Source organism: Cygnus olor, chromosome 1, assembly GCF_009769625.2.
Source record: "Cygnus olor isolate bCygOlo1 chromosome 1, bCygOlo1.pri.v2, whole genome shotgun sequence".
Lineage (NCBI taxonomy): Eukaryota > Metazoa > Chordata > Aves > Anseriformes > Anatidae > Cygnus > Cygnus olor.
Genome location: NC_049169.1, coordinates 32,905,580 through 33,049,758, shown reverse-complemented (window position 1 = coordinate 33,049,758; position 144,179 = coordinate 32,905,580). Strand labels below are relative to the sequence as shown.

Below are 144,179 nucleotides of genomic sequence, written 5' to 3'. Positions count from 1 at the left end.
TACTCTAGTAGTAAACTGTAGGTTACAAGATAGGCTTCCTGTATTCCTCTTATGCTGTCTCATCATTGTCTTCAAGCAGTGATAAAATCCTTCTGTAGAAAAGAGAGTAAACAATGCTATTACTCCTGTGATCTTGTAATGAAAAATGGAAATACGTCTTGGAATAAAGTACTTTTTGATATACCTTCATTTAGATAATTGCGCAGAAATACTTAGAAAGTTGGCTGTAATAGAGGAAAAACATATAATGTGATAAAATTCATTTGTTTAAAATTACTTTTTCAGCACCTGTTACTGTTGTACTGAATGATATCACTGTAGATCACTCATGTGGGAACCTCAGAAATCAATTGAATGAAATTGCCCTAATTGCATTCAGAATACTAAATATAGTTTTAGATTTTTATATTATCATTCCTTCTGTTTCAAAGATTTCATTTAACTGGAAATATTAGAAGTAGCACTTTACTTCTCAAAAATTATATGTATCACATGAAATCCATAAAAAAAAAAAAAAAAAAAAAAAAGGAGAACGTGTACACATTTCAGAGAGAACTTTAAAAATCCATATTACAGTCTTTTTGCCTGAATCCTCCAGAATCAAATGGTTGTGCTGTGGAGGCTGACTCCACACTTATAAATCAGTGTTCTCAAACACATGCTCCTGACACTGGGCTTTGAATCTGTTTAATTCTGGACAATTATTTTTTTTTTTCCAGTTTGCATTATAACTTGAATTCAGTTTGTTTGCATTTCTCTCACATCACTGGGGCATAGCACTTTTCCTGCAGGATGTCACAGAAATTTGACTCAACTCTTCTATTTCTTGAATATTAGAATTTAAATAGGTTAGTCCATTCAGCTGTGGAAAGTCTTCTTTGGGCAAAACCAGGAACAAACAAACTGGTTTAAATTCAGCACAGCAATATCCACCTCAAGGCACCTTTGCCAGCTGCCTGCATCCTCTTTCCCTGTTAGCTGCTGAGGCCTCAGGAGGGCTTGCTCCCCAAGGATGGCACTGTCAGCAGCCCCAGTTGAGCACTGAGCTGCACCTGGTGCCACAGAGCCATGCTGGGCCGGGCCCTGGGGCCCAGGCTCCTAGGAAGCACTGTCCTTCCCCTGGTTTCTCTGATGGAGACCCTGGGAGACCACTGGCCCTACAGGCTCCAGATTTATGGCATGTGGCCTGAAGGTGCCTACCGGGATGCCTCACTAAACACAAGGCTTACTTCAAACCTCCGTTCTCCCTTTCACTTCCTCATCGGTGTATGTGCATGCAATGGGACCAGATATGTAGCATGGATATATGTATATGATGTGTAATCCTCTTCCGCTGTTAAAGTAGCTGTGGGGCCTTCTCAGTAGGTAAGGCTTAGAAACATTGCCTGGAGCATAGGAAGGGACAGATGGGAGACTTTGGTTCAATGCTACCCCAAATCAAGGAAAGATGCAGTTAGAGAACAGGTATCTTACCCGATATGTCCTGCTTGTTGGGAAAGGTGGTTCAGCTGGGGCTAAAGGCAAACTAAACAGGGGACAGAAACATTGTTTGAAAGTACCACACGTGTAAACACTGGACTTGAAATCCTATGCTCTTGTGGGCATACAGGTCCCATAGATGTCAGCACATTATAAGGTTATCTGAAGTTAACTGTGAATAAGACTGGTCAACTATTGCAAGTAGTCTGGCCTCCGTAATAAGAAGCTCTGTCCATTAAATTTATTAGCAAAATGCTCCAGCCTCTCAAACCCATGTCACTTCTACTGCCTGAGGTTGATTACTTAAAGCAAGCTCACTAGCACCTTGCCACTGGTATTTTTGAAACCACAACCTGCAGCAAGTTCTCTATAACATGTTAAAACACTAAGAATTTAACAAGACAGGAGTTCCTGCATGTCCATAAAATAGCATGAACAGCGGCTCTGCATACTGGGAATCCGCGCCATTTAGCAGCTTGTTGACGGACTTAAATTCCATGTGGATCTAGCTCTTAAGAAAGTATGTTCACATGAAAGACACATGAAAATGACAACAAGGTTAATAAACAGTCGAGTGTTTAATTGAGAAGCTCAAAATGAAATAGTTGTAAGAAGGAAGAGTCCTGACATTTCTGTGGCATTTTTAAAACCAGCACCTCTGTTCTGAGCATTCATATTCTCTAACGGAGATCAGGCACATATTCAAAATGGTTTTACAGGTACATTTCCTTACATTGAATAGACACAATGGATTTTAAACAGTTTCATAGCAACGGATGGTTCATGATGGCTATTAACCTAGATAAGTGAGTATCAGTTTGGTGCATCCTTAATGGTCCATAATGGTCTGTGGGTAAAAAACTCTTTCTCTTCATCTGTTCCTAAGAGTGTGTTGTTTTTTTTTTCAAGATTTTGTTTTGCAAAGCAGGTTCATGTGAATTTTTGCATTCAGTGAAAAAAAAAAAAAAAAGGTGAAAAACAAGGGCTTTATGGTAAAAGCGTTTACCACAAAAGAGATTTACGTTTCTCTGGAACATAGCACCCATAAGCATATTCTATCAGGTAATCAAAACTTTTTTTTAAAAAAAGTTGAATGTATACCTTGATGCCAGCTAAAAACGCATCCTTAAATAATGAAGATTTTTATCAGACTCTTCCTATACCTGTTGAAACCAATTAGCCGGATTTCAGAGGGACAGCCTGATGTTTGGTTTCTCGTACACAGTTCCTTCGTGCTGCTGGGACATACTGTATCACTTCTGCAAGGAGAGCTCCCTGCCCATGAAGTACTGCTACTGCCAGGGCAGAGGAGGAGAGCACTGCGGCACCCGATGGATGGAGCAGGTGCCAAGCCCCGGGAAGGGCAGGGCCCAAGCACTCAGGGAAGCTGGGATGGAAGGATTAGTGCCGGGGTGCTGTCGCCTCAGCCGCGGGCCGTGCGGCGCCAGAGCGGCTGTGCCGGCAGAGACTCCTAGCGGAGGTGCGGCACTGGCTGCTGGAGGAAAACAATAAATCTTGGATGGAGTTACACCACTTCTCCTAGTGACACAAGTTTGGCAAAAGTACCTCACCCACCCAGCTCACGGAGACAAAAGCAGCAGAGTGGTTGTGTCAGCACAGTATGGGTGCTGGGGCTCGACATTTTCCCTGCCACACACGTGTGCCTCACACGACACAGGCGTGTAGGAAGAGCCTTGCGGCGCATGCGTGGGCTTAAGTCCATCCCCCAGGCCCTCCTGGGGTTTACTAAGCAGTAGCATAACCCTGTGTTTTGAAAATACCGCTTTACTACACTGCAGAGTGCTGCACGGTATCTTGGTCTGTTTGCATGTGGGGCATATTGGCATGAACATTAATGAGACTGACAAAAATATGAGGCAAGTTTCTAAGAAAATTGGAATAAATGGCTTAATTCTCCACACTTAAAGACTTTAAATTTTAATCAAGTCTTGAGTCTGAGACAAATAACTTTGAGTGGATGTTTAAAATGACTAAAATTTAAAGCTAAACTCATATATCTAATGTGCGTTATCACCGATGTATTTGCATAGCAGCAATTCCTGGAAGTATGTACATTAAAATGACAGATTTCAAAAGCCAGCACAGGCCTTGCCCAAAGCTCAGGATGAGGGTTCGCTGTGTGTTTTGGCCCAGCTGTGCCTGGGCTGATAATCCTGCACTGGTGGAAACCCAAAGACCTGTGTGCAAACTGCTGTACAGCACCCCTGACGAACGGCAGTGTTTGCTATGTTCACAAAGATGGGGCACTGCAATGCCAGTTCCAGCTTTACTAAATGCACAGGACAGGAAAAAGGCTATTCTATTTTCTGTTAGGTGCTTGACATACGATCTTTACAGAAAAAAAAAATGGAAGAGGTGGTTTGAACTCCAGTCTGTTAGTCCTCTTGTCTGCTGACGCAAGGCCTCCTGACCTCAGGAGTTATTCGTGACTTCAAAAATACTGTAAAGTCTGTGGATTTCAAAATTTTCTTCCTTTGGGGTTTCTTTTCCACACAGCTCCTATAAGTGTGAGGGACTTTGCATTAGCCTAAATAGATCACTTCTGGGCAGTGGAACTGATGAACCCTGGATCCTTTCAGATAGCTCACACCACACGTAAGCTCCTTCTCACACAGGGTTCTTCTCACCAGTATTTCACATATCTTCTCACATACACGTTTATCTGCTTGCCTGGGAAAGAAACGGGTTTGGAGCTACATGTATGTCATCTGTGGGGACAAGTTTCGGGTGCCGACTGTCCAGCTGCCGCCAAAAGGAGTGAAAGGTTGAATCATAGGTAATTCACTGTGTGTGCAGCAGTATTTGGCCAGGGTAATTCTTTCTTTTCTCTCTACTACTTACCAGTCACTACTGATCCCTGCTAACCACACAGCAGGTGCTGGTAGCAGCCATCATGTATGTGAGAGTGAGTGGGGCTGTTGGGAAGCTGCCTGCACCAGACATTTTGTTGGCTGTTGTGAGATAACGAGGGGCTGTCTTGGCCCAGCAAAAGGTATTTGCATTTGTTAATTGGAGAAATGGCAATAAAACCTTGTAAACATTAATTTCTTGGATTTGCATATCTACAGAGGATCAGGAGAATGCTTCCTTGATAAACAATAAGAAACTTCTAATAATACATTTTTGAATTTATGCAGTTTTGACTACCATCTTAATAACCTTAGTGAAGTCATCATAATTCTAAAAAGGATATTACAGCATATTTGCAAGTTTGCTGTGAGCTTCAGACATGACTAATATAGAACTATAAGTTAAACCGTTTGAGTTTTGGTCTGCTTAAGAAATAATTCTTCAGACCTTTTCTCAACATTTGCTTCCTGTGGGTCCACTTGTCCTGCAAGGGGAAAGATTCTGTGTCTGTAACAGAGATAAGAAACCTCTAGCAATGTCTTGCTTTGGGTGTTATTTTTGGTATGACCAGTCAAATGTGAGACTAGCAAAGGTAGCAAGTGTCCATCAAACTTCATCCAATCTCAGCTGATGCTGGTGGTCAAAAGTCTTTAGTATCTCCAACAGCTTCACTGTTTCTCTAGATTTGGTTGAAATTGTCCAACAGGTTGAAAAATTGCCAGGAAAAGTGGAGTAATAGTTGAGTGAATTGATAGTGAGACGGCATAAGCCTCATTTCCTTAGGACATTATACAACAAAATGAAGAGCCTGCTGGATGTGGGCATCTTCAGTAGTTAGCAGTATAGCTGTTTTGTTTCAGTTGTTAATGTTAGTGCCAGTTTGTGGAGAAAATTTTCAGTTTGCTTAACAGAAAAATACTAATCAGTCTTCATCAAGTGTGGCTTTTTGTTTAGTAAACATATAAAAGTTAAGCCAAATATATTCTACCTCATGTTGGCTGTAGTTAGCATTTCTGATCAGAACATCCAGTTCTTTCTTCTCTCTTTCCTTTTAAAATTATGTTTTTATTTCAACGGTACTTTCTACCAGCAGGCAAAGCTGCTGTTACACTCTACCCAGCTGTGAAATCAATATGATTTTCATTACAAAGATAACAGAAACTCTCTTAGAAAGACTGTGAATTGCCAAAGGTCAAATAACAGTCAGTGGCAGAGCTTAGAATTTAGATGTCCTAATTAAAAAATCTCGTGGTATAAATATATTAATGAAATGCACCCTGAGAAATGTTTGCATTTAAGATGGCAACACTTTTACACTATTACATTGTTTCTTTAATTACTGTAATGCATGTAAGTCACATCAAAATGTTGTAATTCTTTCTCCCCTATATGACCATTTCTTATAAAATAGGTGCTCAGTTCCTGATTCTTTTTTTTTTTTTTTTTTTTTAATTCACAATTATTTCAGCATGATCGGGTTAGAAAGTGTAACAGTCACAGAACAGAGAACGTATCTAGTAAGATTTCTGTCATATCGGACTCTAAAAATTACGCATAAACCGAATGAATGAGTACATCAGTTATTTCTGATATATAACTTCATTAAAAACAAGAGGAAGTGCACAGTCAAACTGAAAGCAGCACTTGAATCTTTCAGCCAGAGCTGCCACTCCTATTTAAATTAAAATCAGCCCTTTAAAACAAACGTTATTACTCTTCTGAAGATTGTCTGTGATCTTTTTCTTATTAAACCTTAATTTTTCCAGCAGTATGTTACCTCTCCATTATGATCAATGAAAATGCCAAGAAATCAATTATTTTACTACTTGTATTTGTTTGGTACCTTCTCGTCTCTTTTCGCTCTCTCTCTCCCTCTTTCTCTCTCTCAATTCTGTCTTTTCCACTCCATATGTTAAAACAGTAAAATCAGATTGCCAAATACCATGGATTTTAATAGAAAAAGTTCTCCACCTTACAGCTGAAGGGTTTTTATGTTATTGTGCTCCCTCTGCTGGATAGTACCTATTAATTTTTTATTCCCTGAGCTGTACTAATATCTGTGTTGTATAAACAAAGCAATCATGCTGTCTTAATGAAAGAGGTATAAAAAGCAGGAATGCCTCACTTTGGTCTCGGATGACATGGAAGGTGACAGTTGTAGGCTAGGAAAAATCCAGCTATCTGGCAGCTAAGAGCAATTGAAACGCCTCCGTGGATATTTGAAGAACAGTTATTTACTATCTCTTGAACAAAAACAGATGGACACTAAATAACCTTCTTTCATTTGTATAACTTAGAGAGGATGATGTTGATTCTCATGCTCTGGTAAGTACAACAGTGTCCTCAGATGTCCGCGTGATGTTATTAGAGTCTCAGTAGTGTGGTTCTCATAACTCGTTTCATCCTTTGCTGAACCTCACAAAGTCACTGCTGGGCCACATTTGCTCAGTGAATAAGCAAGCATGCTTACACTCTCAACGCAAGGCAGGCAACAGCTTGCTCCTTTCCCTTTGCTGCTGCAGTGACCCAAAGAGGAGGAAGAGCAATGCTCCAGATTTGTTTCTAGAAGTGATTTTGGTGTTTGCTGCCTTTGACCTTACACAGGTTTTTGGGCTTATTCTCCTGCTCATCTCCCTCCCACTGCTTTCACATGGTGTGCCTGGCTTCCTTCTGCTCTCCTGCCCACCTGGGGGACCTGCCTGGTCCTCCCCATGGCCTGGAGCTGCCTGGCCCTGCGCAGCCCCTCAGCTCCCCTCCCACGGGACACTGCTGCCTGGTCCTGCAGCCTCCCTGCTCCTCTCTGCCATCGTATGAGAAGGGGATGGAAACCAAACATCCACTTCAGAGCTGCCTCTCTGAGCTGCTCCAGAGCTTGTGCCTCAGTTTTGCCAGGAAAGTTGGATACTGTTTGGTACCTTGGTAGTTTCCTTGCAATTTAATTCAATATTATAAATGTCTTGCATACTACTGACATTGAACTGGGAGTGATTTTCATCTTAGCTTGGCTGCACTTACAGATCTATGCGCCAGTTGTTCAATATAGATCAGAGTGATAACGTATTCCGGAAAACAAATAGAAAATTATGAATTGTTGGGGGGAATTTTTTAGTTTATAAAAATGGTAAGCATTTGACTACTGGTTTAACCAGGAGACTCATTTTTGGAAAAACATTATAGAAAAAAATCTAGTTAAGATTTTTTTTTCTACACTCAGGTTTATATTTTGATTTCTAGATTTATAAAATAAAATTCAAAGTCTTTCATGGTCCCAAGCAATCCTACAGTGAAATAATCTGCATAGTTATCTTCTCTATGGATATCTTTAATAAATAAAAACTACTTTTATGTGCATGTACACCTTCTTTTCCAAAGAAGTTGTTTTAAACCCCTTCTTAAACAAACAAAAAAACAAACTAAACCAAACCAAACTAAACCAAACCAAACCAACAATGACAAGAAAAAAAATGTCATAAGAATAAATATCCAGTTCCTAAAACCTTCAGTTCCTCTTGTTTGGATGAAAAGCCAATGTTTAACACATTTTCATTTTGCTAAAAACAATAAAAGCATGTGCTGTTGCCCAAGTGCTCTACTTTAATTTAGAGGGGCCTAAATGAAGTGTAGTCACCCTTTGCAGGGCAGTTGGCCGGGGATGCTCCCTCCCCGTCGAGGTGAGCCAGGGCACTGGCAGCGTTGTCGATGGAGTGGCTGGGAAGGACTTCCACAGAAGGGGCCCTCTGTCGAGGGGCTTTGAGATTCAGACTGAAAACCAATCAGCTTGAATGCCGGGTCTGTTGAGTTATAGCCACTGAAATGCTCACCAGTGCCTGTCTCAGCAGCAGTGCACACCATATGCTTCGGGAACGTTCCCCAGCAGAATAGTATCCTCACAGCACTCCAGCAAGCTCGTTAGTGCTCCCGTTACTCCGTTCAGTGGGACCAACCTGAAGGCCCCTGTTGTTGGTGAAGTTGTCTTTAGGATGCTTTGAACCACACCTTGGATTGCGTGATTTAAGTTACACCAGTGGAATTATTTTCTCAAGCCATAAATGTTAGTTTATTTGCTGGTTTCATTATTCCCAGCTACCCATTTTCCTTCATCTTATGAAGAGTAGTGATGTGGAATGGAAAAAGGAATAGAAGGGTTTGAAATGCTGCTATTTTTCTCAATTTTTTTCCAGATCAGGACAGGACTAAACTTGTGTAGGCATTCTGTATAATGCTAGTTCAAAAGCAACACTAGTATGTGTTGATCACGTATTTTCTCCAAGTGTGTGATCAGTTCATGGGAAAGACTGTGGAGATTTTAAAGCTGATGTGGATAAAGAAAGCACCAGATTAAGCTATAGTATTTTACAGTTTATTGCAGTCATTCTTTATTTCTTTCTGGTCACAGAACAAATTTAATAGAAAAAAAATAGTCACTTGAAAAAAACTTATTATATTTAAGAGAAGAAGAATTGGGCTTTGCCATAAAGAAACCCTCCTCAGATCCCAGTGTTTTACCAGACAGTATTTCTTTATATGCTGGAAATTTCTCTTTTCACTCCCATTCATTCTAACAGCAGATTTTAATTTTTCTTTTGGAAAAAAATAAAAAAGAATGGGATGTGTGGGGAGCGAGGAAGAATGAAACTACAAACTAAACAGACAAAAGATACTTTTTCAAATGAGTGTATTTCTTGTAGTGGGAGGGAAACTTAGACCAAACAAGAAGAAACGGCTGGAGAGGATCTGCTCTGGATTCCACTGATGTGGTAACAGCTGTTATTACAGTATCTGGCTTTTTGAATTAAATATTGATAGAAATAAATGAATAAAAGATTGGGTAAACTGCAATGTGTGTTCTGCCTTCCTAAGGCTTTCCTTCAGCATCTAGAGTCCCAGAATCAACACCCTTTTATACAATTAATAGTATTAAATACTGACATCAGCTGACAGGAAATAAGAAAGTTCCTATGGCAACTAAAAATAGGCACAGGAGGAAAAAAATGTATCAAATGCTGTCAGCAGACAGCATGAAAGGCGAATGTATGTAGATAACAGAACAAAAGGATACGCAGAAATCTGACTTGTAAACACATGCATCTTGATAGCTGTTGCTGCTAGTATTTTGGTTGTTGTCTCTTTCCCCTCAAGCAGGAATGTTCTACCTGGGTTAGGGCATCTGCTTATCAGTACCTCAAACTATCATGCAGAGAAAAGCTCCTGATTTATGGCCTGTGAAACACCGGGGCAAGAACCCCATCTCCAGGAGTGCCAGAGTGTCCCCGCATGCTCTTCAGAAAACCTTCGAGTGCTTCAAGTCTCCTGGACATCTGCCACTTTCTCTCAAGGCTACTCTTTGGTCAAGATGTTTGAGAAAAGTGTTTTTTTTTATTATTATTATTATTATTATTATTATTATTATTATTATTTATTTAATAGAAGCAGAAGTACAAAATGTCTGGAAGAAATGAAGTGCAATTTCTGGAAGAAGCAGAGCTGTACACATCATGTAGACATAGCTGCACATGGAACTGTATCCTTTTAAAGTTATGCTGAGTGTGAGGGGGTGCAGCTGATAAAATCCGTGGTGGAGAGGGAACATGAGTGCACAGCTGCATGGCCGAGGCTACAGCTGGGCCACGTGTGAGCTCCTCCTTTCATCTCCATGGGAGAACAAACTTTGGAGACAATTTAACTCTTGAACTTCCTGGATTATCTGCTCTTCCTACCTACCTGATTTACCTCTGCCTTTACGCCTCTCATAAAAACCAAAACCAAGAGGTCCCCAGAGCTGTGCAGGGCAGAGGGAGCTGCAACGTTTCCCCTTTGCTCTCTGTGCCCTCGAGTGTTGTTTGCCCCTGCAGGCCCTTCCAGGCTCTCTGCTCTGATACATCTGGGCCATAAGGTACCTCAACTGACACAAAATAATTTATCTGGGAGAAGACATTGCTATTTTCATGGTAAACTTCTTTTACTGAGCAACGCCACATCTCCATGTGGGGCCAGACCCCCCAGTGTGAGGATGAACCTGCTCTCCATGCCTCGGCCAGCTCAGGAAACGCGGCTCTGAGCAGGAGAACATCCAGCCCTGCAAACAGCGGAGGCAGGACATCTCTCCCCTGTCAACTCTGTACTGGTAAGTGGTAAAAGACATTTATTAATGTCAAGTATGACATTATGAGGTGATGTGGGACAACATCGAAGCAGGACCAAAAGCAAGGGCTGGGAGAAATGTGGTCAGACTGCCCTGGTGCCAGTAGAGACCTTTATCTTTACTAGGACTTTTATGATTTCTGATTTTTCGTGTGTCAGTGCTGAGTACTGTGCTGAGTCAGTACCCAGCTGGAATTCACTGCTCCGGTTGTAAAAGAGCGCTCCTTTGTTCCAAGGATGACTGTTTTCAGCCATAGTTCTGTGTGACTTAGAGGAGCTCCCAGGGCCAGAGCCCACTCCTCAGCTGCAGTGGGCAACTGCATCGTATAATCGCTTCCATGCATTCATTTGGAGGTGTATCTGTATTTTCACCCTTCCCACCACTGTTGTGCCATGCTCATATGATACGGTGTCGTGGATGTAACCCATCATTACGTGACTCATGCCGCAAGTCAATGCATGCAACCAAAGGCATGCAGAGTGTGAGGAGATATCAGGCACTGATACTGCTATAGCTTACTCTGCAGCTTGGCTACATACTGGCTGTTGTGAACAATAAATACCCTGCCCACTGTGGAATATACCTGCACTGCTTGCAAGTAGCCACATGCGCAACTCCAAATAAATTTAGGGACTGATCATGAGGTAGTCCACAGCGAAGCATCATAAACTGGGTGATGCTCTCAGGCAAAGGGAACCACTTGCTCAAACTGGCTGACGGGAACAAGCACAAACATGTTATGTTTTGGTCTGATAATCAGAAGTTAGCTGTCTTCCAACTGAGTAAAGGTGTGTATAAACATAGGTGCTCCAGCAATCAGCGTTGTTCTGAAATCACCTAAACCAGGATGCCACTGCAAAGTGAAATGGCACATGATGTTCCACAGAGGTTCGGGGGATGGCAGCTGGCCCTGTCCTCCCCTCCCTTCATGAGCTGAAGGAACGTATTGACCACTTCCCCAGCGCTGCTGTGGGGCTGGGTAATTGCGGTGGTTACAATGATTGGATTGCAGTGCGGTTTTTCCTACTCTGCTCGTGAAATGGTGCAGCTCGATCCACCTTTTATCCCTGGCAGATGGTAGATTTGCAGCCCGTATGAATGGGTGCAGAAGGATAAATACACTTTTTTTTTTTTTTTTCTCCACAGCTAGGATATATTCTTCACTTTGTGTGAACTAGCAAGGCAGTAAACTAGGCAGCGGGCCTGATGTGATCAGCTAATTTGTACAAGCCAGACTTACCATTTAATTTATCCTCTCATATTCAATAACCTCCTTTGATAACCGAGTTGAAAAAAACAACAATCAATGACAAGCAAACAGAGCATCACTGACCTTGTAATTTTTGTTCCTATGGTGAACAGATATTTTGATTTGCTATGAATCTTAAGACAAATATAAAGAAAAAAACAGAATGAACTAAATAAATGCTTTGAATGTTTGTACTAAACAAACTTTAAAAAAGATGCTGAGATAAAAAAGTTTAAGATTTTTTAAAATAACATTTAAAAGTAGAAAATGTTGATATATCTCTTAAAAATGAGTTTACTTATAACACAGAATGAACTAAGGCACTGTACATAACACATGCAAGACCTGTACCAATGCCTGCTTTCAGTGGCTCAGGCCATGACTGCTGAAAAGCTGACTGTTCAAAATGTCAGGTTTTAAGGAAAATTTGAAAATATATATATCTACAAAGCACAAAAAGCAGTTTTCATTTGAAAAATGTGCTTCGACCAATGCATACGCTTAAAAGAATTTCAAAAGTCTTGCTTGCAGAAGGGATAAACAAAACATCATTCTTTTCTCCTTTGTCACCTTTTGCTCTAATAAAGTCCAGCTCCGTTGAAGCTGGTAGACTTTTTGACAAAACTATTTTGTTTACCTGCTCTGATGCAAAAATTCTCTCTCTACATCAGCACTGACTGTTGCAGCATGTGCAGCTCACTCGAGTTAGCCAATCCAGTGTATCCTACTAAGAACTTTGTTATAACAGGTCTCCTTTTTAGTGCATCACTTCAGGATTATGATCAACAATTCTGCCTCGTTAATAAATATTTCAATGAATGTGTACAGAATAAGGTTACATTAGTTGTTTGTGGGTAGTATCCTTAGAATAAAGTACTTCACAGTGATTTTGTAAGCACTCAGAACACTTCTGGAAGTGTTCTTAAGAAACACTTATTAAAAACTTAAGAAACAAAACAAAATTGGACAGTGTACAACATGTCAGTCTCTTTCTGAATGGGAAATTTCTCAGAAATGGAAAGGAATTCTGAAATCAGTGGGTCAAATGTTCTGCTGACATAGCTGTACTCTTCTGTTGGAAATAACTTTTCTCATTAGAACCAAATGCAAAATTTCACATGAAACTGTTTCTCAGCTAATTTAGAGCAGATTCTTTCATGTGCTTCTTCCTAAGGGATGCAAAACGTTCTCGTCTTCTACTGAAATGAAAGATGAAGTTGTTTTGTACCTTGCAGGATTGGCCCATCAGTACTTCAAGGCTGATTACACATTCCTGGGACCTGAGGCAGAGCACCAGTGCAGTCTACTCAATGACTAGCTAAATAAATAAGGATTAAATAATCTTAATAAATATAGCAGTCTCCTTGGAAGCCCATTGCACATGACTGACCTGAAAATTATAAGAAATATTTATAGTATTTGTAAATTAAAAATATCAGTTCATTGCAACTTCAAAATTGAGAGCACATTTCTTTTCACTTTGAGTACATATTTTTGTTCCTTGTTCAGTACATTTCTATTTCTTCAGTAAGTGTAATTTGAAAGAGGAAGTGAAATATATGACTGATGCATTAAGATCAATCATGATAGCAAATTTAATATCCAAAAGGTTCTTCAGATATTCTGTGAAAAAAATTTCTAAGTGATATAAAAATGTAGAATGATGGTTAGTACTCATTTGCTATATTACAGTCAGGAATACACAGCATTTTCATTTTCCTCAAGATTATAAATGGCTTTTAACTTTACTGGCAAGTCCAAATTATACCACAGCTTTTGTGATAACCAGGTTATCCTGCACATGAAGCCTCAAACACATGTGGCAGGGGGGTGTATGACATGCATAAGTCACTGTCCAGAGCCCAGTGCAGTGCATAAATATCACCTGCATAGCACAGAGCATATTTTTAATTTTATGCTAATGTATAATATGGAAATTTTTTTAAAAACATTGAGCAGGACTGTTTGAAATCTTCTTATTGTAAGTCACAGGATTAATTTGTTAAGTGTGGGTTCCAAATCCCCATTCCAAGCTGAGGCTCTTCAAGCACAGGCATGCAGGGGTGCTTCGTGCCTGGGAACCTCCTAATTACAAAGGCCACAAGACAGAGGTGAAGCTGCCAGAAGCCTCCTTTTTGTTGAGGGCCGTGTTGGTGAGGTGGATGAAATCCTTCTGGACTTTGAGCTTAAGGGTGCTGGTTTGCTGAGTGAGAGGCACGAAGTGGAGGAGAGGAGCGAGGAAGCCTTCAGCAGGGCAGGCTGGTTGGTCTCTCAGATGGGACGGGTGCCTTGGGCCACCCTGCACTGCTCCACAAAAACAGACCCAGGGGCTGCCCATGTCCTCTTGGCCCTGTCTCTCTTCTTGGTGCCCCTGATCTCCAGCCTGTTACCCTGACCCTCCGATTTACCAGGCTGGAGAAAACAAGGTGACTGCCTAGAGTAAAGGTTTAGCCTGACTTTTTCTTTTTCTTTTTCTTTTTCTTATTTCATTTTTTGTTTGTTTTTTGTTTTTGTTTTTTGTTTTCCAATTGTCAGCCTGTGTTCATGGAACACATGCTGTGAGAGAGGGCTGCTTTGAGAAGTTGTATCAAAGAGGGATTTTTACCATTTGTCATTGGATTCAATTTCAGTGCTAAATCACATCAGCTGCAGAAAGATGTCAGGAAAAAAATGGAAAATGTGTCACTGCTGTCATCCCAAGTTTTGTTTACATTTCTTTACATTAAAGCTCTCATTTCTGTAGGAGTTCTGAGGTTGATCTTGTTCTTGTCTCTTCTAGGTTTCAGGGATATATTGTTAGGTACTAAATCAAGTCTTGGTGTTGCCAATATTACATTTACATGCTGCAAAATCATATGGTCTGAATGATGCTCCCAGGAAAGCATATCAACATTTAAAGCTGTAAGTTTATAATTTTCAGTTTAGCCATCCTGCATATTTTTGTTATTATTATTTGCATGTGTTAACATCATGTATTAAAAGAAACATTAAGAAGACACAAAGCTTTGGAAGTCAAACAGTAAAACATAATTCTGGTGTTTTCTGGCTTTAATCTGTGAGATTTTAACTTGCTTCCTTTGGGTTTGTGCTTTATAATCAGTCTTTAATTAAGAGAACACATACTATGTTTTTGTCCTTGCTGATGGACCTCTTCTGCTGAAACTCTTTTAAGTAAGACACCTGGCATGAAAACATGCTTCATGTAGATGGCCCATTAATGAGCTCAGTATTTGATTTTATCCTTGTGTTCATTGAGTGTCCAATGCCTTATTAATTTCACATTGTGCAAACTTGCTCCAATGCAATATTATTTGTTTCCTTATGACCATCTCTTTCATGGTCATCATTAGAGTATCCAGCTGTTTCACAAGCAGTAATGAACTTACTGTCAAACTACTTTGCCTCAATGAAGAGTATTATTAGTATGATTTTGCAGATAATAAGCTGAAGTAGAGGACTATAAATAATGACTTTAACTACAAAAATTGGACACTGAGTAAGAAAACGAGAGACAACTATTCACCAGACTCTGGGGCACTTTGTTTTTCTGTGCAGCGCAACCCTCACTGATGTCAGGTGTGAGGATGAAGTGCTCCTGCAGGACAAATGCAGGGTCTTGATTCAAGAACCCAGAAAATGAAGAAAGCATAAGTGATGCAAATCCGTGAAGCTTTAAGTGCCTTGCCCCACGCAGCCTCACGCAACAGCTCTGTGAGTTAGTGGCAGATTTCAGGTCTCCAGGGCAGCATTCGGCTGTCTTAACTATGAAATCAATTTTTATTTCCCTGCAGTTCGTTTTCTCGAGCATTATGTGCATTCCACCTAGAGTTAGGTAGGAAATTGCTTTCCAGTTCCTGAACATTTTCAGGATTTTGGTACCAGCCCAGCCCCACAATGGGACACTTGCTGAAACCCTTAAAGGATGTTCTGGGAGAACCAGGGCTGCTCAGCAGAGCTTGGGGAGGAGGCACAGGGTTGTTGGGCTTCTGGAGCTCAACTTCTCATCTACCGCTGTCTTTGACAACCTGCTTTCACTCCGTCTGGCCTGCTGGAGCATCTCTGTTTTGTGTGAATAAGACATTAAGGCATTCCCTGTGTTCAGGTCTATCTTGTGCCCCTGCCATTGGACAATGAGAAATGCTCATCAAAGCGGTGCTGCCATGTGGTTTCCTCCTGTAAAGGAGACTGATGCCTCCCTCCCCGCTTTTCTGCCACGGGGAGGGGGCAGATCCACGCAGCCTCAGCCTCAGTTTTATGTCCAGCTCCAGAGCCAGAGCATCTGGGACCAGTAGTTGTAGGGAAAGTCTTGTTTTATCCTCCTTTATCCTGGGGTCAGGAATAAAATCAGCTTAGCATGGACAGAATCCTTGGAAATGCTGTTTATCAGCTGCTGTTAAGCATATGCAATCAGATTTTTTTTTTCAATTATTTGTAACTTGGCTACATTTGAGCATTATACCCCACCACAGACATAGATGCACAACAAAAGGCTTATCCATCACACACAGATTATTCAGTGCCAAATTTCACTTCCTTGCCTCAAGTCAACATACTGCCAGAAATTATTGACAAAACTGTTGTAGTAATCACTGGTAAATAGTATGATTGGCAAATAATATATTTTCTGCTGACTTTATTATTGGAAACAAGTGGACAATTTATGCTGACACTCTTTTGGAAATCAGACATGAAAAATTTCAGCCCCAACAGTTAAATTTTGGAAGAGTTATGAACGATTGAAATGAAGGGTTTGTAAAGGGAAGAGTTTGGCAGCATTCATGGAAAAGAGCCTTGGCCATTTGATTCATAATTGCTTTTCTCAAATTGTTAGCTGCAAATCACCTCTTCCTCTCAGTCTCTTGCAAGAATCACCATTCTTGGTGTAACACCCATTTTTTGAAAAGAAACACGGGGGTAAAAAGTTTGAGTAGCTCTAGTCTATGGTACTGGTATGAAGACAACACTGCTAAAAACACATACCGAAGCACGTGATGAAAAAATAAAAATAAATTTATTTTGTAAGCTTGTTATTCTGACAGGATTTTCAAAAAAAAAGTCAAAGAGCCTAGTGTTTGGAAGTGTTTCTTCATCTTCAGGAAAAGAATACTTGGTAGAATTGCAAAAACTCTTTTACCAGCATGGGGTTAAAATGTACGTATTTTTACATCTTTGGGGATTGTCAGTCATTTTGTACCTGTTTATTTCACAGTCAGATTCCAATTACAACCTGCTGCTAGGAAACCTGGCAACAGAAGTTGGAAAATACAGCACGGAAGGCATTATTACATACCGGGGTATCATCAGAAGAGTTGGCGGGTCTTTGGGAGGGGGCAGGGGAGAGCAGCACAAACAGGACATTTTTCATTTCGCTTTCTAGGCATGACCCAGTGAACTTCTCGTGACTGCAAAGATTACGCCTGTGCATTGCAGAAAGCAGATTTGCACTCTGAGCACATTCATGCCTGGACTGTGGGTGTCACGGTGAAATAATAATAAAAAAAAAAAGGCAGATTGTTATGATAGTACAAAATTGATTGGACGTGACCAAACTAGAAGGGCCAGCACCCTGAGGCAAGTTTTACCGAGTTGCAACCCCCAAATTAGACCATAACAAGGTTCTTGTGATAGGATAACAACGAAGTAACTTGCATATTAAAATAAAATCTCATTATTCCCCTTTCTCTTTCTTTGTTTTTAAGCCTTTTAGAGGTCTTTGCACTGTATTTCAGTCATCTTTAGGAATTCAAACAGCTTTTTTAGCCCAAAGGAACAACTTTTAAGATATCTATTTTTCGTAGCAAGACCACATCCACTCTGCACAGAAACGTATTACCTGGGATTTATAATGTGATACTGTTTCTCTGAGTCATCATAACGAACCCACATTAGTTTAGTATCACTTATGCCCCAAAACATTATCTAAATGATGTTTGGTAGCTTGTCTGTCTGAACGCTGAAATCTTATAAACGCTAGCTGCTGCTCCGATTTAGAATTGTCATGTCCTTTATTGCTTAAGGTAATAATAGTGGCTATTAGAGGACTGTTGCTATTGTGGCTATATCTGTAAGTACATTATTGGGGTCTGCTGTGTAATGTCATATACTCAGGACAACATGTATATACTGGATATACTACAGATTTGTGGATATTATCACACGTGGTTAAAAGATTTTTCCATACTTGAGGTACGACACAGAAACATCAGATTTAGTGTTTATGTTTACCAACAAAAAAAGAGCCATTCTTTTTGCTTTAAATTTGAAGTTTTAGTTTAAAATTAATACATTTGTCTTTGAAAATACTATTTAAATTCATGGCAATAACAGCCTGTTCTAAGGCCTAAATTTTCTCTGATTATGTAAGTAAATAAAAATGTGCCACAGAAATGAACTTTCCTCAGATGTTAGTGAATTCAGAAGTGCTTTTTTATTCAATATGAAACGTATCTCCTGCATCACTATGATCAACCTGAGTTAAATCATTTTGCTCTAATATTATGTATTATGTTGTATAAATCCTTACAATGGAGAACAATTCTTCTTTTGTTTATTATTATTATTACATAGGTTTTTTGGTTCCTGCTATATGAAAGAAGTTTTCCTGAATTACTTTCAGTTGAGTTTTTAGCTGTGGGATGCAAACAGAATATTTTCTTCATTTGCATTACTTTATCTGAAAAAAAGTTGAAAATATTTCTGTCTTCTGGCTTACAAACACACCTCCAAATGGACAAGAAAAACTGCATCTGATTCTGAAAAGTTAAAGAATATCTGGATGTGTTTACAAAGACCTTCTTGCACATATAGATGTAGATAAGTGCTTTTCAGAAGTGCCTCAGCATCCTACTCACACTGATTTCAGTGGAGGCAAAACAGCCAGCCTGCTGCACCCTTTCCGAAACCCCAGAAGGTAATGAGCTGTTTTGTTAGGCACCAAACACCTTTGGAAATCAAGCCCATGAAGACCAGAAACAATCTGTCAGTTCACTAACTAGAATCGATATGTCTTTTTTATAATAAATTAATTTTAAATTCAAAGCATAATTTAAAAACTCATGGGTTTGTGTGTGTGTAAACAGCAGATAAAAGGTCACTGATGTTACCTGCAGAAACTATTTTAACAAGCTCTTTTTGTGCATTCTTAAAATTTTAGTCCTAACTTTCACCTGAGCTCTGCTTGTAAAAAATTAAAGACAACAATTATCACAAAAAATGTGCCTGTCACTATTATGCACCATAAATATACACATGAATACACAGCCAGCCCAGAGGAGACTGCGGTGGGGAAGAGTTTCTCCAGACCTGCACAGCATCCCCCTTTGTCTGGGTGAGGTTTGGGAAGGTATACTGGGGGTAATGCTGGGATCTGCTGGCAGTGGAAGCACCACCAACATGCTGATGGTGATCTGCAGTGATACTTGTCGCTTATCTTACCCGCAAAGAGCCTAAAAGGCTGGAGAAGGGTGGCAGGCCTTGAGAGAAGGGCAGAGCCTATGGCACATGCTACGATGCGATCTTTGGGACCACCAGGTATTTTGTAACCGAGTCTGCTCTTTTAGCACGTCCCGTAAACACCCGAAGAACCTGGCTGGTGTGGGACTGGAGGGGCTGGGATGTGCTGGGGGGGCCAGGCCCAAGTCCTGCAGGGTGGGAGGAAAACCAGCAGTGGGAGTGGTGAGAAGCCTTGTGGGGACCTTGTGCGACCTGGGAAGAGAGGGAGCTGATTGCACAACACAGGAACTGCACTGAGCGCTGCAGGACTGACAGACACTGGAGATACTGACCTCAAGAGCCTTTTGGTTCCCCAAATGTATCTCTAATTTCATCTTTTATCCTGCACCATTTTTTTAAATGACCACAGTGGAAGGGACTCTGCATTCTGCATGAAAACCCGAAATACTGTGAAGAATTGACCTCTGCACCAGGCCATGCCCTGCTTTCACTCAGTGACTTTTAACCAGCCTTTCCCACACTTCTTTATCAACTCTGCTACATTTTGGAGAATAAAAAGATGACTTGCTTCCCTGGCATAGCAGAGACTGTTTTCCCCATACACAAAAATATTTCCATGAATGTATCATGATTTGTACACACACAGTCTGTAGTATATACAAGCATGTTGAATATCAGGCCAAATTTCAATTTTTAGCTTTAAGAGGGACTTTTTGGGTGTGTGTGGGAGAATCACATGGGATTTTTTTTAGTAATTTATTCCTAACGACATCTTTTGGGGGGCACAGAAAGGCAAGTCAGTTTGGTAAAAATCAAGAGATGTTTACTATTTATACAAACACTCCCCGCTTATTGCTCATAAGGAGCAATTTCAGAAGACAAATCACCATTCTATAAGTCAGTTACAGACAGACAACTCACTGGACTCCTTCCAAGATACACTGAGACATGCACCAAAATATCAGAGCGTAATTACTTTCATTATGTATTCCAATTAATCTGAAAACAACTGAGAGAGTAAAGATCTCATCCTGCTAATTTTTACTGACATAAAACCCAATATTATTTTTAGAATTGGTTGTCCTCTGTTTACCTGATTAAACTATGGGCTAATCAGACACTGCTTTTCTGGAAATAGATCTGGAATATGGTAATTTGCCATCTTCCATAATTTGCTTTATTTACTCCAAATACAAGTGCATATTTTAATTCATGGCAATATTTTAAGCTTATGTCTGTTTTAGAAAGAATGACCTAACTAAAAAAAAATCCTCAACCAGAAGACCACTTTTTTATTGTCTATCCAAAAGGCACAGTCTCTTGTGTGAACCCCAAGTATCTGCCCACCTCAGGGGTTCCTGCCCTGAGGCCTGCCTGGGGCAAGCGAGATGCCCTGTGGGACCAGGACTCTTTGCCCTCCAGGCAGCTCAGTGGATGCAGGCTTCCATGGAGGTTGGGCACAGGGCACAGGCTCCTGGCAGCCCTGAGCTTGTTGCTTGGTTCCTCCCGGACAAGAAATGCCTGCACAGAAAAGACTCCTGGAGGCAAGGAAGTTTTGCTGTGGTGGGCAGCTTGCAGCAGACCCCAGGCCTCTCCTGTGAAGAGAGAAAGGATGTTGCTTGTGCCTACTCCTAATCCCGCTGCTCCCCAAACAATTAATTGTTTGTAATCCTCTCTTCTCTATCAGTCTAAGTTTTCTCTTCTCACCTCTTTCCTTCCTCCTGCCCGTCTCTCTTTGGCACCGTGCTCTGTTCAGGGTGTAATTACTCAGCTGCACTTTGTGTTCCCTAGTTTGAAGCCACTAGTTTTTGTTTTGTCATTTTCTGGTAATGCGAATAATCCTCTTCTTTTGGAGGTATTTACATTCTGTGATCTTGTCTCCCCTGAGCCTTCTCTTTGGCAGACTGTAGGAACTGAGTTTGTTCTGTCTAACCTAACTCACTGGATACCTTTTAGTATTGTTTTCTCTGTGCATGGTTTCTGTTCCTTCACCACTCTTCCAAGCTGCGGCGAGCAAAGTGGATCCAAATGGAGGTCCCTGTGTGCTTACCCATATAGCACACCCTATCGCCCATGTCACCTTTACAAAACAACAGCACACAATCAGTCCTTCCTCCTGAAGTTTTTCTCTAACTCTTAACATGAAGAAAAGTATCAAGAAAATAGGATATCCATTAACCTATCAGCAATCTGTCAGTCTAAAATCTGTGCTCCATCTAAAGCCAATAAGGCTATGATTCATCATGCAATGCCACACTGAGACCTGATTACAGAGCTGAGTTTGGGCTCAGCCTTATCTAAACTGTGCTGGCTGAAGACATTGATTTTAATCGAGTTATTCATGGCTTACATTGACTAATTTAAAGCCTTTGTCTTTCATACGTAAATGTATTCTTGCAAATCTAAGGTAGATGGGAAGTCTCGTGATTAGCTGCTGGTTACAGGAGGAAACACCCAGAAGTGTTTCAGTTCCCTCATGGGCTGGATCCTTCCCATCAAGGGACTGTGTAATACTTTGCAGGACGACTTAATTGAAGAAGGTGAGTGGTGATCAGAAAATTTACAGCAGTTTCTGATGTACTGTCAACCAGCATTAATGCCTCAGCTGTTTTTTCCTCTAGCATTTTGCCTATGCTATTTATTTTTAGACCCTGATGGCTTAATCCGTGCTGGGTGGGCTGAGGACTCCGTGTACCTGGAGCTCATGTCGGGCTACACCTGCAGGCTGCGAGAGCCCAGTGGCACTGAAAGCCACTCTGCCCCATGCATTAGCTGCTTTTACTGCAAGTTATCCATTAAAGGCAGATATCTCGAATCATTCAACATTTTAAATCCATCCCTCTTGGTCTGACACATCTAATATTTGCTGATCATATCTCCAAAATAAATACATAATAAATAGATACCATGCAGAAAAAACAAAACAAACAAACAAAAAAACCCACCTCACATTGTTTAGTGAGTATCTATTTCTGGAAAAATAAAAGAAAATTTAAAGCAATCCATTTCTCTAGAATCATTGTTTGTCTCAGGATATTTTCAGTGCAACACCTTCTCATTTTGCTTTAATACAGCAAGTCATAATTGCACCCCTTGGGTACATCTTGGCTGTTACCTAAAATGCATCTAAAGCCGTTTTCATATTATTATGAAAAACTGTTTGAAATGAGAGGATACAAGCACTCTAATACCAGGAGCACACAATAAGCCATCAGCAAACCTCCTCTATCATTTAAAAAAAGCTACGTGGTGCTGAGATTATTAAATACCGAATACAATTGGATTGGTGTCCAAAATACCATAGCTCCATTTTACTGCTTTGAAAACAAAGGAGAAAATAACAAGTTTCGTGCATTCAGAAATCTCATGCAGCACAGATCATAACTCTGGTCTTGACTTGGCAGTACGCAGAAGGCCTACCCTGTGCCACAGAAAAGAAATCCTTAAGGAGTTTTCCAGAAAGTTGCTGGCACTAATAATGCTTTATGGCTTCAGTGGAAGTTCTCCCTAAGAAAGTTACTTTCTCCTGCCATCAAGGAAGACCAAAGCTAATAATAAAGTTAAAATTGTGTTTTGCTTTCTAGCACAAATGACTCTACTTTTGGTAAACTTCTCCACACAAGGCAAGCAGCATGGATCTTGGCTAGTACTTGGATGAGAGACATGCCAGGAATCCCACAGGGCAGAGTAGGTGTAGTACAAGAGGTCGTGGCTACACTTGGCAAGCAGGAAGCCACGGGATACAAATAAACTGGAAAACGCCATTTGGCTGTAACACGGGACCTCGGGGGACAGGTGGGGAAAAGGAGAAGGGCGCACACCAGGTAAATTCATGTTTCTAAAGCGATCATCCTCCGAGTCTGGATCTCATTTGAGAAACCCACACCGCAGTTCAGGCTGTCCACCAGCAGCCCGTGGGCTCTGCACAGTCACAGTTCTGCACAGGGATGTGTTCAGTGTGAGGAAGATGCTTTAATGTGTAGTCAGCAATAATCCTTTTCAGTCTCTCTCTTCTGAAATTATAGATATTTTTAACTGAACAGAGGTGCAATATTCTTTATATGCTAGCCTAAATAAATTCAGACTTACTATGGAGAAATGTACGGTAGCTTTTCCTTATGTACAAGACCCCCATGGATTCCAAGACAATGGCATTAATTTCCACAGCAGCGATCTTTTAATTTTAAGACAACATTAATTTATTTAAACATCTTGCAATAATCTCCCTTCCTGTCCTCCTTCGGGCCCAAGTTTGCAGTTAAATGTATGTGTCAATGTGACATTTGTTAATGATTTTTCCATGATCCTTCACTTTGAAGAGAGCTTACTGTTAAGACCTCTGCACTGCCTGGCTGTACCTCTTAATCCTTGGCTTTCTGGTGTCCAGGAGACCCATTTCCCACCTGGCACCTTGGAGAAGTGCAGAACCATGAGGTTCATGAGGTTGTTGGGCTGCAGTGGAGGGGAGGATGGTGCTCATAGCTCTGCAGACCACATCTCCATGCTGTCTGGAGACAGAATACGTTTGTGCTGTGCATGGAAGAGGGGGACAGGGATCCTCGAGCTTTGGCTTTGCCTGGGCAGACGTCCATGCAGAAGGTGGCAGGGCAGAGATGTTGCTTGAGATGTGGAAGACATAGGCTGCATTTTCCCTATAGAAATGAGCCTGGGGCTTGCACGCTGCCAGGCAGCTGGGTGCAGGGCCTGCAGGGAGAAAGCAGCTCAGCTTCTTACAGCCAGCTTGTGCTCCTCCTATGCAAGAAAATGGAAACTTGCATGTAGCTGAGGTCAGCCTTTAACAGGTTGCTCAGTGCAACAGGAAAACATCATTGGCAGTGTCCCCAGTCACAAATCTCAAGAATTTGAAAACAAAGCTAGCATCCCGCATCCATGATGCAACAACCCATTATCTGCCTGCCCAACAATTACATGTTTTAGAAACTAATCCCATGCACACAGCTCTAAGAGTGTGAAAGAAATGAACCAGGTACAGTATGAAATGTGTGCTACACAGTCTTCTGAGATATGGAGAAATGCAAAGGGACAACACATTTTTGTATTCTTTGAATTCCAGTTCTTAAAAGCTGTCTAAGCAAAATACCTACTGTTAGCTGCCCTATAAAGAAGAATGGGAAATGGGCAGCTGAAACAAATGAAAGGATCAATAGTCAGAAAGCTAATTGCTCTTATTTCTATAGAATTCAAAAAAGATAAAATTGCCTGAGCAATATGACAGAAGAAGCAATTAACTCTGTGAATAACGTAAGGCTTACATGTTTCCCTGCTTGAGAAAAACTTGTGTAGGGAAGTTGACACAGTAAGCTCATGTATGTGTTTCTTTCCAGGCTGAGGTCTGAAAGATGGTATGCAGCTCTTGAGCCTGAGCAGAGACAGGACTCACCCAGACAAGCATCCTTCCCCTGCTGTCCCTAAAAGCCTCCTGGAAAGGGACTTTAAGGTGCACAGTGCCTGACTGTATGTTGTAACTCTCCCCACAGGACTGGAGAAGCCAAGGAGGGTGAATGGGGTGTCTGAGAGGCAGAAGGCTCGTGGTGCTGAGCGCTGGCCCTGCAGCCTGAATTGCTGTGTCTCTGCCCTGTCTTACAAAAGCAGAGGACAGTGCCTCCTCCTGCCTTGGCAGCAGCCTCCGGTAACAGGGGACACTGCTGTAACTGGAGGAGCAGGGGAACTTGATATTGGCAGTGCTGCATAGTAGGGCTTCAAGTTTAATGGCTCAGAAGTTAGGACAGTTAGAGTAATCATCATTCAGACAAAAGCATGCAGCAAAATGTAATGCCTTGAGAAACTAAAGTAATTAATCCAAAATCACCAGGATAGAAGAAGTAATGAAATCTGAAGGAAAAGAAGTTGTGGCACCATTATCACAGCATCATAGGCTCATGATGATTTAATTATTATGAGTTAAATCATAATAGTTTATGATTTGGGCTGGAAGGGACCTCAGGGTTTGAGTATAAGGAAGAAGACCACTTAAAGATGCTCTTGTCTGGAACACCATCTGGTACCTTAGGACACAGCTTCAGCAGTCATTGATTTGGGGCTGGCAGGGCTGCAAACTGCACCTAAATCATAGTGCTGAACGGTCCTGGTAATCTCATCCTTTCCGAACCCTTTTATTTTCCTTTAGAGTTCATTTATAACTTTGGTAATGATAAAGTACACAAATAAAATGTGCTATGTGGGAAAAACACTTCGTTTTTTTTTGTTGTTGTTGTTTGTTTGTTTGTTTGTTTTTAAACGTAGAGTCTAGGCTGTCCCCTTGCTCCTGTGCAACCGGACACAAGGGAAACAACGCACAGTGATTCCCCATTCACCCTCTTTCCAGCATTTGCAGACCTCATAGGCCTCCATCAAAGCAGCTGTCAAGCATTTTCTTTCCTGGTGAACTTCCATTGTGATATGTTTCATGTGTCCATCTGTCTCTTATCCCCTCCCCATGTGTCTCTCCCACAAACACCAGTTTGGAAGTGTTTACAAAACAGTCCACAGATCTCCTGGCAGACTCTTAAGCAAAACACAGTCCCTAGCCAAAGTCTGTGTTTTGGAAACTGAGCTTCTTTGGTAAGTATAGCTTCATTTTTATTTGATTATCTCCAGTTGCTAAATGTGGTTAGCCAGCATTTTACAACAGCTATATTTCATCAGATGGAAAGAAAGGAGGGATTCTGATGCGGTGTTTGGAAATGGGAGTGGGAGAAATGTCAGGAATGGCCTTCACCACGAACTTTTAAGTTTTATGATTTTATGAATGCAAAAGGCTCCCCGCATCTCATGTCAAGGCGAATGCCCTGTGGAGGTTGTCCCTGTCACTGGAGAACTCAGGCAGGAGGCTTGGGAGGAGGAATTGGAGATTGTGAGCGAGAGGCAGGACGAGGATGCTGGAGTGAAGCATGCCGTGCACCCAACTCCTCTCACAACTCTCTGCTCTGACATGTGAGGCTTTGTGATTTAATAAGTGGCACAGCACCTCCTTCCCATTTTTTTTCCTTATGGAGCTAGTCAGGCTGCAGTTTACCCTTTTGTTAGTCAACCAGGTCCACTAATAATTTCCCCATGGGACATCTTACTTTGGGAATACCTTTTCTGGTCATTCAGTTAAGAGTCATACCTGTTGTCCTTCTGAAACAAACTCCTTCCCCTACCTCTCTCCCTCCCTCCCATAAGCACAAAACACACCAACCAAAGACACTATTCTAAATATAGCTGGGGTGGAAAAACGTCTTTTATTTTCTTTGTAATGGCCAACAGTGGTGATCAAGATTAAAAGAGAAAACAAAACAAGGCTATTGATTTTTTTCCTTGGTGAAGCTTGGTTTTAGTTTAGGCTTTGGAAGATCTAGAGAAGTTTCTTCATGTTTATCATATTTGATCTCTAATTACCTTTCTTCTCATTTTTGAATGTCAGAAGTCTTGGCTGCCAGACATGCATTTGTACTTTGTAGAGAGAAGGAACCAACAGAGAACTTACAACCTCTGAATTTCCAGTTAAAAAAAAAAAATCATGTATTGTTTAACCTTTCTTTTAAGAAATTTAGTAAAGTAAATCAACACTCATGCCTCATGCTTTTGCTTCCATGAGTAAAACATTTTATTTTCTACCAGCTCAGCTGCTACAGCACACCGTGCAGATGGACAGTTCTTTTTCTAACTATTTTCACATCACAGTAACAGGAGTAGCCCGGAGGTAATTATTGAAGTTGATGGGCATTTCCTCTGGCAGTAGTGTTCATATTCTGAAGACTGTTCACTTTGGTTTAAGTATTTAGCACACTTGTTTTAGTTTTGTTTAGTATCATTATGCAGTGCTAGGCCTTTTCTTCTTATCTGCACAGAGTTCTTTGCTAATAGCTGCAAACCTTAATCGTATAAAGTTAAAAGGAGAAAAACGTAAAGCATTAGTTTTGCCAGAGCAGATAACGTACAGGAGATAATAACAGCATTTACCTATGACTTTCTACAGCATAATCTCTTACAGAGCATACTGAAAATATGCAGACATGCAATCTGTGCAAGGTTTGTGTGGGTGCTCTGGACAATATTTCTGACTCCATCCTCAGCTGATTTAAGTTGGCATTAGTGCATAGGCTACACTTTTAAATAGTCTCAGTTCTGTGCACTGGACTTGTGTTTATCTCAAATTTAAACAAAGATGGCCAAAGATCACAAGCTCTCCTAACCAAGAGTCCATTTATTCCTACGTGAGTGATAGAAATGTGAAAGCTGGTTAAAACAGTTATGCAGCCAGATGTTTTTCACTGGGCAAGCTGAAAATCCTGGCTCAGAAAGGCTTCCAGAATATGTTAGGTCTTTTTGATACTCCATAAAAAGAGTTAAGATGGTATAGAAAAGATCCAGAATTTTCCAGGACAAAAATATTTTTCCCTATTTATTCCAGGGAGCTCTATGGAAAAAAAATAGATATAAAACATTTTATTTTTGAAACATTTTATTTTTGAAACACTAAATTACAAGCTTAGCAGTGAAATACATTTTAGAGAAGTATTTAAAATGTGCTTTCCATAGACAGTATTTCAGATGATGATACTTTATTTCAGAACTTATCAGTATGGAGTTACAACTCCTATGTATCATCAGCAAGATGTACTGTTACTCCTTAATACGATTCTATTTTAATACAATTTTAATATTAAAATATTCTATTTTAATATAACGAACGCTTGTAGGAATACCATGTGTATTTTTTTTTTAAATGTCTTTATAGTGTCTTTTTCCCATATTTTATAAAATTAGGTCTTCAGTTAAATTCTGTTTCAGAACCCTACAGATACTCTTTTTTTTTTTTTTCATTTATGATTAAAAAATCGATGGTTTCTGTTTTCAAAATTTTTATTTTAGAGATAAATTGAATTTGCATATCTCAGCTTATAATACATCTTCATCTCTAACTTTATAAATCATTAATTAGAAGTAAATAATGTACACATTTCTTTTATATATTATTTAATTCCACTTCCTTTATACTATCCAAATCACACAAACTAAGATGTTGGTTTTTTGTTTTTGTTTTTTTTTTTCAAGATATACATACCATTTTTTTCATCATTTTGTTTAGTTTCAGTTAGCAAGTAACTATTACAGATTTTATTGCTTTACCCCCGTGCTTTTTTGTGAGTGTATTTTCCTGTCAGAAACACACTCAGATATTTTTCCATGTGCAGCTGTCGATGGATCTCTACCTCTGGAGAAATCAGAAAAGTTGTGATGTTCTCCTTCATCGTCTATCTTGGTGGGCATACTTTATTTTTATAGGACTGGCAGGAAATGTGGGCATAATGTAATAGGAAACATTCAGTTTAGGACTTAGACTTTCAGTTGGACCTTGGAAAGAGTTTGAGGAAACTACAGTACTTCATCAAAGTGCTTGAAGATCTTATTTCCTAAAGCATGAGGAAAAAAAAAATCAATGTTTTATTAAATAAGCTGTTAACCACAAAGGTTTAGATCATCCAGCATGAGTTTTTCAACAAGGGAGAGCAAACAAGAAGTTGCAGAGGCCTTGTGCTGTGCATCCCGAGGAGGGTCTGGGCAGGCTCCCACCAGCATGACTCAGGTTTTGGTGCCAGCGGTGGCACGGTGGGATCCAGGGGGGCGCGGGGCTGTCCCACCACTGCTGCCCCTGCCCTGAGCACAAGCACTGCTGCATGGGAGAGGCCTGTAAGGAAAACTGAGTTTGTGCCTCTTTCCAACAAAAAGTTGACCTCTGCGTTTCTCCAAACTCTGTAAAGCTTGCGGTTTAAATGCTCTGTTTAACTCCAAATCAGTGCAAGCCTGTTGATTATTGAATTGGCTCTTATTTTATTTTATTTTATATTTTATTTTATATTTTATTTTATTTTATTTTATTTATTTATTTATTTTCAGGCAGGACAGAAGATAATTTCATACATTTCTAAGGGATTGCAACTCCTGGAAACAGATCTACTCTCCTTCCTGCATGGATCTGTTGTATACCCACTGTGAAGGACATGGATGAAGATTTCTATTTCTTTTTTCATTTGTCTTCTGTTATTTTTCATAGTCTTATCTCTAGGTTTGGAAGTTGTCCAAGACTGAAACTGCTAATTCACAATTTTTGTTGCACGTTATTGGATTTGCAGTTTTGGCAGTTCTTAAGAATCAATCTTCAATCAGCAGCTTAGATGTTTTTCCAAATGCCTATATGCAGACTTGTTAAAATATTATATATTTATATAACGTGTGTTATGTATCAAATATAAAGACATACAGATCAGTTTTTGCAGGATTTTTCTGAGGTACCTTGCTGAGGTCCCTGACCAATCTGACAGATCCACCCGGTCTTCAGTGTGTCCTACCCTCTGCCACTGTTCTCTGTTTCATTGTGCCTTATTGGGACCCTGTTAAACTTTGTCCATTAAATGGAAACTTGGCAGATCACCCACCAGCCTTGTGCTAGACAGAGGCAGCTCTGAATAATCTACCTAAAGCAAGGGAACATCTTCCCTGTGATTCACAGATGACAACATAGCAAATATGCCATCTTGCTACTTAGACAATATGCTGCTAGAGGATTAAGAAAGGTTTAAGTAACTACACATTTATTTGACTTATCTTCCATTATTCAGAGGGGTTCTACTAGCTTTATGTGTCTCTGAATCCCTTACTCTCCACAGCCTCTCTTGGCAGTCCCCTGCCTCCCCAGCTGCTTGTAGCATGGCGTGTGCCGACACTTCTTTTTGCAGTTTGTTTGTTCTTTCATCTATACCTTCCCCTAAAGGGCTGCCCTTGCAGATCTTCCTTCTACTGTTCCCATCCCGCACGGCCCCTGGGAGCTGACGGTAGCACGGTACAGCACAGCATCTCACTGCTTTCTCTGCCTTAAGTTCAGACTGATGCTCTTGTCAACGTGCCTGTGACAACAAGCCAGTTCTGAGACTAAGTTTTTCTTCCTTCCATTTATATCAGTAGAACTACAACAAAGAGTGAGTAAGCATGCCCTGTTCCTTGTCTCCACACCACCCATGATTTTACTGACCCTGGATGTCTCTTTCCCACACAAGGAGCCCTGCTGGTTTAACTTTTCCCCATTCAAAAGGTATTCCAACCTTTGGACCATTCCTCTTGCCTTTCTCCTCCACCTGTACCATTTCTACCACAGTTTTTGAAATGATGGGACCCAAACTGTCCCCAGTGAGACATGGTATATACACACCATCTACACAGAGCCACCATTTAATTTCTGGTTTGTTTTTACTCCTTTTCTAGTACCTTGACAATGCCATGTGTCTATCTGACCATCGTTAACAGTGAACTGAGAGCTTTCCATGTAGACCTATCAACAGTGACTCCTAACTCTCTTTTCTAAACGGTAATAGCCAATTTAAAATCCATTAAATTATATATGTCTAGTTAAGGTTGTTTCCCTCCATGTTCATTGCTTTATATTTATTGACATTGAATTTTGCCTGCTATTTTACTGCCTACATACTCAGAGTGGGTTCATCAGGCTAAATGGAGATGAATGGCATCTGAGCCAGTAACTTCGTGCTCTCTTTATAGTCAGTGAGAGACAGAGACATTCCTAAGGTTGTGATTCCTCAAATTCTAATATATATATATATATATCTAACAGATCAGAGGAGTCAAGCCTTAAAAGTGCCTGTTTCTCTCCACTGAGTTTGAAAGGAGCCTCAGGTGACTCTCAGCTTCTCTAACAGCTATGTTGTAGATGTCCATGGTTAGGTAAGATCAATCCTCTGCGTTATATTGCAAGCTGTTTCTGTGACACTCAGCAGTCAGCTTTAGTTTATATTGGCCTAAACTATTTTGTATCATCAACAAACTCTGCTTTGCTGCTATTCACTTTTCTCAGGTGATTTATTGGTAAATGGAGCACACAGCTTTGTAGATGCTGGTGGGACTCCCCTGGAAATCTCCCTGTATTTTCTCTTTTTATGACCCTTTATTTCTACCCTTTCTTTTTGACTCACTATGAGATCTTTATTTATTCATCGTCTTGGGATGGGCCTTGTCAAAACCTTTTTGGAAACACAAGTATGCTGTATCGCCAGCACCACCACAACCTGTGCTCTCACTGACTCCTTCAAAGGAGCTCAATGGATTTATGAGGTAAGATTTTCTCCCCACAGAAGCCATAGTATTTTTTTCTTTAGTTCTGTAATTTTTTTTTTCTTTTACTGTCTTTTAGTTCTATTCTTCATCATAAATTTCCCAGGCTAGTGTTCCCAAGTTGCAGTTACAGGTCTGTAGATTTCTGGACCTTTTCTGATTTTCCTCTCCAAAGCAGGGATCACTTTTGCCTCCTTTTATTCCCTCTTAAGTGGTAGCTTGTGCACTGCAGTTAGCAGGTCTTTTACAACCCTGGGGAAATACAGTATAGTCCTGCTGATTCATTACTACTTATTTTACTGGTCTGTCCTAAGTCTTCCTCTACTAAATTTGAGTCACTCCTATTTCTTTTTTCACCAGGAAAGCCCACGCTATGGGAATCTCCCCGAGATGCTCTTTAGTGGTTAGAGTCCACTTAGCTTTTCTCTTTCTGAAAACCCCACGGGCCTTATTGATTAGCCGGCAGGCGGCTGGCTTCCAGTGGCTTTGGGAAAGGTTTGACGACTTCTTTTGATTCCTTCAGCCAGCTGCCTCTCAAAACGTTTTTCTGACCTGTCTCCTCACGGTTTTACTTTTTTCTTACCAGAACTTACTCTCTGCAGGTCTCCCAGCGATTTATCCTGTATGTTGTTTATATCGATCAAATATTTATCTTTCTTTTTGTGTCCTAAAAGAACAATATTCTGTTCACAGTGGATTAGAGTAAGTGAACCCATGACCTAGGTTCAGCACACAGAAAGAGAATAATTTCCATGAGTCGGAAATAGTTGAATATAGGCAGTAGTACAGGTATTTGTGCTCTGGCAGCCTTGCTTTCTATGTCATTTTTAGACTGTTCTCTGCTCTGTTACAAAAATAAAAAATAAAAAAAAATAAAAAAACCACCTTCCATTTTTAAATTAATTGAGTTAATACTGTTCTCTCAAGAGAGGAACTTCCTCAGAGGAAGGTCAATAACATAATTAGCAAAACATAATTAAGAAAGTGCTGCTGAAGAATCAAGTTACTGGCCAGATGCTTCCCTCAGTACCACTGGTGGGACTGGGGGGCTATGGGTGAGGTGGGTGTGCTGTTAACCCCAAAAGCCAAAATCTGCCCCTACTGGGCACAATGCTGGGGGGTGAGAGGAAGGGTTTGTCCATCCATTTGGTATGTGGAAAAGAGAGAATTTGGCCAAAAAAAAGCTCTCAGGGTTGAATTACTCACATTTGAAATTCAACACATCCTACATTTGTTTTTTTAAGCATTTGATCTTTTGCAACTTTGTGTGACAAGTGTGCACGAAAGGCATAATTTATGTTCTTTCCTTCAAAAGTTAATTTTTCATTATATATTCATTTGTAATATTCAATGTTTTCAATTTGTACTTTGATATTTATTGGCAGATATGAGCCTGTCTGAAGCCTGAAATAACATATAGCCTACTAATTCAGTGTACACTCTCAATTATTATTATTATTATTATTTTTTAATCTTAATGAAGGCTCTTATCTCTGGGAGGTTTTTATAGAGGGAATCACAGCTAATTTGGAATAATAGCCATTTTTGAAAGTTTAGATCTCTGTCTGTGACAGTTCGTAAGGAGAAAAATCAACAGTTATCAAGTGAATTATTGGTGAAGATTTGTTGTCTTTGCTCTATTAAGTACCACAGGAGCAAAAGAATTGCCATATTTTATCAGACCACTAGACTAATGAGTCCATTACCATTTCATGAACAGTGGCTGGTACACCATATGTTTCAAAGAAAGGTTCTACAAAACCTGTGAAAAATACTATGTAGTAACCCACCCACAGGAGCAGTTCTTAACTTCAGGCAGCTGATGCCTGATTTATACCCTCAATCACAGCACCAAAAACCCCAAGTGGTTTCATGTCTTCTCCAAGAATGACCTTTGAGTACCTAACAGACTGCAGACCAGCATCTGGGTTCCACCTGCACATTGTATTTTTAGTTTTGGTCTTGTTTTTTAAAGAAGAGCTAATGGCATTTCAGGTATTTACTTGGTAGCTTAGAAAAAGGACATTTGTATTTATCTCTGTAACAAGTACTGGAAAGGCAGTGAAAAGGGAATTTCCCCACACTGTTCTGTAGGGGCAGTTTAGCTGTGGCATTAACAGAGGGAATGAAGTCCATTTTACCTCTTCATTTTGGCTTCTCAGATTTCAGCCCTTATTCCATGAGCACAATAGTGTTTAATAACACAACTACCTTCTTGCTGTTACTAACTAGATTAAGACCAACAAGTAATTTTACGGACAGGAATGTCATCTGCTATTGCTAAGTGCTATTATCTTTCAGCCACTACCATCAAAATTGTTTCCATTAACAAGTTAAAGTCTTCAGGGATTTTTAATTGCCTGTGACCCTTTTCCTTCACATGATTCAGTTTTCACTTGGGTATTTAATACCAGCATGACTGTAAACTCTAATAATTTGGTCTTGCAGAACACATCTTTAAGTGTTTGAAAGCTCTAAGCAAGGTTTTCCTGATGTTCACTAACATGTGATTCCAGATTTTATTTAGTGGCCCATGGTTATTTCTGTAAATACATTTTTGGGCATGGATTAAATTCATTTGGCAACACTACTTAAGCATGTATGACTGATGGACCATTACAAGTCTTTGGCTATGGAGAAGGTTAATCAGACAAATGTTCTCATTAACCTGAATCTGATTCTTCTCTGCATTATTGAAAGCCAGATCATTTTCACTATGAAATTAAGGAATAAGTTATCCTATTACGAAAAATGTTTATATATATGTTAAGTATGTGTGTGGAGTTTCTATGAGAGCTTTACAAAATAAATAATCTATTGCGCAAAAGCATTTTATATTGCTCTGCAAACAGAAAAATACACTACATGTAAATGAACAGAATACTGTTCATTTCCAGTGCACAAATACATGAAAATGCTTTTCAGAAGCTTCTTTTGTTAGTTGGTGGCCTTGATGGCTCTTCTCATTTTCTATAATTTTTCTGTTTTCCAAGTTCTTGTATTGTTTATCTTTTCCCCTTTTTATTTTTTTTTTCCTGTCCATTTTAAAAAATTCAATGTTTTATGTTGATGTTTCATTTTCCTTGGGCAGTTTCCTTGTTTAAAATAAATGATTTTCCATTCCTTTGGGTGGTGGTCTTCATATTTTCTCTTGCCTCTACCCAGTCTTTCACCAAACCGTAGTAATCTTATAGGTGGTACCCTCCTGTCTCCTAATAATCTGTTTATGTTTTTAGAACAGATCTGCTCATTGTAGGCTATGTCTCTCAAATCACCAGGTAAAATACTATTCATTTATTTTATTTGGCAAACACATTATGCCAATATTCCATAGTGAGTACTATGTAGATAGCAGGCCAACTCATTTCTTAAGTCACTCAAAAATGACACAGTTATTCATATAATTTTGAATTATTCATTACAGTGGACTACATGCATGCCTCCATTGACATGTATGGGAGAGATCAAGACTAAATGAGTCCAGGGTATTCTCTTTATTTGCAATCACTGGACTTTTCCTGTAAGATTCATGTTGTAGAGAGAGATGGAAAAAGTAGTAACAAATTATCTGGAGAAACTGTGAGAGCACCACCCAGTTATAGTCTGTTGGCCACAACAAGATCTAAGTTAAACTTGCCTTGAGAGGGGAAGACAGTGGAGACAAGGCTCTCACAGACCCAGATGATGCCCTCATGGCTCCTGAGAAGGAAGGAAAGCAAGAAGGTAGAATCAGCAACCTCCTGGGGCTGGGAAGAGGCTTTCATCCCCAGCCCCTCAGTGCCAGCTAGGTGTGAGGGTTTCCCATTCCTTCCGGTGGCTTTCCTACATCCCATCCAGAGGCATGTGGATGTATCCATGTATTCAACAGGAAGCCCAGATACATACCCAGGTCTGGGTATTTCAGCAGGCGCTAAGATCTTGGGTTCATCCTGTGTAACAGTCAGCCAGAAACTGTTCTCTGGAGTTCTCCACTGACTTCAGAGGAGCATAGCAAGATTACATTCCTGGCTCAGGTTCTTAAAGTTAGTGGGATGGAGCTGGCTACAAGTGCTAAAAGTTCAGAATTGCAACACTCAGTGTTGCAACATCTAAAGCCTTTTGTGGCCTGATCTGCTGGGGAAATTCTGGTTAGGTAAACGCAGTGGTGTTTTACAATTGACTCTAATGGCCCTGGAAGTCATTTAAAGAATTCTGTACAAAAGCAAATGCTGCTACTCTAGAAGCAGGTATTAACTGGCTTTGCTCGGATAATATTGAGAGATCAAAGCCATTCCTCCTAGGTCTTGCTGTAATGAAAGATAGGTTTTAACCATTCTTTAAAAGCAGTGAATCTTTTCAATTCTCTTTCTCCTAAAAGCTCTTTCTATCAGATGTATTTCGACAGAGTTAAAACCATGTCCCTGTTTTCTTACTAAATGCTCCTATTTATATGTTAAAAAACCTGGCAGGTTTGCAGGTACTGAAAAAAAAATCTCAAGGGGACAGCATTATTGAAATGGAATGGGATTTAAAGTGAGAATTCACGAATATCCCTTTCGCTGGACATGACTGCAAACCTTGCAGAGATCTGTGGCATGCTCCTATTCATCCCAGTCCAGCTGGGGACGCGCAGGTTGTGTCTGCACAGCCCTTTGCTCTCTGCCGCACTGGAGAAGGAAGGCAGAACTCAAAGCAGTGGCCATGAGCCCAGCCCAGCTCGATGGTGGGGAAGGTGAGGCTGCTCCAGCATGAACGATGCAGGTAGAGGGGGCCAGGGAAGACTGTGACTGTGACTGGAGAGCAGGATGTCTGCAGGGGTTCCTAAAACCTGGCCCTGTTCCATGAAACTGGACGACTCTCAGCCTTTTGGCTTGGTTCTTGATGAAGAAACTCAAGACAGTGGAAACCTCTCTGAGCTCAGCACTAACACACATATCACTAGCCATCTGCTTTGCCTTTTGCTGGTTACTTCGCTATTAATGTTGACTCTGCAGGTGTCTTCAGAATGCAAATCACTCCATTGCATCATGTAACCCTAACACAAAAGCAGTTACAGCCACTGCCAAGTTGAAAACATCTGCTTGAGGGAAGACCTTGCAGGCTCAGGGTGTGAAAGTATAGGTGTGAGATAGACCAGCAAGGAGTTATTCCAACACACCCTGGCTACATAGCTTGGTTCAGTTCACTTCACCTGATTGTGTCTCCATCCTACTCTTTTTGCACAGTGCCCTTAAACTGGTGGATGAAAGGGGTCCCTGGAGCTGAGAAGAAGTGGGAACAGCCGCTGTCAGCTGTCCTGGGTTCAGATTGTTCAGAAAAGTCCAGCACAGCAAGGACTACGGGGTGGTAGGAAGGATGGCACCACCCAAGATACTGGTCTAAATTTGTCTCTCTGGTTGAAAGTCACTAGGGCCCAAGAACATACACAAAGATAACTCGTTGTTATACTTAATGGGAGGTTGGTTGTATTGCACTGGGGTTCCTTTATATTACTGAGTAGCTGGACAAAGCAGAGCCTTGCCACACCAAGGTACGTCAGCTAAAAGCCTGGAAATACTTCTGTTAGAGATGGAGGGACCACAGCTGCTTGATTCAGAAAGCAGATGAAAAAGTAAATGTATGAATAGAGTCTATATGGGGTGGAAGAGGCACAAAATAATAAATGTTACAGAAAATCAAGGTCTCTTATTTATTCTTCCACATAATGCCAAAGCGAGACAATATTAAATGGAAGTGAAAAGCAGCACATCCTGAGTAGTGCATTATTAATTTATGGTATTGATTAATGCATCAAAATGAAGGATTAAGTAAAAGTAAAAGCAAGGAAATGTGTTTGTATGGAGAATGAGAAGATCTAAACTGTTTTAGACAACACTGTGTGACACAAGCCATGGGAATAAAAGGCATGCCCCTAATTAATTTGTAGTAGGTTTCTTGTCCCTTCATTTTGGCAGTGATCTGAACAAGAGCCTGAGATGGCCAGATCATTTCTCTGGTCAGGCGTTGCAATTCTGTAAGGACAGGTTTAGGCATGATTTTGCTAAAATGCTCGGTCCAGCTCATGTGTATCCACATTTCCAGCTAAAATATATTTGACAAAACTTCAGCTGCATGCAGTATGGACAACCTGTTGTCAGTAACTATTGTTTTTCACAGCCTGAGCAATACTAAGGAAACTGAACTTGGCTGGAAACTGAACTGAAGAGGAGTACATTCATTCCTGAGGTGACTCCACTGACCTCGCTAGAGCTGCTCCAGAGTTCAGCCTAGCCTTGACCTGTTTTTCTGCAGTTCGCAAGTTGTGCGGCTGGAGAACTGCTTCTGCTGTTCCATCCATCTTTGTTCAAAGTAATAACAAGAGAATTAAAACGGGTTCAGGGAAGGGTGACAAACATGACTGGAGCAGAGGAAAGCTCTCATATCAAGGAAGATTGATAAGGTTGGAGTTGTTTCCCTTAGGAATGAGACAAATAAAAATGAGACATAGAAAAAGAGACAAAATAATAAATAGTCTAGAAGGACTCATCCACACACCCCTCGTGATCTGCTAAAGGACCTTTGGAGGTCCATGGCAATCTAATCAAATTAAGGCCCTGCTACCTGCCTCTCCCCTCTGTCTGGCTGCACAGTTGGGCTCTCTGCCTTGCGTCTCTTTTACCTGTTGGGGTACAAAAACTGGAAAGCAGGATTAAAAGGAAGGTAGCGCTACAGCAGCTGTTGTCCACATTTCCTACCTAGGAAGACAGGGATAGTCACAGCAAGTGGAGAGTCACATATTCCAAGCCAGAGGAAAGGGAGATGCTTAATGCAGGGGAGCTTATTATGTCTAATGGGTTGGGATGGACAGCGTGGGATGCACTGGTACTTGCCCTGGGCTCTGTTGAACTGATGTGCAGTCAAAAACCTAACATGATGATCCTGAACATCTTTTCCAACCTAGATGATTCTATGATAAAGACAAACAAAGAAACAAACAAAAAAACAGGAACAGCCATCTGCTAGGATGGTGACCTGAACTGTCTGACTGCAGCTGGAACAAGTGATGCTTGGGTGCTACTTTTAGATGCTTATTCCTTTCCTTCTTTTTTCTTTTCTTTTCTTTTTTCTTTTCTTTTCTTTTCTTTTCTTTTCTTTTCTTTTCTTTTCTTTTCTTTTCTTTTCTTTTCTTTTCTTTTCTTTTCTTTTCTTTTCTTTTCTTTTCTTTTCTCTATTCTCTTCCCTTCTCTTCTCTTCTCTTCTCTTCTCTTCTCTTCTCTTCTCTTCTCTTCTCTCCTCTCCTCTCCTCTCCTCTTCTCTTCTCTTCTCTCCTCTCCTCTCCTCTCCTCTCCTCTCCTTTCCTTTCCTTTCCTCTCCTCTCCTCTCCTCTCCTCTCCTCTCCTCTCCTCTCCTCTCCTCTCCTCTTTTCTTTTCTTTTCCTCTCTTTTCCTCTCTTTTCCTTTCTTTTCTTCTCTTTTCCTTTCTTTTCTTCTCTTTTCCTTTCTTTCCCTTTCTTTTCTTATCCTTTCTTTTCTTATCCTTTCTTTTCCTTTCCTTTCTTTTCTTTTTTCTTCCTGAAGGGTTCACTTCCCTTCATTGCTTCTCACTTACCAGGAGCGTGTGCAGCAACATGCCGGAGGCTGGGGTGCCACATGGGAACTGCCTTGCTGCTCCTGTGGGACAGGCTGTGCTGTGGGCAGGAAGGGGAAAGCACGAGGAGAAAGGGCTAATGTGCACCCCTGGGAAAGGCCAGGCTTGAGTATCCAGGCTTCAGCCACACCAGGGAGTCAGTTGTGTGAGTCGAGCCCTTATCGTGCACGATCGAGCCACGATAATCAGCCCAGCACGCGTACGCACCCAGTGGTCACCATGAAAAACAATACCTTGCGAGGTGGTGAAAGTGGGTCAGAGTGAACATGTGTTATAACACATTTGCAGAGGACTAGCAACACACCTGCATTATCTGTGACCGTAGTTCAGTCAGTATTTGATAACTTTGTGGGTGATGATGAGATATCATGAGACTGCATCCTAAAAGCACGCCACCTCCTGCCCCTGTGTTTCATAGGAAACAACCATCTGAACACTCTCTGAGGACTCACTCAAACAAGTTACCTGCCTGGTAGATTGCAGTGCCATACTTTTTCAGTAAATTCAATTTCATGTCAGTGTACTCCATTCTATGAATTTTTCATTTTTTGCCGCTCAGTTTCAGCAGCAGGAGGGAAGGAGAGTGCCATGTCCTCATCTTTCACTTCGCTGTTTGCTCACAGTGCATGGGGACCTGCAGCCTGGAAAAGCTCAGAAAGTGGCAAAAATGCTGCTCTTGGTGCCCACCAATCCCCCACAGGGATGCAAGGAGATACAGGGGCATTTGGGACATGAGAAGGGCCCAAGACAGGTGCTGGGCATTGGGACCCACTGGCAGGGGCTGAGCCCTGGAGATGGGCACTTGTGCTGGGGGTCTGCATACGTGGGGCTTTTCTTTTTAACTTCTCTTTCTTCCTCGAAGCCTTGAATTTCAGAAGTTTGTTCTTGCCTTAGTATGAAGGGATTTGCCCTGATAATCCCTGCTAACAGCTGCTAATGGGAATTTTATTCTTAAATCTCCCGTGTTTTGAAGTACCATTTAGTTTTCAAAGAAAACTCAAACTTGTAAGCATTGACAGGAAGAAAAAAACACCAGACTAGCTTCCACACTGCCTAGCTGATGTTATACAGCCTTCCCTGATTAGCTTTTAAAAATTATTTTTAGCTTAAGTGTGTAACTGTGGAGCCCTAGCCACAGAGTTTTATGATGCTTATCACTTCAAACAAGACATCAACAACCTGCCCCAAAATAGAACAGACTGTAGGTGTGTGAGGGACTCCCTCTTTTCCTCCTGCAGAGAGTCTTTACTTTTCATATCAAAAAGCTCAGCTGCAGCCATTCCCCGGCTGCTTCCTCCTGAATCCAGCAATGGCAGAGGCCCTGCAAAAACTGGGGCACCCCCAAGTTCAAAGGGAAGCAGCTGGAGCTGGATGGGACGCGCTCCGCAAACACGATTCCTTTCGTTAGTTCTTAAATTCCCTTTGCTGTACTTGTTGCTGTATTATTTTAATCCTACTTTTCTTCTCATTTTTCTCACCCAATTAACGTCATTTCACTTGAAATGTTTTGTACAGCTGTTAGAGGCGATCTGGGGAGAGAGATACCCGCTGTAAAGTAGGTGTTGGGATGGTTTTATCTGATAGCCCTCTGTGACTGCTCCTCTTTGTCTTCTCAGAGGCCTTTGCATGTGCTAACCTGACCCAGTTGAGTTCATCTAAGGAATTTAGACAGTCATATATATCTCAGCTTATGGGGGGTTGGGTGCATTTCGGGATGCTTATGTGAAGATTGAGTACGTAAGCGGACAAAAATAATAGTAGAATAGGAGGCCGTGTAAAGGAATCACCTTTCTAACTTCCAGACAAAAATAGCAGGTTTGTGTATCCTAGAGCACATAGAGTGAGCTCTCCGGTGAATGACTGTAGGAATGCTTATTTAGGCCCCAAATATCAGGTTGCCAGCTTTTTTAATTTCAATATACATGTGGAAGTGAAAGATCATTTGCACAGTCAAGTGCAAAAGTAATAATGTCATGTAAGAGCTGTAAGATTTTTTCAGGTGAACTACTGAAATTTAGTGTTTATATCTATATATATAGTACTAAAATATTAAAAATATGTATTATATTTAGAAAATTGGGTACTCTGTGTTCCCTTTACGTTTTCCATCCTAACTTCCGTTTCACATCTATTGAGCTGATGACTTCCATGTTTTTATTTTCCAGAAAAAAAGTAACCTGCTTTCAGACTGAGCAAAATTGTCTTGAGTGGGCTTGAATAGGAAAAAGACAGAACCCACAGCATAATCATTTTAGTATCTTGTGAGATTTCCCCAGCTGAAAGACTCCTAAACTGCTCTTCAGCATACGGATGCAATGGTTAATCTACAAAGGTATCTGGCAAACTATATTTATAATGCCATTAGAAAACTGCCCTGCCTTGCTGAAACTGCAGAGGGACAGCTATGCTATCCTCCTGTGACACCAGCCAATCTCTAGAAATGTGTCTGGCCCAAACAAAAGAAAAAAAGATTAGTGTAACAATATGCATTTATATTTTATTAACATTCAAAGTGGTTTGCATTTTCATGTTAATAAGGCTTTAATGATTTTGCATGGGAGAATGTCCTGTTTAAAGGCAGAGGGAACAGATGATAAGTTAAAATATAGGCAAAATAATTAAATGTAACTTGTGTAGCCTGGAACTGAAATTTATAACATAACTTGTGCTGTCTCAGCTGTGAAACGTTCTCCTGCTTATAGCATTCTGTACAGTTTAGCACTCAGCTGAAAGACGCTGCTAATAACTGTTTCCCTTCAACATGCTTGCTAACAGCATTATTTTGCAGCCCGTTTTCAGCACGCAGCGCAATTCAGAAATGGACCCTGCATTAGATTACATCACAGCTGCGAGTATCCCAGGGGGCAGGAACGAGTTGCTTAAATAACCTCGCTATTGCCTCGGTGAGCACCTGTCCGTGCAGCTCCAGCACTGCCTTCTCCCAGGTTTGGGGCCTCTGCTGCCCGCAGCTTTCCTCGCTGCCCTGTGCAGGTGCCAGCAGGATCCGTGCTGCTGCTGCCAGCGCTGCATCGTTCGGGCAGGCGCTGGTGGCTGCCAGCTGGTTTGCCTCTGACGTGCAGGCAGTTCTGAACTTTATTAAGGCTGGCTTTCACCGAAGCTGCAGGGACAAGTAAATGGGAGAAGTGCGCGTGTGTGCGTGCACGCTAACTTCCCCATAGCACCAGCAAAAACAAAGCACCAAGAAGCGGGAGTGCAACAGATAACTAAATGAATACAGAAAAACAAAACAAAGCAAAGCAATTCAGTTCCTGCCTTGTTCCCGTTCACCCCGCCCTTTGAAAATGCAGTGAAACTCTATATTGCACCTTTAAGGGAAGAGCAGAGGTATGGGACCTATGGGCTTCACTTTATGCCCGGAGCAATTGCTCTCCTGATCCATCAGACAGGTAAATTGTATTGCATTTAACCAGCACAAGCTGGATATTGGAGGAAACAGCCCATTAAATTACCATTTGCTAGTCTAAGAGAGACATTCCCAGAGAAATAGATCACAAAAGTGTGAGGAAAAAGGCAAGCCTTTTATCAACTCCCGATTTTCAGTTTGTAAGGAAGACAAAAGCGCCCGACTCCAGGTGAGTCACGAAGCTTAGAAAAGTCTCTTTAAAATCTTCTCATTCATTGCTACACAGGTGTGATGCACATGTGCCATATGCTGCATACCAGTGGTATTGTGGATGCTGTAGGAGGCTTTCTCTCAGCTGAACCTCAAAAATGTATCCTGGTAGGTGGGGTTAGACCCAAGGACATAGAATTAGACTGTCGCCCACCCCTTTATACCGGCCCTGGACATAAAGCAGTGCTGTCCATCCTTTATTTCCACATCTTTTTTTTTTTTTTTTTTGCAAGTGTTTGAAGTCCTAGCAGAGGCTTGGTGAGGCAGTGGGGTCACTTCAAAGCTCAGTGAAGACCTCGGGCCAGGTGTGGTGTTGGGGCTGGAGCCAGGCTGGCAGCTTCGAGCTTCCTTTGCAGGGAAAGGCAACCCCAGCCCTGCTGCTGCCGGCTCTGCAAGGGTCCCTTGCAGTGTTTGTGACCTCCTCATATTCCCAAATGGCCTTTGCAGAGAGAGTTTGCAGACTGGTGGCATCAGTTTTATGAGAACAGCCGCAATGGTATGATTTTGTAGCACCAAAATATGTTTGAAAGCTATTAGTGAAAACGAGCTCTTGGAAACGGCTAGTTTTCCCCAGGATAGTTACTTCCAATACATCAATGCAAGAGAAACTGTGGAACGAGGACAAATCTCACAGCACTGCAGTGCTCTTTCACCACCGGAATCCATGCATGTCTGGGGAAACAGCAGCACTGAGATCAGTGGTGCGGCTGGCCATTGTAGCAGCATCGCCTTCTTCTCTGGCTGTAGGAAAAAAAGACCTCATTTGGATTCTGTGCGGTGTGGGAACGCAACCCCAGGCTGAGTCTCCTGGATGAGCTGCACAGCTGTGGAGGCGAAGGTTATTGCAGGTGAGGGTGCTGCTCCCAGGGTCCAGGGCTCTCAGTCTCCCTGGACTTTGGCAGAAATTCCATCTTCCCAGGAGAAAAGAAGGCGGTGTTTTTGTTGTTGTTGTTTTTATTTTTTTTCCATTTCTCCCATTCTGCTTTCAACAGAGTTCTACTCAAAGTTCCCCTTTCGACGAACCGGCATTTTTTTCTGAAGAAAAATACGCGTTGTTGAAAAATTCCCAGTCGGATGGAAATTCCCAGTACCCAGGATGATTTAAAAACTTCCCAAAGAGACAGTTGTGGTAGAGGCACAGCGTGGGGTTAGAAAACCAGCCTGCAGTGGTGTCCCTCCAGGACTGGAAGATGCCTTCAGAGGCAGCGCGGTGTGGGCGCTGCAGCACTGGAGGGCTCCCACTGTGCCGGGAGTGGGCAGCTCAGAGCTTTTCCCTGCAGCAGGAGCACACTTCTCCCTGGGGCTTGTGGAGGCACTGCGAGCACTTGTGCTCGAGCAATTAAAACCAGTCTGGTTTTACAATGAGGAAAGGAGCTTTGAGAATAAATGCAAAGCAGTGCAAGAGAGTGCTTCACCTCATATTGCATACCTTGTAAGCGAAGTAAGTATCTGAAGTAAGTATCCGAGTTGTTTGTTTGTTTGTTTGCTTTTTAAGGCAATATTCTTTTTGTACCGTGCTTGTGTTTATTTTTAATTTACAATCTTGAAGATTTGTTCAAATACATTTGGTATTTTTTTTTTGATCCAGATCCAAACGCACTCAGTTGTTTTAACTAAAAATCCTTCGAAACACTTAAGTTTATAAGCATGAGTCTCAAAAAACACCTAGTATCTATGGGACCTAGTATCTATGTAGCTCTTTTACTGGTTGGTACAAAAGTGATGGATCTTTTTCCACCCTTTTATGAGTTACAAAAAAAAAGTATAAAGCACGGATCAGGTTTTCCTCAAACCTCCCACCAAAAAAATAAAAACCAAAGACACATTCTTGACAGATACAGAGCACCAAAAATCAGCCTAAAAGGGAAATGAAAACAATCTTAAAATCAACTCTCTTTGACAATTAAAATTTTCAGTCCCAGACAGTACCATCTTTAGACTCAACTCACCTTGGTCTCAAATCATATGATAATGTCACTAATTGGAAAGAGTCCCATAACATCTGTATTTTTACCACTTTACTTTTTTCTTTCAGTCAAATTGCATGACAAAGCTGTTAAATGCCAGGATTCTGGTGTTACCTGCTGTGTCTTATGGACTTAGATGTACTTTAGCAGCAGTATTTCAGTACTAGGGTTTTGTAGAATTATGTTAATTTTCATACTGTGAAAATCCGTAGACCAATATGAACATATACATATATTTGTTCACACATTTCTATGGGAGAGAATATTTTACCTATTCAGACTCTTTTCATTCTTATTTTTCATAAACTGAGTAATTTAAATTGAATCTGTTCATGTAAAATATATATATTGGTATTTCCATGCACAAATCCTCTCAGAAAGTTTCTTGGCTAAAGTACAGAATTTCTGGTCCAACCTGGGAGGAAAGATGAAGAGGAGGAGGAAAAAAAGGAGCAAGGATGAACATCCCTCCTCTTCCTCCTGTAGCGGGTGAACATCCACTACCCATCTTGAGATGATGACTATCTTGACTCAAACCAGACATTCCTGTCATCAAACTTGTCAGGAGTGCACCCAAATACTGGATGGTAGCTGGGAAGGACTATGAATTTCTTCTAATGATATTATCCTATACTGTCATTTGAGAGAATTATGCATTGGCATTGGGACCTCACTCTGCTTTCCCTGAGTCCCAGGTGAAAATGCTTTCCTTCAGCTTTTTCCAGGCTTTTAAATCTGTTCATGGGAACATTCCCAAGGTCTTGTGTTTGTCTGATTGTAGAATATAAAACATTTTGGACTCTTAAAAACTCTCTGGGGAGGCAAAATATTTCCCATCCAGACCTAACACTTATTTATTTATTTACTTTTACTTTTGTTTTAAAGGTAGCTAAGAGATTGATTACTCAGTCCTGAAAGTTGTATTTTCATGGAGTAATTGATGTACAAATGTTAGCAGATTAAACAAACTAGTCTTGTTATATTGGAAAGTGCCACAGATAGCAGGCCTGTAAATAGACTGGAAAGGAAAAAAGATGATGGGAAATACCTGCCATGAAATTAAATGTGTTTAAGTGCTTAAATAGGAGGAACTGATTTATGTAAAACCAAGAATGCTTTTTAGTCTTCCAGAGTAGTTTGGAGATTCAGTCCTCAAGTGGAAGAAGTCCTAGAGGGCAGCTCTAATGTGTCAGTAAGCAAAGCATAAGGACCAGTGATTAAGAAGGTAATGTCTGTTTTACAAATATATAGAGACAGCTTTATGTCTGTAATGTATTCATCATGCAGCAGTACAGCACTCATACAGCAGCACTTTGGCCCCCTGTCATGAAGAATATTCAAGCTTTTACTGTTATTGCTGTACATTGTGTGTCCTGCTTTGTGTTACTGCACACTCAAAATATCTTCTGGACTTGTAATTGGTATGTGCTGTGATATTTCTTTACACTTAAATAAGCACAGGCCAGATTTTCAAGGGGTGTCAATACGTCTGGTTGGCTGCATACAAGTCGATGGGACCAAACTACTTTATACCAGCTAAGGATCTGGTCTTGCGTGTTTAAAAATAGATTAATGAGGAAAAGACCCATCTACGTATTGAGAGGTTTCATGACTTACTTCTGCAGATCTCCTCCTTGTTCAGGAAGGCTCTGCTGGGCTTCTGCTTCTTAATCTCCTTGGTCTCCCCCAAGTTGTTCACAAAAGCAAAATCCACCAGAGAGAGAGACAGCTGTTTCTGCATATATTAATAATATGCATCTGTATAAATGATTAATAAAATATACCACCGCCTTTGAGTTATGGTGTAGTAATTCACACTTAGCTGTTTAGTTGGCTCTCAGCCTTCATCCTGGCGTTGCATTATGCACCCAGGATGAATGATTACACTGGAATTCAGATTGTTGTTTCTAGTTCCTTAATTTTAGCACCGCACATATTGGACTGGATCACAGAGCTGATTATGGCATGCCAGAGACTTTGCACACTGCATGGATGGACAAAATCAAAATGATTGATTTTTCAAATTGGTCAATGTGACACTGCTCTGGAAATGCTGTTGGCCATGCACTTGCAGTAAAAGAGCTTAGTCTTTTGGCATGCTAGGCCATCTAGAGATGGTCCAAAGAGGTGTTTAAACATATTAAAAAACACATGTGGACATTTTGGAGGACCCTATGAAGTGCCTAGTGCAGAGTGAGATCCTGATGCTCCTCCTGGGACAGATGCAGCCACGTTATCTTTTTCCAGATGTTTGCTTCATCGGGGAGTCATGTCACTTTCTGCTGTGCCTCTCATTTGTTTTGGTGACATTGTGTTTGTGTGAGCTCTAGCCATGAGAAGGACAGAGCTTAAGAATCATCTAATTCCAACCCCCCTGCCATGGGCAGGGACACCTCCCACCAGACCAGGTTGCCCAAAGCCCCATCCAGCCTGGCCTTGAGCACCTCCAGGGATGGGGCATCCACAGCTTCTCTGGGCAACCTGTGCCAGTGCCTCACCACTCTCTGAGTAAAGAATTTCTTCCAAATATCTAATCTAAATCTAGCCTCTTTTAATTTGAAGCCATTACTGCTTGTCTTATCTCTACACTTCCTGATAAAAAGTCCTTCCCCACCTTTCCTGTAGGCCCCCTTTAGGTATCAGAAGGCTGCTATAAGGTCTCCCTGGAGCTTTCTCTTTTCCAGGCTGAACAAACCCAACTCCCTCAGCCTGTCTTTGCAGGAGAGGTGCTCCATCTCCTTGATAATCTTTATGGCCCTCCTCTGGACTTGTTTTAATACTTCCATGTCCTTCTTGTGCTGGGGGCCCCAAAACTGAACACGCTACTTCAGGTTCTATCCAGTGCTATCATGTAAGATGAGATTTTGTTAAAGAAGGAAAGGAAAGGAAAGGAAAGGAAAGGAAAGGAAAGGAAAGGAAAGGAAAGGAAAGGAAAGGAAAGGAAAGGAAAGGAAAGGAAAGGAAAGGAAAGGAAAGGAAAGGAAAGGAAAGGAAAGGAAAGGAAAGGAAAAAGAAAAGGAAGGAAGGAAGGAAGGAAGGAAGAAAAAGAAGGAAAAAAGAGTAAGAAAGAAAAAGGAAGGAAGGAAGGAAGGAAGGAAGGAAGGAAGGAAGGAAGGAAGGAAGGAAGGAAAAAAAAAGGTGGGAAAAAAAAAAGGAGAGAGAAGCTGGCCACTCAGTAAATTAAATTGCTTGTGTGATTGACAGAACTGAAGCAGAAATACAACCTTGCATGGTCACCTACAGACAACAGAGCCTGTGCCTGTTTACCTCCAGGTGATTCACCACATACTGATGTCAATCAAAACGGATCAGATGGATCACACCTGAAAAGTGCCCATTCGTCTCTGTTAATTACACAGGAATCCCAGGGTAGCTTTCTCAGATATTGATGTCCATGCTCCAGACCTCTAAAACATGGGCAGATGAGGCATAGCCTTTCAGACCCTGATTTTCCTGCTCTCTAACACATGGTGTTGAGGGGACAGTACACGGGATACGTTTTATGTACTCTTTCAGGTAAGTGAAAGGCCGGAGTCATCACTAACTTCTCGTTCATCAACAAATATGCAGTGTTAAATGCTGTCGTTAAAAAGTGACTCTGCCGTGTTGATGTGCAGCTCGCAGGTGAGTAAAACCCCTACAGAAACCTTGTCCCCGATTCAAATGCGAGGTGGAAAGTCTGGTTGGGCTGGCTCTGATGGAAGGGTACACTCCCTGGTATTCAGGTCTGCGATTGCTGCGAGAAGCCAGGCCTTGCTCTTCTTCTTCGGAGAAAATGGGGCCTCAGGAAAGGGTTTGGTGACTTTGTGCTGGTTTCTGAAAGCCGGAGTGAAACAAACCTTTCAGGGGAAACAATGCTAATAGAGTCATCGCTTTGGCACGTGAGCTCTGCTGGAAAGAAAGTCTGCTAATCCCCTCTATAGTCTCTCTATTTATACCCTTAGGCAGCACACAAACTGGCCAAGTACAAGAACAAAAGCTGACTAGAAATATCTCCTGACTGTTGTTCTCATGAGCTATTATCCCCTTTATTAAGGATCAGGCTAAGAACAACCTCTGTTAAGGACAATGTTCTGCAAAGCAATGTGATTATCATGCTGATTTAGGTGAAACTTGGCCCTGTGGCTTGCCTCTCCTCCTGCCCTCGCTAGGCCTCGGGCCCAGCCGTCTGGGCTTGCTCAGGGGCCAGCGTGGCTCCTGCTTACGGGGCGATGAACTTCAGCCTGGAAGCCATCTTGGCCATTATTTTAAGACATTCAGAAGCATACATTTTACAATAAAAAGGAAAAAAAAAAATCTTAGACTATGTATTTAAGTGTCACCTTAGAGACGAGGCCATGTAGAGAAGGGCAAGGCCGAAGACTGTTCTTCAGATCACTGGTGTCCTGTGGTGTTTCTTTATTTATGAGCATTTGAAAACTAAATATAATTGATATTTCATTTTTATATTTAATATATCCGCAAATCATTAATAGTTGTGATGATCTTCCCTATTTTGAAGGGTTGAGTGCAGTTTTTATGTCATGAAAATAAAAATCCACTCCAATGTCCTGCTTCACCATGGCTGAATAGAGGTGTGCCTTCCTGACCCAGAACAGCCCTGGTTCCTTTGTGTCAATCAAATCCAAAAAGGAAAAGAAACCAAAGGTGGCCTTTCTGATCTTTCAGAACAAAACCAAACCAACCAACCAACCAAAATATTTCCAGAGACTTTTGGAGAATTTCTGTGCATGTTGGAAGTGCCCCATCAGTTAGGAAGATGCTTTGGAAATGTAGAGTGCAAACAACTCCAGTGGTTTAATTGAAGCAAAAGGGGTGTGGGGGGTGGTTCATCATACTTGGTTGTGCAGAGCATGAGAATTCCTCTTTGGAAAGCTGCATCGAGAATAGATGGGATGTACTTTAGGCTCCTGCAGTTAGAATTGTTGAAAAGATTTGATTAGATTTATCTTACCTGGAACAGTTTTACAAACTGATCAAATGTAATGTTTTCATTTACATATTAGAAGTGTGACAGGGGATAAGTAATGAGGTAACCTGGATTTAAGGTTTCTGTCAGCTGAATGATGGAGATTCTTGGGAAATGCTTTTTCAGACTACATGGTTGCAACTTTCTAATCCTTCCAATAATGTACAATCAAAAAGTTGATCTGTATGATACCATGACCTTTCAAGTTGCAATCCCACTGATGTGGTGGTGCAGTATTCCCACAAGTTTGCTGCTGTTGTGGGATGTCAGGCTTGAGAGATGCCACCAGAGTGGGGCAGTGAAGAACTTCCGTGATGTTATTGTGAGCATCAGCTACAAAGTACAAGTACAGTCAGTCCTCTTTGCAAGACCAAGTGAAAACCAGAAGCAATAGAGAAAGCAGAGGTTTTAGTGTTTTTTCCAAATTGTCTCATTCAGGGATTTAGAAGTGGGTGAAGCAGGTGGTTCATGAGGTGTGCTCATGTGCACAAATCATGCAATCCTGAGGCTGGAGGAGGAAAAAGCAATCCACCTCAAAGCTGAGGCACACTTGTATCTCCCTTCTGGACGAAGAAGTTGGAAGTTGGAAAGCCTGTTGTACCTCATGTTGAATTTTGTCTCTTTGGGTCTGCCTGTCTGATACACAACTTGTCTGTTGCTCATTAGAAGAAGAATGATCTCCTAGGAGAGCATTGTGTAGAGCATCTAACACCTGTGTACGAGCTACAGTAGCAAACAGGGAAAGAAAAACACTATTTAGTAATTTTTTTTTACCCTAAGAATTCAGCTTTCATCAAAGTGGGATATCTGGACAATGGAAGTGGTCTTCCTGAGTCAGCTGTTTGCCAGTGTTGTTAGCATTTCTGCGTAAAGCCATTTCTGAGAACACGCCTCGCTCCTTAGCAAGGCCTCCAGTATCTTTCTGGAGCTTCCTCAGGGGGTTTGAATTCGGCCCCCTTCCACTTTCCTTCGGACTCTGGCTCTGCATTTTGAAGATGCATACTCACAAGATAAGACATCACATATTGCTCACTCCTTCTCTAGCAAAGGCAGGATTTAATATTAATCTTTGTTTGCTCAACAGTAAGAGTTGTATTTAATCTAAGATCTTTTAAATTTAACACTGATAAATCGAGCGCTTCCTTAATGTATGTTCACATTCTGTCTCAGTCTGTTATATATGTGTTGTACAAATGTGATGCATTGGCTTTGTAAACACACAAATAAACAAAAGGAATTAACTTCTTCCCTCTAGAGAAAAAAAAAAAAAAAGCATGTGCAAACCGGGTTACTTCTCTGTGAAGTAATGGAGCTGTGAGAGCTGCAGTTCATCCTGTGCCAGACTCAGGGAGGCTCAGATGATCTGACTCTGCTTTACCCCTGAAAGGGAAGGTCTGACCCCCAGCTTCTGGCTGCATGCTCTCTCACACCGGCACTGATGCTATATTGCTGGCTGATTCTATAATAAGCCAGTTTGACTCACTGATCCAGAATTAGGCTGAACAGGTGAAAAATTAGGCAGTTTTCTGCCAGGTTCATGCATTGCAACATCTTCAGAACAGGCTTGAAAAAGCCATATGTATACAGTGGACCTAATTCTGATACCTGGTTTGCAAAACTCTCCTGTTACCCACAGGATGCTGAGAGGAGCCTGCAAGAAAGAGACACTACCTAAAGAACAAAGGTACATTAATTATTTTAATAAGATCTTACGCAGTCATGAAAAACAAAAACCCAAATCACCATCTTAGTTCAGTCCTCAAAAATGTCTGTAGCTGGCCCAATTAATTTGGTGAGGTACAAAAATTAGCAAATAACTTACAAACTCGTTTAAGGCTAAAACAAGTTGTAGGAAACCATACATCATGTGCAGTTGTGAGGAAAAGTTTCATCGCTGCTCTCATGTGTGCTGTAGCTCATACTTTAACTGCCTGCTACTCCGGGCATCCTTCTCGCAGCAAGGTCCCCGTACTTGATTGAATTTGTAGTGTGGGTGATACCCCGGTGAGCTATACACGCCTCCTGTGTGTCTGGGAGCGCTAAAGGCCACTGGAGAACTAGAGCAGTCATTGTCTTTGATTTAGTAGCGAAACCTGTTTTCATTACTTTGTCTCAAGTCCTGAGGACAGCCCAAATCCTCCAGCACTGAAGCTTTCAATAAGACATTGTTTGCTCTGCTGTGCTGTCAATAAGATGTCATTACTTTGGCTGCAAGATAAGAAAAGATTTGTTAATGGCGCCTCTTGGGGATGGTAACATGTTTTCCCCCCTTATAGATCATTGGGGAAAAAATATGGGAGCAGAGTGACAAGGAAAGGAAACAGATTATTTTTTACATATATGCCTTCCAGTTAAAGCCTGAAGCTATGAAAAGCACAAATGCAGCCTTTTTTTCTTTATTATTAATTTGTAGTAGGGTGTGAAAACAGTGATATCATACACAATGTGCTTTAGCATGTGTACTTCTTAAAGAGAAGAAAATGGAGTCTCTCTGCAGGTAAACGCTGAGTCGCAACAGGTCTCTCTGTCGCTAATCCGGAGGCACCACACTCCAAGAGAGACAGGCCAGTGTTTGCCTTTCCCAGATCTAAATGAGCAGTTACTAATTAACAACAGATATGGAAAGAATTTCTCAGCTGTTGCTCCGGAGCCTCTGTCAGCACCGAAATGGGGGCTCCCTGGCCCTCACCCTGCGGCCTCAGCCTCACCCAAACCTCCTGCAGGTCTCCCGTCTGACATTCGTGCCCCCAGCTGCACGGCAGGCTTCTGCCGTCCCCACACGTCCTGGTCTCCCTGCTGTTTTCAGATGCAAGGTCACAGTTTGTGTTGGCAAGCCAAGAAACAACAGTGACGTATTCTGTTCAAGACCATACTTAGGACAATAGTGAAGGGCCCGATTCTGCCAATTTTTAGCTGCCAGTATAACGTCCTATGCAGTTAAAGTTAAGAACAACCAGAGGGCATGTCTGAACTTGAAAACTCCTTTGGATTAAGGTGAAACACAAATTCAAAGCACAATGGCTCTCCCTGAATAGCGATATTCAGAAGACCAAGCCCAGGTGCCAAGACCAGCCCTGTGTGTTTGCAGTCGTGCAGAGGACTCTTAAAGGCACAGCATGGCCCGTTCTCCCCATTTTTTTTTTTTACAGGAAAAGTCATTACAATAATTAAGGGATAAGGAGCAGACTTATCACAGGACAAATAACCTTAAACCCTGGCTCACCTCTTGGTGAGCTTTCAGCTCCGTAAAACCCAAGAACCTGACAAACCTCCAAAGCCAGGCACCCGTGGTGGAGTGGATGGACTTCGGGGCTTGAGCAGTGAGACGGAGAGATTGGTCACCACTTCCCACTCCAGCAGGGAGCAGACCAAAGCAAAGATCCTGCAGTGCCCTGGTCACAGAGGCTTAAGTGTAATTGTGCTCGACCAGAGCAGCCAGACTGGTTTAGAAAATGACTGCATGAATGAGCACAATGTGGCTGTAAGAGGAGACTCCTTACTCGGGTCCAAAGAGGATCTCAGAAGAATGGGGAGGTAAGACAATAGCTGGCAGGTGCCTGTGGCTGGGAGCGCAGCTTATTTATCTGCTCACTGTGTGACCTCCACCCGGGAGCAGAGAAATGATGCGAGAGGGTTACATGGACACTAAATGAGTACCTAAAAAACATAAAATCCCTGATAGTGTGTTGTTAATGCTATCAGAGGTGGCTGTAACTTCCTTCGTCTTGCACAATTTAAGGATTTCAGTTTTTTTTTTTTTTTTTTCCCTGTAAACTCTCTCTTCATATGTTAGAAGTGGATTTTTGGTGTCCTGGCTTGTGCTTGCTGAAAGAAGGAACTCGGTGAGATTTTCTGCGTGGTCTGCGTTGCATGCTTTTTATTCCTCTTCAGCATTTAGGGGATTACTTTATCTTACATATTTAAGGAGAATGGTATATCTTGATACAACTGGATGGAAGACTTTTTCATTACTGGAAAAGAGCATCTTGCATTATGTGGCAGGTCATGAGTTGTGGTCTTCATAGCTGGCAGAGCAGCCGTCAGTGTGTGCATGTATGTGTGTTCTGCAAAGAGGACAGAGGGTACTTGTTCACACATGCACTTCTGTAACCCTATAGTGCTAGGGCTGCTGGAAATAATTAGAGAATTGATTACTATGTTCTAAAAGCAAGAGAAGTGATTTAATTTCTTTGCATTATTGCTAACTGACAAAATAGCTTTAATCCCAGTGATTAGCATTGCTTTTTAAACAGGATAACTGTATCAGAGAATGTAATAGGCATGGCAGAGAAAAAAGAAACCCACAACTTTTAAAAGCTCTTCTTTTGATGCACTTCCAGGCTGTAAATAAAAGACACTTTTGTCAGCTTTCCTGGAAAGTTCGTTACTGTTATAAGGCTATTAAGATACATTATTTTCTTATGACCAAAATACTGCTCCAGGCCATGTGGAGGTTGTTTAGGACTAACTACATACACATCTTTTCAAACAGGGAGACCGAGTGAGAAATGGAGAGCGATCTGAAGCTTGCACTCTGCTGTTCTCCTCTGTTTGAGTCAAAATGAAGCTACTGCCTCTCCTGTACCCACCGCCTGCTGCTTGGGCTGCATGAGCCTTAAGGAGGAACACAAAAGCTGGACTGCCTGGAGGTGGGAGCACCTTCCAGACTTGATTCAGATTAAGAAATAAATGATGACTTGGAAACAAAACACGGGGCTTTTCATGACAGGAGTGAAAAGGTATAAAGACCTAAACTGTGTATTTGTAGGAGAACATAATGGTCCTTGTCATCGACGTGATGTTGAAAGGAATGACTTCCATCTAGAGGATGCAGGAAAAACAGGAGATAAATTTCAGTAGCAGTAACAGCTTAATGGCAAAAGATTGAAAAAGAGGAGGAATATGGAAATTAGACGGCGATGATGTTCTAAGAATTTAAATGTGGCATTTGGCAGCAGCAGCATTGTTCATGTAAAAACAAACAAGGCTAATCAACAACAAATGTATTATCCTTTTAAAATAGACTTTATTTAATAACAATAAATATAAAGAAATCTTAATGTTCAGAAACTAATAGCAAACATTCTTAGAAAAAATACAAAAAATACATTCTTACATTTTGAATTTTTTCAACATACAAAGAATTTAAAACAGTGGCGATGGTCTGCAATTTGTGGTGCTCACGTCTTACTTTAAGGCAATGAAATGTTCACTGACACGGATTCATCTGTACAAGGTAAGAATCTGGCCTACATACAAAGTGTAAAAAGAGCAAAATTGATTCATAGGTTAACAGTAATGTTAATTTTCCCTTCAAACAGATCTTTAAACATTATTAAAGTGACCCAGTCTTGAAAAAAAAGTTACAAATAGTATTATGTTGGCAGCTGCCCCCACCCCCTGAAGCACTTCATTCCTATGCCTCGGCAGAGCTCGCTGTGTATGGGCAGTGCACATTTCAGCAGATGGAGGTAGAGGCTCCCTACGTTGCATAGCTTTAGAGGTTTGGGCACTCTGTGCTGGGAGTAACACTGCACATGGCAAAACAAAGTGAATTCCTGATATAATGCTTTCTGAAAGTGAATGTTATGGCTATGTTAGCAAGTAGCATGGCACTTGGGAAGCAAAACACAGATGCTGACATCAGTTGAAGCTGATGCCCACCTAGTACTCTGGGCTCTCTTCAGGCTAGCTCTGGTTTCAGAGCTGTGAACTAAAATGCCTGCCAGAGACTGTGATATGCATATCTAAGACCTGTCTTCTGGATTGGTTTAAGACAAAAGGAATCCAGTTCGTGAGCTCCAAGACCAGATGTGAACCACCACTCAGAAAGTGGGGGCAAGTGGAAGATGAGTTTCAAACATACTCCTGAGCTGAACAAAATGGTAATGTAGAAACCCACCCAAGGCTCCCCAGGTCACGGCACTGAGCCTGCTGGAGTGAAAGAAGTGTTTGGACTATGCTGTCAGAAATATGGTCTGATTTTTGGTTGTGGCCAGGGGTTGGATTTGATGATCCTTGAGGGTCTCTTCCAGCTCAGGGTATGCCATGATTCTATGATTCTAGGTGGTTACAATTTTATTACAAGAGGAGCCCAAGCGATAGGTACACATACTTTGCTGGTGTAGCATGCTTTTTTTTTTTTTTAATAATAATTATTTTAAAGGCTGGAATATAAACTCTCAGTGATGTTGAGGACCAACTCCTCCTTCAGGAAATGAGTGATGTAAGAAGCCGCAATTGAGAGAGGACACAAGGACAGGAAAAGGACCAGAAAACCAGGCACTCCTGAAAATCAGTCTTAAACTCTGCCACTGTTCAGTGTGACCCCAGGCAAGGCACTTAATTCTTTTGTCTCCCTGTCTCTTTAGCTGTCAAAGCAGGCAATCAAAGTTTCCTTAAGATCAAACAATTATCTGAAATGGCCCATTTCATGACATTTTATTTTTATTTTTTTCCCATTATCACGTGATACCTCCTTGTTTGCCCTTGCCCTCCAACACTGCACCTGAGAGGGTGTTTAAGGCACTTTGAAACTGCGATCCCCGATGGGGAGATGAAAATGGCATCTCTCAGCTGAACACTACTGTTGACAGGGAAATGCCAGCCCAAAGCCGAAATCAGAAGCTCCAAGCTTGCACAGAGCTGACTGGCCTTTCTAACAAAACTCATATAACACAGGAAAACCCTGAGTACTTCATTATACTGCCCAGTGACAGGACAAGAGGCAAGAGGCACATGCTGAAACACAAGAAATGCAATCTGAACGTAAGAAAAAACTGTTTTACTGTGAGGGTGCCTGAGCCCTGGCACTGGCTGCCCAGAGAGGCTGTGGGGTCTCCTCCTGGGGGATCCTCCAAAGTCACCTGGAAGTGGTCCTGGGCAGCCTGGTCTGGGTGTCCCTGCTTGGGCAGGGGCTGGGGCAGGTGGGCTTCTGAGGGTTCTGGGATTCTGGGAAAAGGTCAAATCAGTATTGGGGTGATACATTTTGATAATAAATTCTGTCTTGTTTAGAAGCTTCTGAGTGTATGCCTATCCATCTGCCAAATTTATATTTGATTCCTTGTAAATTTAAAGACTTTTTATGATTCTGACTGGAAACAAAAAGAAATGGCAAGAGTAGAATTTCCTGTGAAAAAAAGCACCGATTCTATCAATGCTCTGGTACACAGTCACTTATAATTATGGTCTGTCTTATTGATGTATCCTGTGTCATTTTCATCTTCAGGTGATGTATACAACAAGTTTTCTGGGCATTATAGTCAGCAAGCTCCAGTTCTTCAATGCCAGAAATGTGTCCTCTGGAACCTCCGTGTTTCTGCCTTCCATCTTTCAACCTTATCCCAATTTTGAACCAAGCTTTCCTCTCATGTTCCTCTCTCCTACGCAATCATTCTGCATAGTCAAGCTGAGCGAAAGCTTGTGTATCACAACTGCTGAAAGAACTCCCCTCATGTGCTGCCTCTTCTGGTTTAAATGTTGCCATTTCAAAGGATAGGCTTGAGGTACACGGAGTAGTATTTGGAAGTTTTTCTACAAAATTCAAATGTTTGATTCCTTCTGATTATTAACAGGGTAAAATATATCTTATCAGTGCTACTTAGTTTCTGCAAACAAACTTCTTTATATTGAGAAATCCATACAAATAATCTTCCTAAGAATTGTACATCTGAATTACATTTAAGAGTATAAAATTACAAACCCAACAGTAATCACCTGGTTTAGGGAGTGCAGACATACTTTTGCCTTTTTAAGAAGATTTTGGTTTTCAGATTTCATAGGAATTGGTCCACTAGAACCATTAAAAGAGAAAGCAAGTTAATAAACTGGAACATCACTGCTGCAGACACAAAGTGGAGCCCTACATACATTCTTACCCTGTAATTCCCTAACTCCCAGGTTATAACTGGAGCCAAAATTGCCAAGCAGATCTGCAGCCTAATTTGAAGATGACTGATAGCTCCAACAAATTCATCCACACTTGTAACATCTTCCTAGTTGTTTAAGGTTTCATAACACGGTTAAGGCATATTAAATTGTTTATTCCCATCTTCAGTTTCAATACATTCATGGTCTAGTCCAAATTCAATTTATCATGCAGTATTGTACCACAACAGATCCAGCTGCACATTCTTCCTATGTCGAAATCTATCAGGGAAAAGAATGGTGCCTCTGGTGTGGGAGAAATGCAAAATACAGCCCTCAGCAAATATTGATTTACTACGTGAAAAGAATTTTAACACTCATTACTGTTACAGGTGGGAGACCTTCAAGGCTGTGTTCATTCAGAACAGAACGGCCAAGTGAGCTAATGAAAGTACATTGACCAGAGAAAGATAAAATGTCTGAGTTTTCCTCTCGCTCTGAGTGCTGTAAAGTCAGTTTGTATGCATTGATTGCAAAGGCAGTTCTCCTGTTTACACAGAGATTGATGAACAGGATGGGCTTACAGTCCTGCTGCTCCTTGTGATCCAAGCCCATGATTAATTGAAATATCTTGTTATCCATTTAAGTCTCAGTATGTACATCTAATTCAGTGTAGCACACACCAGTGCTTAGTACGTCAATTGCAACAGCTTAACAACATGATTTTGTGTTGTCTTTTCCTTCTCTTGCCTTCATGTTTTGGCTTTTCCATTTCATTTTATAGTTGGGGTTTGCATTGTCAAGTAATCAAAACTCCTTCAGAGGAAGTGGTGGTGTTCTTACAACAAATTATTCTTGTTCATAAGGTTTTATCCAAGTTGAACAACAGATTTAATAGCCTACACCTAAATAAAGTGGAAAGCACTGTATGTATTTGAGAATTAATCTGCATTGTCTTAAGATGATAAATATTTTTTTACCTTCACATGTTAAAAAATACATCTTACTAAAGCTGTTTTAAAAAATTGCTAGCTGTAAACCAAGTCTCAATAGTTGCCTTTGCCAAAGGGAAACAGATAAGGAGCAGGTGACAGTTGAAAGAAACAACGTTTAGTAAAGGGAATTAATCCAAAGTGTTTGATTAACTATTGGTAATATCTGGACAGGTGTTAGCTGGCTAAATACTGTTACTCCATATAAAAAAGTACTTATTCAGACTTAGGTCGGAAAGTGCTGTCTACTCCTTTGATAATTTTGTCAGCAATTTTCCCCATGTTTTTTTTCACAACTTTGAGATCGTTCTCATGCAAGAGTTTCTGTGTTAGGTATTTCTCTCGCTTGACCTTGCTCTTGGTCTTCTGTGATACATCCGGGATTATGTATGAAATAATAAACTTCACAAAGTATATGACATGCTAGGGAAGGTGAAGATGAAAAAAAAAGTCAGTTGGGTCAAACAGGATATTATTATTATTATTATTATTATTATTATTATTATTATTATTATTATTATTATTATTATTATTATTATTATTGAAATGTCCCAATATCTCTTACAGATTTGAACAGGCTTTGTACCAGTATCTACCACAGTGGAACAGTATCTTAAAAGATTAATTGTCCAATGAAGAATTTCTGATTTCCTAATCCTGATGTTACTAATGACTTCTCTGCTTGCTTTCAGGGAACCCTGGTGCCCAGTCCCTCCCCTTGCCTCCCCTGACTGTGAAAATATTGGTTACAGATTCTTCTGAAATTGTTTCAGGTTTGTCCAAATGCCTCTGGGGCTATCGTCATTCCTCTGCTATGGGATCTCTGCTCTAGCAAGTTGAATGTTTCTGGTGACTTCAGTAGTCCCTGGATCAGGCCTTAAGTACATTTTATAATGAAAGAATACCTGGTATTCCTCTCCCTTGATCTTGAACGGACTTCTCTCTTTCCTAAGCCCAGAGAGTTGCTGCACAGAGGGGAGTGATTGCTTTTTTACTGAAGGGGCTCATCTAAAAACTCACCTCTCACATGACTGTCTTTACACAGGTTAGTGTGTGTTAGTGCACGTGTACTATGGGCAAGTATTCATGAGGCTGTGCACAGACCTCCTCTATGAACATGTAAAACTATTTTGGTGCAACTGTCCCTTCTATTTCTGATACTAGAAATCACTTTACAGTTCTTGAGAAAAGAAACTGTGGACACGTGGTACAATCCTCAGCAGATGTCATGACTTCAGAGACTTCTTTTTCTAATGGTGCTACACCTGATTTACATCTCCAAAGCTCTTGCCCATGCCAGCACATGTTGCACACCAAAAGCTCTGGTAGCTGTGCAGGGACAGAATGACTTTGAAGGATTTTCTGCATGGAGGGAAGATGATGCTCACAATAACTGATGCTCAAAACCCCACACGCTTACCTCCATGACAATGATGAAAGCCAGCTTGGCTGCGATGACGTGCCAGTAGTATATGTTATGCTCATACTGATGCTGGTGACCAGGAGGGTAGCGGAAATCACGGTATCTGAAGGCAATGAAGGAAAGTCAAGGACTAGTCTCGGGAATCTCTGCAGTAAGGCACTGTGGCCAGAGGATGGAGCAAGACATGTCCCTGCTTAGTGCATCCCGGAACAGCCTGCTGAATGGAGCTACAGCAATGGGTAAACTTTGTGTCTGCAGAATAAGCTATTTGGCTGAAATGTCCTTTTTTTTTTTTTTTTTTTCTTTTAATTTTTTGCCACTGTATTGAGAATTTCTTAAATTGCTTTTAAAGCCTTTTTTTTTGAGACTGTTTCAGTTATGAGGAAAACAAAAATGAAAGAAGTATTTTCTGAGTTTCTGAGTAGGACAGACATATAGGCGAATAATTCCACTCAGTTCTGCCATTCAAAGTATGCTGACTTTCACTGTGTTTTAACATTTCTTCCTGGATATTTTAAACTGAGTTATATTAGTTAGATATTGAAAAAAAAAAAGATATTTACCCTTGTCATTTGAAAAGAAAAAAAGGTTATTTGACACTTGCCTGCATGTCGTTTGGTTCCCAAACCAAGGGGAAGATGGCTTGCTTGCATTCCTGAAGTCTGATATATTGAAGACAGAGAGTGTGTTGTTTATATACCCTTTCATAGTGTGACTGCTGTGACTCCCATAAGGAGGGACTGAGAAGGACCAGTAATAAACCAGACGAGGAATCATGTCAGATGTGAAAGCAATTATCATGGCCTGCATTGCAGAAAGAGGAGACAAAAAAGCAGAGTGACATATAAGTAATAAGCTATAATATATGGCAAAACCCAAATACGCTTTGCCATATACTGAGTATCTAAAAATTTACATTACAAGATAAAAAAAAAAAAGAAAATATGTGCATTTCCAGTCAGTGGTTCCCTCTGTAAGGGAGCATGTAGACACTCACAGGCATAAAACAATCTCCTTCTGCAGTGTGCACTCTGTATAGTTTTTAAATTACGCTGGCTCTGCTGGATGCCTCAGAAAAGTTGTACTGTGATACATGTTTATCCTCATCAGCATGCGGGGGAGGTCAGCAACCAAACTCACCTTACACTGCTGTAAGGTAACCTCCAGCAAAAGTGCTTGCTGCCAGAGCTGCTTGTGAGATGCTTCGAGAAATCCTGCCTGGTGAAACTTATGTAAACCGCAGCGGAGTCCTTCAGCACTACAAAATTAAATTTCCCCAGAAAGCCTGAGGACTGACTAAAAGAATGAACTAAATTGCATATATAGCTGATCCATCTCTGACCCTAGAAACATCCCGCACTTTTTGAGGTGACAGCCAGTCCAAATTTGTCTTGGCAGTTGTTGCCTCATAAGTTTCAGTGTCAGTACATGTGGAAACTGCTCTCAGTGCCAAGATCATTTTTTTAGTAGCAGCTGCACAGTGCTGTTTTACATATGACGTGACCATTTGTTTTTATCTTGCTCCCAAGAGAGTCCCTGTCCTACTCAGTCTGCTAGGCACAAAATGGTTAGGAAATGGGATCTGTGGGTTTGTTGTGGGAAGTCTTTTCTAAACTCACGAAGTTCCCAAAACATCCTATTCTGGAGGGCAGGTTAACTATCTTTAATCCAACATCCTCCTCCGCTATTGCAAGTTGAAAAGGCTTCCCTGTGAGGAAGACTTTCCACTGGCAAGACCAGCAGCTGAGCATGAGGCTGCCCAGCCAAGTCAGCATGAGAGGCGCCTGCTGTGCCCAGCGCTGAGAGCTAGTGATGTTTGCATGCTGTGGCTGGGGGAACAGTCTTCAGTCCTACGGCAGGGGCAAAAATACCTGACAATGGGAATGGCGAGAATCAGTGTGGGGTGGGGAGAGGGTAAAGGGTGAAAATACCTGCAGACAGCTCTCCCACCATTCCTCAGAGAGTGCTCTGGTGGCAGTGCTAGCCAGAGCTGCTGCCACCCCTCCTGCCTCTGCCCCTAGCAGGTCGCTCACGCCCCGTGTTTGGGCAGCTGTGAAGTGTGGCTCAGGCTGGCTGGGGATCCTGGCTGGATCCATCCCCCAATCTGCTTCACCATGAGTTTGTGCCAGCACCAGGAGACAGCAGCAAGGGGAAAAGAAGAGGTACGGCAAGGAGTTGGACGGGGTGCGGGACCTGCCTCACCTCCCGCAGCCCCAAAGCCAAATGCTCAGGGCTGTCCTACTGCCTTACCTTGCCAGCTGGCCTACTGTGAGGCACCTGCCAAGCAAAACAGCAGTTAAGGCAAAAGTTGCGGAAACAAGGCTTAAGCATGAGACTGTGGTCCAAAATCTCCCTTTTCATCTCTAGAATATTGTTGTAATTTAGTTCAGTTGAGAGAAAGTTAATTTGGTTGATGAGGAAGAAAAGAGTTTAATTTCTCAAGGATCAGTACTTTAAAAAGATTTTTTGTACCGTGTTCTAACTTGAATCAAATGTAGGTGGCATACACTTTTAAAAACTGTTTTTAAGCAATACATGGCAGCGTGCAATGAAGTGAAAATTATGTGTTGTTTATATTTACATGCAGTGTAGGTGGTTTTGGCTGACAAGAAATATATATTACTGTGTCTTGCAGTTTCAGGAAGAAGACCTCACACCTAAATTACATTGTTTTTAACTGTATAAGCACAGAAAGTTTTAGTTAAATATAATTTCTTATTGTTCATTATCCCGTAAGATTTACATCCAGTCATACCATAAAAGAACTAAAAGCGACTGAACAATAAGGCAAAACCCATCCTTTTCTGTTTGTACTGAATGGGTTTGATGCTGCTTCTATGTATCATTCAACAAGATTCCGGAACACAGTATTTATATAACTTAATGTTTGTTCTTACTGATTTTTTTTTTTCAAGGCCCCAGGTCTCTCATCACCATAAATCTGAGCCCTGTCTCATTCTCCTCCCTCTCCCAGAATGATCTCCAGATGTGTTGCAGAGTGCTACATGGACAGAAATACGAAAGCTAATCCTACGGCATCCTCTCAAAGGAAAAGCTTTTTTCCTCCTGAATTATGGGCTGCATTGTAGAGCATTGTACTGGAGAACTACAAACAAATAGCACATTCTCTGCTTCCCAAGCTATATCATGCACAGTTTTCCATTTATACCATAGCTAATTAAAATCAGTCTACAAATCAAGAACAGATGCTTTGATATCATGCAATAGCAAGTCCAGTGCCTGAGTGGCAAGTCTCAAAACAGACAGTTTTGTGCAAAACTTTCTTGCAGGCTACTCAGAGGTGTTACAAAGGCAATGCATGAAGGAGACGATGATACAATACCCAAGTCTAATAATCTGTAACAGTCACGTAGAAAAGAAACAGTACTAAGAAAAAATGGGGATGGCAAAGAGATAGCACAGGCAAGACTGATGGCCTACACTATATCCCGGATGTCAAACAAGAAAAAAACATACTTAAAGGAAGAAAACTGCTTCTAGTATTTGGCTGTATAGCCCACACTTCGCTCGAAAGAAATACTGATCTCTTTGAGCTCCTTACAGTGCCTGTAACAGGGACTTCTGAGCATGCCACCTCTGGATGCTACCAACCTGCCTGATGTCAGTGGCCAAGGCACTATACTCCTACTAAGATTAACTGCATCTGACACATGAGATCTCCAAACAGGGTTACGAAAAGAAGCATGCATACTGTTAGCTGCCACATACACGTTGGGATTGAGTGCCAGGCAAGGAGGACAGAGGGCAAAACCGAACTGTAAATGCACTTCTGCTCATCGAGGACTTTGAGTTTTCAGATATGTCTCTTGAGGGGTGTAGCACATAAGGGGGAATTTGGAGTGAAAAAGTTGTAAAGCTCCAATTAGGCTCAGACGGGCTGTGAATGGGTAGTGACAGACACCTAGAACTATTGTCGGGCCACTTTTCTGCAGAAGCTGCAGCAGGGGCATGTGTACATTCCTAACAGAAGCCTACACACCTGAGCCACTATGAGGTCACCAAGGCAACTCTACCCTGACTATCATAAGGACTATGACTAAGGTACACATTACAATATTTTAGAATAATTTTAAGTTGTATACCCAACTTTTTATTTCATAGTGGTATTACAAGCCCCAGGTGGATTGATGAGGAAAAGACAGTTGGCTTATCCAATAGCATAACATAGTTGTTTTTCTTCTAGGGCACCAGAGACTTCTTTCGTCTTTTATTTTACAAGTTTTGTAGCAGCATAGTTCAAAAGAGGACATTAATGCACCAGTAATTTTGCCTCTACATCGCTACAACTATGCTTCTTCTGGGAATTTACACAATCTCCCTAATTTGCCAGGAAAGCTGTCATTTACAATTTTTTTTTCACACAAGCACTAACACAAAAGAGCCCCAAAGTATCTCTGGTATAACCTGACATTTCTATCAATCTGAACATGTGTCACCAAAGTTGCACCGTTTTTATTTTAGATTTTAACATCAAATTTACTGGTAGGCCTTGGGTATTTCACATGCCTACACAACAGCTGGATTCATGTTTGATTTGCCTCAGTAGATCTGTGTGAAACCAATGGAGCATATACTCTGGTTTGTTGTCTGTCTCCCAGATTCTCTTGTAAATTTTCCATCCTCATGTAAATCCTCCATTTTCCCTTCCTTTCTTTTTTACTTCCAATACTTCTCCATGTTTATTTCTCTGCTTCTATGTTGTCCTGAGTCTCCACTCTACATTCTATTTATGTTTACAATACCTACTAAATTTCTGTAGTGTGAGATAAAATTCTAGAAAGGAATTATAGCCATTTTGGGAAGTCTTCAAATACGGAATACCTGCTCTTTTACGTGAAATGAATCACCTAACTATCTATGGTAGAGTGTTCATTTCCATCTCCTTCCTCTTACCCAAATTCCACCATCCTCAAAACAGGCAGAGATGCCTGTGGCAGCTTAGGCAGAGGCGAACTCCATCTTCAGACTCTACTGGTTTCTCCAGAAACTCCTAGTGAGCGCAATAAGGTGCTGTTATTGCAAGGAGAAGGTCCTGGGGGAAGTGGCCATCTCTAGGTGTGTCAGAATGAATCCCTAGTCTCAGTGGCAAGAGTAGAAAATGGTGGCCTTGTTGGAAAAGGCTGCTAACTACAGACAATTACTGGCAGAGGAAAAGAGTGGCCACTGCTCTTTTGAGGGTAACAGCGGAAATTTAGAAACACAATACATATTAGCTACTCCTTAATAATAAATAATTCAACAACTCCGAGTGGAAAAATCCAATGGGTTATTTGGATTATTTTCTTCCCATAATGCAGCCTCCTGTAGAAGATCTTTGTGAATTAGCAATGTGGGAACTTTAAAATGTCTGAATTTCATTGTTAATAGCATATTCATGAAGAAATAAAGTTTTCTAAATATTTTAAAGAAATCCTTATCTAAATTAATTTTAACTGCAAATAAAAAATGGATTCATTTGCAAATTCTCAGAAAATTCATTCCCATCTCAAAAAGTAAGTGCTGCAATTTTGAGCATACATCATATTTTTAAATACATCAAGAAGAAGCTGAATTGCTGCTTTCTGTGCAAAATTTCTCAAAGCCAAACTCAACTACAAAGGCATGACCATAAGAATTGTAATAGTTGGAAACAATCAGTCATAACTTAGCTAAACTCCAACATTTTGTTTTTCAAAATTAATGCATTTAGTTGTAGACTCTCCAAAAGTACCTATTATGTGCTATAATTTTAGGAAAGATGTGCATCTTCGTATGTAATATTTTTTTAAGAATGTTTTAGCTACTCTAAATATTTCTCTTATTTAGGCCTAATATTTTATACAGTAGCTATATTTCCAAAACATCTGAAAAATAACTAAAAGCCTAATTCACAGGAGCTAAACTCTGAAGCTTGTAATTCATTTGGGATCATTTATGTGCTTCACCTGTAGCCAGTTTGGCATGACACACATGGATACACGTGGCATTCCCACATCTGGATGTAACACTTGCAGTGAAGGCATTTTACCTTTGGCAACTGCTGGCACCGTACTTACGTTGGTCACCACGGCCAGAATGGCTATGCCTTGCATGATGGGCTGCCATGCGCCGATGTCTTGTGCCTTCTGTGGCACCATGCGTCTGAACTGGGTCGTCAGCTTCCACGCATCCAGCCGGATTTCCAGCATGTTGTTAAAAAGAGCCAGAAGAGGAGCCAGGGGAAATGATGCCACAAACAGGGTGACAAAGCCAAACTGTATGACTGTCAAAGGGAGAGGTCACAAACACGGATGCTTTCATTTACAGGAGATAAACATATATGAGCATATATACTTCATTTACTCAAACTGTGAGAAAGAGTAGCAGAGTTCCTAGCGAATCTTATGTTCAGCCAACGTGTGCATGAGAATATAGGAGCACAACAGTACTGGAAAACCTGCTAGGTGGAGAGGACAGGAAAATGTTAAAACTCACAACACATCAAGAGGAACTGTCAGGGGAATTTAAACAGCCATTACTTTCCCATGTCTTCATCGTGTAGACTTGGAAATCTAATGACTAGGTGTCTCAGTGCTGTATTGCACAGCCTGTGCTAACAAATGATGTTATGGGTGTCTGGGTGCTGTGACAAGTGTGCTGCAATTCTGTTGCAGGACAGATGGTGGCAAACAAACCGGAGTACTGCCAGCAACCAAGAAACCAGCAACATGTAAGTGGCTGAAGACCCAGCAGGCCGATAAAGGAATCTGCTGCTATGTTGTTAGAATGCAGCAGTGTTCTGGCTTCTGGACATGCTTCTTGGAGAATGGGGCAAAGGAGCAGCAGTACACCTCCTTATACAATCACTTGCTCTGTTTCTTAGCTATAAGTTGAATTGAGCCATAGCTGCTTAATAAAAACTTGCAAACTACAATGACAAATCAAAACTTGCTCTCTAAAAACTTCATATATTCTGTGTCTTTAAATGTATTAAGCATTGCTTGTATGAAAATTTTCTTCAGAGCATATTTGTATCCAGCACAGATAAGAAAATTGGAACTGAGTGAGTACTTACCCATTTCAAGATACTCATAAAACAATCCAAGTTTTCCAATGGGCTGCAAGTGGTAGTCGTGTTCCCAGCGTGGAACAATCTTTTCTGATCTAGCATCTGCACAGTATCTTCCAATTAGATTCTTAACCCAACTGTCAGTCAGGGGAAAAAAGACCACTAAAATTGGTAAAATAGCCTACAAAGTTCAGTAAATGCAAAAAAAGAGAAAAAAAGGAAAAAAAGGATTTTGTGCTGTTATAGCTTTGAACAGTGATTTTCAGTTATTCTTTCTTGAATTACTGAAAACTTCCTTCAAACATGAGTAGAATTTTCTGTTGTCTTATCCTGAATGTAGTTATATGTAACCACAATGTAAAAGGGTAACAAATCAGAATTGTAGTGGTTTATACTTATGTTGTACAAGTGAATGACCACATAAAATTCAGGGTAGCAGAAAATGAAGTTAAATGTAGACCTCTAGTTAGACGTGATCCACCTCACTGTCTGTTCATCCCATATATCAACAGTTTGTCTGTGAGGATCTTACAGGTGACAGTGTCAAAGGCTACTCCCGATGACTTTCTTGTGCCTGGATTAGCTGCTCTGTCACTTTCTCTGGGATTGATATTTGTGTCTGAAAGGCTTACATGCAAATTTAAGAAAACTGGTGAACTGGATGTAGGCATTTTCAGTAGTCAATAGACTACAATCAAAAAAATATAAGCATATACAGAGCATTTGGGTATGGAGGAACCATAACTCAGCAAAGCGCCCTAGTCTCAACCCTACACAGTTTAACAACCCTAAGCATATTTATGATATGCTTTGAAGTCCCTTTGCTGTGCAGCAAAAGGGCTTGGAAGAACTGCAACCAGAGGGAATATGATGTTGTGGTCTGGTGTTTATGGCATTCAGGAGGGCATAAGCAAACTGGGATTTCCCTACTCCAAATGATATAAATAATCACTGATCAGCATAAAATAAACTGCAAGTCCTGGGACCTGGAACAGAGCCCTGGATAGTATCTTCATCTAGAGAAGATCTTTGCATCTTTGCTTCTTGTTTACATTAAACATGATCTTCCAAAGATCTGCGACTCTAAAAGAGAATATTTATGGACTATGAAATTCAAACCTAACTATAAAACTAAATGAGTTAAATTAGTAAAGTATGCATAATTTTTAAATGTATAACCAGTCATTCCATTCAATATTAAGCAACCATACTTAGTTCAATATTTTCAGCACTTCTGTTGCCTCATTTTTAAGTATCCAGCCTGAAACACATTAAATCTGATCTGCAGAGGAGGGAAGCACTTCTGATTAGAACTAAAATCAGTCAAAATGACAGAGACAGGAGCCCAAAACTACCAGAGCGAAAATATCCAAACTGTCTAAAAAGGCCCCAAAAGACTAGTCTTGTTCTTTCAGAATACAATATGCTCACTTCAAATTTAGTGGCCAAATGCCCGAGCACATCAAGTAAAAGCAGCATCTTTCAAATATGAAAGAGCAGATTCCTTAATAGTTTGAACTTACGGAAGAAGCACTTCTTGAATGTTGTTCCAGATTGCTTTACCTCCTACTATGATGGCAAGCTGAGTTGTGAGTTCAAGGAGACATCCACCTGGATCACACTAAAGGTTGGGAGAGACATGAAAAAAAAAAGTTGGGAAACTTTTCAGGCATACATGAAACATTTAAAATAATGAATTCCTGGTTTATTGTGATAACATTTCTTTAAGCTATACAGGAAGACTATTTAGGCAAACCTTTCCAGCAAGAGCCAATTCCAGGCCAAATATGATCACATGTGATAGGTTGACAGGACACTACTAAAAGCATGAAATACCAGGTGAAGCCATGCAGCTTTGTACTGCACTGTCATCAGGTGAGGATCAGAACAGGAGTGCATCTACTGATGTTCCTGCATGTAATCCTGTTCCCCTGTGTGCTGATTTACAGATAGTTGGACCAGAGGAAAATGAGCTTCTCTGGGTACAAATAATACGTTTCTAAGCCCAGCTGGTCTTGCATCATTTTCATTTATACTAAGGAGGCAAGTGGCTTGGGAAGCAGTCACTTTTTGAACCCTCATGTTAAATACATACTACCACATTATACAACCCAAAGTGCAGAAGAATACCTGGACTAATGGCTCTTATTTTTAAAAGCAAGCACTAGGATATATTCTTACCTCTTCATTGCGATACTTTCCTAGCCAATAGACAGGATTTCCAGGGTGACCTACGAATTTACCCTTAAAGAAGGCTATGTAGAAGCACGAAGAATAGTAGTTGACAAACTGGAACAAGAACATCTTTGTGGTCAGACTGTTTTCATAATCGGTCTGTGTCCTTGGAAGCTCTGCAATTAAAAAAACCAAATAATTAAAAAAAAAAAAAAAAAAGGCCAACCTATAAGTTACCTACAAGCTGCTTTGGAGCCTCAGCTGGAAAAGTATGTGTGTGCCTTGTATTCCTTAATATGACTGAGAGCATTATGAATTAGATTGTATATAATCCCTATGTATACCATACCTATTATGCTAATTCTAAAACTATATGGGTTGTAAAAAGGAAAGAATTTGTTCTCTGATGATAAAGAAAAAGAGCAAGCAAAAATACTAATAACTCAGGAAAAGACTCTTCCAAATCCAGCACACTTGGGAGAGATGCAAGTGTAACACTTTGAACTGATGAAACAGTATTAAATGAAACTATATTAAAACACCACACTACTTCACACATCTGAAGTAAATAGCTACTTTAATGCTGATGGCCTGGATATAAAGAATAATAATATTTGTTACTGTTTATCTATTTAATAACAAGGGAATACTATCTAGCTTTGGAACAGTGACCCTATTTCATTTATTTACAAGAAAATAGCTATTCTCCTCATAAACAAAAGCTAATGTAATCGAATGTGTTATGCGTTACTGATCTGTTTTCATAAAGCTTGGTTATTATAGTAATTTTCTTTGCTTTGTCTGTTTTACAAGCATCTTTCATCTTCCATGCTGGCTATACAAGGAGTTTTCAGGCAAAGAGCAGAATATCATATTCCTTTGATACTGAGAAAAATCTGTATTTGAAAAATTCTGTATGGCATTGTATAATTTGGTGGGAAAATTCTGAAATACATGGTAGAGGTATTCATTCACTGGCATTCTTCCTTTAGATATAAATGTTCTTTTTGCTTGTTATTTAAGCCACAATTTCAATCTGAGGCATAGAAGAGACATACCGAAGTCAGTAATCAGGATTGCTACTTTTTCATAGATGATGTTGAGAACCATAATGACTACAAAGCTGATGAGTGAAGCAGTTACTGAGGTGGCTGTCTGTGGAGTCAGGTACTTGCGGATCGCTTGTGTGCCATTAATGTGCCGTGACAACGTGGCAGAAAACACCAGGAAAACGGAGAGCCTGTAGACAATGATTCCAATAACTGAAGCAATAATCAAAAGAATCTGCCAAGAGAATGTAAGAAATATGTTAATGTTGAACCACTGGCTTTGGGGAAAAGTTAGTTTGAAATGCATTTTACAATAGGCAAAAGAAAGTGATTGTGTGCCTTTTATTCCATCACACAAGATGAGTGCAAGAGGAGTCTCAAATAAAATAGAAGGCAATAAATCTAGAATCCATAAAAGAAGCATTTTTCATGTATCACAGTCAATCTGCAGTAACAAAAAGAGATGGTCTGTTTTATGACTAATAACAAGCCTTGTTGCCATGCGAGCTAAGATAATGAGATGCATAATCAAATCTAATGCCTCGAGGCATGCGATGGCTCCAGGAGTTAGGAAGAAATCTCCCTCTCTTGACACCAGGCAATTGTCAGTACGGCAAATGTGCTAGCAGGTCTGCCCTGACCATGGAGGGGGCTGTAGATGCTCTTACACCTGATAATATTGCAGACTACAGACCCGTTGAAGAAACAGACACATTTTAAGCCAAGTGATGTGATATGCAAGAGTTATAATCCAGGCACCCCACATTACTTGCCATCTCTTCTCTTTCTGCTTCTCTTTCTTGCTAGTTCTCTGGCCGTCATTCAGATTAAGATCCTAGGAGCCGGGAATCTTTTACTTACTATCCTTGCTGCAAAATGCCGTAAATTTGCCTACTTCCACACTCCCAGCACATAATAAGAGAGTACAGTAACACAATGACAAAACTAGATCAAATCTCTTCCTTTCAGTCTGAAGTCCTGAAGTTTATTTAAACCCAACAGCAAGCCAGTCTTCTCTTTGTGTTTCAGCTGTGTTAACTGAGGCTCCCCCAGGCTGCCAGCCACCACTGCCTTGGTGCGGCCCTGTCTCGTGTTATCTAGGACGAGTTCTTTCCCAGCTGCTGCTTGTGCTACAGGCGAGGAGAACATGCAGCATGCTCAAACACTGAGCTTTTCAAGGCAACAACTTCTCTGGACATGCTCACCATGTTATCTATTGTTTCATGGGTGACTGGATTCCTTTCAAGTTTTAGTTTTAATTAAAGCAGCAGCTCTGGAAGATTAAAGAGCTCCCAGCTTAGCTTTTCTAAGTGAAACAAAAAACCTGAAAGAGGTTCAGTGCTGTGAGACACAATACTGAACCAAACGGCTGGAGCAAGTAGGACGGACACTGGCAGGGAGGACAGCAAATAAAAAAAAAAACCTTGCCACTACTTCCCCCACGAAAGTAAAGACATTTATCTTAAAGTAATGAGGGAAAAAACAATGGACCACATTCACAAGCTACAGCTGTGTGATATTTTGATACATATTTTCTATTGACTGTATGCTAATGGTGACTAAAACTACCTTGTCCATGTGGGTCCATACTTTATGGTCTTGCCTTATGCATCAGATGGAAATCCAACTGATCCTATTCTTTTGATACCTTTTGTTCAGGTTAAGAGAATCCTTTTTTTTTTTTTTTTTTTTTTTTTTTTAAAGACATTTACTGAAGAAGTGAATTCATGAGGTGAAAGAATAAAAGGAGAACTTTACCCAGAAGAAGACTGCACTTGCACAGAAAGTCATACGTATGCACTTCCCACAGGCAGTGTATGGCACATGTTCTTCTTGCTGTAAAAGATTCAGAAACAGATCAAGGATGCACCCGATCTTTCACCCGATCTTTTCTTCGTATCTTCTTTTTTACTCTAATTAGCCCTTTGTGATACTGAGGGTAGAAAAAAAGAAGAGAAAAGAAATCCCTGCCTTTTTTTCCTTTCCTGCTTTGTTATCCATGGAACCCACATTTATTCATGATTTCAAAAGTCTTATCTGATTACAGGTGTCTCTTTTAACTGTCCATTCTAAGATAAAAATTACTTCCACAGAGGCTGTGTGTGCTCAGCTCGTACTGACTTCAGCTATGCCTGGCTGCATAGTCCTTTTGAATGGACCCATCCTTCTTGGCTGGCCATGGTATCCACACCATTGGCTTTCAGACTTCATGGGCTGAAATTAGCATGCACTAAAATTTTGGTTCTCGATCTTTATATTTCTCAAAGGGAAAATGTCTACTTCAATGTGGTGGTATGAAAAATCACTGAGTCTCTATAGGATCTCTGAAGAGCAAAACCATTATCTTTTAGCATATTCATCACTCTTTGAACTGTCTGAAAGAAGCTTTCTAGCTAAGACTTTATATATTAAAAGTGGCATAGGTTTATAAGCTTTTAAATAGAATCTTTTTTTTTTTTTTTTTTGTAGTACAAGATATAAAAAGAAGAGCTATATTGAATAGTTTCAACTATGCCAGTTAATTTTGAAACTTTTCAAGTGCCGTCTAATAAACATTAGTGTAATATGGATGGAATGTGAAAGCAATGCAAATGATCTGATAAATACCAGAGTAATATATTGACAGAGAACAATAAAAAGTGAAGCTGAGCTGGAGTGAGCTACAGAAGTTGAAGCTACTCAAAATGTATAATAAATAGAGATTTAAACTAAGATCCTCATAGATATGAATCCTACTTCATTGAATTGAGGATTACCCTTGTCCTCGTGAGTTTGCTGTTATTAATTGTAATTGCATCCACATGCACTTGGCAACGATACCTATTTATACATGTTTCAAACAGAAATATTTTTGGTTAAAAAAAGAAAGTCTTGTCATAGTGTAACATCCTTTGCTCCATTTCACCCTTTTTTCCTGATGTATTCTTAGTTAAAGATAGCAAGTGCTCTGTGATCTTGGTCTCTTGCAGCAGCACAGAATCTTTGATTTGGGCATTTAATAAGGTAGACTTAGTCTCCTAAGCTAGGTACAATGCCTACTTCTGTTCATTAATGACACAGGAGCCTCAGTAGCTCCTCCAACAAGCACCTACAAGGTGCCTAGAGTCAGGTACTAATTCTTTTCCACACATCTGGAATTTATAAGCTCACTATTCTCAGGCCAGCTTATCATCTCTCCCTGAATCACCTTATACAGCTCCAGTCCAGATTCATCATTTTCATAGCACACTCTCAAAACATGCCTATTGCAGTAGCTGTGACCGGTTACCAAATTATTCCTTACCTGTGTGATTTCATTCATTACCACATGAGTACATTGCGCTTCATATTCGGGGCGAACTTGTTCTTCTTGCTCTAAATACTCAACCGTGTCCCATTCATACTCCAGTTCAGCCTGCCTTCGCTTCCAAAACTCCAAAAACAAAGTAACTGTCCAGGAGACAAACAAAGAGAGCAATATCATGTGGTTGCTGGACACTGAACCTCTGGGCTATAACATGTGGCTCAGTTTTCCATACAATTTTCCACACAATTTTCCACAGACATGGAGTAAAACAGTTATTGACTGGCGTGATGGTGCCAAGTACCTGTGGGGGAGAAAATAACTGGACCTGCTTCTTTATGGAATTACTGCTTTGGATATCCAGGTACTCTAATAAGAGAAACCTGGGATAAGTGCTGTTGCAAGCACATGCTAAAGAACTCACATACATTTATTTTCTTTCTGCCTAAAGCTAAAATATAAACACTTTGGATTTCATATTACTGACTATTTTTGAAAAAGTTTATCATAGGATACACAAGAAAGCAAGCTGTTTGGATAGATGAAGACAAAATGATGGAGAGTGCTGGATTTCTCAAAAAGAAAACCTCAGTATGCCAAAAATTGCCACAGGTAAAAGCTTGTATTTGTTCAATCTGCAATTTTTGTGTGGACAAATGATCAGCTCACAGAGTATGTGAACCAATGATGCTAGCTCAGGCAAAACTGCTTAAACACAACTTTCTTCCTCTGCTAGCATGAATCTGAGGCAGCTGCAGATCTTTTTGCATGGCATGGAGCTTTGAAACCCTCTGGGCTGGGGCTGGAGTTTCCCTGGACTGTGCTCCTGGGGCTGGAAGCACTAAGGGGATTGGATACACAGATGGGGCTGCAAGCACTAGGGGGATCAGGTACACAGATGCCTAAGTGGTGCTCAAAAGACATCAGTCCAGCCAAACTCATTATCTCAGCCTGAGATGTGATGCAGACAGGTCTGGCATCAGTGGCAATGACAGACCCGGCTGAGAAGGCTGGAGGCTCTGGACATGGGTGTCAGGGCAATGCTCCCCAGAGCAAGGGGATGCTTTACTACTGACAACACCACATCCTCAGATTTAATGGCTCTGCAGCACTGCCTCAGGAGGAGTGAGCATCCCTTCACCACTTCTCTCATTCCTCCCATTATCTGGGAGTAATTAACCCCTAATTTTTTTTTTTATTGTTGTTTCTTTTTCTATAAGTTTGGCACCTCATCCTGAATGATGAAACATCAATGGCATGCAGTTACATGTCTGAACATTAAAGGTCAATTCGAAAATCAGGTGTGGTCAATAAATCCCAGACTGAAGCATTTAAAAATCAGTAACCTCCACGGGCTGAGCTGCAAGATGACCTTGCCATCTGCATATAGGCCAAACCTCAGGAAATCCTCCCACCCTGATTACTCAGGAGCCTCTTTCACAAGGATTTCTCTGCTACCTCATGCTTACAAGCACAAAGACTGCTCCAAGCAGTCGGCCAGAGGATCACATCTGCCTCTGCCTGCAGAGCAAGCAGAACTTCTTATAGGAACTTATGAGTGCCAGCTGGGGCCCCAGCCCACTCACAGGAAACTTCATGCTGCCCTGATTTGCTCCAGCTGTAAATCCAGCTGTTGCTGGGGAGGGCAGGGGTGCAGGGCCCCCACCTGTGGTAACAGCAAAAGGAGGGCTCATAACACAGCGGCAGCTCACACAGCCCCAGTACAAAAACACCTTCTACTAGCCAAAGTACCCCAGTAGCCAAGTTGCATCTTTCTAAACAGGGAAGGAGCTGCTGCTGTATTTGATGCTTTTTCTTTTATTTTGAATCGCTGTTTTGGAGAACACATGTTTGTGTAACCGATCTCACTCAGGAAGGGTCTCCAGTGATGGCAGCAAGTGAAGTGGAAGCTGCTCCTTGTTCAGGAGCTTTGCCAACCTGCTCGAGCTATCATGGGAGGGCTGTCAGAAGTGCTCATCCAGAGCTTTAATGTACAGGGGGTTAATTCCTGAGGCCAAATTCCCTGATGTTTTATGGTGTTTTAACATCTTTGAAGGGATTATACAAAAAAAAAAAATCAACTTCTTAAAAAGTGTATTGGTGTTAATGATGTAATAATATATCTCAAAATCTAATAGTCTTTTAATTATTTTGGACCAGGAGGTCTACAAATGTATTAGAGCAATGGAAATTACAGCTGGAATTGCACCAGGACCCTGGGTCATTTGGATTCAGTACAATTTTGACCAAATTACTGTAATACAATTCACCTCTTTATACAGTGGACTTAGGATGAGAATACTAATAGACCTTGCAGCCATCGCTATAACCAAGCAGCTTAGCTTTGCAATTATTACTCTTGGAGCTATTCAAACACAATTTTTAATTAAAAAGCAAATTACAAATAAATTAGCTACTCAGATGACAGAAGAAGATCACAATAGACAGAAGATTACATTCTAGTTTTTTTTTTTTAATTTAGGTGAAAGTTGATTTTTACATGTATTTTGAAAGAAATCTTCTTGAAGTGATACCTTTCATTTTAAAATTATTTAAAGATGTAGCTATTTTAAAGAATGTTAGGTCATCATAGGAAAATAAAGATATAATGTGTTTTACAAAGAAAACACACACCTAACATATACACACCTAACATTAACTTACTTTGGCAATTTCTGGATAAGACAGTGCAATAAAAGGCAGTTAACAAAGTTGCTGATATGAACAAACAAAACCCAGTATATGAAAATAAACCTTGCCTAATCCTTTAAATGCAGTACTAAGTGGTTTCACTCGCAGGAAATATCCTGGTTTCAGATACATTTTCTCAGATAAAAAGTATCTCTAGTGCTTGCAACTACTACATTTTTACAAAATCAGTTTCTTAAATGAAGACAGGAGGAAAATGTCTGGGAAATACAATAAAAGACTATTTTTCAGAGCAGTTTAATAGGCATAGGCAGCTCCAAGTCTCTTTGGAGAAAAACAGCTCCTTTGCCAGATGTACTTAAGCATGTGGCTCTTGCTGGATGAACATCTAATCACTTCTCTCAGACTGTTTTCCAAGTCAAACCAAACAAAACAGACTCAGAAGACCAATATTTAAGTTCTACAATTTGTTGTTTTCTTGTGATGCTAAAAAGAGGTATTGTGAACATATATATCTTCTGCTGAACTACTTACTGGTGAATTGCTGAGTGTTAGAAAATGACGTAGTTGTAAATTTATCTACGTTTTCTTGGCTGATGCTGTAGGCTTGGCCAAAATTAGATGACAAACCACTGTTGTTGAAATTGACTTACCCCATATTCCCATAAATACTGCAAACACCAGGGTTCCAAAGCTATCAAATATACAAAGTTTCTGGAAAAAAAAAAAAAAAGAACAGAAAAAAAAAGGCTTGAAATATAGTTGACTAGTATTTTCTTCTACACTGACCCAGAACTGAAGCTGCTTACTGAACAAGTTGATTTTTAGCTTTTGTGTAGTTTAATAAACAATCTTTATTGATAGTGTTTCCTCAATTTCTTTCAATGTACTCTCCAGTAAAGTAAGGAAATTAAATACAAAGCCTGGAATTAAAAGTATAAGCCAAATATACAGCAAGAGGATAGTAAAATAGTGTACTATCAAACTTCCTTCCATCTGTTGCATAGGAAGAGGGAAACAGTGCTTCTGGTTTGGGAGATCAGTATACAGCTATGTATTTTTAAAACAGACACAAAAAGGCAATGGACACATCTGCTTTGCATGAGTGAGATGACAACAAATCAAGCTAGTTAGTAAAAACACATTCTGATGAGATACCTCAGTGGTGACAATTTGCCTTTTATTTCCATCGTATCTTTTTCCAATTTTCTTTCTTTTGTCCTTTGAGTGCACTCAAGCAATGCTATTCACTATACCTGGGCAAAATATTTTTAATGAACAGCTGAAAAATTGCCACTTTGGAGTGACAGAATCTATGGAAGGAATGACAAAAGGCTAACACTGGCCTTGTGACACAACTTAATGGGGAAAGAAAGGCAAGTCCCCAGACAGAAATTTAGAGGAAAATCCTGGCCATGTCATGGCTAACAGGACACGACTAAGTCACAACTCCTGTCATGGCTAACATCAGCCTCTCCAGGTACTGATATCCTCCGTGACAACTCAGGTCAAATTCAAGGCACAGCTTCAGCTAACTTCTTTGGGGAGGGAGGAAGGAGTATTTAGAAATGTCAAAACATGCTTTAAACATTTCCTAAGCAAAATAAACTCAGTTACTGAATCAAGACTTTAGTGACTGAATGTTTGTTTTGTTCTGTTTTGCTTTGCAAAAAGGAAAAAAAAAAAACTCAAAATGAAGCGACGGTATTTCACTTTCAATTAAAAAATATTTCAGACCCATATCAAATATTTGGGGGCTATGTGACATAAAAAAAGGAACAACTTTTTTTCATTTTAGATCGAAGTGGACCTTTTTTTTTAATTGTTGTTTTAACTTTTTTTCAGTTCAATTGCTGTATCAAAAGGCACAAATATTTGCACAGCTCTAGTAGTTATGCAGGGGATTAGTGGAGAACAACATTGTTTTAGATGTAGTACTAGGGAAAGTGCAACTAAAGTTCAATAGCATGCCTATAAGCTGCAAATGTAGTTACCTTGGATGATTCACAAGTGCTGGTGAGGTTCCAGTAGGTACATACTTTATCACACTGAGGGCACATTATGATATTACCTCCTATGTTGGGATCACATACTTCTTGGCTAAAAACAAAACTAGTCAGTCACTCTAAATTCTTTAGTCCTTATGTGCACATAAGGACAGTGCAATAACGTCAGGGAAGTGAGAAATAAGTAACCAGGGATCTTCTCTCAAGAATTCCCCTCCATCCCACTCCCACAAATGTATCCCAGTTTCCATTTTTAGCCCTCATCTCAAAAGTGGATGACCTGGAGGGAAAATAACTTCCATCCCTTATACATGGTAGTATTTCTCAGGACTTTTCACACTGAAAATAAAATAACTCTTCAAAGATCTCATGCTCTTCAGTAGGAAACCCACAGCTGCACACTCAGGTGGGCTATCATGGCAAGCCCGAGAGGAGAAGGAAAAGGAAGGCTGCCTTCTGGAGCAAGGAGTAGCTGCAGAACCGAAATGGCTACCTAGTCCCTGTGGTCCTGTAAAGAGGCTCAAATTGGAAAATGGGCATGGTAGATCTGTCTCCTAAGAGGTGGCAAAAGAGTTTGGCTTCTTTAATGCAGTATGGTGGAAGCTAAAAGGTGATGTAATTACTTTCTGTAAATACATCAGCAACACAAACACCAGGGAGGGAGATTAACCATTTAACTAAATGATAATAAGGCTAAATTGGTATAAAGTGGCCACTGGAATGGAGCTCTGGAAGAGCTTTTCTGAGTGATTTATAAAAGTAAACTCCATTCCTGAGTGGGGCTGTACAGTGTGATGTCCTATACGTGATTTGGCACAATGACCCAAGTGTTTTTTCCTTGGTCATTGTGCTGTGACTCAATCTCACCATATTCTGATGAGGAAATCTGTGTCATGAATATGATTCTGTTCCCAATGTATCCTGGGCAGCTGAAGCCCCCTGTGCTGTTGCTCTTCCTGTTTTCTTCTCTCAGAACAGAGCAAAGAAAGTTCAGGGGTTTTATCATGGTCTTTGGATACATTCTTTAAGGATTCCCACATTGAAAATGATGTTACAGAAATTTGTATTGGCTTCTGATGATAGTTCTTTTCTTTTTATTTCTACACTAGGTGTGGTAACCTAGTGCAAAATATAAAGAAAATCCTGAAATAACAAACTCAGACGTCTAGCACTCTAATGGTTCATGGACATCTATTACTCTTCTATCTCATATTTTATACCTTGACTTGCAAATCCATAGCCATTGTTGTTCTCAGGCTCTTTTATTTTGTCTCTTTTATTATGTCATGTCTTGCAAACTTTGTACAGTAGGGGATGGATCAAAACTGTGTGTAATATTAAAATAGCCCTGATCAAATACCTCCATGTGCAGTTGTCTTTTGTCAGGCATCCATACAGAAAGCAGCCAACTCCTACAACTGCAGCTACTATCAGCATGTTAGTGTAAAAGCCCAGCCAAGCAAAATAGATTCCAATTTTCTCTCCGTAGTATTTCCTGTGGAGGAGAAAGGTTTAAGGTTTTGTTTATTTGTTCGTTTTTAAATGAAATGCAAGTAAATTTCAAATGACTCTTCATTTCATACATTTTGTGCCAACTCTTATTGTCACATTCCTCTGGTCAGAACATTGGTATTGCAGAAGTATTACAGCTGGGTGTTTCTACCACCACTTTTATGCTTGTATAAGAGGGTAAGAAGGGAAAGAAAAGGAAAAAGAGAGAAAGATCATACCTTGCAGTGAAAAAATTTAAATGGATGACTTTTCATGAATTGGAAACCAATTATCATGAAACTAAGTTCAAAGAATGCTTCCATGCATGAGCTGATACAGGTATATGTACCTGCCTGTGTCTTTCTGACACCCAAAACCCAGACCTGTCATGTAAATTCCTAGCTCCCTCTGCATTAGTCAAGCCGTAGTCACACCACAGGGTCACTGAATCACAGAATATCCTGAGCTGGAAGGTACCCACGAGGATCATCGAGTCCAGCTCGTGGCTCTGCACAGGATCATGCAAAAATCAGACTGTATGTCTGAGAGTGTTGTACAAATGTTTCTTGAACTCCAGCAGGCTCAGTGCTGTGATCACTGACCTGGGCAGCCTGTCCCAGTGCCCGACCACCCTCTGGGGGCAGAACCTTTCCCTAACACCCAGCCTGACCCTCCCCTGTCCCAGCTCCATGCCGTTCCCTCATGTCCACTAACCTGATAAAATCCAGGGGTTGCAGCTTGAAAATGTTTTTAGGGTGAGCCCATTCTCTGTAGAGGAGGTATCGTTCACTTGGGCAGGCAGGATCTGTTGATGGGTGCCGAAAACTAGACTGCAAAACAGAAAGACCGTGGGAAGAAGACACCATTAATCTAAACAGCATGGATCAGTTCTCATCTCCTCAGACCCAGTGCCACGAACCCAAAGCCTGGAATAGCCTTTTTGTCACTGCAAGCCAGGAAAAGGATCAGTAAGCTTCTCTAAGAATGCATCAGGATTCAGGATGGAAGGTTGTCAGAAAGACACTGAATACTAAAGCAAGAGCTTTACATATGTGGGTTGAAAGTAACAGACACTCTCCATGAACTTAAATCTAAGCCCATTTCAGTGTCTTGGCACTCAGCAATAGAAAACAGAAAAGGATCCAGTCTAATTAGAGAACAGAACTTCATTAAAATGGATTTTAAGTAGCTCTAACATGTTAATGTAATTTGCTTTAAAACAATATTGTTCTGGAATGAAGGCTGGAAAGTCCAAGGGATACATAAAGGGAGTCTAGTCTCTGTTTTATATTTATATTTAAAAGAGAGTTGACACAGAGGTAATCCTTGTGTTTTTTTACCAGGTTATTGGAAAATCTATTTCAATAAAGGCTGTTTTATTTGGTGGAATTTTCCATTCTGTATCTCTGATGTGGCAAGAAAAGTCACTTTTCTAGAAATATATGTTACTTTTGATTTTCAGAGTAGCTGTGATATATAATTTTAATTGTATAAAAAGACAGTCATTAATTATAAGGCATATTGAGTCCAAATTCCCCACGCCATGATAGAAATAGCTTGCAAGGCAGGTTTTAAATCTTTAAAAGACAACCTTAAAAATGGATAGTCACGAATGCTATTAATTCTGTCCTGTAAAGCTTTGGGTTACTTCCAAGAAACATGATTTGTCTTGATTCTGACTTAAAGATTTTCTTGAAATCCTTTAAGGCCTCCTAAATATTTTAAGTAGAGTCGAAACATCTCGAGTAGTTCCCATTCCTGACCTCCCACTTTCTCCATTCCTTCTCAAGAGAACACACCTCAGACACAGAAGAGTGGTTCCGATGGGGGAGGAGGTGTAGATACAATGCACAAAATCAGATCTGTCTTTGCTCACTGTATCCTATTTGCAGCCTCACACTGAGTTTTTGTTGTCAAATACCCTGAAGTCTGATTTTTTTTTCTCCTTCATTTTCTTTTTCTGTGGTATTGCTAGTCTTTATATGCAAAACAATTTTCAGTACAATTTTCTTACGTGTGCTTAAATGATATACTTTAAAAATAAAAAAGCTTTAGAAGTGTAGCTACAAAAGTCAGAATTCATATTATTGCAAGGTGAAATTCAATCCAGTTAAGCATTTGACTCTGACATCATTTACTGAGGTGTTGTACTGGGATTCTTGCAAAAATGTGGGTTTCACAGCAGTGATTGTGATGTTTGGGAACTGTGGAAATGTTTCTCACTGTGTAAGACTGTCATACATCCTAAAATGAGACTAGCATTCTACATCTTTATTAAAATGTTATTTGATAGGGATTTTAATGCTGAAAAACAGAATACCAATAAAATTGCTAAAACTGATTTAGAAGTGATGACACAGTGCATCATGGAAAAGCATCACTCGAGTGCTCCCAGGTTCCTCTTTTGGCCAGACACTTTACTGACCTACATCTTCCAGAGAATACAAGATTAACATCTCCTAAATAAAATATATCATGTTTCAGTTATGGAGCTATATTTTTAACCAGCAGTGTTTTGGAGAAAAAGCTCTTAAGCCAAACTATGTCATATTCTACTATGTGGAGAGAAAAAACAGTCGAGCAGTAAGACAGTCAGTCGTGCTTGTATTTTTTGCCATGAAGAACACACATAAACTCTCGAGCTGCAGACTTCTATTTCTAAATACACCATTGTGACAAAACTGGACTTACGTCATGAAGGGGAAATGCTGCTTTGTAGATTCCAGAGTCCAGTAATTTGTTAATGCCAAACTTCTTCACATTGTTTTTGGTTGCGTATTCCACACGGGACAGGATGAAATGAACCTGAAATTTACAAAATACTTTTTGTCTCTTGCAATGTGAAAGTAATCATGCACAACAATACCTGTTTCAAAATGTAAATGAGTTATGGAAAGGTAAGCAGTGTAGACACATTTGATTGCACTGGCTAGACGAACCATTCAAATTTCTCCATTTAAATTCTGGTGGAACAGATGTACAGGCTGTTTCATAAATAACACAGGACCGTAATGTCCCAAATATTTCCAATTTTTCAGGAAGTTTTCATGAAGGTAATTGCACCAATTTGATTAAAATATTTTTTGCCTTTAAAAGATTAAAAGCTAGAAATATTTGTAGACTTACAATTCGGCTTCTAGTTGCAGGATTGAAAAATGTGTCTTTGTCTTGAATATAAAAGTTGGACAAATGTTCCTTTTCAAAGGGGGCAGTGAAAAACTCTTGCTCAGGCTTGATGATATTTTCATCCACTCTGAAGAGACTAGTAAACCAGTTGAATGCTGACTCTTGGGTTTTCAGGTCATCGGGCTGCAGAGGCAATTTGATGTGCATAACCTCTGCATATGTGCATAGCACTTCCCAAGGTGCATGCACTTTCACAAAAACAAGTTTTTCATCCAAAACCTAAATGCAAGAATATTAAAAATATATGTATAAGAAAATGAAAGCATTTTTCATAACACTTGTTAAACTATCCAGACCTTTCTTTCTCTTGACCTAATAGCTAGCTCATAGCTAGCTAGCAATGGCTCACAGATGATCTATTTGAAGTTGCATTTATTGTCCATCTTAGCAAACATACCATTAGCTTATGAAAAGACACTGATATGAGGTGGAAGCATGCCAGAGAGAATGGCCATGCAGCTATGGATGCTGATGGGCAATATGAACCACCAGTTTTGTAGGGAGAATGGGTGGAGAGAGAAGGGAGTCAGACCAGACTGCTGAATTACGGAAGTACAAAAGTTAGTACAGCAACAGAGCCATGTCAGGCTGTCAGGAAATGGTTTACTTCCTCATGAATGTGAACAGCCAGACTGGTTCCTTGTACATGCAGCAAGAGCTCTCATGGCATAAATCAAACAAACACAGTGATGTCATGGACTCTTGGGTCCAACTTGGGAGGAAGGGGCGAAAGGACCTTTTCAGGTGCCCACTTGATTACCAAGCACCAGTAAATGAACACTGGAAGTGACTGTCTTGCTCGTCTCCTGACAGACCCAGGCCTAAAGCTGTGGCCCTGCAGGAGAGGAAGGAAAGGTGGCTTCGTGACATTTTTATTCTGCCTGGATTCTGCACTGCCCTAGGGGCTGAGCAGCCCTCACAGTGCAGACAGCAGCTCTGACAGCTGCCATACATCGTAGCATTCTCCTGAGCTGCCCACAGACAGTGGTGTAGCCCAAAATACACAGACTGTGGCAGTTACAACTACTCTTACTGTGCCATGGCTCACGAGGAGCTGGGTCACTTACAGGAGCCCTGCACTGTCTTTCTGGAAGCGGAGCCCCTCCTTGGAGCATGGCCAGCCCTATTTATCTTCTGAGTCACAAGCAAACACCAACATCCCCACATCCCCACTTCCCAGCTTTTATTTTGTAGAGGGAGAAACAGATGCAAAGTTTACATGACTTTGCATCAGGTCAGAGAGATACTACTGACAGAAAACAAAACAAATCAAAAAAACACTAACTTTTTTTTATTCCTTAGAGTAGAAAACTGTTAAGTTCAATTTATCTATCCAATTCCTTATCCATATAGAGGAAGCTTCTGCTCTCAGGCACAGACAAAGGAGTGCAGACAAAGAAAAGAGCACTCACCGATCTTGTTGCTTCGAGTTGCAAGCCGTTGTTTATCAGGTTTGATTCATATACTTGTCTCTTCCTCTGTTAAAAGGTATTGAAAACTGTAAAGCATCTGTTCTGAATACATATGCACAGAAGAATAGAATTGCCAGAAGGAGATAACATTAACAAATTGGGACTCATTTATTTATTCATGAATAAAAGCTAGGCATGCAGCGCAGTTCTAAAAGTGACTTGGCGATACTACTTTTTTATTCCCTGACTGTTTTTATGCCATTCGGACATTGTTTTTTGTGTTTATATATTCTGTGCTTAAGGGATTCTGTGCCTCCTGTACAGCAACTTTGAGTTTTTTAAGAGGGAACAGTCCAATGGTTTCTGTAGCCTGGTTCTCTTCAACCAGGATAACTGTCTTAAGATCAGTGCTTAAGATCCAGTCTTCTTGTTACTGTGAAGGATCACAGTCAATGAATGATCCATTAGATGAAGTCTTAGAAACTTTGATAGGTACATGGAAACTGGTCTTCAGGACCAAATTCAAGACCCACCCACTCTAGGAGGCAAAAAGAGCAAAAGTCTTCAGGGGTTCTCTAGCAATTCTTGGAATTAATAATTTCTATCTTGTTAGTTCTTAACAGCACCATCTGCATGTAGCAATGGTCATGATGGACTCATTTCATATTTTGTAAAAAGATATTTCTTTGATCTCTTCTAAATTTTTCTGCCTTTTTGTTCCACTTAATATCATCTTCTTCTTGGGTTAGGGACAGGGAGATCCAAATATTTCAATCTGTATTCTTCTTTCATCAATACCTACCACATTTCTGCTTATTTGTCTCCTTTCTCAGGATAAAAACACAATCCCAAACTTTCAAAGCACTCTTCACAGAGATATCTCTCCATGTCCTACTAATTTATTTGTTTATTGGTGACCTCATAATGTTCTTCATGTTTTGTTTTTTTTTTTCTATGTATATATAAAATTGCACCTATACAATGCATATTTATAATATATATAATATGTTGTTACCTAGTGTCAAGGTAACTGTACCTTGATGAGGACACTTAGCATAGCTGTTGCCCATGAAATCTAAGTCTTCTCCTTATACTGAGAGTACTGACTTAGAATCCCAAATGAGAATGAGGTTTTTCCTCACAGCAATATATTTCTTTGCATTTGTTAACATTTCATGTGTAATAGCATTCTCCATTCTCCTTCAAAGCTAAATGTTCATGTTGTCTTGGCTTCCGAGTAAACTACATAACTATTTCCTCTGTGATTTTTGCTATATCATAACTCAATCCCCTTACCAGATCATTAAAAAATGTAGTACACGGGAGTTGTTTGTTATTCCACTATTAATTCTTCCACCATGATGAAAATTATTAATTTCATCCTACCTCTTTGCATTTTCCCTATACATGTGGTTTTTTGTAAGGTGAATAATAATGAATTATGAAAACATTTCAACATGAGCTCCGCTTTGTTTCAATTAATAAAAAAGGCACAGGTCTAAATACCTGTTTCATTTCTTACAAAATACACAGGGACGGATGCTGGGCAATTCTCATTTGTATAAGTCTAATGCTTTTTTTTTTTTTTTTTTTTTTAATCTTACTGTTCAGATTGCTTTAATAATTTCTTATGGCAAGGAGTTCCCCAAATTAATTATGCCCTCAAAATCTTAGAGGAATGTTGACAATATTAAGGTTTCTAACAATGCATTAATGCAAGTAGTGAGAAACAAAGCCCCTGGGAACCTTTGCTAATTAGGGGCTTTGCTATTTTATATAAATTATTGAATTATGTGTATGATAGTCTATGGAGAAGCTAGTCTTTTACCCAAAGGAGTCTACAGTGGTTTTGCATTGAGTGGGGAATACAGTGTAAAGATGTGATGGCTTATTTGGCTGGATTGTGGGACTGTTCCACGTTTATTTTAGTATACAGCATTCTGCTCAGCCACCTGCAAGGTTAAGTTGTAATAATAACATAACCATGGTAATGTTGCTGATCTAAAACTGACATTGATTTTGATAATAGAATAGCTAGCGAATAGACTGAGACACTATGACATATAATCATACACAGTCTTATGAAAAGGAAAGCTTAATGTAAATAAATACCAAGTGTTACAGGCATACAGAAGGGTTAGTTCTTGGGAGCTCCTTTTTCACCACAGTGCTTTCAGTGTTTCACCATTGTCTTGTCAGAGTCTGGAAATTGGTAGTAGATCACTAGCAGTTTTTTCTCTGTGTTTCATAAATGGTAGGGAGCACTTGCTTTGATTACAGCAATAGAAGAATGCCAACTCATATTTTTGTCTAGTTTCTTTTGAGCAAAGAGAAAAGTTCCCTGTATCAGTATCAGTGTGGCTTCAGGGGAACGATCCTAACAAGAAAGGAATGTTTGAATAGCCACCTGTGCCTTACGTGGCAGGCAACAGATTAAAGAGTTAGCAAGAGAAAGAACGCTGGGCCCACAGACTCCCCCATGGAAATCAGCTAAAGGGAGTAGAGCGGATCACTGTATCAATATTAGATGCTAACTCTCAGAGTTTATTTAATGATATTTGGAGGCTTTTCTGCCAGTCCCAACTGCCAGCATCAGGAAATTGATTGAGAAGCTCTACTTCTCTTGTGTTTTTAAAGTCAGCTTCTTTCCCTTGTATTTGAGGGTAATCATAAAAATGTGAAGCAGAATATGCTATAAAGGCTCTGATGCAGAAGAGTAAACCCAGAGAACTCCAAATGCGTATTTTCTGAGATACCCTATGATTTTAAGCCAGCCTCACAATTGTTTGAAACCTGGCTCATGGCCACACAGAACTGTCAATATTCCAGCCTATACCTACTCTCAACAGTGTGTCCTAGCCACCCTGTTTGGAAAGACTCATTTCTGGTCCCATGAATGTATGCAGTAACTTCAGAGTAATTCCCTCCTTCCATTTGTCCTTCCATCCACCAAGCAGTTTTGGTCTGGGGTTAACTCAGGAATAGATATTTCATTTTGGTGAGTTCCTGCTTCAAATCCTATCCAACCAGCAGAGATCAGAGCAGGTGTGGTTGACGTCCTTCAGTTTCAAAGGTCTCTTTCATCTTTGTTATCAAACTTCCTGGGTAGGTTGGCTGGGAACACCACAGGCATATAGAGCCTGCTATCCTCTACTGTGTCAAATTACAGCATGAAATGGCACAGAGCTATTGCTCGTTCTGTAACCCCAAATATTGTTCTTTCTCCATGGGTGTGTCACATGTGAGACAACACGAGATGTGCAATTGATTCGTTGAGCTATGCAAGCTTTTTGTTTTTGGCTATCTAATCTAAACAAGTCTAGAGGCAGGAACTGTTTGCTTATGAAGGCAAACTTCTCCAGCTTTGCTGAAGTTCCCTGTACAACTGTACATTAAATAAAAATAAAAATAAAAAATACAAGTATGTTATACTGTCTGTGAATCACAGGTTTTCATTTAATTTGCAAAGAAATTTTGGCTATTTCTACAAAGCACAGATTACTTCATGGCTGGAAATGAAGGTTTTGCCCACATTCCTTCTTAAGTTAGACAGCCTTTCAGTTTATTTCTGCTGGGGAGAAGCAGATGGACTAGAATGACACTCCACATTGATTTATTTTGAATATGTCTGACTGGCATTGACCCTTTAACTTTCAACAATGAGCTACTTGAGGATTCTGAAAGATAAAACTGGCATTTTGGAGCATTCTGAGAAAGGATGGTGATATTTAATTTCTATTCTGATGGCATCCTATCCAGACAGATAGTGTACATAAATTGTTAAGTTTAAAAAACATGCTTTGGGCAGGGATTTCAATTACTTACAAGGCAGAGTTTCTGAAATCTGCTCCTGACAGTCTGATTTTTGCTTGTGCTTGCAAAAGTAATTGTATACCAACTTAGAAAGGTTTGGAGTTCAAATCGAGTTACATACATGAAATTTATCTGGTAACTTTTGTATCTGTAAATTATGTTAGAAACTCCCATGAAGATGTGATTTTGGTAGTTTGGTTTTGTCTCCTTTAAACCAGATTTCAGAAGCACATGAGAATGAGGGAAGCACAACACCACTAAACATCTCTGAGTGCTTCAGAACACCACATTTTTGTTCCTTCTATTCAAACTAGCCTTGTGTTTTTAGATTTTTTTTTTCTTTGTCTCCTCTGAACCATTTTCCAAAGAATGTTATTAATTAATATAAATTAACACTGGGCCATTTTCTCAATTACACTTATGCACTTCTTTTTAAAAAGGACAGAAAGCCATTTAATATAATGATGGTCTTAGGATCTGATTCTCCTCTTGCTACTGAGGAATACACGGATCTGTATCCCATTTCTGTGAACACAGTAAGATGGATACCTAGGTTGAGGTCACATTTTCAAATCTTTCCCCTAACTTCAGTAGGCAGCTGGGGACTCCTCTACTCTTACTATTAACAAAACAGCCAAGGGCAACTCCCCAAATTTTTCATTTCAGAAAAGGGAATCTACAGATGTCCTCTCACAATTTCAGTTCTGCCCTGACATCTACATCATGCAGTCAGGTGGGGTGTAGTGCGAGTCAGACAGAATTCATCCCAGTGACTACATTTCCTGGTCCCTACCTTGCACAGACCTGTAATGGCGTGCTTGGCAATGAAGACTTTGATGGCAGCCTCAGTGAGGTGAGGATTTCACCCTGTGAGAACAGACTGGATCTGCTATTCCTTAATAAGTTGGAGTTTCAAAAGTCTGTGAACAGTAAACCCCACACAAATCCATCAGGGGAGTCAAAGAAAGAGTAGTATGAGCAAGGGACCTATTCAGGCCTAAAGCACCTTGAATTACAAGAGATACTGTTCATAAAATTTGTCATTTTTAGTTTGTCACTGATCAGAGACAGTGACATATGCAGTAGTTAAAGATGATTGCAAATGACAACACTCCTCAATTTGGTACCTCGCATTTCATCACAGGGGCAGAACTTATTTGCCCCCCCTAAATATATAACCAAATAAACAACATTGTCATTGAAGACAAGTTATCAATTAGGTTTTATGCTTACAGTAATGATATCTATATATATCTTGGGCAGCAGCATCTCCAAATCTTTCTGGGAATTGTGGTAGACCAAAATGTTAATTCTGTCATAGGAATACAGCTTCCTCTGCTTGCATAGCAAATGACCTCAAGAGAGAGTGTGCAACTCTCTATTTCTGAGGTGACTGAAGTGCTTTCATGCTTGGAGCTGACCTGCACCGATCCCATGCTAAAAAGTTAGAAAATCTGAATCTATTTAACGTTTAAAAGATTGTTCCCTCAACAATAGATAAGGGAAATGTATTTCTAAACTAATGATGCCTGTATGTGAAGCACTGGGAGGAGGGAGTCAGTAGTTCTGAGCTGTATCACAAGAGCTTGGTTATGACCAGGTGACTCATTTCAGCTTACATTACAGACTCATTGAACATAATCCTTTCTTCATTCCCTCTTCTCCTTCCTTTACCTTTCGATGTCCTCTGGTACCTTACCCTTTGTTTGTGTAATATTTTGTCTGTTTCATGATCAGCTTTGGATTTGGTCATTAGTTCTCCAGCTCAGTGTCATCATACTTGTATCCATTGTTCTTGTCCTTGAAAATCCTCTTCATCCTAGTCTCCCACTCTGCTTTCTTCTGCCCTTTCAGCACTGTATATGTTCCCAATATCAAAATTCTTGCCCATGCCTTCCTCAGTACTCCTATTGCTTCAGATTCTTCCTGTCCTTGGAAATCCCAGCTGTGACAATTGCTGGCACCTCTGTCAATCATCTTCCTGCTGACACACCTTCACCATCCCTTGCAATCTCAGAGAATGGTAATGGCAGAGTTGTTAGGTAATTGAAAGCAGGGTCAGCTCTGAGGTCAGACCACGTTGGTCAGGGAGCATTTGTTCAGGTCTTGAAAAGTCAAAGGATGGAGACTGCACAGCTTCGCTGTGGCAACCTGCTGCACCATCTTCAAAGTTTATCCTTATCCAGTCTGAACCTCTTGTTTCAGTTTGTGCCTGTTGTTTTTTGTTGTTCTTCCATGCTGTACTGTGAAGAACCTGGCTTTGTCTTCCTGGTTACCTCCTTGTAGCTACTCAGGAGCTGCTGTTAGATCACCCCAAAACCTTCTATTCTCCAGGCTGAACAAGGATAACTCTCTCAGCCTTTCCTCACAGGGCTAGTGCTCCAGCTCCTGACCATCATGGTTTCCCACCACTGAACTTGCCCTAGACCTTTGAAAACAAACTCTAAGTGCATTACCCATGATTTTCTGGTCTAATTATTCATGGTTTGGTTCTGACTAATGTCCTAAAATTAATGTTGCACTAAAAATACTATTCCATTGCTCATGTTTAATTTCCACCACTATTTGGAAAAGACACTTGTTGTATTTTTATGTACATCTGGGCAATGGCCAAATATTCCAAACATAAATATAAAATGCTAATTGATATATATATATATATATATAAAGTTTCTAAAGGGGCAGCTTCTTGTTTCTAATTACCTCTTTCAATTTATTTTTATTGCTGATCCTGTGGTCATGTGTAATGCAACATCCACCCACTGCAGGACTCTCTTAAACCCTACTAACCACATTCCTTATAGCTGCCCTGATAATGCCAATGACAACACTGTGAAATCAATATCAACCAGCTAGCTACAGGCCTTTTTACTCCTACTCTCCTCTTTCCAAATGGCAAATCATTGTTTGTATATGAGCTGCTTTCAGTGGTGTCTTTGTCCTTGCCTATCTCTACCAGAGACTGCTGGAACACGGGGAATTGCTAAATCAGAGGAGGAAGTGGTGGGAGGGAGAGCGCAGATTCCAAGGGGACTACAGTCCAGTGGATGCACATTTCTCAGGCAGTTCACAATTTAAAAAGTTCAGTGGCATGACTGAGCTTGTTTTTGTGGCTTCAGATGCCATAAGGAATAAAGTCCACTGATAGACTTACCAAAATAATTAAAAAATAATTTTTAAAAAATAATGCATGCTTGTTGTTCACAGCTGCTAAGAAGCATCAAGCAGTCACTGGCCTGAGTCAAAATTTTTTTTTTTTTTTTGCAAGGTCCTTAGATAGGGCCAAGCTGTTAAAGTGTCAAGGGAAAGAGTGATACCTGGAGAAATCATGGTAGCAAAGTAACATACAGGTGTTTCCCATAAAAGACTTAGGTACTTTACTGGGCAGAATGTCAACACCTATATACATGACTCTCATCTAGATCACCTGTTCAGCTGCCTCCTTCCAAGGTTTCCCCTGAATACCCTGATTTTAATACCAAAGTCCCCTAGGGGCCTAATTCAAACACTGTAAATATAGAAAATTGTCCTAGTCTGAAGATCTTGTTGTCTAATTCTAACTGGGATCCTGACACCAGCATTTTTCTGCTCACATCTCCTGAAGGGTTCCTTCCCAGGAGCATGCCCTGAGGTCACCCAGCACGCACTGGCAGACACAATATGCACTATTCTGCCCATTCACACAAGTCTATTGGCTTGAACTCCCCTCTCTTCACTGCTCAGTCCAATGGGCTTAAGAGCACTCCTAAGGCAGGGCAATGCCATTGCCACTCTGGGTGAGGGCACTATCTTTTCTGCACACTGCTCTAACACCCAACAAATGACCCAGATTTATAGTAAAAATAACTTACCTTTTGCTTTTTACGATCAATCCTCTTATGAGTCATTTTTTTGGTTTCATCTTCGTACACCAAAACAAAGTCGATTCTTCGCTGCCCATCACTGAAGAACAAGGAGTCAGGCTTATTGTCAAAATCGGCCTGTAAGACAGGTAGGATAGGTTAACATGAAGGATTTTATTCACTGCTTCCTTACTTGCTTCATGTTACACAGAACATCAGTGAAAAGAGAAATTCAGCACATGTTAGACATATAACAAGGAGTCAATAGTGACATGAAAATTAGCATGGAGTAAGCTACAGAAAAAATCTGTCCAGAGGAGTTTGGCAGGTCTCTGCATGACATAAGGACAGCAGTACTTTGACCTAATTTTCTTCTTTAAAAATTGTGCATTAGCTTTTGGCGATGGGAGGAGCATTGGGATGTAGCACCATTTCTAAATAATGCATCTGTCAAGTAATTTACATCCTGTCATGATACAATATTCTGTCTACAAGATATGTCGTCTCCTGATGGGAATCTCAGAATTAAAGCATACCCATCTGTCTTCTTACCTGCCAGAAGTTTCAGCATCTCTGCAATTAAAAAAAAAAAAAAAAAAAAAAAAAAAAAAAAAAAAAAGCAGTTTCATGCACGTTGATTCAGAACAATCATTGCCCAGAGAATAAAGAACATGGCCAGGCTGCAGATGAGTTCTCAGAATGGACACATTCTACACAGATTTATTTATTTCTCTTTTTATTAGCAAAATCTCAGCAAGCAGAAAATGTTGTGTGCTGCACATCCATCATGTTAAAATATATGCCAAAATAAAAAGGATTAATATATCCATAAGCTATTATCTAGTCCCCAGAGGAAAGTAGAAAAGATTGTCATGCCCACTAATAGTATCTTAATGTGTTATTTCATGTGCGTAACAACACAGACATATTGATGATGGGGTAGCCTGAATTTTCAAGTAACGTTTTCGTAGATTATTAGAATACTCTGTGGGCACTATCACAAGTAACAACCCCCCTCTCAGTTAATATATAATTGTAATGCTATCAGAAATGTCATGTTATGTAATGAGTACGAAACTCTTAAGTTATTTGGCTGGATCCTTACATGGGATTAATAAGGGTAGTGCCACTGAGTTTAGAGGATATCAAGAGGACTCAGTGTTGCATTACAGATGGTAAGATCTCAAAAACTAGCAAGATTCCCATACAGAACTGCAGAGGAGCTTTGGCTTCCAGACATCTGGGCATGCAGGGTGGCCTAGGACAGACTCAGGCCAGGCAAAATGACCCAGAGTAATCTCTAGAACATGCTGTGCCTTTGGGTTCATGGAAAAGATTCTCAAATGTCATCTCCCTGAAATCTCCCTGTCAGTGCAGACCAAGCCTCATGAGGGACGCCAGGCATTCCAGCCACACGGGGTAGAGTTTTGGGAATGCCTGGTCCACAGGAGGGTTCAGAGAAATGTGGCTTTGGTGTCAGAGACTCCCTGCCTGCAGCCTGCAGAGGTTATTCTTCAACTGTAATAAAACTGGCGAGAATGGCAGCTGTCAGTTCAGGAGCATCCTGGTTCCAGGGGACAGGCAACATTTTAGGAATAACACATCAGTGTTTCCAAAACAAAGTTTCCCTATGAGTTTTATTCTAAACCTCTCCCTGTAGACTATTTTGTTACTGCTTATTGGCTGGGTCAAAACAAGGGTTGACCGAGAAGTGTCTCCCCATAATTAAGACAAAAATTCCATAATTTAAATAAACTGAGGGGAGTTTAAACTCAATACTTTTTATGTTGTACGTACAAAGGCTAGAAACTGTTGCAAAGGAGGTTCTGTTAACATACTTGCTTCAACAGTTTAAACAGATTCTCGGTTAGAACAGTTCTCTTTGAATCCCACATGTGCTGGGAGATTTGTGACAACCTTGACAGCAAGCAGCTGCTGACATACATACATACATATATATATATATATATATATATATGTGGTGACATACGGCTGCTATACAGATATGTCATATGTTAGTTCACAGCCTGGCCTAGGACTCGGGAAACACCTAAGCAGTCACCAAATCAACAGACAGCTGCACACAGCAATGGTTTAGGAAAAAGGGTTTAAGCTTTCAGATGTCATCACCAGACTACAATGGCAGGGAGCATCTCCATCACGCAACACAAGTCACAGACCCAAATTTCTAAATTCATGAGAACTAGAGCTGGAGAAGTCCCAACAAGCAACCAGACTTGACCCTGATGAGATTTCTTCCTACTGAGGACTAACCATAGACATAGACGCTTGTGTATGGTCTCCATCCATGAGCTGCCTGCCATTAGGTGTTGTCTGAATGTGAGCACCACATGCTGTGCTTAGCAGAGATGCAGTCATGAAAAGTGTGATGTCCTGAAGCCCTGCTACACACAGAGCTGCTAACCCTTGGCTGCACAGCTGATGCCTCTCCCTAGCTCCAGGGCTGCAGACGGGACTGGTCAACGATGAGGCTGAGAAAACCTGTGCAGACATCAGGCACCACTGAAGCAGAAGGTGGTATGAACCAAGTTGAAAAGTCACCATCGTCCTCTTCTCACTTTTCACTAGCAGCTACAGTCCCTGCTGGGAGCCTGCCTGGGAGGTGCTGGCACAGCAGCGCAAGGGTGCAAGGAGAACGGAGGGCAGCTAGACCCTGAGCATGAGCACAGCCCCTGCAGCCTCCGTGCTCCTCTGGGGCCCCAGCAAACTCTGTTCCTGGCTAAAATTGCCCTGTGTTGCAATGCTGGAAACACAGAACCCAGCCTTGTGATAATGAGTAACAAGGGGAAGTGTTACCAGTGCCTAAAATGGAAGGATTTTTAATTGCGCCTCTTCTTCTTTTGAATCTTAGAAACAGCAGCCTAATGATTTTGTCTAAAGAGAAAGAGTTTTGCTGTGAAATTTAAGCACTTGAAAGCGTAAAAGTAGTAAGAGCTTTCAAGTGTTTTTTCCTACAGCTTTTAGTTATTTTCCCTATATGACCTATGCACAGGATAGAAAAGAAATAGCAAACAGCAAATGTAAGATCAAGCTTTTCCTAATTTGTGATTGCATAACTTCACTAAGTATCTTTTTCCTTTGAACCTTGTCTCCTTTAAGCATATAAAACTTACGTGTAACTTAGTGGTAACTGGCTTAAATGGATAGACAATAACCAGATGCTGATGTTGCCTATTAATCAGCATCCTGACTCATGAATTTACTTATGTATGTGTTTTTGTACACATTAATATATGCATGTTACCATACACATGCACCTTTTTATACATATCAGACTATGAATATATATAATTGAATACAGTCAAAAGATTAATCAGATTTGGACTGCCTGAATCCAGATACACAGAATTTCATACTCCTGAAGCTAACTTCTTAGATGTAATCTCCATTGTTTTTAATTACTAGGGCAATGTCCTATTGACCTATCAATAGACACTTTATATATCAATAAAGTAATAAAGAGTTGGCTCATTAAGCCTGAATACTTAAGAGATCAAGATTAAGACCCACACAAATCAATTGTAACATAAAATTTAATGTTGCTTAATTAAAAGTAAGAAGTAAAATGCAAAAGGGAACGTAATAGTTAAAGTTCTGACAGTGACATTAGCTTAGATGTGTGATGTGTCTTATAATCCCCACTGGATAGTTTGTAATGAAAAATCATATATTATTCAATGTAATTACCAGAGGAAAAACAGGACTGGAAACAAAAAATATGTGCTGTACACTGAAGTTAATAATTCCTTGGAGACAATGTTTGCTTTGTTAATATGCAATATTATTTGACAATATTACAAATGTTATTATCAGGCAAATGAATACAAGCTTGTGTGCATACACACACACACACACATACACACGTACATTAATAGGGCTGAAATTCCAATACATAATTTTGCTTAAGTATCAGTAGCACATTATAACCAAAAATAATGAACAGGCCCATTGATACCTCTTTGTTATGGAAGAAACAAACATGGGGTCTATTTATGGCACTTTCTAATTTTCTTAGCCTCAGCATAATCACATTTTAAGTACTAAGGGAGACAATCATTTTTGCACTTTAATGTTATAATAATACCTGAGTGGATAGCAGGTTAATATTGATTAACATCATTAATGAATAAAAAAATACATTTAGCTGTAAAATACTAATGATATTTAGCACATACTCCGCAGTGCTGTACAATCTCCAAGTGCTGTACATCAATTGCTTGCCTTCCACAGTGAGACAGGGAGCCATTAGCTGTATTATTAGCAGGAGGAACCTGCAGTTGTTTGGATCACTTCGGGTACCTCTACCTGAGCTAGCCCAGAGGCAGGGCATCCACCTTCGTGTGGGTGCACCCCTGTGTTTCAGGCCACATCAGGGAGCAGATCAGTGGATATTAGCTCCGGGGGGTGAGACCGGTGGTGGTCTTTGTTAACAAAAAGCCCAGAAATGTGTATAATGCTGACGTTACATCCTCAGCATCAAAAGTGCTGTTTTATAGACCTGGAGCTCTGGTCCTTGCAAGCAGCTGCTGTGCACGTAGAGGGAAGCGAGGCTGGGAAACCCTGCACTGCTGCTGATGCACATGTCCACACGAGGTGCCTGCAATAAGCACTCCCTGACCCTGGTCCCCAGAGGTCTGGCATCCAAAACTAAGTGACCAAAAACCAGTGGTGGGGCTGACCCTCAGACCCTCAGAGCTTCTCAGGAGGGCGGCTGCTGCCTGCCCTTCTCCACGTGTAACCAGGCTTGCTGGTATCGAAGGGGAGTTGCCGTGTCTGACTCTGGAGACTGCGCCCGTAGCCATGGCTACACGCGTTCGCTGCGGCAGAAGATGAAAGTAGACCTGAAGTTACCCTCAGCAGCAGCGATGCTGCATTCCAGGGGAGGAGAAGCAGTGGCTTTACACAGCCTTCACTTCTCCAGGTTCCTCAGGGCATTACATTGTTAAACAAACGGTAGGAATAATGGTGGGAAGGGCAGCACAGAGGCAAGAATGAAAAAAATATATGTGAATGGGATTTGCAGTTATTTATTACTTACTACATCCTGAACAAGCATGGTATTGTAAATTGATTTTTTAAATAGCAAGAGATTCTACAGGAATCTCTTCTGCCGGAAGGATAAAAGATGTGCTTTATTTTGTCTGCATGAGCCTTTGGTGTGACTGTCAATAGCAGCAAATGTAATCATTACTGGAGGGATAAACTACTTGTCTACAAGCTCACATAGTTTTCAGATAGCCTCAAAACAGGTTCCCGCAGCATAGCAGGAGGTAAATCAGTGTTGGGAAAGGAGAGCTGAGTACAGCCTGTGTAACATCGCCTCTGCTGACGGCACCTGCGGAGAGTCCTCATGCTCGAGCATGGAGCCCGCCTGGCGGAGCACCCACGGATTACCTGTCAGCTGCGGGTTTTACCTCCATGAAAATGTCACTATGCCTGTTTAGGGACACGTTTATTTCTTTCTACAGGCCTCAGGAACCTTCTCCTCCAACCAAGTAATTAAAAAGGAAACACATGATATTACCAGGATATCACGAAATATCATTGTTCATAAAGCGCGTTGAGCTTATCTGGTGGGAATGTTACAGAAATGTAAAGTTCTTCTTATTACAGCGGCTATTTCACAAGATCTGTAATTACTTTACATTCTGAGTGACCAATAGAGACAACTGCTCTGACACCAAGACCAACAAAGTATTTGCTTCCTCAGGATATAAATTTATTTGCATACCACATGAAACTAACGTTGGTGTGTCTCCATAGGGCAATAAAACTGTAGTGCATTTAACATTTTTCCTTGTGACTCACATTTGCTAATAAAAACAGAGGGCTGTGTCAGTTCTGTTTTTAGCAACAATGAGATTATTAGCAAGATCACAATCAGAAGTGTTTTTTCTGTACCCCAACATGCAAAGACGTTTTTGGCATGTAGTAAATCGAAGCAAACCGAGACTGAAGATTTTGTGCAAAGTGGAAATACACGGGGTGTCATTGCGGTCATATATTTCTGTCAGCAGAAAGCAGTTGGGAACTGGCCAGGCATTGGGAAGCCTCATCCCCGGAGCTAACTTTAGATGAGACACCCACTGGACTTCCTGCCTGAGCCTGCGTGCAACTGCTGGCTGCAAGAGGAATTCCAGCTACTCTTGATTACAGACAGACCAAACGTCCTAAATTTTGAACAAAGGTGAAGACAGTACTCCCCTGAAAACCCTCTTTTCAGCACCTCTCACCCTTTTCTGGATGCAGAAGCTGGGAAATTCACTCTTTCAGAATCCTCTGAAGCCTTCCCACTACAGAAATTGCACTTGAGGGGCAGCACTAACTCAGTGACTGCATGAAGCACCTAAGGATTTATGCCAGAAATGGCTGCCTGTCTCCCAGATCTGGAGTTCCAGCTTGACAAACTGGGACATCAAGTTTTTCTAGAGGGCTTGGCAAGTCCTTTTCTTCAGAGAGCAATACCTTCAGGCCCATATGTGACTACTTCGTGCTAATGCAAACAGGTTACAGACGCCCCCCTTTGACACTGGGCAAATAAAAAAAGGTTGGATGCATGTAAACTTGTTAGCCTTGCACAGAAGCCCTATACTACAGTCAGGGGTAAAATCCAATTATCTAGGACCACATTAAGTTTCTCTAGTCATAAGACCTCTAATTCTTTTCCTGCATTTTCCTGCCACATTTACACCTTGCTGAAGTACTACAGACAACAACCTTCCTCACAGAATCTGGACTTTGTGGAGATTAATGTCCTACTCATGCTGAATGGGGCAGGGATCCCGTGACAAAGTTAGCATGTGATCCTGTAATTTGAGACAGCATCATAATAAGAACATGACAATTGTTATTAGTCGACAGCTTATTCAGTTTTGCCTTCTCCAAGATGAACTGCAAGATCAAATTCACAAAATACTTTCAGCTGGAAAACATAATCTAAGTTTAAAGAACTGGCACAGCACTTCCTTCAAATCTACAAACTATTCAGTTTTAGGTTAGACTTCCTATTCATAGAATCATAGAATATCCCGAGTTGGAAGGGACCCACAAGGATCATCGAGTCCAACTCCTGGCACCGCACAGGTCTGCCCAAAAGTTTACACCATGTGACTAAGTGCACAGTCCAATTGCTTCTTAAATTCAGATAGGCTTGGTGCAGTGACTACTTCACTGGGAAGCCTGTTCCAGTGTGCAACCACCCTCTTGGCGAAGAACCTCTTCCTGATGTCCAGCCTAAACTTCCCCTGCCTCAGCTTAACACCGTTCCCGCGGGTCCTATCACTGGTGATTACGGAGAATAGGTCACCTGCCCCTCCACTCCCCCTCGTGAGGAAGTTGTAGACTGCGATGAGGTCCCCCCTCAGCCTCCTCTTCTCCAGGCTGAACAGGCCCAGTGACTTCAGCCGCTCCTCATATGTCTTCCCCTCTAGGCCCTTCACCATCTTCGTCGCCCTCCTCTGGACACTCTCTAACAGTTTAATGTCCTTTTTGCACTGTGGTGCCCAGAACTGCACACAGTACTTGAGGTGAGGCTGCACCATCGCAGAGTAGAGCTGGAGTGCAGAGTAGAGCGGGAAGCGCAGTTTCTATTTCTAGCTACACCTGAGTGAATTAGCACACATCTATCTCATGGGCAGGCTTGGTAGAACCGAATTTTATTCAAGCTTTCTGGCCACTGAAAGTGACCGGTGGCAGACAAGGAGGCTGTGACGTGGAAGGAGCAGTGTGGAAAAGATGCTGCTAAAACTGAGCAGAAATTACAACTGCTGGTAAACATGAGTAACCAAAAATAAAAATTGATTTTGACAGTTGATTTTTAGTAGAAATAAAAATAAATTCTACCATGACTGCTTACAGGAGACTGCTCTAACCACAAGGTATACGACACTCTGTTTGTTCTGATGCTACCTCATTTCATATAAATACATAAAAAATAAAATTCATCGAACCACAAAAAGAGTCTAAGGAGGATTTTTATAACATGTTAGTCAGGGCCCTCAGTAGGGAAAGGTAAGGTCTTGGTTCCACTGCATGCTCCAGAAAACAATTAAATAGTTTTTCCAGAGACCAAAGCAGCATCAAATGAAGAAAACTCTGTCACAATTCTCAGAGGCAGGGTCAGGTGGGTATTGAGATCCCAGAAGGAAACTCAGTTTCTGGTAGATTTAGCATTTGTTTCCTACAGCAGAGGCAGGAACAAAACCACCACAACCCTTCACTATGACAAGTACTTTTCCAGCTAAGGTCTGAAGCAGCTCCCCTACAGCTCTGGTGCACCTTGGTGTACTTTGGGCTAAATCTATCCCTTCATTTACACTGCTTTCCAAACTCTATCACTATGGAAACTCTGTTTCTTTCTTCTATGATTCTGTTTCCAATTTCAGTTTGATATGAAGCAAAAGAGCTTTCTCTTTCGTGGCCAGGATGAAAAATAAATTATCTAAACAGCTCCATTCATAGTATCTATATATAAGACAAGGCAGGCTTAATCCAAATGCCTGAATATGAATGTTTGATTTCCATCTCACAACTTTTTAGCTCATTTTTTCTTGTATGGTATGCTCTTCTGGATGTATGAAGAAAACAGCATACTTCCTCATACACAAATAAATCAGCAGGATCTGTATCTCCACATACATAATACAGTTCTCCTCTGTGCAAACTGAAAGGGTAGCTAATATCATCATCAGCAGGCTGTCATTCCTTGAATAGTATTTAGTAGACAGCAGTGAGAGAAATGCACAAGCCATCTCAGTTACTTGTAAATAGTCAGTTTACAGGTCAATGTTTTGGACAGGGCTGTCTGGGAACCAGCTCCAGCTCTCATTACTTGGTGGCACCATTGCAGCAGTTTCTTGAATGGATTCCTGTATGCAAAAACCATCACCAGCTCAGGTGCTCAAAATTAATTGTCCCAGCAAGTAACTCTTGACACTGTTTAACCTGTTCCTTTAAGCTTTGTCCTCCCATGACACTGACCCACTTGTAGATGTAGCCTGAATAGGCAATACACACCTAAAGCCAATGACGCTGACCTCTGTCATTAGAGAAATGAAGTACAGAGATGTCTTTCTTGATTTCTGTGGGGCTTTTCCAATAGCTTTAGGATAAGTATATGATTTTATACCTTTTTGAATCCAGGCTTATAGCTCCCTGTGCAACTGCAGGCTGCACTTCTGTTGCACTAGGGGAAAAAATGAAATTGGATTCATCAGCATGCCATTTGGGCATCAGGTTGGCAAAGCATGTGCCACGGCACACCCAGTGGCGGGTTTGCTGGAGTCAACTAGCCAGTCCTTAGAGAAAATGAGATCTGAGACAGGAGATCTTCATCTAGAGCCAGAAGCCTGTTAGCTGCAGAAAACATTAGGTGAGCTGGGGAACTTTAAATTTGGCTAAGGGAATGGAGACCTCCAGGTCTTCTTCCTTTTTTGCCACCTAAGTCTCTGACTGGAGCAAGGCATTTCTTTTCCTCCAAGCCTTCTTTGAAGAAAGAGTCCTGAACTCACTTGTTGGCCAATGAATACCTGGGAGTGTTTGAATTTATAAAGTATATGTGTTTATATGTAGGGTGTGTTCCTATATTAATAGATATATTCATAGATATAGGAACACACAGAGAAATCCTATACATGCATACACAAAATTTTATATATAGAAAGGAGGTGTATGTGTGTATATCAGTTTATAGTGAATACGTATTTGTAACTAATCTAGTGACCTGTCACTTTTAGTTGAGTTTGGTGACCGTGTCAACCTGTACTCTCACACCTGAGCCAATGACTTCAGGTATCTTTAGGGAAGTAGAGATACAGCAACTCAGATTCAGTCACGCAGATGAACTGTGTGTGCTGCAAATGCAACAGAATGATATTCTGTTAGAACAGCTCTATCTGCTGTATACAAGAAATATTATCACTACTCATAGTTAAAACAAAGAAGTACCCACCCATTCTGGAGTATGAAGGTTTTGCTGCTCTGGCACAGTTCCGTAAGTGGGAATAATCACCTGGTTCAATTCCAAGACTAAAAATAAACAAACAAACAAACAAAAAAAGTCATTTTTTTTTTTTAATTAATGGTTTGCAGAGAAGCCACTTTATTACACTTATTGTCTCAGAAGAATATTTGTCCCTCAGACTTCAGTAGTAACCAACAGGTAGCAAGAGAGCAAAACAGATTTCACCATGATGACAAGTTAATGTTTGGTGATCCTGCCAACCAACCTAGTGATGCCATGCACCTCTTTGCTAACGTGTTATTTAGTGTTTCAGAAAACTCTGTCTATAGACTAGCTGTAGTGAGTAGTATTGTTCCATGAATAAGAGGACCAGAACTGGCTCCACCCGAACAAATAACCCTAGCTCATGCTGACTGTACGTAAGCAACATTAATTAACAGTACCAGGGAATTTTTCAGAAGTCCAGCAATGAGTGTGACACAGCTAGTGATGCTTAAAAAAGTCACTACATAACAGGAATGCCTTTCACATAACATAACGTCACAACTACAGGTTCAATGTGTATTGGTGCCCCAGTGGCTTTTTACCCGTTTCCCTAGTAATACCTGTTAGGAAACAAAACAAAACAAAACAAAGAAAAAAAAAAAAAAAACAGAAAAACAAGAAACACCTGCAAACTAACTTGTTTTCCTGAAAATAAAGCACAAATTAGAAATGATCTTGTGAAGTATGCTACTTTGTGATACCATTGTCAATTATGCTGGAAAAACTGACTACATTATGCTGGGAAAACTGACTACCAGATGCAGCACTGGATGGATACCATACAAATTCATCCTAATAAAGCTCCTGGAAATAAATTACTAGAAGGTCTACAATTTCTGCAACATTTTGGCTTTAGTTTCTTAACAATTTGGGGGTGGGGAGGGGTCTTAAGTAGAGGTTAGGTAACATCCTGAAGCTGAAGATAACATCAAGTGGCTGAGGGGAAGACTGCTTTTTGCCTATGCTTAGTGGGTAAATGGGCCTCATGCTATTTTTAGATGCTTAAAATACAGCATCTGAAGTGTTTTAGCCAAGTCTGTCCTGCACTGAGGGAAAGGTCATGGATGTAAATGATACCCAGTGTTGTCTGGAAAGGATAGCCTCCAATTAAAAAAAACACTCCAATACTTCAAAACATAAATAAATAAAAAGTACTCGAAAATAATCTAATCTATAGTACACTTAGAAGGATAATTAAATGCACATTAGTTACAATGCTAGAAACAACAGCACTTATATGTCTGAACTTTTTTTTGGCTTAAAAACTTCATTGATATGTAGCCAAATACATATAGAATACGCAATACTCAAGAATTTAAAAAATATATATTTTTCACTGATGATGTTCGCTTATACCAGCTGAAGATATGTCAAAACACTTAGAAATAGAGCACAACAAGATTGTGTTTGTTCAGCTCTACAAGTCAACAGAACTCCCTCATGGTTTCTACGTGGCTAAATTCTCTGGTTTAAGTACAATTTCTTACAGTTTGGTGAGGACTTTGTTCCAGATGTTGAACTGTCAGTTTCCAGATCTCTACTGTGGTGATAGTGCATAATACGGGGAGGAGAAAAAAGGAGCTCCGTGATTTTTTCCATCAACATAGCTTCAGAAACATCTGAGTCATAACCTCAAGGGTGGCCCAGTTGAATAACCAAAGTCTGTGACCTCCCAAAAGCATTAGAATCTTTAGAAACATTTGCCAGCATTTAAAAAGAAAGCAGTAAAATGTGGACTCGAGTAGCACACAAACATCGCGTGCTGAGACCATAATGTGAGAACTAAGAAAACATGGGCACATCTCAGCTGTAAGATTGCTGTATCCGCACACCATTACATTTTAATGTGTTCAACTCAATCTAATGTGAGAAGGGAAAATACATACTCCTGATGTCAGTGTAATGGGCATCACCCTACTTTCCTTTGGCATTCTTTATTCTCTATCTGGACACAAAGACATCCAAATACAAAGTGCTTCTGAAAACCCACAGAAGAGGGAATATTTCTGCTCACACATAATGGGTAGGGTGAAGGAGAAATATATAAGCATGTTGCTTTGAAACCTAAGCAACTGTTCTGAAACTCTGCATGTCATTACACAAGGCAAACAGATGTGGACAGCAACATCTCCAGACATGAAGACTTATGTCAGCCACTGAACTACAGTGACAAGAATCGTGCTTTGAAATGGCCTGTTTGTGAAGTCCCTGTGGTGTGCAAACGCACCCTCCTCAGTGCTGTCTAGAAATTCCTTCAGCCAGAACTGAAAGGAAGGGGGAAACATGGCATTCACAGCAGGAATGATAACTCCAGATCTCCCAAATCCTGATGTATCTGGGACTGGCAAGGAATATCCTCTGGAGAAATTTATACGTGAGTAAAATTTGCTTCTGCCTCAGTGTCTATGGCCACCATATCTTCCTCATAATATGGTAAATGTCAAGCATACTTTATCATTTTATCAATATTTATAATTTTAACACATTTTCACATGAAATACAGCCCAATACAATCCCTGGGTCATTGGTATAATGAAAGGACTCAAGCAAAAGGGGTTTGCTGTTCTCAGTTCTTCTAAGATATTAGCCCAGGACTTCTCTCAAATTCAGTGCAGCACTCCTTTGCCCTTCAGGACTGCCTCCCAAGGGACTCTGCCAACCAGCATCCTAAACAGGCCAAAGTCTGCCCTCTGGAAATCCAGCGTGGCAGTTCTGCTAAACCCCCTCCTTACTTTTCCAAGAATCAAAACCTCTATTAATTCATGATTGCTATGCCCAAGACAGCCTCCAGTCTTCACATCACCCTCAAGTCCTTCTCTACTTACAAGCAAAAATGTCTGTGTGGAACCAAAAATAAAGTGCCTTGACACTGCCTGAATGTGTGTTTAGGTCAGATGTATTCTGACAGTGGTTTGCTAGGACAGCTATTCCAATCTGAGCAGTTGTGGTTTTGGCTGGAAGAGGTGATTCCAGCCTCTCAGAGAGATAGAAATGGTACCTGCAAAAACTCAGCTTTGCCAGAAAAGACTGCATCCACACAAAGTGCTTTTCCCTACCTCCAAACTCACTCAATTTATTTCTCCCACCTCCCTTCTAGCACTATAATAAGACCAGTTTGAAGAAGAGAGGACATGAAAGAAAACTGCACCAAGAAAGTCTGGGGATGGACATTATGAAACACTTTCTAACAGTGAAAACAGTAGAACAGACTGCCTAAAGAGGCAGGTGGGGTCATGTGACATCTTCAACATCAGAGATTCTTCAGCACAGATTAGTTAAATGTGCTGGAAAATTCTGAGCCAAGTTGAACCTGGCTTGTACCTTAGGAGGATGGCCTGCATTAGCTTTTGAGCTCCTTTGCAGACCTCATAGTGTTCTCATAGTTGTGGCCAAAAAGATATTTTATATTAAAAAGCATTTCTGCTGATATATTTTGTCTTCAGAAGCATTATCACTCCTGTTAATATTTGGGTCAGAGCTCATCAAGTGCAGATGCTTATAACATTCTACCACTTAGCCAGTAAATCAAAGGAAGTGTAAGGGAGCAAAGAAATCTACCAGATTTGTGCTGGCATACTCTGACTTTAACTGACTGATACATCATTTTCTACCTTCAAGCAATTATAGGAACATATGCTTTTGTCAGAACATTTTATCTAATTTCTTTCAATTGTAATAATAGATTTTGAGTTCCTGCTTAGTGACAATAGTCGGTCTTTGTTCTTACACAGGATGCTGATTGTTGTAAAAATTTGAAGTACTAAATCTGTGCATGCTACTTTACAAGAACATCAATAGAACTAGGGGTAATGGTTTTAAAAGAAAGGAGGGTAGATTTAGATTAGACATTATGAAGAAGTTCTTTACTATAAGGGTGGTGAGACACTGAAAAAGGTTGCCCAGAGAAGCTGCGGATGCCCCATCCCTGGAGGTGTTCAAGGCCAGGCTGGATGGGGCTCTGGGCAACCTGGTCTAGTGGAAGGTGTCCCTGCCCATGGCAGGGGGGTGGAATCAGATGATCTTTAAGGTCCTTTCCTATCCAAACCATTCTGTGATTCTATGATCTCAGTAGTATCTGAAACCCACTACAAGCTGGAATTACAGTCTGGAAAATTGAAACTAAGCCCAGATTTTTTACTCCATCTTCTGAAAGATAAAATTGGGAGGGCATCGTACAGAGCAGTTGGGGCCAGTAATTAATTTTATGGAGTTCCTGCGTTTTGCAGAATCTCAGGTGTTGAAAAAAAAAAAAAAACATAATAAAACTACACAGCCCTAGGAACTGCTTTCATTTAGAGCCTGCTTTATAACAATTCATGTGAAGATAAGGAACAAATTAAAGAGATAGCAGCCAAACACTACACTGTGACCTCACATACAAGAGGCTGCCTGATAAGGCACAACCTTTTCCCAGCTGCCCACAGACTGGTCCGCAATCCAGGATACTGAACGACACTGCCAACGTTTCACACCTCACCTCAAATGTGCCCATACAGAAGTACTAACAAGTCTGTGTTAATCTCATGTTCTCCTTTACAGCCTGTGTCCATTCCACACTTTGGGGCAGGCCAAGGGATGAATCCTTCTGTTGAATCTATGAGTGGTTTGATTTATGAGCTTTATGGGCTTTGCTTTCTCACAGGTTGGCCAACATTTCTGACTAGATTGAATAAAGACCCTAAAATTTCTTAAGAGGCAGAGTAAAATGTCTAGTCTTTGCCTTAGTAATTTGATTTTGACTGTGAATTGTTCTGGAAGTTCAGCAATCTACCAATTGAATAATTCAATTTCAAAGGCTTTCACAAATAATACTACTAGCAATTTCTACCTATTACTATGGCAGAGGTGAGAGACAATCACACACTGATAGACATGGAAGCTGCTCTCCCTTTTGAATAAATATACAGAAGAATTAAACCTTTCCTTGGAGTCTGAACAGTGAAATAATAAGAGCCACTCAAGACACAAGCAATGGGGATAAAAGTTTTTTGAGAGTGCAAATTAAGAGGCCTGAGAACAGGGAAAAAGCAATACTCAGAAGGGAAAAGAAAGATGTTGTCCAAAAAATACTAATGACAAGAAAACCGCAAAGATATTGAGTAGGCTGATGTTTGAAAAGACCGCTGGGCTTGGCTCTATAAGCAAAGACATTGCCAAACATGCCTGAGGCTGCCAAACTTTTTGTGCCGAAGAAATTCTTGGCTATCATTGATTTCTTCTCTAATGGAAATAATCAAAGGTGAAAAGGGGCAGCAGCAGTCTCTAAGCTTGAAAATCACCTACATAAGCCAATCTAATAGACAGAGAATTGTTCTGAGAAGCAAGAATGGTTTTGCAACACCAAACTCATAGCACCTGTTGCTTCACTTCCCTCAACAAACCTGTGAGACATTGCAAAGGACAAGATCTTAGCCCTGGCACTGAATATGGTACCTCTTAAGCAACCATGCCTGCAAAGCCAGGAAGCAATGTCTAGAGTCCTGCCAGAGCTACACCATACAGCTTCTTAAGAACTGGACAAATCCTGGTAGGGTCTCCTTACCTCAGCACTCTGCAGCTGTGTTAGCTGAAGACCGGTTTTGTGATACCATCACTCATAGGAACCTGAGAGGCAAGCAAGCAAGAAGCCCCACCTCACAGGTCCGGCATCAGAAGCCACAGGAAAGCATGAAGGAAAATCCTGGATATGAACTGAGTCCTGCAGTAAATGAAAACTGCTATGAATCCCACTTTATAATCAAGTCAATTTGCTTTCACCTTATTTCTCAAAAAAAGAACAAACTCCTGCTGTCTTGCATAAAACTAATGTTTCAGAGAGAATCATCTTCTCAAAAGGATGGCTATAGACATATCCAAGACAGAGTACCACATGAGGAAATGGCAACCACTGTCTGTATCAAAACTGTGGAAATAATAATGAGCGGAGAGCATCATTAGCAGGTAAATGAGACTAAAGAGCTGGAGTAGTCTCTGACTCCCAGAAGGGAACTGAAGTGAAGCCACCATCCCAAAAGGGACTTAATGCAGATGTCAGCTTTCTTAAGAAGAACATCCAGCTCTCTGTCCCTTGGTCCAACTGTAGTAAAATAATGATATTGAAGTAGAAGATTCTGTCCTGGCTTTTGAGGAGAGAAGGGGGAAGAAAGGGTACAGACAAATTTATGCCATGTTGTTTTAAATGCTCTGGAAGATCAAAGAGGAGAACAGGAGTTGCCTGGCTGAAGAAAGGTTTTGCTTTTCTGATTCTTAACACTTACCCAGAAAATGAAGATATTCTAAACTTGAATATGAGCTCCCAGGCTATGAACAAAGAAAGGTTTGATTATGTGGTATTTAAACTAGACAAAAAACTGCCTTCCTTCCTGTTAATTTATATCAGATTTTATATCTTTCCCCATATACATTAATCTAATAGATATTAATTAAAAAGCCTCCCAGAACTGATCACAATTTGTTTTCAGGGCTGATCTTTGCATAAATTATTTTTGCAGTTCAAGTAAAACCATTGCAAAAGTGGAATTTTTCTGGAAACTGAAACTGTTGGACTGATATGCTGTTTTTTGACAGCCAAAATCTCTTTTCCTAGTGCAGAGTACTTCTTTATTGTATTTTATTTTTAATGTTCAGTTCAATCTATAGGAGTTCTTCAGATCTAAGAAACTGTAGGTATTGAAAAAGCAGGAACATGTATTTTCCTTCTAAAATCTCATGAATCAAAGAAAGTGAGAGACAATGAGATCTAGAGTTCTAAAACAGAATTAATCAAGGCACCCAACTTCTCTGAACTACTTCCCTTGTTTAAAAATTGGTCCTAAACATAAATTTTTCCTGATGGTCTTGATTCTTATATACCAACCCACATACAAGATAGTATAATTTAATCACCTGACAATTTAAAAAACAATGATCAGAGCTCTGTCTGTGTTGAAGTGACTGTTGCAGACTAGGTGTTCTCTGGGATAAAGGCTTTCCACCACTCACATGTGAGGGCAGCCATTAGGATCATAGGTTATGAATGGTTTCACTTCAGTTCACCAAAAGACCATTGTCTTGCACTTAGTTGGATCCATTCTTTTAAATTCAGTTATTTCACTGGAATATTTTTTAGTTTTATTTCATATTTATGGACCTTATTTGAAGAATATATGCTACTAAAATTTCTTAATTTTTCTAAAAAAAAGTATATATTTAAAGTAAAATTGAATTATTTTCATAACATACTATACATTATAACTTGTTGTTTAGAGTTAATAAGAGATCTATACAGCTGCTGTCGGTGTAGAAGTCCTATGGTTGCCTATGGATTTACAGTACATGAGAAAACTGATGACAATTAGTAATGCCAAAATGAATTTCCAAGCTGTCAAAAAATTATGTTCTTTGTGCAGTCACACAGAGCAGATATACAGGTATTGTCAAACCGAAACCTAAACTATGCCACATAATAAGAAAAAACATTGATTTCAATTTCTGATGTACAAGTATGTCCAATACAAAGCTATACATATACTGTTGTACTACAAAGAAAGTAAAGTGGTTGTCTTGGAAGATGATTCTTGTTTGAAAGCCTATTCTTTCCATTCAGTTATCTTTTCTTACAGCTGTGCAAACAAAGTTTTGGGAACATGTGGTATGACTTTCAAAAATAAATACCATTCCATGACTAACCCTAAACAGAAATCATGTTCACTTGGTAATATAATAGAAAGAGCACTGCTAATCTAACACTCTGCTTCCTGAGGCAGCCAGCCCAGAGTCAAAGTAGCTCACCAAAAAACCTATGTAATTAGCAGACACTTACAGAACAACAAATTAGACTTTGTGGAAATTCTTTTGTTGATAGCAGTGCCTAAACATTTAAGAGGAATTGAGTTGGAAGATTTACGGGCTCAGTAACCAAATTTTCAATCAGTTCTTATGTATCCAGAGCTCAAATGGACAAAAAGATCACTTTCTACTGAAAATGGGACTCTTGCCCAAAACCTGTGGCAGAAATCCCACATTTCTGTGAGACCTGGATTAGCCCCAGCTTCACTTTGGAAAACGAACATTGGGCCAATGTCTTTTTAGTTACAATTCTGTGAATCCAGAGTAATCCACTGAAATGCAAATGCTGGCTCCTGGTTCTCACTGCTGCAGAGCACACCAGAGCCCAACAGTCCATGAACATTCCTCAGTTGCAAGTACAACGAACAACAGCTGACTGTAAATCAGTGCAGAAATGTTGCTAATTAGACTTAGACTTTTTTTTTTTTTAATGAAACTAAACAATTTCAGTTTATCCACCACCATCTGAAATGGCTGTTGATAAGAATTATTTTGGCTTTCATCTATCAATAGGCACTATATAGATAAAGAAATAATTTTTTGTTTTAGAATGTTTTTAGAATTACAGCTAACTATAATTTTAAATGAGATTCGGTATACTTTTTCTCCATGTACTGGCTGTAGACATGTCAAATAGCAAGCTAGCTTTGTCAGAATATAAAGTAATGGAATAAACTGCCTAAGCCAGAATGCTTCAGAGTGATAATCTTTCCATGCATTATTTTCAGGTTGGAATATGGGCTTGAATCCTTCTCTTTCTTCCACTTACCGCCTTCCACCTTTTAATAATCTGTTAAATGACTTAACTATACTAAAATTATGCAACATGTGATTCTTCCTATTTTTTTTTTCAGTTAGGAGCTTTTTGTTTTAATTGTATAGGGAGTCAGGTAGGAAACTGCAGTAATGTTGGCTGTTAAATGAGCCTATTTTATGCTGGACTCCAACTATGTCACATTGTCATATACTGAAACATCCATATGCACATACTTTATTTCCTTCATTTTTAACAATAGTGCAAATGTTATTATTCCTGCTGCCCAAACTGCAAATTCTTCCAGTCTCTAGGGTTAAGAAAAATAACTACCTCAATCCCATTAAGTACATAACACATAAAGGATCACCTGGGTCACTGAGTGAAGCAGCAACACCTTAAAGGCAACTCTAATTTTTAGTTGCGTTCATAAATTCTGAGAGAAATTCTTCTCTACTTGGAATAATCTGTTTAAGGCTAAAAAAGTGATCAAGAGGAATGGGATTTTTTTTTCTTTCTTTCCTTTTTTTTTTCCTTTTGCAGTGAATGAAATCCAGGTGGCAGAGAATGATATCCACTAATTCTAAAAATGCAAAGGGCATATGGACAGATTTGCAGAAGGTGTTGGGCATGTAAAGTTACAGATAAATTCCTGCTGAAATATTTACTCAAGAGTGTCCAAGCGCACTGACAGTTTTATGCCTAATTATATCAAACACATACAAGACACAGCATGTGGCCCTCAGTGACCAGAATCAATACTTCAATTTCATTAACTAATCCTTCAATTTCATTAACTACAGTTAATATTTCCCTTGCTTAATTAATTTAAATGCAAAATGTTTTACAAATGTACTTTCTTCTTATGTACACAGCATATCTAATATAACTAATAAACACGTTTAAATGTTGTTTTGCTCCATGGTTTATTAACTCTACTTACCAACAAAATGTGTCTTAATACAAATTCTGAGTAAACAGTAGTTATCTATTAGATAAGAAAGAAATCATTTAACAGCAAATTAAAACTCAAAATGTGCATTGAGCTATATACCTGCTGAAACGAGCATACGTCTTTGGAATTAAATAAAGGATATAGGGACCTCAAACAGGATTTGGGAGTAACCAAAACAGTCAGGACCAGAACTATGAACCGCAGCTGCAGGCTAAGAGAAGCCTTCCTACGTGACTGTAATGCACTGCAGGCATTTCCCCGCTGGGTCACCAGGGACCGGACTGGGTGTAGCCCCAGTTGTGCCCTCTCAGTTCACAACGTTGTTATTAAGCAGAATGCAACTGTTTTTACTGTCTGAGCTACTCTACTGATCCACAAAAACAAAACAAAACAAAAAACACCAAAGCTCTTTCTCTTAGGAAGATTTTTAAATATAAATTGAAAACATGATTAAAAACTGTACACAGGTTACCTACTTATTACAACCTAAAAGTCTAAACTAAAGTAAATTAAGTCACTCAGTTTAATCATTCTGTTTTGGCTAATACTACATGACATGGCAGAATCCAGTTTTCAGTTTTTCAAAAAAAATAAAAATAAGTAGAAATTTAAAGCTTAATATGTCAAGTTAGAAGATTAACAGCTCCAAACTCAAACTCACAAACACTGAAGGTGTTCAAGACTTGTTCAAGACTGTCATCAGCGATGCCTATATTAAGGAAGACACAGGAAGGAACTAGATCCTTGTCTTCCCAGTTCAAACATGTTTCTTCCTACATAAAAGGTAAAAGGTGCGCCATACCACTTGATCCATGATAGGAGATGGATTTTAAAATTTAAATTTTAAAGCACAGGAAATATTTTTTTTGTTATAAAACCCAAGTTGCTATACTTTCTTCTTCAGGACCATATCTCACTTTTTATACCAGATGGGGTTGCAGTGAGGGCGAGTCCAGGTTTGGTCAAGGATGAGGAATTGTCTGTTTAGAGATTTGTTTTTGCATAAGTTGGGTGGGATATAGAGACTGCAGGAAGACGGAAAGGCAGAAGGATTATCAGACTGTCAGAGCACGCAGCCTTGGAGAAATAGCCTATGTCCCAGCTTCAGCATCTGGTATACATGATGCTGACCAAGCTGCTTGAGCAATGTTTTGCCTCGCTTTCCCCAGCAGAATTATTGAGCTAACTGGCCAGGGTGCTACAACCAGCAAGCTCAGCACTGTTGCAGCAGAGCTGAGCATTTGTCACTAAGTCAGTTGCAGAAGTACGGAGCAAGAGTACTTGGAATAGCAAGACTTGGAAATGAAATTTTATAAAAATCACCACAAAGCACTTGTGATTGGTCAGCATTTAGCAACTTCGTATGAAAGTTTGTCAGCCATAAACACGGAATGGTGACGCTACTAGGTTGTATAGAAGTGCTTGAAAATGATTTATTTTCATGTGGACCTGCATGGATGTGTCACAGGGAGGCTTGCTGGTGGCATGTGGGTCTTAGTCTAGTGCCCCATTGCAGATCTCATTCATGTGAATGCTTCACATTCCTCACTTCTTATCACTTAAGTACCCTGCATTCCTATCACCAGTCTGGATTGCTGAAACTCCAGCCCTCCCTAAATGGGAAGTTAGGCAACCTGACACTCACATCTCTTTTGGATACAATGCTCAGATACACTAAAAGCATCCTAGAAACACAGAGGAAGAGACGAATAAAAATACACTTACTGTGCAAGGCTTGGATAATCTGAGTTAAACATGAGTTAAACATTGGAGCCATGCTCTTAATGAGAAAGATAAAAAGAAATCTTCACTTACTACCAGTTTACTGAATGAAGCAGGGGACTTAAGAAGAATAAAAGAACAGCATGATTGTGTAATTAAAAAGTGTAACATGCATACAAACAAATGGCAGGAAAATTGAAGTTGCCTCGGCAACGTTAATTCTGACATTGCCCAACTTATAAGTGCTTGACTTTGCAACCTTAATGTTAACATTTTTTAGACATAATATATAACTAGCCACAGCCAATTAGGGATGCTATGGCTCCTGTTGGTAACCCATAATATTTACATTTAAATTTGGAGAAAGATTACTGCTGGCTATACTGTATTATTTAATTATACAGTCAGTTTAGAAATGAAATTATATCTGAAGCATTTGAGAGATTCCCTTGAGCAGAAGTGATGGAACAATTATTACTGCAATTTGGCATGAGGAAACTGCTGTAAGTCTAAAATTTCACCTAATCAGACAATTTGATTAGTGGTCCTTGTGTAGGAGCACTCTGCAGTGCTGATGAGTAATTTCAAAAGTGTACTGTAAGAAAAGTAATCATAATAACTATGCAGACTTTTCCTTAGCAACTTGTGTATCAAATTTATTAAGTTTTAAAAATCAGTTCAGAATAATGTAATTAGCGTAAATTCAGTACCATGATGGAAAAACAAAACAGTATATTTTAGCTTATGGCAGTCACTATCAATACGAAGCTCTGGATTCTGCTGACAATTCAGTTCATGATACTCAACAACTACAGCTAGGCGATGTCTGACAGCTATGTGCTAAACAGCTGTGACTTTGAAGATACAGAGGTTTCTGCATTAATTTCTGAGAAAAGAGGCGTTAACGGGAAGGATGCCTGATGGTGGCATTATCTTGAAAAGCTTGTAACATTATCAGCCCTTATTGGGACTACTGATCTGTGACCTGTCTTGTGAGCCTGATTTGTGATTTGTCCTGTCTATCCACCATAAGAAGGAAACTCACTGCTTGGCTGTGGTAATTCAGCTACAGATCTTAGTGCTAGCTCCTGTTTTTGTTGTTGTTGTTGTTTTTTTTTGGGGGGGAGGGGGGTGTCTTTGACAGAGCCTACGCCCCCATTTCTCAACTTTATTTTACAATGGAGTCTTTGGCCAGCAGCTTGCAGTCTGTCCATGTTCTTGCCTTGTCTTGCCTTTTGACTATAAGGCTGTCCACTAGTTTTGTACAAGATCAGTGTTTTTTAAGAAACACAGTGTTTGTGAAGTCAAAGAATAACAGGAACAGGAAAGAACACTAGACTTATAGATCATCTTAAAGGTCTACTTAGCCCAGTTTCCAGTCCCCAAGAGTGGCCAGTGATACTCTGGGTCAAAACAGTCATTCCATGTCCCAAAGTGTAAGATGAGGGCACTGACTTAGTCAAACTCCCAAAGTACATGATCACAGAGAAACAATACCTTTTTGTTTTAAATGATCTATTTTAATTCATGTATTTCTCTCTATGTCTTTTGAACCTGCAACTATTTCTTACACCTCTTGGCAGTTTGAAGAGTGAGGACCCATAAGTTTTGATTTCCCTCCACTCTATGAGGTGCCTCAGTAGAAATCTGAGATGTATTACCTGTTGCTACACACTCTGAGGCAGACACCATAGATACCTGCGAAAAAAGATCAACAGTGCTTCCTAGGGGATAGCAAGCACTTTTTGAGTGAGTGCTTGATGTGCAATGACGTTAATCATATATTAGGTATCTACTTATTATTTTACCTTAAGATTTATGCTTATTTATAAGCAACACATATAGTAGGATAACTCCCTGGGTAATGCCATACTTCAGATCTCAGTGTGGGCACCTAAAATCATTGCGAATGGTTCAGAGCTAACAGTGGAGGCAGCTTTAGGCCCACCAAAGTAAACACATGATAGTCTGGTGTAAAGTGCCCTTTGTAGTTTTTCTTTAATACTTGTTGCACCTTCCCAGAATATTGGCCATCATAGAGTGATTAAATTCAATCTTAGAACACATCAGGAAAGAAGGCAAGTGCATTTAAAAGTGCAAGCCTCCTTTTGATTTGCAGGTAGGATAAAAACATGGAAAATATGTATTTTGGTAGCTTATCTCAGGAGGAAGCAAAAAGAAATAAGGACTACACACTAAATATGCTGATGAAAAATAAGTGGCTTTGAATCTTGGGAACTATTCAGTTATAACAAAACCAAGCAGCAAGAATAAAAAGAAGTAAAAAGCCAAACAGAAATTCTTTTGTTTTCCTACTCTTTCATGTACACCACAGTGTAATCCCACAAAATCTTGAGAAGAGAAGAGAGAAAGAGAGAGAAGAGAAGAGAAGAGAAAAGAGAAGAGAAGAGAAGGGAAGAGAAGAGAGAGAAGAGAAGAGAAGAGAAGAGAAGAGAAGAAAAAGGGAAGAGGAGAAGAGAAGAGAAGAGTAGAGAAGAGAAGAGAAGAGAAGAGAAGAGAAGAGAAGGGAAGAGAAGAGAAGAGAAGAGAGAAGAGAAGAAGAAGAGAAGAGAAGAGAAGAGAAGAGAAGAGAAGAGAAGAGAAGAGAAGAGAAGAGAAGAGAAGAGAAGAGAAGAGAAGAGAGGAGAAGAGAGGAGAAGAGAGGAGAAGAGAGGAGAAGAGAGGAGAAGAGAGGAGAAAGGGGTGTGGGCGGGAACACAGGGGGAACCCTTTGGAATGTACGGAAAGACAATTTACTTTGGTGTCTAAAGAGTCCTGCTAAACTGTTTTATTATGGTATGAATATACCAGATGGCAGTAACCTATGTAAAAGCCATAGGGATTGCTCTTTTTGTATAGCATTACAGATTTTTATGAACTTACAACCAGTACTGAGAGATCCAGCCATACTTTTCTTAGCAAACTAATTTCTACTGAGACATTAATCTAATTATTTAGAACCATGAAAGAGGATGAAAGGAAAAAAAACATTTTTCAGGTGAGGAACATAAAGCAGCCTCTACGGTTACCTTTCATTCAAGCTTAGGTAAGACTGCTTACACACCTTATTGTAACAGTAGGCCAAAAGTGAGCATGCTGGGCTGTTAAGAGGCTAGGCATAATCCCTTGATAGTGACCATGCTAAATTTTGTTTTATTTTTAAGAAGAGATCACAGTGACTTTACTGCATGGTCTACTTTTTGTGTGGAAGGGGAATAAAAATGACCTTTCAAAATGTATGAATCCAGCTCATAGGCTGTAAGGCAAGAAGGTAGCAGTGAGGCCATCTGATCCCTGTAACACAAACCAGAGCAGTTCACCTCCCATCTCTTGTGTCAACTCCAACTTCTGGCTGAAGAAGAACAAACTTCTCCATTCCAAAGATTTTTAGTGAATTGCAAACTGGTAGAAAGATATCAAGAAGGAGATCTCTAGAAACTGACAGCAAATTAGGATCCAGTAAATTAACACAAAAAATCTTCTATTTACACTTCATTCTAGGTATGTAATTCACAAAAAAAAAAAAAAAAAAAAAAGTTCTAGAACATAAAATCACGGGATGACTCTCCTTTCTCTCTTTGCTGCAGGCTGGCACTTCGCTTGTGCAGGCTGGACACTTAGGGCATCTCATACCATTTCTGACCTATGTCTGAGGGACATTTGTCTTTGGTGTTCATGTGGAGTTGAGCTTGGCACTCCAAAGGCCGAGAGAATCGCTGACACTAAGGTGCCAGAACAGAAAGGTGTGAAGAACAGTGAAGGAGATGAAAAGGAACTGAAGGACTCCACCTGAAAAGAAAGAGGATTTCTCTGGAGTTTATTTCTGCATGCAAGATGTTCCTCAGGAAAATCCTGATGAGTAGAAGGGTCACTGGGTTTGTTCTGTGAACCATACCCAGTGACAGACATGGAAATGCCTTGATGGACACCTTCGGTCTTGTCTTAGAGTACAGGGTAAACATCTATACCCCAAAACATTTAATTAAACTCCCCTCCATTCAGAGGAAAGGAACAAAAAGAAAGAACAGGTTACACCAACCACAACTGTAATATGGAGTACTGTTGTTTCGACAGATATTTATACTTCCATCATGAATAGCTTTGGAAAAACTGGAAGAAAAAAAAAAACAAACACCAAAAACCCACTGAAATAAAAACCAACACTCTGAATAATAATATACAGTCTCTGGGGGCTGAGATTGCAGCATTTACACACTTAAATAACTTTATGGATGTTGACAGTTCCACTTAACTCAAAAGTGTTCTCATGTTTGTGTAACAGGCTTGTCATATGTCCCTACACAGGCTGGTGCACAGGGATGAACAGCAGCCTGCTGCTCCAGAAGCTTATGCTGTTGTGTGAGCAAACTGCAGGGAAACCTGTAAAAAATCAGGATTCCTACCACGGGCTGAGTAAAGGAAATTTTGGCAATGAAACACCTACCAGTAGCACTACATGACTTGGGTCCAAACATCATCAAATGTAACTGGTTATGTGTGTTTTCTTTGCCCAAGACATTTCAGATGAGCAGTTAGTGAAATATAATTTAGCTCTGTTAAACCAAAATATTGGTTTATATACCAGACATCTGTACAGGTTTAAACAGGTACATTTAAAATATAGTTATTGTAAGAGGTACAAAGGATAAAAACAAGAAGCGGTGTAAGCTGTTGTAAGCAGGTAAGACTTCCCTGTCTAGACCACGTGTGCCCAGGACCTGGCCTAACGAACGTATTTCTGAACACTGATTTGCTGAAGGACTGTGACTAGCAGGGATAGTATAACTAACCCTCTGGTCAACAGTATGATAAGTTATTTTTTCACCTGCTCCAGAGCTGAAGTACATTATTCCACAACTGCACCTGCATTTCTGCCAGTCTCAGACTGCCTTCTATAGCCTGAAGACCTTTTCTTCATTTCTTAATGTTTTATTTTTTTTATTTTTATTTTTTAAATTCCAGAGCAACCAAACCAAACCAGCTGTCCTTAGGCAGGAAGCTTATAAGAACAAATAAGCCACTTTTGCTTTTGCCATGCAACAGATTTGCCAAGATCAACCCCAAGAATACTGTCAAATGACCGTCCAACTACATGGAAAACTAGTGTACCTTGCCTTTAGTATGTTTTACAGGAGGGTGGCCCATGCACAGGAGTTGTCCCAAGCTACAAAGACAGCTTTTTTAGCAGCAGAGAAGGTCCCATGGTGTTTGTCACCAATGCCAAGCCTCCAGGCAGCTGTGGGACTTTCTCATTGGGAAGTGAAATGATTAACCAAATCGTAATTGCAAATGGCTGTTTGGTTAGACTTAAGTGCCTGTGGATCAATGAATTGCCTAACATGGAATTTGAAGTATATTTATAAAATCATATCCCTTGCTCTCAAATTTACATGTCTCAGAAGAGATATATTTGAATTTCTGTAACGAGTTTCTCAGTGTTTGCTTTGAAGTATTTCTTATACTCAGCTGTTATACACTCTACATACAGGAGGGTCCCAAAAAGATACTTTTAGTTAATTTGACCATGAAAATATTACATTTAAAGGCTGAACCTATGAGAATTTTTGAGCATTGCATGTGTAGTTGCACAGGCTCATGTCTGTAAGCATTCCCAGTATTGGACATGGAGTTTAGAAAGACACTGCATACTTTGGTTTTCCTAATCAGAAAATAAAAAAGAAAATAAAAAAATAAAGAAAATACAGAAAAATAAAGAAAATACAGAAAAATAAAGAAAATAAAAAAGATATATAAAAAAAAAAAAGTGTAGACTTACCAGTTGAGGGACTCAGATTTTTTTTCTAACCAACTGCATCATGCTTAATAACCAACTTCCACTTAAAACCTTCTGCGAAGGAGAGGACTAAAGGAGAACTTGCTTTTGTTGCAAACACCAAAAACCTTACTAAAACACCTGGAGTTCCATTTGGCTGAACAGCATTGCCACTGAAGCTTTCTCTCTTGTAAATTTTTTTAGCAGTAATGAATATATTAAAAACAAAGAGAAAATACCAACAACCCAAATGTAAAATTAGGCATTGACTCATTTATTCTTCAGGTCATATTAATTTCTTCACTTTTTTTTTTTTTTTTTTTTTTTTTAAATACACCACTTGTTTTAGTTTTACCAAATATAATAGGAGTTTTTGCTGGGCTCTTTGTCTTAAGCACAGCCATCAGTTTATAGATTAAGCTGTCCTTTTGTGCAAATTCCAACTTGTCTTTTATAGGCAGTAGAATAATTAAATGAATTTAATTATTTTCCCTAGAATGGGTCAGTAGGTACTGAAATGATGAAAGATTTAATAAAGATATTTCCTTCATTAGGGACTAGTTCTGCATTCCCTGCTAAGAACAGCATTTACAAAAATAATGCTATTCCCACTGTAGTCAATGGGACAGCTCACAAGGGTAAAGTGTGCATTGTTTGACCTGATCCTTGCTCATTAATGTCTATAAAAACTCCATTAGACAACATAAGAAAAATAACATATAGAGAGATCAAATAATTTTAGTAATATTACATGCAAACTAATAAAACTCTCTGGCAACACTAGAGCCCTCTGGATCATCATCTCAGTCTTGTTTTCTTAAATGTTATTATCTCTAACTGCAGTGCTAAGCCTACAGCAGTGGATTATCTTTTTTTTTTTTTTTTTTTTTTTTTTGGTAAATAATTAATGGTATAAACATAGGATTTTCTCTGCTGGATAAATTACCTACAGACATATTGTGATTTTTACTATATATTAAAAATATGCTTGAAAATGCCACAGATGAATTAGTTCAATTCACTACACACAAAGGTACATTACCTTAGCCCCATGCTATACTTTATTTTCCTGATGAACTGACTTGGAAAAATCTTTATGCCATTGCTCATGAGTTCCTTACCAGATAAGTAGGTGAATAGTTGTATTGGTGGGTTTTACTCTTAAGAATACCCAGTTCTTCTTCTTTCCCTTTTACATTTTTTTTTCTCTTCAGTCTATACCTCAGTCTCAGTGGATGTTTTGCCTTTACTTCCATCTCTTTACTCAGAACTACCTCCTCCCATCTCTTCAACACTCGTTATTTTACTGCACTCTTCAGCCAAGACCCTGGTCTGTGCTCCAGGATTCTTTCCATTGATATAAATTCTGGTATTTGGTGTTTATCTGAGGCTCCCTCTATTGACAGCAACCCACCCCAGCTACTCTGTAGTCAGGACGTGGCTCTTCTACTCCTCTACTGTGCCAGACCACAGAAGTGTGTCCTTTCACTCCTAGAACCAGTTCCTAGCATCCTTAGCAGGGCTGCTACACTGACAACATTTTATAATTATCTCTTGTATCTTCCACTGTGATTTATAATTCATATGAAAGGTTCTCAGTTAAACATCCTGCCCACAGAGGAAGGAAAGAACCCTCAGCGTTGCACCCACTGAAGTCATTAATCTCATCCGCTTCCCCTGATCAAAATTCATACTCTCTAGCCCCACCACAGCATAGGAGACTGAGTGAGTAGTAACACAAGTGCTCCTTATTCCCCCTCTTTCTATTTCTCCTATTCCTCACCCAGGGAAGATTGATCCCCTGCAGTTTCATGGGTCATATATCTCTGCTGCAGCAGTAGGACAAAACCCAAGGTCTCCCCGTAGACACCGAATGTCTAATGCCTTCGCAAAAGATCCACCCAAGCTACAAGCCTACAGGATGGGAACACTCTGAACACTTCAGGTGTCAGACATTAAACCTGCTGCAGCAGCTGCCCCCAACCAACACTTGAACAGAAAAGAGGTGGCTGCTTTCTGCAGAAGTGTACTGGCACAGTGCTTGTTTCTGATGGCTTTACTGTACGCAGACTCCTATGCAAATATTTAATGTCCCATGATAAATCACATCTAAAAAATGCTGAAGAACCTGACTAACTAGATTAATGGGGTCAGGGGAAATACATCAACAACAGCAAAAAAAAAAAAAAAAAAAAGGAAGGGAAGCTATAAAAGAAAAGCAAAGCCATGTCTAAAGAATATTGATGATTAGTGGTTTAGTTGGAAGTTATTTAATGTAAACACCAAAGTGAACTGTTCAGTCTTATTTAGTCTTTACACGATACTTTGAAACTAAGCTGCAGTTTCTACCACATGAGGCATAAAATCAATTAAAGAAGAATGTTTATGCTCCAGCAGACTTGTAACTGCACTGCTTAAAGTTCAGTCGGTTTGTGTTTTAAAATATTTTTGTTAATTTTCCAGTCTGAATCTGGTATTAATTAAAGATGTTTAAATGTGGTCTCCTTCCAAAACCATATGATCTTGTTTCTTCCTGTTCACAGCGTCCATGCTGGTCTGAATCTTACCCTTTTTCAAACATAACATACATATTTTATTAATATGCCTATTTTCATTGACAACAGTAACAAGGCTCTGCCTATTTGTATTCAGTAATATTATGACCTTCACAAGATCAATCACCGCACAGAAAATGGGCCATCTGTATTGATAAGGCTTGGAACTGAAAGGCTTCTGAAGAGGAAGCTGCTCTGACAGGTTTGCAGGCTATGAATGGGAAAAAGGATCATTCTCCCATTTGATTGTATCATGCAGTTAAAGAATATGTGCCAGGTTGCCTGATGCTAACAAAAACATAAGTTTTTTTTTTTAATCTCATCCCCTTATGAAGCCTTCAGATAGATGTGGGATGCCTGAGTAAAGTGTTATTTGAAGGGTGGAGAAGACAAAGGATTATACATTCAGAGGTTTGCTTTCTTAGATTTATTATCAAACGAAATTCATTGTTTGATGGCAATTAGCATGACTGCAAGTTTTCATTTCTCACAGAAGATCATGGCAATAAGACACTAAAGGGTACTGTGTACTTGTCTCCAGGTTAGTATTGCCACCATGCTGCCAATAATACACCCAGTGAATTAGAAGGCCAAAAAGCCATGAACACTTAAGACAGCACTGTCGGGTGGTTTAGAGGGGAATACTTCTTTTGGTAGCCAATCCAATTTATGCTGGCTTGACTTGTTTATGGCTTTACAGACTAAGGCTTCCATTTCAACTTTCAGATTAATCAAACCTGAATTCTAACACAAAATGTTAACAGTGTCCTTATGGGCTTGCATCTCAGCTGGTTCAGCAGATGAACACATGCTCTGTCCAGTGGGAAAACTGCTCTACCTACATTCACAGTGAGGCCTGAATTTGAACCAAAAGTCCAATAAAAAGTTACAAGTGATATTAGGCCCATGATTTTTGTTGTTGTTGTTGTTGTTTGCTTTTAGATTAAAAATATAAATCAAATATTAGTTAAATAGCATATCTATTCCATAGGGAAATACTTCACACATTGTTATGTAGGAGAATGCCAGGGACAAGCACTAAAAGCAATAACGACAGCCCAGTAGAAGAATACATGATTTTTTCTATTCATTAGGATACAGAGCTCAGCACTTGTGCGTGATTTCTATCCCTCATTTGTTTTCTGAGTATAAGAACTATAAACAACCCAAAACCACAGCGCCATTCTTCCATGTCTCTCCACCTTGACATTCATGTCCTATTAATTGTATTATCTTGTTACACACCTGCAAGGGCTCTACAAGCTTCAAGGTTTCAAGCTTTTCTTTTTCAAAGTTCTTCTCATGTAGGAAGAGGATAGGCATAGGATATTCAGTTGTATTGCCTTGTACCTAACTTAAAAAGATAAGCAACCCTTTTCCCTGACCTTCCCTAGTTAATCCCAAGTCTAATGCTTTTTTAAAAATTTGACTTTAGTTGGGTACAAGAATATGCCATCTCAAACTAAAAACAAACAAACAGAAAAAAATATTTCTTTTCAAGGGATGAACTGGAAGGCATTACAAAGACTATTTAATTTACTACATGTAATTTTTATCATACAAAATCATCTTTTTTTTTCTTTTTTTTTTTTTCTCTACCATGACAGAGAGCTTTAATATCAGTTCCCCTTGGTGTTCACCACACGTCTGGTGGCAAAGCAGACCTTAATTCCACAGCATGCAACCCAGGGTTTCTTAGGAAATGACAGGTACCAAGAAATACTAAGATGAGGTGATTTAAATGATAACAACTGCATTGAAATCTGGGGTGCAAAATTTGATATACTGCATAAGTTGCAAATCTTGTGATATTAGTACATTATTTTGCGAATTTTTGAGTACATTACTTCCAATAACTGTAACACTATGGAATTGCTGGTCAAGAGTCCTACACCATGTAACACAAGCCTTACATATCAATTAAATAAGTTTTAATGAGTTTTTACTTTGAAAAGAATTCATGGTCTGCTGTGTAAATAAAGATAAAACTTTGTTTTTGATCTAGCTGGTGGCATCCATGCCATGGCAGGGGGGTTGGAACTGCATGATCTTTAAGGTCTCTTCCAACCCAAACTGTTCTATGATTCTATGAAAACTTTAAGGAATTGCCTGTGATATATATCTTAATGTCTTAATAAACAGAAAGAGTTAAAAAACAAACAAACATAAATAAAAAACACCATCAAACCTTACAAACCCTACTACTTTTAAAGTTGTGCAAATAGCACAAGTTGGTTCAGTGGCAGATAACAAATCTGTCCTACAGACTACAGAGTTATCTGTAAGCTGCACTCATACGTTCAGCAGAAATCTGAAATACAGGATCTCACAAAAATACTCTCAATGTACAGGAAGTTTCTAATGGACAACTGGCAAATCTGTTATGGTCGAAAAACTCAAAAAAGAGCAATATCTGGTGACTTTGTGAATTTTATCTGACCCCCTAATTTCCTGTTTCTTGAAATATTCTGATCTCCTCCAGAGTTTATGAATTATAAATAGCTACAAAACAGTAATTATATTGTGGTTAAATATTTATGTGTTTTTTTTTTCAGGAGTTTTGTAGAAAAATCATTACATCAAAATTTAAAAGTGAGTGGTTCCCACAGTGTATGGCTCAAATACAGCCATACTCTGTGACCCAGCTGTGCTCCAGTGTAGCTGGGATTCAGCAAAGTGAAGTGGGTGGAAAGTCAGAAAATGAAATGACTGAAGTATGAAGAGAGGATGAAATGTATGTAAACCATTAGGGCAACAGAAAGATGAGGTAGGACAGGGAGGCGTGAAAAGTAATTTAAATTTTGACCAGTATTATAGGCTAGCATTCCCTTGATTTCTATGTGGTGTAGTGTAATGATGTGTCAGTTCACGATGAAGATTCTCTTACTGCCTCAATAGCAAGTGACAGCAAATGGTAGACCGAGTGTTGATGTGCCTACACCTATGGAGATGATGTTCCTACTTATTCATGGTCTTCGTCTCCTAGATGCACAAGTACAAGATGTTCTGCTTTGCAGCAGTACAAAGCAAAACAAAACAAAAGACTGAAATCAAACTTGTGCATACGGAGTTGCCTGCCATCACATTTCTACCTTCTTCTGTGTTGTAAACAGAGCACTGAATTGGGGAGCAGAAATTCCTGATTTTCAGCTCATGAGACATATCCAACCCACAGTCTTCTTTAGGATGGTGGAAGACTGAAAGTGCCCAGGTAACTTTTAGTTTGATTATAAAACAGAGACGAAAAAGAGAAGAAAACCAGGTATGAAAGAGTGGACTGGGGCAGTCCTTCTTGATACATTAGGTAGATTAAAAGGGGAGGTACTTTCCCTTCAGAAACAGAAATATCATTTCAAAAAATCCGCTTACAATCCTTGCATGCTACAAAATTATCAGATCTACCCCCTGCGCCAATTTTTGATTTCCCACTGTGTGAGGATTGCAATTAATAAGTTGGAGGACAATGCCACATTTTTCAGTTGAGTAATCCAACTATTCAGACTTTCTGTTGCCTTTCGGACACTTCTATATATAATTGACCATTTTTCCGAATCATGACGGAAAATATTGGACTTATTTGTAGAGCACTGTCAGTGTATTCATTTTGGAGTATATATCAATAATGTTTGCAGGATGGAAATGAGATGCAGGTCAAGTTAATGAAGCTATTGAATAGGAAAAATTAGAAGCTCTAACAGGCAAAATAATAAAATACAGTATATGCCATGAGGAACCAAGCAGAGAACAGAAGAGTGAGCAAAAGTAATGAGGTGAAGAATAGCTGAGCCTGCTCTTCACCATCTGTGTTACAACATCAGCCCCTAGGACAGGGTTCCCATTGTACAGAAGGCTGCACGAAACTGGAAGAAAAGAAGCTGGAGAAGAATGCCTCCTCACAGATGATCTGAGGCTGTAATTCCACAAATGCTGCTGCTTGGATAAGCCACTACTGTTGTACGTTTTCACTGGAGTTGGTAAAAAAAAAAGTGTGCTGGAAAACAGCATGAAATACTTTACAGAAAGAAGAGCTGGAATCCTCATCAACACATCATCTAGGCTGTGTGATGAGGAAAAGGTTAACATGAACATCCATTTCTTGGCCAGCTATACAACGTGTCTTGGTTACTGCAGCAGTTGCAAAAGGCAGGAAAAGATACTGTACATGCGAGGTTAAGGAACAGCTACAAGTTATATATGAGAAAAAAAAAAGGCAAAAAAAGTGTGAGCAAGATGCTAACGTATCCCAATAAACAGAAAAGCATTTTGTGCACCATGGTTAGTCAGAGCAAATGCCCCTGGATATTGTCCTCCTAAGTCAGTTTTTCTGGAAAGCACACTCAGATACTCTGTAAATCCCCAAACACAAGCAAACTAATTTAGATGTAGTATGAGGTTTGGCACCAGGGAAAGAAAAACTTTACAGTTTATGGAACTGTCTGACAGTTTCTAGGCAGAAAATAATGGGTTTGGAGAATTTTAATTCTGCGGCAACCACAGCTCAATGTGCTTCCCACCATCCCTGCCCAGTAACAAGATATCTCAGAAACAAATTGGTGTCACTAATGTAACACTCCCCTTGAAAACAGTCTGACTCCAAAATAAAAGTTTAAGTGCCAGAAAAAAAAAAAAAAAAAAAAAAGGTTTTCAACTTCTCAAAAAAGCCTAATTTTGGGACAAAACTTCCTTCCTTATACAAAAGTCTGCCTGGACAATCGCTTTCAAAGCTATGTGTGGCAGGCAGCATGGTTATGATGCTCTGCAGTAGCTTTGGACTCTTGAGTCCAGTTCTTCATCTGGACTCCTGCCTAAGTCTGTTTCTGGCACGAGTGGTTTGCAGGAGAACCAAACCCGGCTGTGTGCCAGCACAAGCCAGAGCACTCCCTTTGTGTGCCATGACTACAAACTTGGATATGCCATGGTAATGCTTTCCTGATGAGCTGTGCACGCTTTGGGCTGATCTTGAGTAGAACTGGAAAGAGCTCAGAAGTCCTGCTTACTTACTAAAGCAGGGATGACTTTCTTGGTAAAAATGCGGATGCAAGTGGTACCATAAAACTGGAGGCAAATGAGTGATCGACAAGCTTCTCAGACTAATAAACTATCTCTCCTCTAATTATACCTGATGTAAAAACCTCGAGCCTGTTACTCATACATTTCACAAGGCAGAATAACAAATGAGCTGTGCACTGAAATTCCTTTGCATAGCAACTTACGAAATCATCAATTTTTATTTAATTTTACCACATTTTATGTTCTTCCAAAGTGCTGCATCCTGCAAGCAGAACATGCAGCTCATGACTTGCTGGCTGTAGGAGCTGAACTAACCCCAAATTTGAGTCATGAGTAGGAAACAATTTAGTTGTTCTCTGGGGTGAAGAATAGAAAGGAAAAGGCATGTGTTGATTAATTCATTGCAGCGCTGATCCACCCTTTCTTTAATTAGGGGTGTGGAGTCAAACAATTCCTCTGCCTCACTTCATATGGAAAACTGAATTTGACTTTGGACTGTTACTATAAAGCCATGGATACTCCCACAGCATCTGAAACAAAGGCTATTGATGCTGGAGAAAAACCATTCCCTGGTTTCCACAGGCACTGGGTGAGGTTCAAACTTTGTACACTTTTGGACTAAACTAACTGAATAACTGAGGCAAGCTGTGCTGGCCATTGCTGAGGATCATTATTTGAAGGCAGCATGAGTACCAGAGAGTTCATGTCACCAGAACTTTTGACAAATGCAGAAATTCAGCCCCCCTATTCAAAACTTACCAAAATTCTGCACATTTTGAACCATAATGAGCAGGAGCCCTTTCCATCCGATAACATTCATATATACAAACCTGTATTCTATATGCTTTTCTAACTGACATTTGCCTGCATTCCTTGTTTGTTAGACCTAACAAGCAGAAATAAAAGACTTCCTGGGTCTTGCAGCTGAAAACAGCTTTCGAACTGAAGTGAATCAGGGTGCCTTTACTGGAATGAATAGACCCTTCAGTTTGAACCAGCCGAGCACCAGCCCCTTTGGGGCTGTTTTTCTGGAAATACTTTACCAGAATTCATTCCCCCAGCAAATACAACAGTAATTGTCCCGGGCTGCTTCTGTCGGGATAAGACCAACAGACACTGTCTTTGCACGGAAAACCCTCTGGTCTTTTTACGGTCTGCATCTCTGGCAGACACAACACACACTTTTTCCAGTGAAATGACCCTCTTTCTGCGCTCTGCCAGTTTTCTCCCTTCATTATCTTTTATTTCCCGTCATTTCCCCCTCCTCCCTCGCTCGGCTCTCCAGCTAAGCCTGGCGGTGCGGGGTCGGCGAGCTGCTGGCCCGTGAGGCTGACGCCAACAACGGGATCAGGCTGGGAGGATGCTCGGAGCACGGGGGGAGCAGCACAAGAGCATTCCTCCAATTTTCCAAAGATGCCAGGCACCCAGGCTCGGGGGGAGGCTGCTCTCATCTCTCGCTGCCACTCCTCGGGTGTCCAGCTCCGGCAGCCTTCCCCCTGCCCCCCGGCGCCCTTCCCTCCCCAGGCAGGGAAACAGCAGGGCTGCCGGGTGCCGATGCTGCGAGAGGGGAGGACCGGAGCGCCTCGGCCACCCTCCCGGTGGGACCAACGCCACCCGCCCGGACAGACAGCTCGGGTCTTCGGTCCGGGACCAGCAGCCGAAGCAGAAGGTGAGCTTTGGGACAAGGCAGCCCGGGGACAAGCCACCCCCACAGACCCCCGCAGCAGCACTGAACTTTCCCCCTCCCTGCCGACGTCTCCCCGGTACTCACCGGTCTCCCCATCCTCTTCTTCCTCCTCCTCCTCCTCCTCCTCCTCCTCCTCCAGATCCAGCAGCACGTCCGCGTTCGCCGCCTGCATCTCGCCCCTGGTGCCCTCTCCCCCCAGCCCCGAGCTCCCCCGGCCCCGGCCCGTGCCCCGTGCCCCGGGCGCCCAGCGCGGAGCCCAGGCGGAGCCCGACCGGCGGCGGCGGCGGCCCCGGGCTGCGGGGCGGGGAGGGGCGGGGGGGGGGGAGGGGGCGGCCCCGGCACCTTCCCGGCAGCCGCCCCGGGGCCGGCGGCGTCCCGGGGCTGCCCCCCCTCGGCCCCCGTAGCCCCCTCCCCAAGCGTCCTTTACAGAACAGGGGGCGACCCTCGGGGGGTGGAGGCGGAGGGAGCTGGAAACCTCACCTACCTCGTCAGCAGCACCCCGAGCCAGTGCAAGGGGAACGTGGCAAGAGCATCGTGTTAATCGATGTGGTTTTTGACCCCCCCGCCCTCCCCCCTTATTTTTTTTTGCATTTGGCCATATCAGACAATTCATGTTCACCAACGTGTCATAAGCGGGTCAAATGTCATCTTAAAACTAATTAGGAAACGGTTTTATTTTATTATTTTTTTTCTTTTTCCTAACAGGATCCAGAGCAAAGGTTTGCCCCAACTGCCTCTGCTTCCACCCCTATGTTTACTCTTTGAAAATTGTGCCAGGAGTTTAACCCCCTGGGTCTTAAAGAATGTCAAGAGTATGCACTCGGTCATTGAAGAAGTCAACGTTGCTCAATTCTTCATAAAACGTGAAGCATGCAATAAATAAATAAATAATAATAATCCATACGTTGGCAGGGTTATTCGGAAAAAGCTGCATAAGTTGGAGAAGGAAAGCTCAAGGACTGAACTAGACAAAATGACAATCTTTCGAGCTTGACAGATGTATTCAGCCCACTTGGCTGTTTTGCAGGAGAGCCGTTGTCCTCATCGCCATCTCAGTCTGCAGGTAGGAAATAGGAGAGTTTTGCAATACAGGGCATGCAGAACTGTCACTGTGCAGAAATGCCTCAGGGGCAGAAGTGCTCGCAAAGAGAGGATTTGAAGTGCTCAGCAATATCCCAGCCTGCTCACATGTCCTGGTTCCGGGGGAGAGCAGAGATTTGCTGAAACTGGAAGGCGTCTGGAGGAGTGCCCAGAAATGAGCAGTGGGAAGAATTGGAAACAATAAAAGTGAAGGAGCAAATGTTAGCTGAGAAAGACTGGGAAAATGGATTGAAGGAACAGGAAAGTCTGGCTTAGGAAACGGAGAAACAAGCAAGATAATCTTCTTAGTCTGCATTAAGTAACCTATAAGCAATCTGTTTGCAATCTCTACTGCTGACACCAAAAAAAAAAAAAAACACAAACACCACAGTACCCAGGATGTTTAAAGTGTGCAAACAAGGAGGTGGACCAAAGCCATTTGTCAGATAAACTTGCCTCTTGTCATCAACAGTTGACAAGTGGCTGTGGGTCAGAGTCACAGCAGGGCCTGGCATTGCAATGAATCTAAGTGCAAGGACCTTCTGACAAAAATGAATGAGAAATTTAACTTAAGTTTTGGAGCAGCTCTGCTTAGTAAAGGCCCTACCACACCGATCCCTTTGAAAGAGAAGTTGTCTGTAAGGACATCCGTGAATTCTGCAGAACTGCGAATACCTCTCTCGAGATTCTCAATGCAAGCACCAGTGTCAGCAAACCTGCACTGTCAGCACCACCTGGCCCTGCCTGTTTTTCCCCCTGTCGGACAGATAAAAAAAGCATCACGGACATAGACCGGGGCAAGAGGGCAGTCCTAGGAGCTGGTGATGCTGCATAGTAAGACACAAGTTTTCTTGTGTCCCAGGTTTGAAATACGGCATGGCACAACCAGTCTGCTTCTGAAAATCTTCAACATGTGCCTCACACATCATCACAACCACTTGTCAATGTAATTAAAAGGCAAAGTGCTTAAAAATGTGCGGAGAAGAGGAGCATTTCAAAAACAGGCTGCACACAAGATTATTTTTTTAACTGGATCCTACTAAAAACACAAGTAGAGGATCTACCCTCTCAGTGCTGCTCTCACTGCAAAGTATCCCCCAGCAATTACAGAACATAAAGGTTTTGCAGGTTTCATTCAGCTCTCAAAACCCGAACTCTGGGTTTCAGAGATGACTTTAAGGCAGAGTATTGCAGTTACTTGACAAGAAAAAGGGAGTACTGTGTCTAAAATTCCTATAAAACTTTATGAAAAAGCATAGCTATTTTTTTTTCAAATTTTATAACTGATGCAAATATTTCCATGTGTACTTGTGTACTTTTGGCAAAGTACCAATGCTTCAGAAGCTTGGTTTTGATACTCCTGAAAAATAGAGATAAAAAAAAAAAAAGCAAATGAAGAGAAAAATGCAACAGCACCACCCTGCTGCCATCTCTTTGTCAAATGTATAATAGCAGAAGATCTGCTCAGAGAGATGCAGTTATGTAATTTTTAGCTAAAAAAAAATAAATAGATTTTTTCAAAAGTTAGCTGAAATGAAAAATTTAGGGTAAAAAAAATCCTTTTTTTTTTTTTTTTTTTTTTTTCCAGTTCAAGCATGGCTGTTTTCAATTTTATTGAAAAAGAAATAGGAAAACAATAAAAACATTTGAACATTCCTGGTAGTGAGAAACAGAGCAGGAGCCCGTGGAGCCAGTGGAAAAATCGCCTCCATGAGCAGGGGTTTCGTGGCAACCAGCAAAACAGAGGTCAGGAAGGGACTTCAAGAGATTGTTCAGTCCGGTGGTGACAACACTTTGGCACAGGCACCAGGTCTATAACTGACATAGATTTGGGCTGGCACCGGGGCCTCTGAGTCACAGTGACAATAAGTTTGGCGCTAAGCCCCAGAAATATCCTGTCAGTCACTGGGTTAGTCCGGCCGCCAGCACTGCACCAGGTTTGGATGTATACGAGCAGTCAGTGACAAATACCTGTTGGTCATGTAAGGATCCCGTAATGCCCCAAGGTGAGCTCTTTGCAGGGTATTACTTCTGTCAATAGCCACACAAAATCATTTTCCTGCAGTTGAAGCTTTTTTCTCGTCCTTCTCCGAGCATCCATTGAAAACAGCTGGTTGTTGTCCTCTTAATAATAACATATTCCAAATGGAAAACTGTCACTTTAATTCCCCAGAGCTTTTCTCATCCAGACTACAAAACCCATTTCTTTCAGCCTTTCAACATATATCACTGTATGTGCCTTCCTGTTGGTAAGAGATTAGTGTACAAATCCCATGTGAGACTCTATGAAAGGAAAAGGTGACATTACTTTACAAAATCTGTAAATATATTGGTTTTACCCACTCACAGTCATTTTCTCAATGATTTCCCTCACTTACACTCCCACTCCTACACACTCACAGGAGCCAAGATGTATGTGTTTAGGTCGTCTGTCCACAGCCACTTACGTGCAACGCAGGACAAGGTGGCTGTGGAGTCTCCCACCTTGGAGCCCTTCAAAAGCCACCTGAACGTGGTCCTGGGCAACCTGCTCTGGGTGTCCCTGCTTGGACAGAGGCTGGGGCAGGTGGCCTTCAGAGGTCCAGTCTCAACCATTCTGTAGAGGGATGCCAGGTGTCAAGCACTCATCACATCTCTTGGGCAATGACAAACTGATTTTTGCACAGGTCTCTCATAATTCACAAGAGCTAAAGATTAGTATGGCATGATTCTTTTGGATCAGAGTTTTGAGAGTTTTGGTTATTTCCACCTTTAGCCAAGTCTGCCTTCAGGCCATAGCCTGTATACAAAATTCCTCAATTTTACTGCTGTGGACTATGTCCTTCTTTATGAACATATATATATACATATATATTTTTCCTTACTATCTTAATATTCCTATTACAAGCCTGTATCTCTGTATATCTTTCTTCATCACATGACCCTTTCCCAGAAGATACACTGCCCAGCAGCAATTCCAGAATTCAAGGTAAGAACTCATCCAAAAAAAATGAATACAATTTTTGTATCATTTTGAATGTGATGCTCCTTCTAATATGTCCCAGACTGACAACTGCTTTTTTTGCAGCAGTATCACCTTGTCAACTCATATTTATATTGCACTCTGCCATAAATCTTAGATTAATTTCTGCAGTTCTGTTTTCAGGCTATTTTCCATTTTGTATTTCTGTATTTGATTTGCTCCTGAGAGGGCATTTGTTGCCCTTACTTTTGTTATATTTCCTCCTTTGATCAACTCCTTCTCATTTGTCAAGGTAATATTGAATTCAAATGTCTTTCACCATGCTTGTGAACTGCTGAGGGACAAAATGCATGCTGCTTAAACCACAGTCATTGCAGAATAAAGACCAGGAGCAGCAAAAAAGCATATGGTCAGTAGATTTGCAGGTCTGGTAGGTCAAGTGTACTTAAAAAAACGTGGAGAGAAAGAGTTTTGTGGGAAAGCTCTCAATCATCGAAAGACACTGTTTAAGGCCACTATAGCAACTCATATCAGTGCAGACAAAATTTAGGAAGAATAGCGGTGGACAAGTATCATTCCACAAGGTATTCTTTAAGGGTATGAAGATCAAAGTGGTCCATCATTGTGGGATTCATTGCAGAACAGAGAACATGGTGGTCTTCCTATTTTGCATTCTTAGGTAGACTGAAAGAAGTAATTATCCCAGAGACCAAACCAAAAGTTTATTATTTCATAAGACATTACACTTCTTTAATAACTGCTGGGATATCGTACCCTACAGTGGGTGAATTTTAAAACATTACAGAAACAGTTTGAAACTCAGTAACAGAAAAGAGGGTGTTTGAAATACAATATTAGATAGCCTGCAAAGCTCCTGTTCTAATGCAGAAATAAATTCAGAGAGAAAAGATACAGAAATAATAAAAAAATAAAATGTTCATTCACCACAAGGAATTCCCATAGGTGCACCAAGCTTTTCATAAATTTGCTGCATTAGAAGTCAGTAAAAGAAGGTGTAGAAGAATGTACTTTCAGTTCCCCAAACCATGAGTGTTTCCTGGTCCTGTTAAGTTAGTGCTTGCAATCTGTTCAAATCTAGAGAAAAAAGAAAAAAAAAAAGAAAAAAAAAAAGCCCTGTGAAGAGTTTTGAGTTCATTTTGTTTCATCAAGTACTTTTCTTTATTTCAGTATGATTCACAGATAAGGAGAACAATGAAACATTAGGGGAAATTGAAATTACTCAGACCTTGTACAGCCGCAGTATTTTTCTTTCATTTTGGTCGTGTTTCCAATTGTACGTAATCCTGCCAGACTTCTTAATTCTCACTCTTGCATGCAACCTCCAGTCTGAGATGACAACTTCAGTCTCTCTTGCCCTCTATTGAAGTGAATTGGTAATAACAATTGCCAATAAAATGTGAGTTACAATATGTAAAGGAGGATATGAATAATTGATCTCAGACCACTGGCGTGTGTAATTACTTTATGTAGAAGTCTCATAAGTGCTGCCAAATCTTCCGCTGGCTCCTACCTATGTGTTCGTTTTGCCTTCTTTCACTATCTGCCAATAGTATAGGATATACACATGACAATTTTATGGCAAACTTTCAGCCTGATATTTTTAACATGTTTAATACAGAGCTTTTAATTCCTAGGGGAGGTCTGTACTTGGCCTGTGTATATCTTAGAATAATAGACTCAGAGTTAAAGCAGTTTTATTTTTCTAACGTAAATGCCTCAATTCAAATAGTTTAGAATATGTAAAATTCAGGGAGTTAATGGGGTTATTTCATCAGGTGAATTATGAACAACTGCATACAGTCATTTCATTTGTAGTGTACCATAATAGTTTTATGATGTTTTAACTACACTTACAAAAAGCATTTTAGTCCCCTATCTGTCTGGGTATCCTGAATTTACAGGAAATGACTGTAGCAAATCTTACTCATTCCCCAAGAGAGAGCACGTTCTCAGTTATCCAGTTCAAGCCTTCACTACACCAGAACAATTCCTATAGGTAGGTGTTGTGGAGGGCAAAGTCACCTGCTCTGGCTCATTAGTTCACGTACAGTATGTTATTGACACAACAACTCTTTTTAAAGCTGGTGTGAGTCCCTCTGCACGGTGCTGCCCTTCACATGGGTGGACTGCTTAGAATGAGCTGAGGCATCTGGGCATCAAGCTCGACTGATGGAGGAGGTATGCCCCACGCTTGTGAGACTGCAAACAGATATTGTCCTTTTGTCCAGATTCGATAGGTGTTGTCAGGAGGAGTTATGACACAGCTGGACTAACTAATACAGGCTGCATCCCCTCTGCTCATCATCACCATCTCCCCTTACTGCGGTGGCTGGTGCATACACACTGCAACTGTTGTTCATTTTTGCTGCACTTCCAAGGGTGCAGCAAGCAAGTGCTCCCTACATGTGCTTTCAGAAGGGCTCTGTGCTTTTTGGTTAAGCAAAGTGCTTTCAGTGGCTGCTACTGCGCATCTCCCCTACTACTTGCAGGCACAGATTTTCCATTACAAGTTGAAGAGAGGGGAAGAAAGAAGAATTCTGAAATCAACCCTGCAATTAGATAAGTGAAGAGTTAATTCCAGAGATACTTCACGGTACTTTTAAGGACAATTTGGTTCTACACTGTGACTGTGAAACGATCTTAAACTAACTTGTCAATAACTGTAGCCTGCAGGGATAGAATAGGACCTTCTGACTTTAATGAAAAAACTAGCTATCATGCTTCGTAACTCTTTACTTATAGCTGAAAGCACGAATATAAACACATAAGTAAACACTTAGCTACTGTTTAATTCATGTTTGTGGTTTTGATACTCAGCAGTTCCTCACAACAGGTGCAGCAGGTGGTCTTTTGTAGAGGGATGCTTCAAACTCCTTCGGCTCTTTTCCAGCAGAAGACAAATAATTTCTTTCTGCTATTTCCAGATCTGATTTTTTTTTTTTTTTTTTTTTTTTGGTATCAGTATGGGTAGTTCTCCTGCTGAGGCTGGTCTTTATTTATTTGCAATGGTCTCTAATCTAATCTGCAGCAACATCCCTGTTGCTGGATTGTTCTGCTGTAGTTGTGTACATCAGTAGACTCCACAATTCGTGATGTGAGAGCTTGCTGTGACAGGTGGGCTTTAATGCTTGCACAAAAGCTGGAGGAGCATATGTCTATACATGCATATGAACTCTCCTTCCTCTGTTCTGTGAAAAGAAATGGTCTTGTCACCAGTCCTTCCTCCTTCTTCACTCTCTTGTGACACATTGCACTTCACTGCATTTCATCTTTATTCCTGAAGGGATTTTGATAGGCAGATAAGGAGACTCCTTATCCTCCTTAAAGAGGTGGAAGGAGGGGGACTTCTTCATGCTGGTTTGGAGCCCCAGGAGGGAATACTGATGTGCTCTGCAAAGTCTCTGTATTGCACTTGAAAGAGAAATTGATAGTTTTTCATGTATCAAAATGTAAGATAGATAAACATTCTTATTTACTACTAGAAGCATTTCAAGTATATATATTTATATATATATATACACACTGTGAGAGACTTTCCTAACTTCAAGGTAAGAGTCAGTTTTAAGCAGCTTCTTTTTTTCTTTCCCTGTGTCATTTTGATCTTTTGTTTGCTATAAAAAAAAGTAGCTTACATGAACCTTAAGAAGCTGGTTGGGTAAGACTGATGTCCCAGAACCCCAGAATGGCTGGGGCTGGCAGGCCCTCAGGAGCCCACCTGCTCCAGCTCCTGCCCAAGCAGGGACTCCCAGAGCAGGCTGCCCAGGGCCACATCTAGGCTTTTGAAGATCTCCAAGGAGGAGACCCCACAGCCTCTCTGGGAAGCCTGTGCCAGGCCGAACAGCCCCAGCTCTCCCAAAGTCTCCTCACAGGAGAGGTGCTCCACTCCCTTCATCACCTTGGTGGCCCTTCACTGGTGTCTATCCAGTATGTCTGCATCTCTCTCAGACTGGAGGCCCCAGAACTGGAGGTGCAGCTTCACCAGCAGAGGGGAAGGATCACCTCCCTAGACCTGATGGAGATAGCAGCCCGTGGACCTCATGCAGCCCAGGACACCCTCAGCCTTAGCAGCAAGGGCACACTTCTGGCTCATGTTCATATTATTTACCAGACAGATGTAGGAGAGGAAACATATCAGGCTTACTAGTTTCTCAAGGAAGCTGGGACCACAGACTTACTTAACCTTCCTTTTTCCTTGTGTTTGACACCTACTATGATTTTAAAGCGAGGAGTTTGGTGTGTTTGTTTCTACAGCTTGTCACTTCAGGCTCCTCGTACAGGCTGCTGTACAGCCAGGAACCTCAATGCTTTTTGGTGCTTGGGATCTGATTTTGTTACAGTTTCCTCCTTTGGCCACTTGCCAGAAAATCACCTAGGAAACCCAAGTACCAGTTACCATGGTCACTTAGAAGAGCATATGTTTCCTCCCATTGCATTGTGTATCAGTAGGAGGAAATCCACAAGCTTTTTACCTGAGTAAGTTCAGTAGGATTTGACTCAGAGAGCTGAATCCTGACCTTATTTCCTCTATGAAATCCCTGGTGAAATCGGTGGAGCTCCAGAGTGTAAACAAGGGCAAGATATAGCTTTACATTAATATGCCCACAACTGAATTGTGGACAGCTTACAAACGTCTTGCCTTTGACATACTACCAACCTGCAGATACTCAGGAGTGAGCTAAACAAGAATAATGTGAAATCGTGTTCTCCCACAAACTCAGGTAAAATTTCATGAATAAGAAGGCATTCACCTGATGTTTGAAGAGAAAAGCACACCAGACCACAAAAACAGCAGGAGCTGGTCAAACAAAAGGCGTGACTGTGCCGGTATCCTGTATTTAGAAATGGCTCAGGGATCATTGTGGGAAAAGAATAAGAAATAGCACAAGCATTTTTCCTGACTGCCAGGTGCCTGAAATCAGCTAGTCAGGTTCAAGCACTGTGGGATCAAAGGCTAAAAATCCAGATGGGGAACTTGGTGACTTCCTCTGAGAAAAAATAGAAACGTTTCTTAGAGTGGTATGTGAAGCCCTGAAGTTCCTCCTCTTTGTCACCACACACACTGCAGCAGAAGCATCCTCACATCAGGTATTGTATTTGGGCCAGGAGAAATATAGCAAATCCATAAAACTTTTCTGTAGCCTGACCTTTTCCCTTCCATCTCAAAGCTAGTTTCCTTCTGAAAGGTGCTATAACCACCTTGCAGAAACAAGGTGCCTAACCATATTGTCCAGGATACTGATGAACCAGCGGATCACAGAATCACAGAATCATCTAGGTTGGAAGAGCCCTCCAAGATCATCTAGTCCAACAATCACAAAACGATCAAGGCCATATTGTGATCCTGCAGAGTACTAGAAAGCCTACTTCACACTTTTCAGCAATTTTCCAGATCTACAGTTTGAAGCCATTGAGATTGCTTGGTGAACAGTAACTATGCTCATTGCAATTGGAAACGAATGCCTCAGAGTAAGAAATCTTCCTCCTCATTTACATTTACATTGACCATCCTCAGAAGTGGATCTGATGCACCAAATCACTACAACTCCTGCTTCTTCATTTTTACTTCTCTTAACCTTCCCACTCTGAAGAAAAATTATTAAACAGTAAATCCAAAGTCAAATACCACAAGAATATTTTTAGTTAAATTTGATGTTTCAGTACTGGGATGTGAGTGGAGACACATCACTGCCAATGCACAGAAGGCTGTGAACAGATTTAAGCTTATTTTGCCCAAGCTATGAGCTGACTAGATGCCAGTCAGTCAGTCCAGGAACTATATAAACATGGTAGCATGCCTGATGTACTGCTATTACTGTCTAAGCCAATGTGCCCTTGCAACCCAAAATATCCCTGCATATTATTTTCCACTTTTTACTGTAGTATGCAGAAATTAAATTGTACAATTGCTGCAGCCCTTTCAAAAGCAGTTTAGATCATTGCATTCAGGCGATAGAACTCAGGTTGTTTGGGGCATGCTTCATCCACACTGGATAGCCCATTAAATCATGCTAACTCTCACAGTAACACATCTGTGGAAACTGCTGTTCAATGATCAGTCGGTTCCCCATTATGTGATATCCCTACAGGACACCCGGGATGCTTTTACTGTGTTTGTACTGCCATCAGCAACTTTCTTTCTCCTGAAAGCAGATGATGGTGTTCAGTAACTGTAGCTCAAGTGAAGTGCTCACCTCTTCATTGATCAATTTTGTGCATACCCTGCAGAGTCCTGGATAGAGCAACAGCCTTTTATTGTTAACTAGCAAGAGGAAAAGTCAACTTTGCTTACATTAACTTGCAGTTCACTTCAGAAATATCTATCTACACCTTTATGACCTACTTTTTTGGAATTTCACCAGCATACTTTAGTATTGCATAAATTATGAAGTTAATTTCCTAAACTGATACAGTAAATTCTGTGGAAATACTGCACCATTGCCTTCACCTTAGTATGAATGTGGTGCCATGAGGATTGGTTGTGCCTCCAGACCCACCAAGAGTTTGTGTTACTCTTAGTGATCTTTTTTTTGGTGAGTGATATACTCCAGTTGTTCTATACTTGCACTGTTCCAGCAGAGACTGATATGAGGCCTGGCTGACTAACCTTTACTTACTTCTTTGCTGGGAGATTGCCTTCTTTCTAATTATCCATCCCTAAACTGCAAACATGTGTTTCTCTTAACCTCCTTCCCCCTTAACTGGACTAGACTAATATTAATTCTGTTAAGGTAAATTTCTGATAAATTTCTTTTTAATATTCCACTATTTTCTGGTGCAGTTATTTAGCCAGGGGAAACTTGGCTTGGCTGTAGGAATGTAGCATGTTAAACTATTTGTCACTCTTTGTAAAACGACTCTGAAAATAATTAAACAACATTAAATGGCTGTGATATTAATTAAGAAGAATTTAGGAGATTCCAAAATGTTGGCTGGCTGCACTTCTTTAGTGGGTTTACCCAGTGAGAATGTACTTTAGTTTACACCCCATAAAACAGCATCACGTTACTTTTTCCCCATAAATCTTATCCAATCCACATAATAACTAGTGCTCAGGAATTAAGCTTCATCTAGCTACAAGATAACATAACAGCCCTGTAATGGGAAGCCGTATCAATAAGTGATCCTGGCAGAGTCGCTTCAAAGAAGGAGTGTCAGAGCTGAGCCCATGAGAAAATAGGTTAAAACCAGTCCTGAACACCAAAATGTACATGCATGACAGTTTGGCTGCAGCAAAGCACTGAGCAGTTTATTCTCTGAGTGGGTCACCCATTCTGTCCAGTGAATGAAGCAAAGGTCCCTTGGAAAAAATAGCATTTTGTAAAGTAACTGCAATTTGGGTCATACTGTAGGTTGCAAAGGACTTTTCCGAATTGTAGATCCCTAATCTTACAAATCCCAAGTTGTTTTTTTTTTTTTTTCAACACCAGTCTTTTTGTGTGTGTTGTACAAACTGTTTTAGATTATACATACAGCATTTGCATCATTTACAACAGAGAGGGAAACTTCTATGAAATAATTTCCCTAATTGTTTCCGTAAGTGATAGACCTCGGCCACTGAAATGCCACAGAATATGTTGTAGCTACTTTTATTCTCAGCCACTGAAAATTGATGTCTCGCTCCACACTGGATTCAGTTGCATCTGCATGATGAGTTTTGTGTTTCCAAATGCGACTGGTGGTTCTTGAGGAACCTTATTCATCAATGCACACATATTACAGCTATCTGTGGATGCAACACTGTTAACTTCCTTTGCACTTGCCAGTGCACACTTATGCTGTGATTTAGCAGATTCATACAAATTTCAGAGCTGACAATGGTTGGTAATGGTTCTTAACACAAGGTCAAGCATTGGAGAAGAAAAGCACAGCATTTTAGCCAGGCAAGAGGACAGAGGACTGTCTTGGCAGTGATCTGCCGTTTCAGTTTGCAGCAAGAATCTTCTTCTGAACCTCTACACCTTCTTCAGTTCACCTCAGCACACATAAAATTGATTTTGATTTGGTTTGTTTGGGCTTGGCTTAATTTCATTAACTGGGGGAAGATTTAAGTAAATGTTTGCTTGGTACCATTTGTGTTGTAGCAGCTTCTTTTCACTTGGGAACAGACCTACCTGTGCCCACTGGCCAAGCATCTCAGATCCAGGCCAAGCCAGGCTCCAGCATCCTACTCTTCCACGTGCAGTGAGGTGCCATCCCACTTCCAAACTTGCCCCTCTGCTTAGGGCCCTTCACACATTTTTGGTGCTTGTGGCCTTTGACATACACCTCTCCCAGTCCTACAAAGGGCCCTTTGGGGATGTTTCTGAGGATGATCCTCCTGGTGTGGCCTTCTAGGGATGAAGGAGCAGTGGTGCTCTGTGATATGCTCTGTGACATCAGAGTGTGCTGCCACACTGACACATTAGACAGAACCACTCTTTAAAATCACAGCCAGGCACATCAGGTTGTGAGCTGAGACTGATGTGCTGATGGGTAGGTCAGTGGTGGAAGAAGCCTAGTGTAAGACAAGAGCTTCCTGTGGTGATAAAGTGAACCAACTGAGGTGCTGAGCCACCTCCAGCTACAAGCCCTGAATTCCCAGGCAGGCTGTAACTTCTGCCTTTCAGTAACATGATGCTGTATTTTGGTCAGGTTTTATATTTCCTTTTGTAGAAGAAGAACATTTCTGACTCTATAGTCTGAACTTTCAACTTTGACAGTCAGTTCACACAAGAAGTTTTCTCTAGGAACCTTAGACCTTTGTAAAGATCAAATCTCTAAGTCAAAATTTCATTTTGAAAGATGGGTTCAGCGAGGGTTAGGTTGCATTAGCCTAGAGCTTGGACAAAATATCCTTGCAGCTGTAGTTATAACAGCTGTTTTTCATTTGAGACAAAATGTAAGAAACAGTAAAGCTCCTTCATGGAATTAGATAGCTGAAACAAAATCAGCTATTGCCAAGAACAAAGAAATATACACCATTGCAAGGATCCCAGATAAAAGAGAAGGTTTTCATTGGGCTGATTACAAATGCAGAGGTCTGGGCAGTTTGGTGGAGCTAAGCAGGAAGAGAAGCAGCAAAACTACCACAGGTGTGGTGGTTCCACCCTCCTGGGCAGCTGAGCTCCACCACAACCACTCTCTCACTCCCCCACCTGAAAGGAATAGGGGGAGAAAATACAATAAAAAAGGGTTCAAAGGCTGAGATGTGTACAGGGAGGTTGCTCACCAATTACTGTCATGGGCAAAACAGACTCAGTGCAGGGAGATTAAAGTAATTTATTGCCTATTACTAACAGACTTGGGCAGTGAGAAACTAAAAACAAACTAAAACCACCTTTCTCCCGTCTACCCTCTTCTCCCTCCTCCCCTGAGCCATGCAGGGGAACAGGGAATAGGGGCTGCAGTCAGTCCCTGAACCTTCATCTCCACCGCTCCTTCAGCTCCTTCACGGTCACTCTCTGCCCCTGCTCCACGTGGGGTCCCTCCCACGGGATGCCGTCCTTCCTGAACTGAGCCTGCGGGGGCTGCTCACAGGCAGCAGCTCTTCAACAACTGCTCCCACCTGGCTCCGTACCACGGGGTCCATCCCCCAGGAGCAAACTGCTCCAGCACGGGTCCCCCACGGGCGGCAGCTCCCCCCAGACCCCCTGCTCCTGCGGGGGCTCCTCTCCACGGGCTGCAGCTCCGGCCCGGGGCCTGCTCCTGCGGGGGCTCTCCATGGGCCGCAGCCTCCTCCAGGCCACATCCACCTGCTCCACCGGGGGCTCCTCCACGGGCTGCAGTGTGGAGATCTGCTCCATGTGGGACCCATGGGCTGCAGGGGGACAGCCTGCTCCACCAGGGGCCTCTCCACAGGCCACAGGGGAACTGCTGCTGCGTGCCTGGAGCACCTCCTGCCCTCATTCTGCACTGACCTGGGGCTCTGCATGGCTGCTTCTCCCACATTTTCTCACTCCTCTCTCCCAGGTGCTGTTGTGCAGCAGTTTTTTGTTTGTTTGTTTTTTCTCCATTTCTCCAATCTGCTCTCCCAGAGGCCCAACCAGCCTCACTCACTGGCTTGGCTCTGGCCAGCAGCAGGTCCCTTTTGGAGCCATCTGGAGCTGCCTCTGATCTGACACTGGACAGCTGCTGGGCTCTGCTCACAGAGGCCACCTCTGCAGACACCTCAGTACCAAAACCTTGCCATGTAAACCCCATATGGCAGCTAAGAGAAACATCAGAAAAGCAAGGAGAAAACCAGACCAAGCACAACACACGTGGCCTTATAAAAACAGTCTATAGCTAAATATCTTTCTGTGAGATCTCTGGTGAAAGAATTTTGAAATTGAGAAGAAAGTGCTTGCCTTTATTTCTTGACTTCTTTTTTAGTCCTTGTGTTTAGTCCTTGTGTTTATTAAAGTCAGAAGAAAGATGCAGTCAGAAAAAAGATGACTTTAACATTAGTTTTTCTTCTTGAAGGAAACTTCCATTAAGATCCCAAACACTGAACAGCCATTTGTATCCAAAAAGGAGAAGTCACTTCAGCAGTTTGCTGTAATTCAAGTGGGTTTGGTGTGGGAAGTGGGCTGAGGCAGTCAGGGTCCTGTCAGGCAGCGGGGAACTCAAATTGTAATCATTTAAATAATTGTAAACATACTGTATCACATACTGTAGCCTGAAGCACATAGTATGAATAGGAGAGTAACAAGAACAGCAGATAAATATCATTATAACCTATGCTTGTTTCATACCTCAACTAGAGGTATGACTTAACCTCTCCTTCCCTTCTTTTGCACTGAATTAGGAGATGTCAAGCGAGCAGTGGCAGCATTTCTCCACAGACCAGAAGGTGCTTAGCCAGCAGGAGCAGAGTGTTTGGGGTAGGTGCTTCCACCTCAGCGAGCCTGGAGGAACCTCCCTTGGACCCTTACTGGGAAGAGCAATGCTGTTTCCAGACTAGCTTTGTCTTATTTATTTATTTATTTATTTATTTATTTATTTATTTGTCTGGTCCTAGAAGGAGCTGTGTTGGGACATGGAAACACAGTGGAAGACCAGTCAGTAGGTCTAACTCAGTCTGAATATTAGACTCTCTTTCTTAGACTGCTGGAATTCTTTCCTGAACAGCATCTTGGGCTTCCCTGAGGAAAGCCTCTTCCTGCATAATCTGCAAAGCATCCTCATGGCTTCCCCAGATGAGAAAAATCTTCCTTTCCTGTGAGGTCAAAGAGCCAGCATCTGTGGAGCACCCTTTTGACTGAACTAGTCAAAGTTTAAAGAGACTCCACACACCATGATGTAAAAGAAAGGCAATGGTAGTTGCAGCAGAAGGCCCTCAGGGTGTTGTGCAGACAAAATGAGTCACCAGGGGAAAATTGTATATTGAAGTGAAAGAAGGTAGGAAGCTTACACCTGGAAGCACAGACTAGCAGCTCCTGTGAAGTTTGTTTGTGCATTTGTTAGCCTGATCCTTGTGGGACTAGTTAGTTCTTTAGTGAATTTCCATTTCCTAGAGCTCTTTGAAACATTCTGTAGTTACATTCATGCTTGGAAATTCAGGATAGATTTAGTATTTAAAATGTGTTTGTCATTTTTGGAGTACAGAATATAGGAAGAAAGTGCTGAGACCAACAGGTACAGATAGAAAACAAAGCAAAATGATAAATTCCTAAACATATACTGTCATTAAGAATGAATTACCAGATGGTTCTTGTTGCTTTAGTTATGGCCAGTGGTACAATGCACTCAGAAATTCAACGGAGAGCTGCTATTTCTTGTGAATAGAAAAATAATAGCTTAGTACAGGAAAAAATCTCAGAATAAATACCATCTTTGCAAAAGAAAAAATTTCTTTCCATTAGCTCCTAATGAAACTAGAAAATGGGTGGTAGCTGTAAAGAAAATGCATAGTGCTCCTTGAAATTTGGCTGTTCTTATTTACATTTTGGAATACTTATGGCCATACAGATGTTACAGGCTTTGAATATCTGGGCATTCAGAAATTGTGTCTTCCTGACTCAGGAGAGCTCACCATCATGCAAGCCAAACTGCTGGGATCTTTTGGGATGGCTGCAGGAAGGCAGAACTATGCACGCAGACAAACAATGTCTTTT

The 144,179-nt window shown here is 40.6% G+C and overlaps 1 protein-coding gene and 1 long non-coding RNA gene across 5 annotated transcripts; one reads left to right on the top strand and one right to left on the bottom strand.

The window, feature by feature from the left end:
- The first annotated feature begins 44,266 nt into the window (after window positions 1-44,266).
- Window positions 44,267-56,457, top strand: LOC121067358. The gene is made up of 2 exons (XR_005818256.1): window positions 44,267-45,753; window positions 53,990-56,457. It is a non-coding gene; the product is annotated as an uncharacterized LOC121067358 (long non-coding RNA).
- On the bottom strand, window positions 54,504-130,201 carry ANO6 (anoctamin 6). 4 transcript variants are annotated; one of them, XM_040551712.1, is made up of 20 exons: window positions 129,055-130,201; window positions 101,703-101,779; window positions 91,742-91,870; window positions 84,078-84,143; window positions 82,606-82,884; window positions 82,171-82,284; window positions 80,194-80,309; window positions 79,349-79,483; window positions 77,977-78,082; window positions 76,636-76,696; window positions 73,334-73,479; window positions 71,809-71,886; window positions 70,060-70,285; window positions 69,008-69,177; window positions 68,350-68,447; window positions 66,833-66,963; window positions 65,835-66,040; window positions 60,383-60,582; window positions 59,776-59,881; window positions 54,504-58,778 (listed from the first exon to the last, which is right to left on the bottom strand). In XM_040551712.1, the coding sequence occupies exons 3-20, from the start codon at window positions 91,775-91,777 to the stop codon at window positions 58,572-58,574; spliced, it is 2,481 nt and encodes an 826-aa protein (XP_040407646.1). In that variant the 5' UTR covers window positions 91,778-91,870; window positions 101,703-101,779; window positions 129,055-130,201; the 3' UTR covers window positions 54,504-58,571. The 4 variants fall into 4 exon arrangements, with proteins under 4 accessions (XP_040407646.1, XP_040407654.1, XP_040407632.1 ...); XM_040551720.1 differs by lacking the exon at window positions 129,055-130,201 and adding an exon at window positions 128,527-128,551; XM_040551698.1 differs by lacking the exon at window positions 129,055-130,201 and adding an exon at window positions 128,127-128,324.
- Between the last annotated feature and the right edge of the window lie 13,978 nt (window positions 130,202-144,179).

Excerpts from the sequence above, each read along its gene's own strand:
- ANO6 (XM_040551698.1), bottom strand. The coding sequence starts at position 128,214 with ATGCAGGCGGCGAACGCGGACGTGCTGCTGGATCTGGAGGAGGAGGAG. Across the intron at positions 91,871-101,702 it reads ACCTTCATACTCCAGAATGG|GCCGATTTTGACAATAAGCC; the intron begins GTGGGTACTTCT and ends CCTGTCTTACAG. Across the intron at positions 80,310-82,170 it reads CAGCATTTCCCCTTCATGAC|TCTAGTTTTCGGCACCCATC; the intron begins GTAAGTCCAGTT and ends TCTGTTTTGCAG.